Below are 144,179 nucleotides of genomic sequence, written 5' to 3'. Positions count from 1 at the left end.
AATACCCTCAGCGTTCAAGCAACTGGCCTGTTTGTTCTTGCTTAACTTGTTCAGACTGTTTTCGTTGCTGTTGCCTCCGTTTGGTTTGGTGTGTGCGGTGAACTGATGACACTTTTCTTTAACTCCACGGTGGAGTTTGTCCTCACATTTGGCTTTCTCACCTGGTTTGGTAATCTCTCAACAGGAGACAGACAAAGGCAGCAACACATTTTTGACAGTGCCAGTAAGATCAATGGGGTTAAATTACCCGATTTTCCAGACATCTCACAGAGTCCTCCACATCTTCTGTTTGAAGTTTTTGTCCTCAGGCAGGAGAGACAGATCACCAAAGTTAAAGTCCAAGAGGTTGAACAATGATTTTATAACTCAGGAAATCAAATGACTGAACTCCAATGTCTGTCTGCTGTCTCTTTAAATATCCCCCCCCCCCATGTGCCCTCTTTCTTCTGATTGGCCAGCCTTATGGAAGTCTTCCTGGGGTGCAGCAGAACGCTGCAGGGCTGCCAGGGGAGGGCTGCTCTCCAGAGCTGGGAGAAGAGAGTCTATGTAAGAGGTTTCATAGGCTTATGTAGAGACTTGAAGACATCTTTTGGTTTCATATCGGGGAACTATGGTGTGATTTGCAGAACAAGCCGTTTAGCGCCCTCTGCAGACTCACCATGGGATTACTCCAACATACGTTTACCTCATAATCTGAAACCTTGCCCACGTTTAGTTTTGTAACACTATATGAGAGTTTGAAAATGGGTATAAGAAGAATAGATCAACTTTAACTTCTCCTAGTTGTTACCCGTTTTTCTGTGCGATATTACGTTTGACTTTCTCTTTCTGGATGAGTGTGGCCTTTTATTGGTGCTGTTAGCAAGTTTTGTTTAACACTTCTTGAAGGGAAAACTCACTTTGTGTTATATTGCTCCTTTATTTTCAGGAGAAAAGACTTCCCTTTGAGGGTTAGTGTTACTCTGCACATTAGAGGCAGTTACTCATCGATGTCAGTTCACCCATTCTCAAGGTCATCCCACACTGAAAACAAACTTTCTGGGGAAATTCTCTTAAACCTTCTCTTCTTCTGTTCTTGATTTAAACGTTTTAACTGTTGGCTCTTCTAGTTTGTTCCATGTGTATTCTAAAGAAGTCTTACATTGTTCTGCTGTCAGCCAGCTTTCAGTTTTGCGCCACACTTTTTAAACAGTTACCACTTGCTTAATGTCCGTGTAGCCTTCAGGAGGTTTTCAGTTTGCTGGACACACAAAACAATTCCAGCTTGTCTTACCACAGAGAGCTGGCATGAAGCACAGCGGTTATACAAGGACCTGCAGAAATCAGTGAACAACACAGGGCCACTTTAGTCCACCAAACACAGCTCTGGGTCGTACATCGAGGCCTTAAGAGCAGGACTCTGATCCCTGTAAGGTGAGTGGAAATGGGCCGTGAGCTTTAATGTTCGCATTCTTCTCCGCTATAGAACAAATCTATAAAAGTTCAGATTCACAGTCTTCTCCAGAGGGGCGGCAAACTGCTTCCACATGTGCTTTTTCCATATCCCGCTGCTATTCTGGAATTTCGTTTATGTACATTGTCAAACTTCTCACACTGTGAGAATAAAGGCATAAAAGCAATTAGGGGCCAGGGGGAGCGCAGAGGCGAGGGGGGGGGGGGGGGGGGGCTGCAGGGGCTGGATATGTGGTGCCAGGGCCTGCTGGGGATTTGCTGGTTAAGTGTGTGTGTGTGTTTGTGTGTGTGTGTGTGTGTGTGTGTGTGTGTGTGTTGGGGGGATCCCCAGGACAGAGCCCGGATCTAGGTCTCCATTCACACGGGAAGCAGGATGATAGCAGTTCTGCATCCTGCTTCTGGACTAACAGCTCCAGGTTTGGGTCCATCCGACACCCCTATAACCCGAGTTTCATCTCCAACCACGGCGCCCTGACGTCACCCACGGGTCCTGAGAAACATGCAGGCACAGGAAGGAGCCCCCACGCTCCAAGGTTCACCCAGTTGTCTACACGTTTTTAAGTTCTCATTCCAGTTTAAACTCTTTGTCTGTTAACATGGCTCTTTGAACCAAAACAAAAACAACAGGCATGGTGTGATGATGTCATGATGTAACGTGGGATCATGGGAGTTGTTGTCTTCACTGTTTAACAAACAACGTTGTTCATGACACTCGTATCGATCATGACTCGAGCAGTATACCCACTTCTTCTCGTTGTGTGTCTGTTTCTCCAGAGGAGAGCCGCGAAACAAATCAAAGACACTGAAAACAACGACCATTTTTTTCAGAGTTTTCACATTTCTGAGAACGTTTTCTCCAAAATGGGTTTGAAACCCTTCACATAAATTCCATGCATATAGATTTATGTTCCAGGTAATGTGAAAATGTTATAGATCATACACTACTGAGCCACACTGCTGCACATGTTGATCATGTAAAAACACACAGTGGTTTAATTTTGACTCGTACACTCCCTGCATTCATGATGTCAGACACATCGTAAAAAACAAGTTTCCAAGTTTGAAAATGAACATGGATGCATGCTCAAGTCGGAACAACAACCAGAAACTAGGTACTGGACTTGCCGTCATATTCATCATCAACATTGGGGGGCAAAAGATGTTTAGTTAATGTTTAAATACTTTTGATTAATTCTCGTATTTCACATCAACGTTTAGCTCAAACACAACTTGGAACAGAGAACAGAGCTGTTCGTTGTTGTTGTTACAACATTCAGACTTTCTGAACTGAAATCTCATGAACGACTTCCCAACTCGGAAACTGGGACCATCTGAGGAGCACCTGAATGCAGCATCTGTCCCACTCTGCAGAATGTAGATCAAACAGCAGCTGGAAATAGTCCCAAACAAATTCAATCATTCCTCAGATTCTGCAAAGAATAAAGTGTCTGATGGTAAGTGATAGGATAAGGGGATGGAGGTAAACTTTAAGACTGAAGTCTGAGTATTATTGTCCACTTGGATTTCAGCAGGAAAACCAGACCGTGTAGAGACCAAAATAGATGGAAAGCATCAGCCGCTGAGCAACCCAGCCATCCATTGGCTCTTACCTAACAGCGATTAAGCTTTAATTATTTTATATCAACAGATATTTGAATGTATGTGCAGCTTTAAGATGTCTCCTCTTACTCCAGTAATTATTCAGAAGCTGAGGAGAGATCCTACTCAACAGACAGTGGATGCATCATCGCTCTGCTTGGTAAAGTTTGGTCCAAATTTAAGTGATCAGCTGTTCAAGGATCTAAATGAGCCCCTTTATAAAAAATCAACCTTGGGGCGCTGGTACCCCACATACGGAGGCTGTAGTCCTCCAAGCTGAAGGCCCGGATTTGTGGGTCCTTCCCTGCACTCTTTCTCTCCCTGATTTCCGACTATCCACTGTACTATCTCTCCAATAAAGGCAGAAAAGCCTAAAAATAAATCAACACTGTAAAATCTGTGGGCTGCTTTCAGTATGAGCTAAAGGTTAAAGAGAGACAGACGTGCATGTGTGTCCATACATGAGACTCGTCTGCATTAAACGACATGTAGAATAGCTCTAATCTCTCTTTACTGTTTTTTTGATTAAACCTTTGGAGCTCACATTTCCTCCGTCTGCTCTGAAACAACAGGCAGCTCTGCCTCCACATGAGAACATGCAGTAATGAAAACACGTTCTCATGCTGTGAAATCAAAAAGAGAGACAATACACGCAGTGGAAGGAGGCAGAGCTCTGGGGTTGGGGGTTGCTGAATAGGTCCAGATGCAGGGAGCGTGCACGATGAGCACACACGGCTGTGGAAGAGGACAGGCCGGATGCCTGCAGAAAGAAGCCGCCGCCCACCTCCCATCAGCCCCCCGCCGACAGCCTCTCTCTCCCGCTCTGCTCTTCCAAAAGAAAGCCGATGAGGAGCAAAAAGGCAAAAGTTTCCCCAGGCTATAATTAGCAACCCTCAATTTGACTCATCATAGTCTCAGTGCACGGTGTGTGTGTGTGTGTGTGTGTGTGTGTGTGTGCGTGTGTGCGTGTGTGTGTGCGCTAAACCCTGACGGAGCTATCAAGTCTGTGGGAGCTTTGAGAGGAAGTTAACTTCTCTGAAACAGATGTGACTGTAGGAGCCATGAAGTGTCTCCCATTAGAGCGAGCTGTGTGTTAGTGTTTGCATGAGAAGTCATGCATGGTGCCAAAAATATCATCTCCTCAGTACAAACTCATCATCAACCATACAAGTAAAATAAATGTTTTATCTCCGACACAGAGTCCTGAAATTTAAAAGCAAAAAAAATCAAAAGTGGAAGAATAAATTAAAAAAAAGTGGGGATCACAGAGAACATCTCGTTTTAAAGACTCTCCTGGTGGTTTTTACTTTGATTAGCTCATCAACGTTAAATCAAATTAACTTCAATCGCAAATCTTTACAAAACACTTCAAGAAGTTCAAAGACTTCAGGAATCAGCCTGAGAAGAAGAGATGATCATGGCAGTTAAATATTTAAATTTAAATTTAAATGATGATTTGTTCTGTTTCATTTTGACTGTGTGAAGCAGTGTGGAGCACAGAGGGGCTTGTTGGAGAACGCTATCGGCCGTGTTGTGCACGCTACTTAGAAAGTTTAGGAAACTTAACTTAACTTTACCATAAATCTAACTCAACTTTAGGACATCACTGGTTCTTTAATTTAAACCTTCTCTGATATTACGGGGTTTTTTAGAAGTAGGATGTTTTTACAGTAGATGCTAAAAAAACTTCAAGCAAATAATTCCACTAACCAGCATGCTTTGCTTTTGTAGAGGCTTGCTTTGTTATGGCGCCCTCTGTAGGTCAACATTAAAAACTTAATAATACCACAAAGTGATCTAAATGTTTTATATTTTTTCCTCCATCACGTTTTCCTTTCCCACTTCTCCACTTCTCCATGTACAGTTTATGTTGTTGCTTAAATTTTTGTCTTTTGCAATCTGTTTACCCTCCTCACGATGAAAAAAGGGCTGTCAGTGTCAAACAATACATTTTTTTACAATTAATCACATGTTTGAAATTTCATTATTTCACATTTAAAAATAAAAAAATGTTCGTCTTTTATTTTGAATGTTTGAACTGTCTTAAGCTGAGAGTTCTGTGTGCTTTTATTTTGAAATAAAGTAAGGGTAAGAAGCCAAAGGTCAGACTTGAACCCAAGCCGCCAGCTTGGAGGATTACGGCCTACGTACATGGGGCACGACCTAACCACTAGGCCATCTGCGCCCCATCAGAATGTTTTTTTTGAATGAACTAAATACTTGACGTTAAAAAGAAATCTTAATTTTCTCATAAAATACGAGCAGTTGGTCCAAAGATTAGTCGATTCAGTCGACCTTACACACTCAGCGCTTGTAAAACAGACTCCAGATCCTAAAAGAGCTGCTATAATGGAGCCAAAGACTCGAGGAACAGAAGGGACTTGGAAAGTGATGCAGGGGAATCCCAACAGAAAGATCTATATGTTCTGTAAGTCCACAGAATTGGGTCTGGAAAATGTATAAAAATGGCGGTTATGATCACACATGTCACGTATAGTTTAGAGGAGGAACCAGCTCAGTAAATCACCCACACTATCTTTCCATACAGCTCGGGGTTTTCAACAGGGGTTTAGGGACTTTCTGACATGTTTGAGCACCTTTCCTGTCTGTGTAATATATTAAAGAAAACACTTCCATTATCGTCCCTGTGCCTCGACTTCCTCCCAACATGAAATGCAGCCGCTCTCGTTGTGAATCTACAAATTGAACAAGACGTGCAATAAGCTAAAAGCTAATGCATCCTTAGTTTTGAGCCCTGGAGTCATTCCTTTTCAAATTGCACCATTATTTTTATAAAGAGCTTTCCCATGCTCCATTTGTCTGTTTAATACAGCACATCTGCTGAATCCATCCAGCGCTCTGGATCTCCTCGTGAAAAACAGCCAGTCGTCAACGCAGCAGTGGAGGGGAGGTCTGGGGGACGGGGGGGGAGCCTCCCCAGCACGGCTTTACGAGTGATGGAGGGCCTCGGTGTTGGACGAGCCGGGCCGAGCGGAGAGCCAGAGGAACACATTGTTATGGCAACATCACAGAGAGTGTTTAGACTGTGCTGAGCAGTGAGGTAATGCCTGTGATGTAACAAACAGCAGAGCGTACTATAGGGGGCCGATGGTGGAATCGGCTCTAACGTTTGCCAGACCGCAGCTCACACAGTTATGTAGGAAACAGAGAGTGAAGGGGAGAAAACCCGCCCGGCAACAGAGCTGCTCCAGGAAACTTTTCTCTTTGATTTGTTTTCAGAAAAATTCCAAATCCCATCGTGGGACTGCACAGAGAAAAAAAAAAAAAACTGTGTGGTGAAGCCACAAAAGTTTTCATGTGTTGACTTTACCTGCGGGTAGAACTTATCCAAGTCCACGAGTTTAAAAACTTAAGCCATTCTATGTTGTTATCAAACATTTGTATTCGTATACTTTAGCCAAAACTACCAGCTTGTCCTCCGACCCATACAAGCACTCTGGTAAACATACACTATACAGTGTTTCCCACACAGAGGCAATACCTGGGTGGGCCGCCCAAGGATATTTCTGACCTGTTTTTATTTAATTTTTTATTAATTCATAAAATTGCTGCGTGCGAGAGAGAGAGCGGGGGAGAGAGAGGGCACTCGCTCCATGCAACATAGGAAGACTCCCGATTTTTAAAAAATCCCTCTCGACTCCCTGCACACTGAAATATACATAAAATATTGAGTCAAAGGATTCACATTTCTTCCAATCAGAGGAAAGTGGGCAACTGGGGAGGATGGGGCTTATAGAGATGTGTCAGCGTGATTGTGAGCATGAAGAGTACATGTAAAGCCTTACATCCTCTCTTCCTCAGAAACAAAGCCATCCCTTCAAAGTCCGCAGACCCTGACATCACATCTTCTGTTAACTTCATCCATTACCGTAGAGTTTCTTCTCTGTAGTGTTTCTATGGAAGAGAAATAATGAAAACTAAATCTGTGAGGGTGTTGGTGTTAACATCTGACCTCAACCAGAACAGGACCCAGTGGCTTTGTGGGGTCGATAAGAAACACACATAGCTAAGTTGCCCTCTCTTGTTTCATAAGGCGTTTTTAAAGACCTAGTATCCAAACTACCTCAGGAAGGAAATTGCAACTGTTTCACAATGTGAATTCATTTAAATGGACATGGTTTTACATGTGTGAATATGTGTTTCAGTGTCTAGATGCTATTATTGTTAACTGTTAATATGTTTCTATTTGTGCTGTTTCTATTTTTGTATTGCTGCAGGGCACCCCTGGAAAAGAGACCTCGGTCTCAGTGGGTCCTCCCTACTAAAATAGAGGATAAATTAAAAAAAATATCTGAGCTTTTAAGATTTTTGTGCCCCGGCCCTGAATGGGTGAACGGATAAAGATTATTTTAAGATAGACTAAAGGCATCCTGCAAACGGAAAAGAACATTTTTCATCTGTCTTTAGCTTTAAATTCCAAAGACAGCTTCTTTAAGTGATACATGTGAAGTCATTGAAAGCATTCCTCCTCCTCCTCCTCCTGGACTAAAGATTTCCACTAAACTATCTCCATGGACCAGGCCTGCTCAGACTCCACGCTCTTCCCTGGACTGCAGAACATCTGAGCTGGAGCGGCGCCCCATGAGGCCACGGCTGCCTGATAATTTACTGTTCCCCCCAAAACCCAGACACGAGCTAAATTACTGTGATGCCCTTTGCAGAAATAGAAAGAAGTGTTTCGTAAACCGTCTAATGTCAAACACAACGGTTCTGCTTGTGTCGTTTTTCGGCGCTGCTATTTAAACTTTGCCTTCGTTTCCTACGGCTCGCTGGTTTTCATGCTAACCATAGCGTTCCTTCCATCATCACGGCGCTGGTGGGAGCGTGCAGCCAAATCCAGAAACAGAATCAACCCAGGAGAGAGCTTTGCCGATCGTTTGTCTAAGGAACCCAGAGCTTTTCTATGGGTGTGCCCTCTCTATTTTGCTCCACTCGGGGACTCGGCTGTAATTGCTTGTTTAAGGATAATAACAAGGGGAAGACTCTCGGAGGAGCCCTGCGCCGCAATCACCAGCCTTGAGGCGAACACCGCAACCGCAGTGCAGTGCGAGCGGAGGAGAGGAGGAGGACGAGGGGGAGGAGAGGAACAGAGGAAGAGAGAGACAGACTGGGTAGTAATTAAGGGCTTATTTTTCCTGCCGACTGAAGAGCATCTGCACGGCTCTCACCTGCTCAGAAGGGATTGTGCCGCACACACTCTCGCCTGCTTCATTTGTGAAAGGCTGGCCTCTGCCGCCTCCTTTTCCCCAACGGATCTCTGACAGCGCGTGTGTGAGAGTGTGTGTATTTAATGTGATGCAGGGATGGCAGCCAGCGCAGGCAGCGGCTCCGTCAGACAGAGGGAGGTAATTAAATTAGGGGTGGCACTCCAGCAACCTGGAGGCTGAACGAGGCATGGGGGGATTTAAACGTGATCCCAGCTCTCATTGTTTCCCCTTCTCTCAGTAACACAGAGTGAGCCTACGTTACCCAAAGGGCTCACCCGCATATCAACAGCAGTGCAGCACGGGAAGACAAACCTTCATAAGCACACATGATCACTATCACATTGAAATTCATACACACAAGCCCCCGTGCTTACAGAGGGAATAACAAACATTTTTCTGGTGTGCAGAACAATGTTCACAGTGTTCAGTGACCCACACTGCAGCACAACGCCGGGGAGTACAAGTCAGCGAGAGGAAACATCACACGCACTGTTACAGGAACTACAGGAAGTTCATTTGCATCATCGGGAAAATACTTAGGATGCTCGATTATTACACAAGCTTTGTACAAGTTCAAATATAGCCGAACTTGAAGTTAAGTCTCTAAAACTGTGAAGTCTTTGTAAAACAGTGGCTGTCCTTTCATTAAAAGATTAGCAAAACTTGGAACTACAGGTATATTTTTGTCTGTTTGTCCTTGGACGTATTTTGTCACACCATGATGACTTACAGAACTCCTGTGTCTGTATTTAAAATCTACAAATAATAGAAACTTTATTTGATATATCACGTGCCCTGATGGCCTAATCAGCTGCAGGCTGGAAGAGTGTTTTCTCATCATCACCGTCATTTAAACAACTTTCTTCTGTGTATATAACTTGTGCTAGAAAGCTACAATTCTTGTGATTCTGACCGTGCAAACCATTTCAAGATCTAACCACCACAGCAGCAACAATCTACACATCTGTCAGACCACCGACAAACAAACTAAAACCTCTCTCTGATTTATTTTTCTAACCGTCTGAAGGTCGACTGTTCTCCTCAGGTCAGAGCGATCCTCATGATCCAAATCCAGTTACAGATTTCAACACATTACAACCATGATCCAAAATATCCACCGCTGTTCACCTGATTTCTCCGTACTAATTAATGAACACTGAACTCATGATTGACACCACATTTGACCAATGAGGACCTTTCATTCACGGCTGTGTCGTCCCCGCGTCCACCGCCGTCCTCCTTCATGCACAGCCTGCTCCGACCTCCACCTCAGCGGCGAGGAAGTGTGGACAACAGGAAGGCAAGGAATACAAAGGAGAAATCCCTCCTGCATATTATCCCATCTCCCTCTATCCCACAGAGTAATGTCTTTAATGTGCCCTTTGTAAGCGTCTCCAGATAACACTTATCTGATCGATTGATTGGTCTCTGCTCAGGCTCTCATTGGCTAAAGAAGCCTAGAGAGACATTACAAGTGATCCAGGGTGTCGGCTGAAAAAGAGGAGAACATCGGGGTCGGGGGTCTCGTCTCTTCAGAGAGTCATGAGCTAATGAGGTCAGCTGACTTGAGTTAGAAATCAACGTTAAAGGAAACAACATTTACCCTAAATTAAATGTTCAGATTATAATTTTTCAAATTAACGTCCAGGCTAAAAATAAATCAAAAATTGAACGTCGATAATTAATGTTTGGAAGATTAACGGACGTGTTAATAATGACATCACTTCTTATGTCCTAAAGGTGAAATTATGAGACGGTTGTTAAAGGCTTTATATGTGAATTTTCACACTTAAATATAATATAAATCAAGTACATCCTCTGAAAATAACTCTGTGAGTCATGACTGTCTACAATGGGTGTAACACCCGAGTCCCACTGTCTGTGATGTTTTCAGAGTCCTATCTTCAGTTTGTTTACATCGTCAGGACAGGTGGCTGACTCCTCCCCTCGTGTATAAAAGTTGTTTAATTGAGGGACTAGAGAAAAGAAGAATAACATACTGTACTCACTGCTTAACTGTGTTTCTAGATCACGCTCATTTCAGGTAAATTTACATGCAGTGTGAAGATACGAGCGTAATAAAGATTGCTAGCATTAGCATGCTAACACAACAATGCAGCGCAAGTAGTTTTGGTTTCATGCTGGTGCTCAAGGGCGACATCTGCTGGATCAAAAAATCACATATAAAGCCTTTAAAGAGCTGTCAAAGATTTAAGGTGGTTTAGATCACACAAACAACAACAACAACAGTCAGCTGTTTGTTTGTTTTTCCTGCCGGTGTGATGACGGTGTTGTCACGTGTTAGCTGCTTGCTGATCCTTTGATAAACTCAGATATAAATAAATGTTTCGACTTGATGAAGTGTTCGGTTTGTCACGATATCAAACTATGAAAATGTTCTTGGGAGTTTTTGTTGAACTTGGCGGCCTCGTGCATTTCGACACCTTTCAGACAGCCGATCAGTTTCCTGTACGCGCTGAACCTTTACATGGAGCAGACAAGAGTGTGGCGATCCAACACAGATGGGGGTTCAGTTTCTACGGTACCACTGAGGGTTAGGGGGTGTGTTCTGCTCCGACAGCTGGTGTTGGAGCGGTGCCTTCGCTTTAACAATGGTGGGGCTGCAACAGAGGAGGAAAAGCCTCAACTGGAGGAGAGATTTACGGCCCGTCTGTGATGGCGAGTTGGCCCGATTTCAACATTTTAACACCTCCGAGGAGAGAAGGAGAAACAATGAGAGGGGGAGAGGAAGGAGGGAAATATATGCAGAGAGGAGAACATCTCTCTACGTTGTTTTTGAAATATCTTCAGGATCTTTGTAAGGTATTACTCTCTTCCTGTGACGGATGGTTTAAAACTCACAAATGTTAAATCAATGCATTTTCTTTTTTAAAACGACCACGGTTATAACAAAGGGGCTGGAAGTCATTATAAGAGATTAAAAAGCAACCTGGCCTATTTTCCCTCACCGTGTCCATTTTTCAATCCCTCTTTTCTTTTTTTCTATGCTCATGAACACCACTACGGTAAGAGCTCGCTTCCTGCTGACCGCCATTGCAACCTCAGCTAGATCAGGTTCTACACACACGTTCGACACGGCGTGTTGAAACTCGATTCAACTCGATATCCATTTATGACCTTTGATCTGATTCTTCTGCAGCTCTTTTCTCTAAATACGTCTTTTAATAATCAACATGAAAACACTTGGATTAAAAAATGGACGTATTCCTCAATGGAAAGGCTGCAGTCACAACCTTCACACAGCGTGTTCTCAGTCCTCCTTTGTTTGCAGAGATGTGCGAGCGTACAGTTTGAGTAGTGAAATGTGTCCACCGCAGCATTGTTCACCGTCTGGCAGCCTGCGGGCCATCTGACGAGGCCTCCGAGGACTCATCCCCCGCCTGCAGCTCCTCCAGGAGAAATAAATGAGATGTACATTTTGGTCCAACTGTCACGGCACACAGGGGGTTAAAAGAGGAGGTCTGTGCTCCCTCGCCTCCCTAGCCCACCCCCCCCACCCCCAAACTCCAGAGGCCATGTTATCAAAACATCACAGCGGGGGGAGGGGGCGCTCCGACCGCTCCTGTCACTAGCCAGTCAAGCAGGTGTATTCTTGCACTTGTCTCGCTCTGCCTTGATCTATATACCCCCCCCGCCGCCCCTCTCGACCCCCCCTCACCCACACTGCTGAATACACACAGAGGTCCTATTAATCCCATTATGCAAATGGAAGTTATAAATCGCACAGGGTCTCTCTCTCTCTTTCTTTTTCTCCCCCTCTCTGTCTCCCCTCATTCCTCCACGTCTCTCACCGTGCCACCACGGCGAGAATCTCCTGCTGCTTAATGAAGAGAGAGAGAGAGGGAGAGAGAAAGAGAGAAAGAGAGAGAGAGAGAGAGAGAGAGAGAGAGAGCTGCAGAGACATGGAGATGGATAGAAAAGAAAAAGGCAAAGAAAAACAAAAATACACACTATCTGATGATCTGATCTGGCGCTATGCAGGGTGTGAGGGGGGGGGGGGTCACTGGGAGAATATCAGTGCCAAGTTCTCTTTGGGGGGGAAGAAAGAGTTGTGGGTTGGGGGTTGTTTCAGCTGGCAGAGACAGATTGGCATCCAACGCTGTGACGACCTGGACAAGGACAATTGGCAGAGAGGATGTGAGGCCAAACACTCGCCCCAAACAGCGAGAGGGGGGAGGAGGGGGGATGGGAGGAGGGGAGGAGGGTGGGTGGGAGGAGTGGGGAGGTGGCATCATAGTGTTGGTGTAAACGACATCTGCACATTCCTCAGAGCGATGTAGAATAAAGAAGTCAGAAGAGCCTCTAGATGAAGGAAATCTTTCAACAGGAATCATTTCCGTCTTCATGTGAATCATCTTCTGTTATATTCTCGAAACTTCTGTCGACGTTTTCTGCTCAAGTCCCACATAGACGCTCTTTGCTCAGATTCAAAGAACTCGTTCTCACGGAGGTGACACTCACCAGGAGAAGATATTAAATACGCGCGGACAAAAACACAATTAACTCGACGTCTGAGAGGAGATTTTTCTCAGCCCTGTAATTCTTTGGGTTAGAGTGATAAAGACGCAGTGTGTCATCCATATTTTGTATTCCCAACAAGAGGGCCTACTGACTGAGCTACTGCTGCCTCAATGTTTGAGAAGTTTTTTTTAGCATTTCATGAAGATGCACAGGTTACTTTAGTGTTTGTTACAGACCGGCACACAGGAGAGAGAGAGAGAGTGAAGACACCCAATGACCCCGACACGATCTGCAGCGTGTTCGCTCTGAGCTCTACATCACTGCACTTTGACTGACACACAGAAATGTCCCAAATAAAAGTTTGGTCTTTGAATGCGCCATGCTCGTGAATGTCACTTCTTCCTCACAGACCAACCAAAATCAAGAAGGGGCGGGACTTATCAGCAATTGTCAACAATGGTGGACGAGAAACTAATGTGACTCGTCTCTTAAAGGGAAAAAACTTCAGGTGTAGAGCTGCTGCTTTTTTCATTGTTTGCACACGTTCTTGGTGAGTTAAGGAACATTTTAAGCACAACCAACTCAATGGGCACAACAGAGAGAAGAAGAACTTAAACTTAACTTAACTTAAACTACGTAGTCGAGCAACAATGAGTCCTGTTGAGAAGCGCTCTTAAAGCGAGGCCATGGGCTCTGCCAGCGCAACAAGCAGCAGGTCCTAATGCAGCTGTAACTGTCTCTCCTCTGATAATAAGAGAGAGGGAGTGAGCGAGTGAGCTGTGAGTGATCAGGGGAGAAGAAGCATCGATTAACAATCAACAGCTGTAAAGGAATCCATTAGAACGGCAGCATGTTGGATACCCGATCAATACGACATGATTCCCTCTCGTGTCCCTAAGCCTTTGTCATCAATGGATCTCTGTCATAGAATCGAGTCTGTCGGCTGGAGCGTTACCTCGTCCACCAAACGGCGGCCATTATTCCTCCTCCTCCTCCTCCTCCTCCTCCTCAGTGTGAATGACAAATGACTGTTTACTTGACAGCAGTCATCTCAGAGCATTGATCAGAGCTGAGAGAGGGCTGCGGATCCATGAGGAAGTCAACAATATGGAGGGAATATCTGAGAAGGATTGCAGGCAGACGGATCGATCGACAGAGCAAACCTTCATTTCAGTGTTTAAAGTCAGAAGGGATATCGAGTCATCGAAGATGGAGAGAAAATAATGGACTTAAAGAGTAATCAATTTCAGACAGAGAGAAATACTGACTCCTTTAACTACCTGGAGGAACATAAACTGAGACAGCATCTGAACGTAAGACTGTGATTTACAAACATACAGGTTCTTCTGTTTTTAAAGCGTCACAAAGTTAAGACATGAAAATGTGATTTTACTAACAAAACAATACAAACAAAGGTTCATCCATTTTTAGCCAAGCAAGTGACAAAGATGGCAACGTCAGTTTTGTCCACAAATTCTTCTGAAAGCATCTCAAGAACTGTTACATGGCGGTTAATTCTCCTCAAATAAAGAATCCGACTAACTTGGATTATGTCCCGACTTTTCCTGTGAGCACAACACTAGAGCTGTTTACACGTATGGACTCAGGAGGACTGCACCTGAAATCCTCCTGACCTGACAGTCTATGGTCGTGCAGCGATCACAGGGAATAAACGTCACCACCCCCTCCCACTGGCTCCAGGTGAATTCTCCTGATTATATCCTGCTGTGTTCTCACATCAGCTCACTCTGACTTTCTGCAGAATCAATACGAGGAGGCTGGAGGAGAAACTCCGGGTGGAGAGAGAAACATTCAGTTGTTTGTGTTCACACATGACGCTGGTTCTGGAAATATCAGGAGTTCTTTTAAGAGTTTGCTGCAGGTGTGAAGATCTATTGGTACATGTAAAAGATAAAGACGACTTTCTAAATCTTTGCTGCTAAGTTCTGATTGGTTGTTTCTTTACTGTTCCTAATAGAAGAACAGGAATAACAAAGGTGTGTCATGACATCAATATAAGTAATATCCTATTCTTTTAATATTCAATACAACAACTCTTCTAATGTTCTGCTTCTTCTCTGACCTGTTTAATTTATGAAACCAAACAGAAACGTCCCTGGAAGCTTGTAGGAAGCTGTATTAAATAAAATGGATCCGCCCACCGGCAGCTGCCTGTAGGAGGCGTTGGAGGCGGCGCAGCACCTGGAGGCCTCTCAGTGTTCAGCCGGCTGTTCAGTCGGGAGCGTGTGGGTGTGTACAGACGGCATCACTTTAACTCTCCGGTTAATTTGTTGCACCTGTCAGATTAAAATTAATTATACCTTTATTCTCAATGTACAGGCTCTGAAACTGACCGGCAATAAAGTTACAGAATCACCAAATACGCCTTAGACTTAGAATCTGAATATCCAAATGACATTGTTTTTAATATCCATCAAACAAATAAACTCCTCTAGTGTACATTTAGAAAAGTATTTATTTTTGTTGTAAACTATCAGGAAAAATATTTAAAAATGTTTTCATAAAACGGTCCTGAAACGTGTTTAAAAGAGCAATATGTCACTCTAACACGTCAAGTTTCAAATGGCAACTGCAGTCCAAGTTCAAGCTTCAGTGTTTATCCAGCTCTGCATGGGTCTGTAAACCTTTCTGTGTTCTAACCTCTCTCCATTTTTCTAAAGCATCTCCAATATTGATCCTAGTTTGAGCACGTTTCTGCTCGTGGAGCTTATTAGAAACATGCAGAGGCTTTTTAGGTCGGGTACAATCACTTCTATCTGAACCACTTCTCTTGCCCGCTTCCATCGCTGCAACACCTGTTGGTTTGACCTGATAACTGCTCTCATATCTGGCAAACCGAGGGGCGTCCAAAACAGCCTTGTGGGGGGGTCGCCTTAAAACCGCCTACCTTCTCTGGTCCAAACAAATCCAGAGCATTCAGGAGCAGAATCTAAAGTTAGAAGGAGGACATACTGGCTGCTGCATTGTTGTCAGAGAAACCAGCACTTCAACATAGCATGTTTCCTTAAAGTCTGATCATATAGTAAGATCACTTTATCATTTCACTCACTACACATGTCACTGATTGGACCTTTAATAGAACAAATGAATCAAGAAATGTTATAAGATGCTGCAGTGTGAGGAGGGGTTAAGACTAATCTATGTGCACTCCTGCACTCACCTGGAAGTAGGTGAAGTTGTTACAGAAACCCAGACTCTGTGCCTCAGTGATTCTCTGTGATCCTCCATCCTCTCTGAGTCCTGTTAGTCAGAGAGAGCTGACACCACTGCAGACAAACTGGTCAGAGAGGAGGGCGCCTGCTGGGCTGTGAGTCACGTCAATCTGGGCGGCAGCGAGACTCCCTCACTCAGAGGCAGCACAGAACGAGGATCCAGACTGCAGGATGACAAAATATCCTGTCATGCAGAGAGAGAGAGAGAGACACAGCCGGTATGCCAGGCATGTCTGGCTGAATCACACCCCGTCAGCGTGCATGCAGACGCACACTCATGTTTGACTTTTAGCCGGAACGACCAAACTAATCTGCTGATGGTGGTTATTTTCCTTTTTCTCTTTTTTTTGTTTTACCATTTCATTACAAAAAAAACAACAAAATGTCAACATTTGTATGATTTTGGACAGAAAAGCCTCTGAGGGTGGATTCATGTGTACTTGAGTACGGTCCAAGGGAGATATGAACGGCAACCATGCTCAAACAAGGAAGTGGGCCGCTGTATGACGTCATTTTACTCAGGCCCGTTTCGTCTTCTGAGCTGCACGATAGATGTGGACGTAGGAAGAGGGTCGTTGTTGACAGTTAGCAGGATGGACTCAGCCCGGGAGCGGTTGCTATGGTTGCTTCTTCTTCTTTCTGCTTCTTGGAGGATTTGCAAACTAACTCTGTGCATACTGCCCCCTGCTGTATCGGACTGTGAACATACAGAAATGAACTCGGATACAGAAGGAGGTTACTGATGTGAGCGCAGACCATCGGGGGAGGGGGGAGGGGGGAGCAATCAAGCTTGGGCACAGTATGAAACAATCGGGCCGAAAGTGAAAACTCCCTTAGACAAAATTTAAACTATTCGACAATATTCACATCCATGAAACCAATATTTAGCCCATCAATAAAACTCTGTGATTGCACTTTATTCAAATCCTTTTAAAGGCTTTATATGTGATTTGTTGATCCAGCAGATGTCGCCCTTGAGCACCAGCATGAAACCAAAACAACTCGTGGTGCATCTTTATTATGCTCATATCTTCACACTGCATGTAAATTTACCTGAAATGAGCGTGATCTAGAAACACAGTTAAGCAGTGAGTACAGTATGTTATTCTTCTTTTCTCTAGTCCCTCAATTGAACAACTTTTATACGTGAGGGGAGGAGTCAGCCGGCCGTCCGGGCGATGTAAACAAACTGAAGATAGGACTCTGAAAACTCTGAAAACATCACAGACAGTGGGCTCACAGTTATTTTCAGAGGATATACTTGATTTATATTACATTTAAGTGTGAAAAATCACATATTAAGCCTTTAAAGGAATTAATAGATTTTTATAATTTGCCAAAATAAAGCATTTAACGTTGACAAAAGCATGCTTCCTTCACTAAGCCACTAACTTATGACCTGATTATATTAAATTACTAGAGAGTTGATGTCATGGCTAATAAAAAAAAAACATCACCTGTTGAACTAACAGACCTCCTCCCTGAAACTCGTCCTGAGTTAATCATACCTTTGTTACTTTGATGACATGCAGTCTAGTTCAGGCTGATTTAACTGTTAACCTAAAGTGTGTTTGAGTTGTTGGGGTGTACAGTTTGAAATGACACCTGCAGCCAATCAGAGGTCAGTGTTCTTTGTGGTGGAGCGTGTGTTGACTGCTGGGAGATTTATGCAGACACAGAGTCAGTGTGCCAGACGCTGCACACACCGAACCCCGGCGAGCAGACAATGAAAGGGCAGGTGGTGATTCCCCGTCCCAGGTCCTCAACATGGTAATGAGGTATTGTGAACCTCGCTGGCACGGCTGCTGCTGCTCTCCTCTGCCTTCCTCTGAGGGCAGCGTGATGATGAGTGATTTTTCTACAGCTTGGCACAGCACGACACATTCAGCTCCCCAGATGGTCCTCACCGTGATTCAGTTAGTCAGCCTGTCTGTTGCTGGGCAGCGTGCACGAGCCAATCAAACATCACACACACTTTGGAGCTCAGTTACACGTGGGGAAAACCAGCAGCCACCAACACAGGACGGGCCTGTAATGTCTGACTTTCAGGGCTGTGGCGCCAAAGAGGTGGAAGTAGGGGACCTAATAAACAACTGAAAAATGTCCTCCTATAACTGTCTTTATTAATTCAATTTAATTCAATATGAACATCTGTAAATGTCATAGAAGGGGCCAAAAGGGACGTTCAAACACTTTAAAAGTACAGACATGGCGTCAAATAAAAACAAAGATGAGGGCTGCCGTGTGTGTGGAATAATGACCCCGTTGCTGGAAATCAGTCTTTACAAACTTACAAAGCGGGGTACAAACTACAAGATAATCGGGCTGATTCCCCCCTTCAGACCAAAGTCACCAAAGGCCTGATGATCTGATGGTTCCAAAGATGATGTTGCCAGATGTTCTAAGAGTGGAGACTCTGGTTTAAAATCTTTCCGCTTTTCAATCATAGTATGTGTACCAAAGGCCTTTGACAGTGGACCTCCACACACCTCATGTGATTGGTCCTGGATCATTGGGCTGCCGTGTGACCATGATTGACCACATTGAATGGAAACCCTGAATACTACTCAACGCCCTCTTGTGGTCACGGAGATTGTTTATAAACAGTGAGGCTTTAAACTCGTGATTATTTTCATTATTAACCAAACTTAAGATGAATCTACTGCTTTAGTCATGAAAATATGAGATGGTTGTGACAATTTGTTGACCACAATTTAGAGAGCCCACGGTGTCTTCATATAGCTTCTTTGTTAAACCAAAACTTTCAAAATGTTTAAAGATACAAATCCAAACATATGCAGCAGCCAGTATGTCCTCCTTCTAACTTTAGATTCTGGTCCTGAATGCTCTGGATTTGTTTGAACCACAGAAGGTAGGCGGTTTTAAGGCGTCCCCCACACGGCCGTTTTGGATGCCCCTCGGTTTGTCAGATATGAGAGCAGTTATCAGGTCAAACCAACAGGTGTTGCAGTGATGGAAGCGGGCAAGAGAAGTGGTTCAGATAGAAGTGATTGTACCCGACCTAAAAAGCCTCTGCATGTTTCTAATAAGCTCCACCAGCAGAAACGTGCACAACCTGACACTCTCTGGCTCTCTGGCTCTCTGGCGCTGGTTTGCTGACTGCCTGACTCCGGTTCTGGCGTCTAAAGGAACACATTTAGAAAACATTTTTAAAAAACGACAGAATCTCGGCATCATTAAGAAAATGATTCTCCTCTGGTGAATAAGTCTCTAAATGTTAGTTCAGCTGATCACCTCACTGCCACTCCTGCGTGTTTTTGTGATTAGCACATGTGCCGTCACCATGGCGACGCTATAAACTGTGGCTGGCCTGGATAATATTCCACCTGGTGGTGGTAACCTGACTCCTTACGACACACATTATTCTTCCTGGAGGAGTTTCAATTAGAGATCCAGACGTGTGACTCAGAACATTACTCACCTCTGAATGCTGCATTCAGTGCTACTTTTCTACACTCGATAATAAGACGAGATGTTAAAAAAGGCACCTGTTTATCCGGCACAAAAATGTATGAATGAGTAATGAATCCATGAGGGAACGCCGCCCTGGATCGCGCCTGACTTTACAGCCGTGTTTTAATCACAACACATACCAAATGTCCCCAAATGATTAGGAGAGCCGGAGTGTTTTTATAGCTCATACCGAGAACATTTCACCCTGAGGAAGTTGAGTCAGGACACCGTGTTACTGGAGTTCATGGGGAAGTGCAAACTGGGCTTCCATGTTGGCAGGTTATAAATCAACCAGTCATTTAATGGGCTGTTCGTTAGGCCCATCCCTTTTAGCCCCAGGTGTGTTTTAAACACAGGCCAGATTTTTACCTGCTTAGAGGACATTATAGCTCTACAGGTTTACAACTAGCATCATTAAATGCTTCTGAAAACAAATCAAACACTCTTTAATGTTGTGACTACTTTGGCACTCAGACTTTGGCGCAGCTAAGGTTTGTAGCTACACTTCAAGTGAGTGTTTGTGAAGGACCATTACCTCAGCAAATACACATTTTCTCATGCATATGCCAGTGTATTTCCCTTACACAGTGGAATGAGATGGCAGCACAATATACTATTATCTGGTTGAAATATTGGAATAGTCATTAACTTGTCAAAAAGCTAAGTATTTAAAGGACCAATCAGTGAGATGTGTAGTGAGTGAAATGATAAAGTGATCTTACTATATGATCAGACATTAAGGAAACATGCTATGTTGAAGTGCTGGCTTGTCTGACAACAATGCAGCAGCCAGTATGTCCTCCTTCTAACTTCTAAATTAAACTAAATTCTGGTCCTGAATGCTCTGGATTTGTTTGGACCAGAGAAGGTAGGCGGTTCTAAGGCGACCCCCCCACACGGCCGTTTTGGACGCCCCTCAGTTTGCCAGATATGAGAGCAGTTATCAGGTCAAACCAACAGGTGTTGCAGCGATGGATGCGGGCAAGAGAAGTGGTTCAGATAGAAGTGATTGTACCCGACCTAAAAAGCCTCTGCATGTTTCTAATAAGCTCCACGAGCAGAAACATGCTCAAACTAGGATCAATATTGGAGATGTTTTTGAAAAATGGAGAGAGGTTAGAACGCAGAAAGGTTTACAGACCATTGCAGAGCTGGATAAACACTGAAGCTTCAGTGTCCACCACATGGTGACCTGAGTGAGCATGGACTCTATTCAATATTCAAAATTTTTTTGTATGTTTTCCCTTCGTTTGTTTATACAGTTCTTGTGTTGGTGATGTGCAATATATGTTGCTGTTGTTTTGCATCGGTATGCGCTTTTCTGTTCGTGTGTGGATTGTGTTTGTTTGTATTGTTTTAATGTATTGATTAATTCTGCTGTCGAGGGAGGTTAATGTTTGCAGCACTTTGAGTCCAAGACAATTTTTCCCAAAGAGAGAATAAAAGTTGTCACATCACATTGTACTTTGCCTTATTGTATCATGTCGCATCTTATCGTTATATGAGACTCTAGGTTGTTTTAATGAATTTTTACAGGGAAACATTTGAACAGTTCCTTGCTGCTTAATATCTTGAGCATGTAATCTGAACCACTCTGATTTTTCCTCCACTCATCTCTTCAGTTCTTCTGACTATTAGAGACGACAATTCTCTTCAGAATCACACGCAACCAAACTCTTTCCCCCTCACATTAAGGGTGATTCATCCCATTCAGAGATCAGTCCTACGACTGTGTCGTCAGCAGCTCACCATCGCCCACACGAGGCGTGCATGGCCGTTCATTCATAAGAAAAGAGCGAGTGGAGCAGCAGAGGACTGGGCACGCTGCCCTGCGGGGGCCCTGTGCTCTTGGTGTGAGTGAAGACGTGTGACTCCCAGTTCTCACTGCCCGGGGCCGTCCATCACAAGAGGAAAGATCTAACCGCCTCACAGCCAGGAAGCTCAAGTTTTTGGCTGACTTTAGAGAAAAAAAAAGATGCTATTACATTTTCACAGAAAGTCAACAAGTCACATTCCTCACAGATGTTTTCCTGCATTTGGTATTCAGTCTTTGAAATGTGTCACAGCACCTCATTCTGACAGGTGTGAGAGCCACAGGGCAGCTAAAAGGAAAGTGTTGGTGATTTTCGGACAGGTGGGAATAACAGCCTGAGCCTGGACAGGTTGAATCTGTCAGAGCAGACATCTGCCAGTTGACTGGATACCACTGGGGTCAAACATCTCCTGCACATTCAGTAACATTAGAGAGCTCCTGAGCCCAGCTGTCAGTGTCAGTGTCAGGTAGTGGACGCTGCAGGCAGCAGGGGACTCCATCCCTACTGCCAAAACAAGCAGAACATCTTTTTTTACTCAGCTGGGAGGACCTGTCAGTCACTGGCCTGATCTGTGATGCCTGCAGGCTGAAACATTAGGCACAAAGAAACCTTTATTTCATCTGTTACGAGAAGAAGATCATAAATAACAAACCCAATCCGGACAGGGCCGTGACATACAGGGGACGGAGTCAAGTCTTTGCAACTTGTTGGGAAGGAAAATGTGATGCACGGTTGGCATAATTAACTCTGAGATGCATGGTAACTCAAAAGATAAACACGACGACATGGAACTGACCAAAGCAAACGTTTTCACCTTATTTTGACAACAGAAGAAAATAATTTACGTAAACTACGAACAAGATCACAGGAGCAAAAACTTTTTACAGTTTGACACCTGCAAATACATAAACTGCCACCCGCTTGGGGGAGGGGTTACTGCCCTTTGTGATGTCATGAAGGGAAAATCTCCAAACGGCCTGTTTGAGCACACATTTTCTGAAAAGTGGAGCAGGAAAAAGACGGATAGGATGGACTTTTCTCATCATTGGGGGGTTTGTAGACAGACTAGAGACACATGTTAGAGTTAGAGAAACATGGAGAAGAGGATATGGCAGAATATGTGACCTTTAAATTGTGTTTTTATTGAATCTGATTTGACTGTTCATGTCGTCCTTTCAGTTGTTGCTCCTGCTGCAAATCAAACTTCCCTTTGTGGGACAATAACAAGAATCGAAATCTGCTCAATAAATATGCACACAGTTATTGCACGTACAGTTTGTGCCATCGAGAATCTCTCAATAGAGATTTACTGATGGATAAAACTAATATACAAATTAGCAGTCATGTGAAATTTGCTGTTCAACTTTGGTCCTTAAATTAAGTTTCCTGCTGCTGTCTGTCTGTGCCATTGTGTCTCAGCATGGATTCAGTGTCCCAGTGAGAAGGAAATCTGGTCAGTAGGATAGATGAATGTGTTGGGAGGCGATGAGAATGCAGAGAAGGGGATGTGTGTGTGTGTGTGCGTGTGTGTGTGTGTGTGTGTGTGTGTGTGGGGGGGGGGGGGGGGGATTGACCCTTGCCTCACAGCTGTGACTCCGTTCCTGCCCCCGGCTCCGTGCCCAGCTCATGCCCACCCTCCCCTTGGCTCCGTGAGCGGCTGTCTAGGACAGATTACGCTGGCAGGCGCCCAGGCCGATGCCAGGCCCTCGTGGACAGAGCGGCCTTTGTGCTGAGATGACAAACCACAAAGTCAAGCCAACATCTGCAGAATAAAGAGCCGAAAGGGTGGGAAGGTCAGCCGGGGGGAGGAAAGGCCAGAGTGGAACAGAAGGACAGGAGACGAGACCGAAAAGAAAAACACTCAACAGCTCCCCCCAGAGACGGTTTTGTGAGTCTGGACTAGGAGAAACAAAGAAGCCCTGAAGAGTTATTCAGAGGTTGTTTTGGACATAGTTGGTGTGCAAGGCATGCAAATGTAAGTTCTTATTTTGTGAGAACGTCTTGTAACTTTTCCATGAATCTCGTAATCTTGAGGAAATGTCATTTGTTTACTAATAGTGACAGAGTAATATGTGTCATCCTTGTCCAGTTTTTAAGCTCTCATCATTGCGGCAGAGTGTTTATTTGGTGTCTATTAGTAGGAAATGGTCCTCTGTTGGAGTCTATGACAGTAAATAAACCTTTTTTTAAAGACTGTTAACAGATGAAGCCTGACTTTTTGTGGTCGTTACACGTTTGTCTGCACCGCTCATGACCGGGTGCGGTCCTCTGAGCTCATGGCGTCATGGTGGAAGCCAGCTAGTTGAACGTTGGAAACATAAACTGCAGGATCAGAGCGGGAGGGGACGTCAACATGAGTGACACCGTGATTTACGATGATTAATAGCTCGCTGAAATGACGAAGCCAAGGAGTCCTGGCAGAGCGGGTGAACGTCACGTCTGGAGTTGTTGTTTGTGCCTCTTGAGAGTGATGCTGGTTTGACAACTTAGCAGTTATGAGACATTACGAGTGAACACATTAAAGCAGGTTTGGATGTACAGATAGTTGACATGCCTGCATTGCACCATCCTTACCCTTAAAGTGAGTCAACATCGCAGAGCGTTTGTTTTCACTGAGGTCAAACAAGGCTGCTTCTAATGGAGTGACAAAGGGCAGTGCCAGGGTGTAAATGTAACCACAGTATGTCATTGGGAAATGTTAAATGACTGGTCCGACCACAAGAATCCAAGTCTTTAATGGACTCTATAAACTTCTAATACAAGCGATTTGGCAACTGCTGCGCGGAGTCAAAACTCCCATGATGTGATTCATTCCATGATGTAAGAAATGATGACGACCAACACTGCCCGGGGAAAGAAGACGCAACCAGATGAGACCAAAAAGTTACTGTTCTCCCCCTGAAGATGGGCAGGGTTAGGGTCAACGGTTACTGTACTCTAAAAACAGACTCTTTCCAGCACAGTAAAGGAGATGTTTACAGCGTTTCCCAGAGACTGTAGCCATACCTGGGCAGAGTTTTAGACAGGGGGTACAAGCTTAGCGTAACAAACCGCCGCACTCCGCTCATCTTACTGTCCTTTGCACTTCTCTTACACACAGCACGGATGAAATGGTCCGGCAACAGGAGACGTTTAGAATGACGTAATATAGCGGTCCACTTCTTTGTTTGAGCACAGTTGCATTCACATTTCCTGCAGACCGTGCTCGAGTACCCTTGAATAGACCCGGAGACCACCTCTTCAAGCGGACTCGTCACAGTATCCGAGTACGGTAGGTTTGTGTTCACACTGATCAAATGAACCAGACCAAGGGGTCATGTGTACTCAGATCTGAGCCCTGGGCCCTAAAGTGAGACCACCCTTACTTCTGATTGGTCCGTTTTGAATGTAAAGTGTATTTTAAATTTCACATGCATGAAAAATCTCTCACAGAGAGATTGACACACAGAAAAATGATCACAGCTGACAGCTCGAGGATATCTCCCATGACACCACAGCCGTCCTGTACACACACACAAACACACACACGCTTCATACATTATGGACACAGCCCGTCCTCCTCAGCTGTTTTCTCCGAGCTAACACCACTCTGGCTGGTGCGTGACTGCAGCAGTGGTAGATTGTGTTACGATGAGGGTGCTGCTGTGTGAGAATGAGTGTGTGTGGTGGCAGGATTTAGCTCCATAAGCTACGCAGGGTTAGGGGTATCATGGGTATCTATGGCAAGCGGCTTCCCCGAACCTAAGCCCCTCTTCCTGGGTACACGGCTGCCACACCTGTCCCCACTGACATGTGCAATATCACTTTCCCTGGCACACATTCAGGCAGAGGAGAGAGAGCGATGGGGTGTGAATTTTGTTGAAGTCTACGTCGGCTTGTATAACGTCACTTACAGACAGAGATAAGATTTCTAACGTTTGATTAATTAAGATTTTGTCCTTTTCGCTCAGTTAGCAATAAAAGGCTGAAAGTAAATATGCCTCTCAGTGATTACAGCTACGACAGACTACTGACTACACATGATACTGTATATGTAATGTATGAATCTTTACATCAGGCAAGACTATCTTATTTTGTAAAGTACCTTCCTGTTGCTTGTTTTCCTTAAAGACTTTAACGTGATGTTTGCTCTGCCCCAATAACTATGAAACTATAACCGTGTTCACACCTGCACAAAACTCCTGAAACCCTCCTGAACTGTTCATACTGAGCGTCATGTGTGAACACAAACATCTGAATGTTTCTCTCTTCACCCGGAGTTTCTCCTCCAGCCTCCTCGTATTTCTTCTGCAGAAAGTCAGAGTGAGCTGATGTGAGAACGCAGCAGGATATAATCAGGAGAATTCACCTGGAGCCAGTGGGAGGGGGTGGTGACCTTTATTCCCTGTGATCGCTGCACGACCATAGACTGTCTGCACGCCACCTCTACCATCTCCGTGCTCTAATGAACCTGCTGTACATATGTGAAAACATTTTTAACACAAGAAACATTAACAGGTGCTGGATTGGCTCCTACAGCTGTAGATAAACATCTTTTCAGAAAGGGCTAATGTAGTGTCTGTGAGTTTCTGCATAACAGCCAGCATCTGGTAAATAACATCTCCAATGTGTCCCCTCTGGCTCCTCGCTGTGTGGATGGACCTCTGTGTAGTCTTTGATGGTGGAACACGCTGACTTAGTATGACAGTTTATTCAGAGCCAACATAAAGTCCTGTGTATTCTCTATAATCAGAGGCTGGGACGCTTCTTGTTTTTCCTGCAGAGCAAACATTTTCCTTTTCTTCAATAGGGTAATGTATACAGTTTCCTTCCCTCCCTCCACATGCGACACTCAGAGTGACAGAGACAGTACACAGACACCATGTTCTGCAGGGAGGAACACCGCTCGGACACAACAAAGCAATTTACTTTGTTCTCAGAAAACAAGAGAATAAACAGCGAGCTGCGGACGGTGAGAAACGGTATGAGAAGCAGAGGAAGAACTGCTCACATATCCTCCACAGCGAGAGAGAGAGAGAGAGACGCTCACACACACAGGTCACCAAAAAATCACACACACTCGACTGAATGCATGACATCATTGACTTTTTGTGCTCTAATTCATTGAACTGTGAAGACAACATGCTGTATTTCTAACACCAATAATGATATACTTCCCTGAATTCAAATTGCGCACACACACACACACACACACACACACACACACACACACACACACACACACACACACACACGTCGTTGGGTTATGTATCATTAGGAGGGACTGTAAATATAATTTTCATGGTGGAAAAGAAGAAAAGAAAAACCTTCCTTCCATTCTTTGTCTCTGCTTCCCAAAGCAGGACTTTTAAATTATAGAGCACACTCTCTGCCAACCCCTCTGTGGCCAACTGCATCCAGAGATGCAGCTCCAGAACAGGCCGTCACAGGAGGGATTACCTAACGCAGACATGATATAGACGTTGGCTCCTTTAGAGCAGAGATTACTCACCACAGCTTCTGGTCCCTCAGAGGACTCTTCTGAAGATGAGAGTCCTCCAGTTAAAACAAAAAGGTAAATCAATGCCCCTTCAACTTGTGCAGACAACAAAGTCCGTCCTGTGCATGTGTTTGTTATCTCTGAGACGCCCACAACGACCCTCTTCCTACTTCCTTATCTACTGAGCAGCTCAGAGGATGAAACAGGCCCGTGCTGCACCGATACAACGATGTTTGAAGCAAAAGGAGGCATTTAGAATGACGTCATATAGCGGTCCACTTCCTTGTTTGAGCACAGTTTGTCCAACAGGTGACTTCATCCGCCAAATAAAAAAACCTCCTCTTTGAATCAGTAGTCAGGTGTACTAGACGCCAGCATTAAATCGATTTGGTACGACAAATAAACATGGACTGACAGAGACGATATCGCCCATACCGTTTTTTTTTTAACAGATACATTGGTGCATCCCTAGAAAGGGATAAAGGGATCCAAAAATATAAGCATTCCTTAATAACAAATACGACTTGCACGCTCTACTGCATAAAATACAAAAATCCTGAAGTATGGGGGGAGAAGAAGAAGACATCCTGAGGAAAAAAACCAAGCCCTAATGTTCAGGCTCATTCCATTCATCGAAAGGTGTCAAAACAACCAATAGCACAAAAGTAGATCAATTGCAAACCAATCCAACCATACCCCTGCAGACTGGATCGGTTTAAACAAACTGCAGTGGCACTCAGAGACCTTCTGTGGGTGTCAAAGTGCACCAAACCAAATTCCTACATACAGTTGCATTGCAGGGGGGGGGGGGGCCCGGGAAGACCAGACTGCTGACCCCCAGTCCAGTCCTCCCTCAAAAATGAGCCAACAAATGCAAACTTTTTATACAACTTGTGTCGTCGTAAAATCAGTCCTAATGAAGACATTTTGAACATGATGTGTAGTGGACATGGGGGGGGGGGGGGTCTACCATTACTCTGATGGGACCGTGGGGGTCGAGTAAGGAGTCTTTCTGTTCTCTGGTCTACACTTGTTTTACTTCTGTTGAGTCCCTTTATGAAAACGTCTGTCTGCTTTTTATCTTCTGGACAGTGGAGGAGGAAAGGAGGAGGATGGATTGTTGTTGGACGGTTCTTTCTATTATTCCAGCTCGCTCTGTTGAAATGTCCCCCCCTCCCAGTTTGAGCCTGGGAGAAGCAGATATCCACAGTATGTGATTACACTGTCTTTTCTACCTTTAGCCGAGTGCGAGCCCACTTCATTTTTGTTGGATGTGAGACATTGCTCTCGGGGGTACCGAGGAATGCTGGGAGAAAAGATGGATATTATGCTTGAAGGAAACAGTACCTGGTCTCACGCTCCTGCCCTCCAGCGCCGTTTTCATTGGGTTGCCAGTCAAAAGGACCCCATGCCTGGCCTGAAAAGCAAAGAGGTGTGAGAAAAAAGGTGTCAGAAAAAGCAGGCAGGGGGATACAGTGTGGAAGGAGAGAGGAGGTATTTTCTTAACACATGCATGAGGTATAACAGTTCATTTAGATCATCAACTCAACGTGAACATGCATTTTTGAAAAACCTTATCGATAACGTGAAAACTTAAAAGAAAAGTGTCGACACCCGCACCCCGAGCCTGTCTGGGGTCAAAGATAGGGTGAGGCCTGTGTGACACAAAGAGTTAATTTTCTGAAAGCAACAGTTCATTTTTCAATCAGCATCAGTGTCGCATACGGTTTGTAATGTCAAGAAAATAAACTTGAATGTTTTAGTGGAAAGATTTTCTTCACATTTGCAGTTTCCTCCACTCGTAGAAATGTATATTCTTTCTCTTCTTGAAGTTTTTAAATGTCATTCTGTGTTGGATAAAAGTCAAAACCCCAAGTCACTGTGTAGTCAATCACATAAAAAAAAAAAAAAAAAAAAAAAAAAAAAAATCAGATTTCACTTTCAGACCTTTCCTTAAAGGAGCAGTATGTAACTCTGACCTCTAGTGTTTAAAATGGGTACTGCATTCTAAATTCAAAACATTGTAGAGAGCTGTCTCCTCCCCTCCTCTCTAGAGTCGATGCTCACTCAGGTCACCATGTGGTGGACACTGAAGCTTCAGTGTTTATCCAGCTCTGGACTCCAAATGGTTAAATCATTCGTTTATACCCTTAAACGGCTCTATATACCTCAAGAAAGGTCTTAAAATAAATCCCAAAAGGGGGCGACACAAACCTACTCTGCAAATCAAAACCTATTAGTTGTATTTTACAAACACTAGATGGATAACTAAAGAGATGTCTGTGCAGAAGGTTTTTCTCTGTTATACAGGAAAGATGCTGGCGGTGCTTACTTTAGATTCACAGGAAGCCAAGCCTCTCAGATGTAGAGTGTTACTCAGACAGACCGGTGAGACCCTTAAAGAGTGAGACAGACTGGGTTAAAGATTGACATATAAAGTTGATCCTGCAGCCGCTACAAAGTTCCCATCAAACAAACGGAGTCATTAAAGCAGCCCTGCCTACTCTCATCTTTTAATTGAACTTCCATATTTCATGACAATCTTTGAACATTGGTGAATGCGGCATATCCACTGTATGTTTCATGTTTTGGGACTAATCAATACAGGCATGATTAAAGCTAATGCGCTATATGGAAATCTGGCTTCCGGGGTATTGCAGTCTCGTTATCTCGAACTCTTTCTATACATTCATGCATATGAATTTAGAGAGGGATCAAAGATCCAGAGTCTACCAGAAGACAGGATTATGATGCCGATGTCTTTGGCAATCTTATCAGTAAACTGTCTTCTAATCCTGCTGGGAGTGAAAAGAAGCACCCATCCTTTCTACACCCTGTTCCTGCTATCAGATGCACGCTGCCTGTTATGCTAAAACGAGACTGAAATGTCTCAACACAGAAGCCGCCTAAAAGGCATCAAAAGAAAGTCATAAATGATTTCTAAAGAGCTCAAATTTATCTCTGGAAAGCATTCTCCTGGAATTTCTAAACAGTGGCTGTAGAAAACAGCAGGTTTTAATCCTTGTGAAGGACCCTCTCTGCTGTTACTCAAACAAACAAACAGATAACGGTCCACATTCATCTCGCCTGGACGCCCGCTACACTTTGACCATAATGCATCTCACACATGCTCAGTTTTCTCAGGGTCGGGGGAGAAAATGAGGTGATTTCTTCTCTGCTTTGTTTTCCTTGCCTAGACCATTTGCAAAACCAAACTTGAAATGTCAGCTTTACTTTGGAGGAAACGCATCAAGGCCGGTACCGTCATACGAATAAATGAGATCTGGGCGCGGGCCATTTGCAAAGCTGTCATCTCGAGTAGTTTTTCAGGAAAAAGCCACATCAGAATGAAGTGTGTAAGGGTTAGGGGATTATTATTGTAGAGGGAGGCCTGCAGCCAGGACCCAGCACACTGTTTGGCTCGGGGAGGTGGATTCTCTGGACGGACCGAGGAGAGGCGTGGGGGTTACGCTCACCGCCAACAATGATGTCACCACATGTTCTGATATTTTACTCTTTTGACCAAAGATTTGCTCTGGAGACACACACTTGGAATTCTTTTGTGTCTGTGTTTTTATCATTAACATAAAGGGCTGAAAGGAACAAGAGCAGATTTGGCCATGATTATGAAAAGCCCTTTTCAGAGTGCAATCCTGCAACAGCACCATAGAGAAGAACTGCAGTCATTACGTCTTAGTACATTCATATAAGTCCTTTTCAGACTGTTGTTTGAAGCTGCAGAATTTGCGCCCCTGTGACGTTTTGCCGGACACGACCTGAGAGCTCTAATCGACGAGTTAAATCAGGATGAAGTCTTCACCATTATCATTATAAAACCCCCACAGAAGGAGGATGATTTAAGTTGTCTCAGACAAAAGATTCAACTCGGATACACTCACCAGCAAAAACTTGGTGTCTCTCTCAGACTCACACGCATGCAGGTACGCTGAACGCACGCACGCACGCTGCATCACCGATAAACACAAGCCAACTAGCAGCTAAATTCACCTGGAGGTCTGCAGATATTTCTGCCACCATGTCTTTTATGATAGGAGGGGGTGGACAGATAAAAAGGGCGTGTTGCTGTTGCCATGGTGATTTCAGGAGCTGTCTAGTGATATTTATTTATGGATTTCAAACATTTAATCATTGTTATTCTTTTAAAACTCTATCTACTGGGTCTCTATCGTCGGTCTGTGTTGTTTTAACTTTTGCTTCGTGGATTGACACAAAGATGCCGCTTAAATAAATAAAGCTGAGCTGACTTAAAGAATGTCGTTCAGCGCCATCGTCAGCTGTTTTGGCTTCATGAAGTTGATCTGTTTAGGAGAGATGCAGCTGAAAGCTCGTCCCTGGATTATTGAGTCTCACATTCTTCGGTTGGTAGGACATGTGTAATGTGCAGCTCTTAAATACCTTCAATCTCTTAACACATCGGCTATCATCTGTTGATCGATTAGCCTCTAGGGGTGACAGCCTGCATTTCTGGCCTTCCGCTGTAGCCAGCAGATATCTGGATAAGCGATATCAGATATTCAGACTAAGACTTGTTTCCGTGAGCTGGCCAGAGTTTGAGGTCCGACGAGGAAACTGAGACCTAGGAATGGAGTTCAGGTTGAGAGAAAATGTTTACAGCTGCATATTAGCTGGATATATTTGTAGACAACTGTTTGTGAAGGTGGATAAAAAGCTAACATGTCATCAGGATGATAAATGGGTTTAATGGTTTCATTATGATGAATGACTTCCTTCTGTTTCTCTCTCAACTTATCGTACAGCTGCTCAAACGCAATTTCACATCACATCTGTGATTTAATGTTGACCTTTGACCTGTGTTAACACCGGAGAAAAACGTTATTCTGTTCATCGCGAGCCGTTTCTTTACGAGCTTTTGAGTGTTGTGATTTGAGAAATTGAAACTTAAATTTCCTAAATATTCACACAATAAACTGATCGAACTTTTACCTGTGGCCTAGTGGTTAGTGTGCGCGGACCTTGTACATAGGCTTAGTCCTACTGATCGGGTCTTGGCCTGGGTTTGAATCCGACCTCCTTTCCTGTCATTCCCCACTTTCTCTCCTTCTCCTCTAGGTTTGTGACTCATCCACTGTCCTATCTCTAGAATAAAAGACCTTTAAAAAAAACAAATAGAGCACTTAAGTGAATATAGTTACAAAGAAGGCATCCCAGCTTTAATTTAAATAATAAACTGTTAAAGTCTCATTTTACTCCGTCTTTTAAAAAAGCAAAAGAGAAAACAGAGGATGTCAGAGCTGGTTTTAAAATCCCGGATTACGTGGGTTACCAAAAGTGCCACAGGAGGCCTCCTTCTTCAGGGAGGTGTTTAGAGAATCGGTAAATGTGGGGGTTGTTTTTTTTAATATATATGTAACTCCTTTTTTTTACGCCTTTGAAACCCCGTCCCACAGCCTTTGTGCTGCTGTCACATAATGGGGTTTCCTGTCACAAGGCTGTCTGATGCCATTAATTTGCTGCTCCCACAACGTTCTTCAGGGCTAACGCCTAAACAACAAGCGCTGAGCTTTTCCATCCCACCACGTCTCTCTGTCTGCCTCTCTCTCTTTCTCGGAGGCTCTATCTTTTCAAAGAGCCGAGGCACTGCTGGAGAGCCTCTTAAGAAGCCAGAGAATTGTGGGGGGGGGGGGGGGGGGGCACCGTCTTACAAACATGCAAGAGGGACGAGGGAGAATAAATCCTGCACAGCCCGAGATGCTTTCTGCAGATTCTTACCCTTTGGACCTGTTTTGGGACAAAAAAAAAAGACTCAGTAAGAAAGGCGACTTGAGAAAGAAACAGAGTGGAGGTATTAGTAGCGCCCCCCGTCAGCCACCTGGAGTTCCTGCAGCCTATGAGCGCATTCCAAGTCTCAAGAAAACAGGGAAGAGGGGGAGGAAGAACAGAAGAGGGGTTTTATTAAAGAGGAGGCCCAGGAGATACACTCAACCCCCCGCCGGCCCTGCTCTTTTCACTGAATACACAAGACGACAGGGACAGCCTCTCCATCTGAAACAACCCCCGGAGCGCTGTGGAGGAGCTCTCCTCTCTTCTTCAGCGGTCTATTGGACATGCAGGGCCCGGAGGAGATGTGGAGGGTAGCTCCTCAGACACAGAAACAAAACAGTGCTCTGAAACAAGATAGCAGGGACAGCCGCAGAGGCTGAATATTAACAGCACAGAGGAGGACGGGGCCTCAGAGTGATGAGACGAGGGTCAGCAGGGGAGCAAATGTCAGTCGTCATACAGGCCTGACCTGCATCTGCACCGCTGCGTCACACAAACACCACAATACAGTGTACACACACACAAAGGAGGGGCCGGTCCGACAGCCCTCACTGCCGCTCTGAGAAGTGTTTACTGCAGCCACGCGTCTGACTTTAACCTCTCTGAGAGATTCATGTTGAAGCCATGAAAGGTTGCATGAGAATTCTTTTGTGTGTTTGCGACTTGGAAGATTGAGAAAGTCAAACTCAGGATTCTGTTCAGTGGGCCGAAGCTTCTGAAGCGGGAACATCTTTAAAATCAGTTCAGAACATTCAGCGCTCTGTGGAGGACAGAGTTCAGATATTACACTCAAATGGAATCATGTATTGTCACATTTTAAGCTTTGGGCCACAGACTAAGTCGCTGTATTTGACAAGTGGAGCGTTGAATTTGGAGCCATGTTTTCACATGCAATCATCAAGAGAATCTCAGTGCTGAGAGACTTCAGCGACATGGTGCACAGTGAACCTCACTGGAGTCACCGATTTGAGTGATTGCATCACTAAACAGGCATTTATTTGTAGATCATTTTCTTGGCTTTTCGGCTTTAACTGATAGGACCGTTGACGAGAGATGAGAAACAGTCTTAAGAGAAGGTGGGGCGGACATTCATCAAAGGGCCTCAACTACCAAAACAAGCTAAACCAGCTGCTACAGTATTTAAGTCTCTATGTGTCTTAGCATGCAGTCTTACAACACAGTTAAGATATTAAATTAAAATAATACCTTGTCAAATTATGTTTAAGGTCCAATCAGTGAGATGTGTAGAGAGTGAAATGATAAAGTGATCTTACTATATGATCAGACATTAAGGAAACATGCTATGTTGAAGTGCTGGCTTCTCTGACAACAACGCAGCAGCCAGTATGTCCTCCTTCTGACTTTAGATTCTGGTCCTGAATGATCTGGATTTGTTTGGTCCAGAGAAGGTAGGCGCTTTTAAGACACCCATCCACACGGTCGTTTTGGACGCCCCTCGGTTTGCCAGATATGAGAGCAGTTATCAGGTCAAACCAACAGGTGTTGCAGCGATGGAAGCGGGCAAGAGAAGTGGTTCAGATAGAAGTGATTGTACCCGACCTAAAAAGCCTCTGCATGTTTCTAATAAGCTCCACGAGCAGAAACGTGCTCAAACTACACATTGCTCCTTCAAATCCAGCCTTGGTAAATTTAAATATTTAATAACAATATATCTTAAAACAATTACACTGATGTTGTCACTTCCCTCCTCATAGGTTTCAAAGCCAGTGAGAGACTTTCCATACTGTGCAGTTGCTGAAACAACATTTTAGCGACTGCACAGACGTGTGTCCCAGTGAAGTATAACCAACGGAGCCATTTGTCTTAAAAGCCCCTGACTTTATCTTCCCTCCAGAGCCTTAAATTAATGTTTATATCAGGCAGGAGGAAATCTTTTTGTCAATCGACTCCCCCACTCACAATCCCTCTTCCTCTTTCTCTGCTTTACTGCTCAGTGACCACACACACACACACACACACACACACACACACACACACACACACACACACACACACACACACACACACACACACACACACACACACACACACACACACACCAACAAATGCTCTATGTGTTTGTGTGTAAGTTGCATGTGCTCACACACACTTCATTTCAAGTACACTCTCACACACTCATGCACTCCTGGAGGACCCTCACACACACTCCACCAGCCTATACACAAACCCTTTTTATTGTCTGAATGGTCCCCTCGCAGAGCTATACAATCCCCTCCATATGTTTGCATGTGAGCCTTCTTTGACTACACACACACACACACACACACACACACACACACACACACAATCCCACATTGCGTCATGGTGGAGGTATTCCAGTTGGACCTGTGGGGATTAGGAAGTGGAGAAACTTCCACAGTAAAACCTCTGCACATCCCCGCTTCATATCCAGCTACTTTCACTCCCCCTCCTCATCCCTGCACCTGCTTCCAGTTATTACATCCCCCCTACACACACACACACACACACACACACACATATGCATACACACCTCCTCTACACCCCGCTGGGAAGTAGATTCTAAGCTTTTCAAACTTTCTTTTCAGTAGGTAGCGCATTGGAAAACCAGCTTTTCTGTTTTGACTCGGTCAGGTTTTGTGTGTTTGTGTGTGAAAGAGACAGCAGAGGCTTTGCTTACTGGTTTACCTCACGGCTCAGATATATCACCTCACTGCAAGAGCTGTCTTTGTTTCAGTGAGACCACCAAGAGGACCAAAGACTTCCAGGAAGCTGCTCTTTAAGTCAGGAACACAACAGTGTTTATGCTCAAACTCTGAATAGAAGTTAATGTGCACTTTGCCGGCTGTCAGGATCATCATCCTCTTCAGTAAAGACAGTGATGAACTCCAAAAAATACTTATTTACCAAAAGGTATCAACGTTTTATGATGTTAATGGTGGGTAGTTCTTGTTTACTACTTTACTTCTTTTGCTTAAAGCAAGCAGCAAGCTCGAGTCGATGCAAAAGAGTCAAAGACAACAGTTCCACCAATGGCCACTAGAGGCTGGATACAAAAGTGAGTCAAACCTGCTGAGCCCCATTTCAAAATGCAAAACGTTACGGCAGAAATGAACATGCCGAAAGTCGAGAAAAATTAGAAATATGAGCCGGTCACTGGTACCAGTTGTGATTTATGTGTTTATCGTATAAATGATGAAGCATCTCAGATCCAGAAGTGAATTATTATGTCAGCGTGTCACTCTGCTTTTCCTCCTGTGTTTAGGATAGGATAGGATAGGTTAATACTTTTTTGATCCCCAGAGGGTAAATTTGGGCCTTACAGCAGCACAGACAAGAAAGCTCGAAAATACAAAATACACATTAAACAGAATAAATAAAAATTAAAATAAAAATTAAAAACAAGGGGTATATACAAGTACAAAATGAATGATGAAGTTAGCAGGGGGGAATTGAGAATTGAGACAGTATTTACAGAGAATGACAAGGTAAAGTGACAAGTGATTAAAGTGACTCTGTATGATAAATAGCAGCAAGTAATGTAAACAGCAGAGAAGAGAGGCAGTGTTGTACCACAGTAGTGGTTTAGTAGTAGTAGTAGTAGTAGTTCAATCCCTTGTTCCGCTTTTATTGACGACCTGCACAGGCCCATATAGCCGCAATAGATTTTTTATTTATTCCTAAGTAATATATTGATGTTCTTTCTCAGTTATGAACACACATAAAAGAGAGTCCTCTGAACCAGGCAATCAACCGATACCCAAACACAGGTACCGGTCTCAGTACCTGAATCAAAACATGGTGCTGGAATATTCGACAGCTCTACAAAGTTAAACCCAGGAAGCCTCAGAAGTATCTTCAAAAGAAATCAACAGATCAAGAACAATGTCAGGGATTCAGACTTTGAATGACAAGTGAAGAGAACTAAAGTGTAAGACAATTTGCAGACAGAGAAAGGGGATTCTTATTATTTTTGTCTCTTCATTTAATGGCAAAAAAAGCAGTTTAAGGGTGGGTTCACATGAGGGACCCGGGCCCAGATCCGAGTACACTTGACCTCAAAGTCCGGTTCATTTTCATCAGTGTGAACACAAACGTAATGCTGTGCCCGAGTCCGCTTGAAGAGGTGGTCTTTGGCACGATTGAAGGCCCGGCTCCGACCTCCACCTCAGCGGCAAGGAAGTGTGGTCAAAAGAAGGCGAGGAATACCCCATATAATTATCACATATGCTCTTTTGTAAAGCGTCTCCAGATAACACTTGTTATTATCATTATGAATATGAATAAATATCTCCTTTAGCTTCAAAAACCGTGGTATCCTTGCAGCACGGCCCGTTTCACCCTCTGAGCTGCACGATGTAGATGTGGAGGTATGAAGATGGCCGTGGTTGGCGTCTCAGAGATAACAAAAACATCCACAGTTAGCAGGATGGACTCAGTTCACAAGTGATTCCCATTGTTGCTTCAACTTCTTTCTGCTTCTTTGAGGATTTGCAAACCAACTGTGTGCATACTGCCCCCTGCTGTATCGCACTGGCACGATGTTACTAATGTGAACGCAGACCAGCGGGGGAGGGGGGAGAAATCGTGCTCGGGCACGGTATGAAACAATCGTGCCTGATATGAAAAAGCCCTAATTCTACAATTCTTTATAATCCAGAGACGAAAGAAACATTCACAACAGAAACATCTTCTTGATGACTGAGCTGGCTCACGTTTCCAATTTGAAACTGGAGTCAGAGAGGATGAGAAATGTTCCTGACTGTATAACAGAATAAAACAGAGCAGGGAACGTCACCATGTTCAGCGTCTCTTTGCAAATCGATATTGCCCGGCAACATCAGTCAATCAAAACTGTCTCTCTGGCCACACGGGGCGAGTTAGAGTCTGGACCTCACACCGATAGGCCTCTCAGCCTTTCTCCTGCCCTCCATTCTTCATTATCTAATTCAAGTGTCAGTTTTCAGCCGGCGCCTGCGCTGACCCTTTCTTCTGCCTTTGTCTCTGCTCGGTGGGGCGGGATGCCTCCCACTTAATCGTTGATCCAATTAGTTTGGGAAACCTTTCTCTGCTCCCTTACAAGAATGAAGGCCGCTGAATAAAAATGTGCAACAAAAGGAGTAAGTTAACACAGAGTGGTGTCATTGATTGACACCGGTGCCAAAACGCCTGTGTCTCGCCATTATTCTGCATGGAGTTATGGAACCTCTGCAGAGAAAGGTGGCCTTGATGAAAGACTCGAACACGTCTAATTAACTTGTGTCAAATAAAAGTTTCCAGCTCCGCACAAGTGACTCAAACACCCCGCTGCTTTTTATGGTTTTGCCTCCTGGTAGGGCTTTTTAAATGGCAGGAGCTGATTAAACTGATGTCATTTCAGCTTCTCGTTTTTTTTTTTTTCTCCTGCAGAACACACCTGGCTTCTCTATGCACCATTCTCTACTGGGAAAGTGTGCTACAGTGTGTTTCAAACTGCCACACACTGCAGGGGGGCGCTAATAAACTCTGCGAGAAAAAACCTATTTCACCACTTGTCAGAATGTAACTATGCATGTCTTTGTTAAACTTGGATTGACTTCACCTTTTTTGCCTAATTGGTCATATTCCCAATGGTTCATGAAATGTGCGCGCTCGGCGTGGCTGTTGTGAAAAAGACAAAATCTATAATGATTAGGATAAGCCCATAATTAGCTGCCTGTACAGTCCCACAGCTGTACATACAGAATGGAGAAGTGGAGAATCACAGACGGAGAATTCTCTCTGTAATTCGCGGCTTCATTATTTGATCGAGCCGGCTAATTGGGCGCCGAGGTTGAATTCCTCACAGGGGCAGAGACACATGTGAGCAGACTAACCCGACTCGACGGAGGACCACATGTTTCCGTTCTTCTGAGAGATTAACAGATTGTGTGTGTTTTAATAAAATCGTGTGTCTGGACATGAATTAAACATCGCATGTTGACCCCCCCCCCCCCCCCCCCCCGAGGGAGACGCTTTCAGATCAGTCAGGGAGGAATCCGGACTGAGATGACAGGGTGCTCACACAGACGCAGGTGGTACCGATGGGAGGGAAGACGTACTGTATGTACTACATGATGAAGTGATGGTGTAGTCACGCAGTGTTTGTGAATGAATGACGGGAAGTCAGATGTGATTTCATATCTCTGTGTCTTACATTAACATGGCCTCATATTCAAGCACGTGTGACCTCTCCTGAGACGTTGTGATCGTATCACTTCATGAGGTGTCTGATAATGTGAGAGGGTATTCTTGTGTTTGTATCTCAGCTGTAACAATGGACAGTGCGCATTTGTGTAGTTTCAACATCAATAAATAATCACCACTGTTTGTTTAGGGATTTCTACGACCACCAGCAGTGACGGACGAGACGATCGACAGCTCTGTCGTCCACTGCTTTCATCAACGTCACATGAAGGTTTACAGAGTTTCTGAAGACATCTGTGAAATCTAACCTGGAATTACAATCCCTCCAAGAGTCTCTGAGACTTACAGTGACTTTGACCTTTGAACCCAGAACTGTATTCCGTGCATCTGAGTCTCAGAGAACGTTTGTGCAGAATTTGAGGATTCACTCTCCAGGCTGACTTGAGACGTAACACTAACACGACTAGGATGGGATTAAGGTCGCCAACACTTTGATACTGTGATATTTTTCCATACCATGTGCTTTGAAACGATACAATATCAATATTTTAACATTCAATAATACGGCAAAGTCCCAAAGTTATGAGAGAAAAATATATACGGTCGTATGTTGATCATATGTTTGATCCACAGCTGCTTAACGAGAGAGAGAGAGAGAGAGAGAGAGAGAGGTTTTTAAAAATGAGGAGAATATGTGAACTTTAAAAAGGTTCATATTATTCATATAATGTAAGAAATTTGATTCTTTTACTGCACCTCTAGTTTTTTTCTTTTGCAAATTTTCAGGAAAAATTTAAATAATGTTCATGTTCAGCGGTTAGCCATGCCTACCGGTTAGCTTATAAATCAGAGTTATGTATGGGAGCTTGTTGAGGATCTCCTCTGCCCCCATGTGGCCAAAATGTTGATACAGCTTTCACATCGTCGTATAGGGGGATTATTTAGACAAAGTACTTAAGTGTACATAATCAGTATCGCTTGATGTATGTTAGATTAAAGAGAGCATCCTGCACAACGTCTGGAGAGCTGTTTTCAGAAAAACTGCAGTCTGCGTAAAAAGAACCTGGTTTGCTGCTTTAAACTCTATCAACGGTTTTATTTTTAGTCTTTATATAGTTGGCCTTTTGTAACTCATGTTCCCCGTATGGTTAGTTAGAGGCCTGATTGTAAGTACTTCACATGAGAGCTGAGGTTGTAAAATCCAGAGGAAAAACATCGGATTTATTTAATAATGAGAGCAGCCATGTGTCCCTGTGGCTTCCCTCTATAAGTGGCTGCAGGTGAGTGTGCACAATTACCCCCGTCTTTGCCATTTTGGGGGTGAGTGGGCGGATAAACAAGAGGCGTACGGTGCAACTAATTGTTCCATTACAGGAAATGGAAAGTGCAGAAAGGGGTAATCAAGCGGCTTTTGATGCAAATAACATGCCGCAGAAAAGTTCTGCCTGATGAGGATGTTGAGTTTTGTGAGAGTGAAGGTCTGCAGACCAGCCAGGGGTCCAACTGCGCTATCTTTAGGAGAACATAAAGCAGAGATGACCCGTGAATAAGACATATTTAAGTCCAATTTATTGGAACTACAAGATCACAGGAGAACTACAAGATCACGGGAGAACTACAAGATCAGAGAAGAACAACAAGATCTCAGGAGAACTACAAGATCTCAGGAGAACTACAAGATCTCAGGAGAACTACAAACTACACAGATAGAAAAGTAAATGTTGTGTTAAGCCAGGCTTCAAAACGCTGATGTGTGTAACCTGCAGAATTTGGTATCATTTTGAAGCTTTGGGCCACTGACCAAGCTGCTGTATTTACAGTAATGAATGGCTTTTTTAAACTTTAGCATGGTCTGTGTACATGTGGTTCCAGTTGTGTCGTTTGCAGTGATGTCTACAAGCACCATGACAGTGGAGGATCTTAATGCTTTTTACCTGAGTGTTCCTTGAGTCTTTATTATTCCAGATTAAATTAGATGGAAGGGCACAAAGGCATCACATCCTGAAGCCTCTTTCCTCTCTCTGAATATTCACTGTAAAACTTCCCCTTCTCCTGTAATAAGGAGACATTATAATCATGTTTCGGAAATTCACAGGGTCTAAATGTATCCACAATGAGAGGTACTGTACTAATGTCTCACATCATGCTGCACACATTTCCCTCCCTTTTCTCAGCACTGTGGACCCTGCAATGACAGCTTGTAGGATTGTTAAAGAGGCCCTGACTCACAGGGCTCTCTCACCTCATATTGCACCTCATTTACTTAATGCACACCATTGGAAAATGTGATTCCATAAGCCAACTGTGTGGCAGGCACTGTGCTGTAGGTGTGGACTCTGCAGCAGGCAGAAAAATGGCAAGAATCAGTTTAACTTTGAAAATTTGTGATCTGATGACGGCTGTGGGGTTCTTTTTAAGAAAGGGTGCTACAGGAAAGGAATGCCATGTTTCTGACCCTTCTGAAACTTCATGGATATGGTGCCCTTTGTTCATCGTTAACATGATATACTTGTTTTAATATTTTGAATCTAAATCTCTGTAGGTAGTCAATGTTATGGAGATGCTCCACTCGAGGATCTCAGAGATAGCAGCAGTTTTCAGTACAAGAGAAAGAATCTCTATACAGATAGACCTCTTTCTTTGAGCGGGATGCTTTTTAAAACAGGAACAGTACATCGCTCTTTTCAAAGCCACCAGACCCCACTGACAAACAAGTAATCTTACCTCCCAGATAAAATATGTTTCTGGTTTAGTTAGTCTATTTTTTATGTTGTTGTGTGGCTAAGATGTCTGATTAGTTCAGATCTAACTAACAGCAAAAACAGAAATATGGCCGATCCCATCTTGTCCCTGTTAAGCCTCTGTTACCGCCGAAGGTGGTACAGAAGCGATCACTTTGCCCCCCCATTACGCCTCCTGGACATTCAATATTGAAGGCGAAACATCACAGGGGCGTAAATATGACGCCTTGAAACGGCAGTCTGAATAGGGCTAGACATGCAATGAGATGGCGTCATCCTGAAGCACGGCTGAAACTCTGCAGCGGAGCATCATGGGGATCGACTGCAGGAGAACAACAGGAAGGAGTCAGCAGAGAGAGGAGACAGGAAAGAGGGTCTCCTGACCCTTTAGGGGGGCCCATTACCACTCAGTAGGATGAGCAGACAGGGTGAGGGGGGGGGGGGAGTGATCGGGGTGAGCGGATGGAGAAAGGTTAGAGATCTTCCTTGTGGGACCTCGGAGCAGCAGGAGTGAACGTTACATCCCCCTGTCTCTCCTTCCTCTCCTGCTCAGATCGTTTGACCCCCCAGCATGAGCCCAGCAGCAGCTAATTAGCAGCAGTCTGTCTGTCTCCCTTTGGATCTTCCTGAAACAAGTCAGGACTTCAACTAACATGAGTCTAGATTGATGAAACAGCATATTGATTTTATTTAAGTATTAATGCAGTCGGGACACACGATTTAATCTGTTCTGTGCTTTAATAATAAAGAAGAAACCGTGATCGAACCGGGAGGGGTCTGACTAAAAATAATAAATATTATAAATGTTAATGTGAATGTGACTCTAACCCCCAATTTTTACACTCAGTGCACGCCGCAGTCCATCAGCGCCACGCACTAGACGTAGTTCCCTGCCACTCAATCACTGTGTTTCCACAGCGAGCGCCACTACGCTCTGCTCCGTTTCAAATACGCTGCTGGTCTATTTTTGACCGAGTACGCTGCAGGCACGCCTCAAGCTCTGCACGGCCGTCCTGTCTCTATGACAACAGTGAGTTGACAACGGCCGCTGTATGACCGTCACTGCTCCGTTACTTTTGACTGCAGTTTTTTTTTTTTTTTTTTTTTAAGGATTGTTTTTTTCCAGATCAGACACGGGGCGAGGAGGATGTGGTTACAAGACACGATCCGTATTAGACAAAAAATAAGGGGAATTATCTTGACGCTCGGGCACTGTGCTTTTTCGCCTGCGGCTGCAAATGCTCTCTACTGATTGAAAAAAGACGCTGGCGCTCAGTAAAAAATGCCAGCTGGACAAGGTGGCGAGACCGGCAATTTTAAATTTTTAATCTCCTGCAAGGTTGAAATACTTCTTTTTCTGTGAATAGTATCTGGTTGCTTTGTAGAGAGCAATTAAATAGCTGTTTCTGGTTTAAAATGCATTCTCGTTCTTTAGCAGAGTGGTCTGCCGGTGCTTAAATGAAGATTACCCACAAAGAAAAGGTAAAAGGCGAGGAGAGAGGGCGAAGGTGAAGGAAGAAGACGCAAAGGGAATCAAAAAATAAATGTTTTGGTTGAAAGTAAAAGGAAAGGTCAAGGCAAAAAAGTGAAACAGTAAATTAAAAGATGTGATAGAAAAGAGAAAACCTTGGGTGCAGGTGGTGTTGAAAAAGGAGACAGAATAACCGAGTGAGAAGAGAGTGCTAGAACGAGAGCCCACAGAAGAAAGGTGATTTTAACAGGTCAGTGTGTAAAAGAGCAGCCAAATTGTTATAGGAAACCATGGGGCACATATGTCTCTGTAATAAAAAGCCCCATTCTGAGATCAATCTGCAGAATATCAGCTTTGATTATGCATGGCTTGACAGGCGAGCCATCATCTCACGAGGGGGTGCACACTCCTGATTGGCTTTATTGACCCAGAAAGCAGGATTAAATAATTAGAAAAAAAAAGCTTTTACAATCCAATATTACTCATGTCTGCATGTCATCCACTTACAATAAAACCAGCCAAAGACGACACATTAAGCTGCAGGGAGGGAAAAGAAGAAAAGCAACAAGAGAACACTCGCCCACCACCAATTTTCGGGTGTCATGCTTGCGGTTCTTTGATGTCTCAAGTTTGGCGGATAAACACTGTGTTCACTTTTTGAAAAGATTTGTGTCTGCAGCATGAAGAGAAGGGTTTGAGGAGTCTGGCACGCTGCGTGGGCTGCTGCCTCTGCCCATCTCTGCAGCTCGGCGTTCTGCTAAAGCTCGCCGTGTTTGTGCCTTCAAATAAGATTTATTCAGAGGACCCTTTGACCCGAACATTTTGACATGGCTGTGAACATTTCCATTTGTTTGCAGAGTTAAAAATAAAAGTTGTTTCAGCCGAGCCCGACTCCTGGTCCCCGCTGTATGTTCAAAGAAAAGTGACAAATTCTCTGAAAGGGGGCAAATGCTACATAATTTAGCATTCACAGTGTCAGCTTGCCAAAGTGTGTAATTACACCTGCAGGCACCTCATTTTCCTGCTCTTAACCATGGCAGCATCCAGGGCTAGAATACGTCAGATACTTTTTTGGAACAAAAAGGAAAAATATATTTTTTTCTCAACCTCTGGGTCTTTAAATGAAAAAAACCTCCCGGGTTCAAACAACCATCAAAAAGCCACCAATTTATCTTTGCAAAGATTAATGGGAATAAAAACTTTTCATGTTTCAAAAGATCTTTTGAGCCCTCAGAGGCTCATCAATAAACGGCTCGCGGTGAGCCAAAATAAACCATTTTTTTCTCCAGTGTTGACACAGGTCAAATGTCAACGTTTCAAACATGGATGTGAATATCATTAATGCACCGTTAATATCCACTTTGTACAGAAAGCTGACGAGCTCTGCTGATTGAGAAAAGGTAGTGTCAGAGCCTTGTAGAGCCTCCTCCTTACTCGTTTTTCTGTCCGTTAAAACGGTGCGCTGCGTTGCTCGCGGGCAGTTAGGACCCTCCAATAGGAAGTAAAAGAATTGGGTTGATTTTTGTCAGTGACGTTTGATTCCGTTGCATGCTATAAGGACATGCTGTAAGAGTTCATGGCTTTTGCCCCTGACAGGCTCAGGGTTGTTATTCTGTGTGTGAGTCTGAGTGTCACACAACATTACAGAAAGTATCCCGACAGAGATAGAGCGTTTTCTTTAAAGGCTTTTTTCTTAATTAACAGTTTTTTAAGAGACTTTTTCAAAGCCACAAAACACCACTTATTTTACTTCAGAGAACGCAGGAGTTGATGGTTATGCTGACGTCTCGACTGGTTCGTACTTTTCCTACCAAACCTCAAAATCACAGTAAAACACAAAATACGTCAGTGCTGCTGGCTTGCTTTTCTTTAGAGGCCATTAGTGTTCTTTGTTTTGTGAGCAATGCATGGAACATTTTCTAGACTTACTGAAGGAGTGTTCACGTTTTAATATTTATCCTCTTTGAACAAGAGTACACAGGAATCTTACTTTATGTTTACATTTGGTTCACAGACTGTTCTCTGATCCTGGCAGAGGGGACAATATGACAGGAGTTGACCTCTGTTCAGCATGCACAGCTCCATCCAGGATGTGCGTGGGCACCTCTTTGTCTGACCAGCAACAAGGACGCAGCAGTATTTAATCAAATTAGCTGTGAATTTACTGCAGTGTATGCAAGGTCTCTGCATCCTCGGCCATCCGAGGAGTCGTAAAAAGCAGGCAGGGGGAGAGGGCAGGATGGAGGTAACCACCCTGGTGCTGCAAAGTGTCTTAAGTGGTAGAAAAAATCCCATGGCCCATTAATTTTCCAATTAAGCATTGCCTGCCAGCACCCATTTTGTCCTTAGTCATAAAAGGACTGATGTGGAGGTTACTGCTGCCTGTCTTTATGTGTCCAACCCTTCGGGGGTGTCTCAATCTGCTCCCTCAGGCTGCTTGTGTCTCTGTGTGTCCTGGTGATGCAGCCAATTAGCATGTCATGTTAGCAAGCTCGCAGCACGCGGGATGAATCTGCCCAAACCTGCCTATCTGATTTTTGTAATTGCACCGTGGCCTCATTATCTCATCTCACTAAACAAGTGCTTGTTGAAAAAGGCTGTGTGGATTAGTGTGCACATGCCGATGTGTTCATGCTTGTTTTTGCTTATGCTGTACATTTAATTACATCAGCTGGTGAAGTCACTGCTGCTGCTCTGCGGGGGGGTTTCCAGAGAAGCACTCTGACCTTCCGTCCAGTAAAAACAGAGAGCTAGTTTGCAGCGCTGAGTGCCAGCAGCAAGCTGAGGATTCTTTCTGAATGCGGAGAGGTGGGCAAATGGCACTGATTGTCTCTTAGCGGTTCATTAAGCAGCAATAAGGTCAAGCATTAGCCCCCAGCCATATGATATTCATGGCTGCTGATACCACTTAGCCCAGCATCTGCTTCTGCTGCTCATGTCAGAGTCGATCTTTAAACAAGCCAAATCAATATGCCAAAGATAATCAAATAGCCCAGGAATCACAGTCTGACAGCAGGCAGAGAGGATACAGGACTGTGTGTGGGCAGAGCACACACAAAGGTTACTGTAGGTAAATGTTAGACTGTTTCTATCCACATAGAGGTTTCAAACACTCTTAACACTCTACTGCTGAGGCCTGCAAGATGCATCAGGGGAAGATGAGACCTCATGTCATCATTAAATCGTTAGAGAAACAGCCTGAGAGAAAAAGGATAGAGGAAGGCTGAAAACATACACACAAATACGTCAAGAGGAAAACCAGACTGACCTCGATTTATCTTCTCTTCACCTCTCCGCTGTGCAGATCTCAAACATCATGTGTTCACGTCCTCAGCCCTGCACAGAATTCATAATAAAGAAGCTGTTATTGTGATTTACATTAGCAGAACTGTAAACTCAAGTGTAACTTTTCCTCATTACACTTAAAAATACTGAAAATATGAATAGATCTGTTTGGACACCACTCCATTGTCATTACCTTTAAGAAAAGTATAATCTATGATGTGTTTTACACCAAATACTTTATACTTTTATACTATATGTTCTGTTATACATTTTGTTGAGTTGGTGTTCCATATTGGTGCATGCAAATACAGACAGCTTTCATCCTTGAGTCCTTTGTGAGTGCAGGGCTCTTTCCTCTTTTTGACTCTTAAATTGAACCCCAAAGTCTGATGGGATGATGCGCGCTCTTAGGGCTCAGAGAGTAAAAGAGGAGCGGGACAGAGACGTGAAGAAAAATAACACACTCCATTAAATCAATTAAGTCTGCATGCTGCAGGAGCCTGGGCAGAAGGATAATTACTTAGGGAGAGTGATCAGAGACTAATCTAATGATGATGCCCTTTGCTTCCCACTACCAGACTTGATGAAGCAGCACTCCTGCGGGACTGGGCCCTGGCTGTGAAAACTGAGCAAACACACTCACACACAGTCACACACACATTTATATGCAGACGGAGGATGTAAGATCTTGTGTGTTTTTCTACCAGTGAAGAAGTGAAGGAGGGAGGGAAGCAGAAAAGTGTTTGTAAGCCAAAGGTGAAGGAAACACACAGCAGGGTTTCAAAGGATGAAAACTGTCTCCAGATTGTAAATTGTAGAATTGTAAGGCATCTGAATAGTTGCTATCATATCACTGCTTCCCAGTAAATTAGTATTTAAAAGGATGGTTTATACACGCTGTTAGCTACTGTTTGACAACAGCTAGGACTTCTGTTTGTTTAACACCTGATAAAAAAGTTACCATTTGATATGACATGAAATAAAAGGAAAGTTAGATAATTTACAGTAATCTTAGTTAGAAACTGGTCTTATGAAACACTAGTGTTAGCTGTTGTGAACACAAGACAACTAAGTCACAATAGCTAAACTTAGCATTGAACCATTAGCCAGCTAATATGATCTTAAACTAGCTTAAACACCATTAGCTAAGATTTAGTGCCTTTTCTATCCAATCTTGTAACACCATGAAACAGTCAAATAAGCTGGCAACTGGTTACTACAGCTGATGTCAAACAGTGGCTAATTTGATATTTAATATGTTGTTTGACTTTGAAATAATATGACCCAATGCCTCCTCAGATTTTCACTTGGCCTAACTGACTGTGTTTTCATCTGCTGATCACTTCATTGATCAGCAGATGAAAAGACAGTAAAAAAAACTGTAAAAACAATAAATAAAAACAATACAAATAAATAAATAAAACAATAAAATAAAACAATAAAATAAAATACATAAATTTTTAGAAAATAAATATAAATATATAAAAATATAATATAAAAATAAAATAATAAAATAAATAAAACAATAAAAATAAATATTAACTGTTAGCCTGCTACCTGAACAACTAACAGCATGAACGAAAAGTCATAAACATACAAAAAGTACACAACAACAACAACACCAACCACGACTTACTGATAACTGAATCAGCGCCATCAAGCAGCGATTGATGGTTTTACGGCAGCCGATAAAAATGCCAAGTCATCTTCGGTTACTATGGAAACAAAACTCCAGCTAGCTAACTGCCGTGTAGTTGTGGCTAACGTTAGCCTAATTGATGCACAAAACACGACATGAGTAGCTTAATTTCAGCTCAGTACGATAACTTACAGGATTAATGGAGCTCGTTTAGACAGTCCTCTTCATCACCATCCTCTTCACCGTGCTCATAACCCTCCTGTTTCCGAGTCACTTTACTGTATGTCTCCACTGTGTTAGCAGTTAGCTTGTACACTTCCAACAGGTGTGTGTTATGCCAATAATTGCATGCACATCGTGTAAGTGTTGAATAGGCTATGAATATTATTTTTTGGGGCAGATCTGTGATGACCAAGTACGTGAAGTTGATACTTAATAAGCATTTTGTGTCCTTATTGTTGTGTAGACGAATTTTCATTGGCCTGCGTTTTCCAACCTGCAGCAAACAGTGTTTGACTCTAAAGTGTCTGTGGAGTAAATTGAAGAATGGATGCAAAACACAGCAGTGTAGAAATGGTCTGCTACATGTTGAATTGTCCCGTGAGGTGCTTGCCATACTTGGCAGCAGGCTAATGCATTTCCTGGCATAACACCTGAATGTGCAGTTTGTGATTGTAGCCATCGACCCCCTTCCCCCCCTCTTATCACAGGGATGACGGTCTGCAATCAGCTGATTACCGAGATTCTTTTTTAAAATAACTCTTTATTGATATTGACAAGAGATATATTCAAATAAAAAGAGGAGTAAGCTAAATAAATGAAGCAGTAAAAAATTAAATAATGGAAATACAGGGCTATCTCACATCAAGTCAAACCTATTAATAATGACAATTTAACGACTTTCTTGTCTTTAACACGTTTGAATGGATTCCTCATCAAGAGTTTTAACTCATTTCTCCAGTGGTTCAAACTTGGCCTAAAAGCCATAGACCATTAAAAACCCCAGTAAACTCATATTGACAACATGGATTAGGTGAGCTCAGTCTTTCCGTCAACTCCCTCCTTACTCATACATGTATATATAATAGGCTATGTTTAGCCAATGTGTAATTCAGTGAGCAGCATGCCAATGTTATTTTAAAATGTGCATTGTAATTCAATTGGATTCTTTAGTTTAGTACATGCATGATGCAGGGGGCTCCGGAGGCTCATCGGCAGAAGCCGCCATGCTGGAAATGCTGTCTCAGTCTAACTTTCAGTCAACCTAATGACAGGCTGAGAGCTGGAGCTGAGGTGGGTTTTAAACCTCCTGACAAACCGTTACACCGAGCCTGCCTGTCAATCAGGTCAGCTACACGCCTTATTGTGAATAACTCTTATCCTTCATCAAATCAAAACTGAGTGTGTGCACATGAGGAGAATAACTAATCAGACCTATTTGGTTTTTTGAACCAGGCTGTAAACATGTTAATCTCTGCTGTAAAAACAGGAATGTGGTTTGTATGTGACTTCCTGCGCTTCTGCAGCCAGCCTCTAGTGTACACTCAATGCACTGCAGGCTTTTCGCATTGGCTTCATTTTTCAACACTGGAGGTTGCCACTAGATTACAGTCTGAGGTTTCTTGCTGTTCCACTAACTGACAGTTGGTGCAGTAACGTGCAGAGAAAGATTGTGTACACAAAGACATGGAAGACAAAGGCCACAAGGAAGTACGAATGGATGTTATCCAGGACGGATTTTAAAAGTTAACTTTACAGACGTTAAAGAGCCCATATTATGCCCTTTTTGGGGTTCGTATATTTAATCTATGTACCTACTTTTGTACGTTCACAATAGCTAAAGTCCAAAAAAAGTGTCTGTTTTCATGTACTGCTCCTCCTTGCTCCCTCTCCGCTCTGAGTCCGTCAGCTACGCTCTGCTGAGCCCCCACTGTTAGACCCCACGTGGGCCAAGTCTGCTCTGATTGGTCTGCCGATCCGCTCTGTCGTTATTGGTCAGTTGCTCAGCACGGTTCTCGGAAATGTCCCGCCTCTTTTACCATATTGGGAATGCAGCCACTGGCTCCGTCCGAGGGGAGCATAAACATTAGCACCTTAGCACTACTGTGCTACCGCAGGCTACGGCAGGCATGGGCAAACTACGGCCCGCTTTCCATATAGCGGGCCGTAGTTGGGCTTTTTAATCCGGCCCGCTGAACTTGTCCAAATTATATTATTATTAAATAAAATGTTATTATAATTAAACCTCGTTCGTTTTCCCCTGTAATGCCCGCGTTTCCCAAATAGATGGCGCACTTCAGAGTGTGGTGTATTACTCCCTTCTTCACTTTTTCGCTTTGCCCTATGAACCCGTATGAGCCCTTCTGTAAAAATGAGCGGATCAAAGTAAAGAAAAGTGGACAGTGAATGCCGAGTGTTTAATACGGAGTGGACAACAAAGTATTTTTTCACTGAAGTCCGATCAAAGGCTGTATGCCTGATATGCCAAGAAACTGTCGCAGTACAGTATCAGCCGTCACTTTGCTACGAAGCATGCTAACTACGCTAGCAAGCAGTCCCCGCAAGAACGGGGCGGCTGCGGCTCAGAGGTTGAAGGATAATTTACAGACTCAGCAACATTTTTTTCACCAACAAACTGCGATTCAAGAGTCAACTACCAAGGCAAGTTTTTTGCTGGCATTCAAATTAGCAAAGGCTAGCAAGCCTTTCTCCGAAGGCGAGTTTTTAAAAGAATGCATGGTAGAGACAGCAGGTCTCTTGTGTCCGGAGAGCCAAGGCCAGTTTGAAAAAAATCAGTTTATCACACAGGACTGTGACTCGCCGTGTGGAACTGATTGACGAAGATATAGCCAGCGAATTAAACAAAAAGGCTGAGTCCTTTAAGTTATATTCACTAGCGCTGGATGAAAGTAATGACGTAAAAGACACTGCTCAGCTCCTCATTTTTATCCGAGGGATTAATGACAGTTTTGAGATAACGGAGGAGTTTTTGACCATGGAGTCCCTGAAAGGAAAAACGTGAGGAGAGGACTTGTATAACCAGGTGTCTGCTGTCATCGAGAGAATGAAGCTACCTTGGAGTAATCTTGCCAATGTCACAACGGATGGATCGCCAAATTTAACTGGAAAACATGTTGGGCTGCTGAAAAGAATCCAGGATAAAGTGAAAGAGGAAAACCCTGACCAGAATGTTATTTTCCTTCACTGCATCATCCATCAGGAATCTCTGTGTAAGTCTGTATTGCAGCTTAATCATGTTGTGAATCCAGTTGTAAAACTTGTTAACTTTATACGAGCAAGGGGACTTCAGCATCGTCAGTTTATTACGGTCCTGGAGGAAACTGATGCGGATCATCAGGACTTACTGTACCACTCTCGTGTCCGCTGGTTAAGTTTGGGCAAAGCGTTTCAACGAGTGTGGGAGCTGAAAGAGGAGATCAGCGCATTTTTGGAGTTAATGGGGAAATCCAACGAATTTCCTGAGCTAAGCGACAAGAACTGGCTTTGTGACTTTGCATTTGCTGTGGACATATTTTCACACATGAATGAGCTGAATGTGAAACTACAGGGGAAAGATCAGTTTGTGCACGACATGTACAAAAATGTTAGAGCGTTCAAATCCAAGCTAACTTTATTCTCCAGACAAATTGCAAACAAATCTTGTCATTCCCCCACACTTGCCAGGCAGAAAGAGGCGATGCGAAATGCAAAGAAATACAGCAAATCCCTTGACGACCTGCACGGAGAATTCTGCCGTTGGTTTTCTGATTTTGAAAACATTGAAAAGTCACTTCAGCTGGTGTCCTGTCCCCTGTCAGAAGACCCTGAAACAGCACCACGGGAGCTGCAATTGGAACTGATCGATCTTCAGTCTGACTCTGTCTTAAAGGAGAAGTTCAACTCTCTTAAACTGAATGACTTTTATGCTTCACTTAACGAAGCCACGTTTCCAAACCTCCGGAGGACGGCACAGAAGATGCTGACTTTGTTTCAACCTACGTATGTGAGCAGACATTCAGCGTCATGAACATCAACAAAGCCCCTCACAGATCCAAGTTAACTGACCAACACCTCGGATCTATCCTGAGAATTGCCACTACAAAACTAACTCCAGACTTTAATGCACTGGCAAAAAAGGGAGATCAACAACACTGTTCCCACTGAAACTGAACGTGAGTTTCTCTACTGTGTTTATTAAAATTTAATTTAGTTAAATGAATGCATTTGGAAATCAATTTGTACAATGAGCCTTGCAGATTCATGCTTTGCTACCTGTTCAAGGCCAAATCCTTTCATGTAATGGCTTTTACATGTCATTTATATTAGTTCACACAAACACTCCATCCATCTGTTCCTGGCCCGGCCCCTCTGTCAAATTTTAGAACCCATTGTGGCCCGCGAGTCAAAAAGTTTGCCCACCCCTGGGCTACGGCATATCGTGGGCGTGCTACAGAAGTTAACAGGCGTGCAACATGAGCTGCTGGGCTTGCCACAACGAGCCAATGGGCTTAGATCAGTGATCTCACACTGACAATGACGTCGGACTGACAAATTTTTTTCGAGGGGGGCTAGAACCGAGCGTTACATGCAGCTAATGCTACAGCTAACAGGAGGACGTAGGAGAAGCCGCGTTTCCGTGGACTGTGAATTTTTGCACATAGATGTGCCTAAACATGCACAGGACACAGGAAAACACACTAAAGAGCATATAAAACCAGAAAAAGCATAATATGGGACCTTTAGATAAAGAAGAACGTTTTTGTCAGAAAACTCCACAGAGCATCTTTAAGGTAATGTTAATGACCTAGAACGTCACATTAACACATATCACAGTCGTGTAAAAATACAGCCTGACTCTTTTTATTTTGATATTCTAAGAAAGGTGAAGGAATACAGAAAGACCAATGTTTGTCAGCATTTAAAAGGATCAGTTTATCTTCGATGCAGCTTCTTCCTGATACCTGCGGTGTTGCACCCGTCACAGAGTACGTGTCTCCTCCACTCGTCACCGCCTGCCACTGAGCTGGCCTATTGTTGGTTGTCTTCCCGTCTGGTGGATGCCTAATACCCCCTCTCTCCTCTGTCTTCAGCTAGTCTTCTCCTCTGTCGGTCTTCCTGTTTCAGCTGGCAAGGCGAAGGCACGGATTATCCCTCCAGTGGATTTCCACTTGACAGGGAGTGGGCTGCTTTTGAACTTTCACTGACTGAAGCCTCTTCTCACTCCCAAGCTGTGAGGCACGAGTGGCTCAGACATATGGGGCGAGCTGCTGAGAAGGTGATGTCAGAGAAAGAGAAAATAGGAAGAAGTGAAGGGAGAGAAAGCTCAGGGAGAGAGGAGATAAACAGGAACAGGGTCTCTGTTTCCCACCGACTCAAACCTGTGAGCTTCCATGAAAATAAAATGGAAGATGCTGCAGACAGTGACTCCATTTCCTCCGTGTTATTAACGATACCAACCACTTCTCTGATTGAAGTGAGTTCATCATCTGCAGACTGCTGTTGGTGGTATAAACCGTTAAAAGCACGCTCATGTTGTTCTTACACTCATTTAGAACAAATGCAGGGAACATGCAGATGTTGATGTGAAACAAGATTTTATATCAAGTCAGCAGGAACAATTACATAATTTACAATTTATATATTTTAAATTTGAATATCTGCTATACCCCTAACACAAGGTCTGTGACAATATTCACAATTCCCGAAATGTTTGTCAGTGAAAAGAGAAAAATGAAAATGTGTGCCTGTAAACACTACTTACAGGGGAAAGGTACAGGACCAGATCTGCATTCAGATTTGATACACCACTTCGTCCACAGGGGGGCGCCAAAATCAACTCAAAGTAAAAGTTCCTCAGGTGCCTACAGTAAGTACGGTGGCTGGGATGTGCAAACCAAAACTAAAAGTGTGAAAGACTTTTACAAAGCTTGAGTCATTTTTTTAAAATTTTAAACAAAATTACAAAAACACTGACGAAAACTGAGACAAATTTATAAACAACAGACTCTTTCCGAAAAGGTAATGCAAATCAATCAATCAATCAATCATTCAAATGCTTATGAAACCCTCCCGACCAAGGCCCGGAGCCCAGTAGATCTGATCCCAACAGTCCCTCTAAAAAACATACAAACGCATCTCCCGGGTGTTAGAAGAAGTTTGGTCACCTCTGAGGTCTGTTTGCTCTCACTCACCGCACTTTGAAAACAGTACGATAGCCAACTTAACGTTAGCTGGTTAAGCTAAATGCCAGAGGTGACCCGTGAGTGAGCGATCAAGTTTAATGGAAAGACTGCGTTAACTGTCCCAGGTGGGTTACACAAAACCGACAAAACATCTTGCGGTTACCATAAACCTTGTATAGTCACACAGTCTCTCAGCCGAAACAAAGTAACCGACCGCTCACTCAATCACCTAAGGGTCACTTCCTGCATTTGGTACATTTCCTTTCCGGAAAGATTCTGTTCGTTTTTCAATTTGTCTCATTGATCGTAAGTTGTAGGTTTGTTAAAACTTGGTGCAGAGGATCTGAACCTTATAGACTGAATGCACAGCTGACTTTAGACTTCTTCTGACTGAAACATGCAGAACGCTATATGCAGGGAAAATATTCTTGCAGACAGTGACAGTCTACATCCAGTATTTAAGGTTAGACATTTCCTCCAAGACAAAGATGGTAAGATTCATACTGATCAGATGAAACTTTATACAACAAACACATGGATGAAGGGTTTCAAAGTATATAAAAAATGTTTTAACCTCTCCAAATGCATGGAGGACGAAGTTGCATGCTTGAACACCCAGGTTCAAATCAAGTTTAAATGTTTCCAAAGTCAGCGGCTGTTCTGTGCAGCTCCGTGAAATTACAAAAACCTCAAAGAAATCCATTCTAGGTTTTGCTTAATTCATTAGCCTCCACTTGTCTCTTCAAATAGAGGTCCATTAAAAGGCACAAGAGGCTCTTTCTGTTTCTCTCCCGCGAGTTCAAAAAGGCTGAACCTCCTGCTGCTGCGAATGTTAATGATTATCTTTTCTTTTTTCTCTCTCTCTCTCTCCCCCTCTCTGCTTTAGTTTCTGTCTGTACTTATTGTGTGTATTGACTGTGTGTGTGTGTGTGTGTGTGTGTGTGTGTGTGAGTGTGTAGTGGGTGGGTGGGTGCCGTCGTCAGCGTTATTTGTGTGGGTGCATCTGTGAAGCACTAATGAGGATTGGAAGCTACGAGTGTATATCTTGTAGTTTGTTGCTTCCAGCCCAGCAAATACAGATTAAATTTGTATGTCTGTAGTGTCTTCCTCTGTATGACCATTGACTCTACAACCGTACAGTTATATATGCATGTTTGCATTTTGCACCTTAATTATATTATTTCATTAATAAATGATTTTTTAAAAAAGCAGCAACCACAGAAACTTTCTCGCACACTGTCTGCATCGATTATTATAAAATACCCTTCAAAACACACACACACACACATCGTCACACACACACAGTTCTTCAGCTACAACGCTATCATTAACATTCTCAACAGCGGGCGGTCGAGCCTTTTTGAACTTGAAGCGCAGGAGAGGGAAAGAAGGAGCCTCTTGTGTCTTTAATGGACCTCTATATGAAATATTGAACAGGCTGCGATCCTGAGTGCGGTAATTGTCTGAGGCGTGCTGACGGCGATGGGGGAGGAGAGGGAGGAGGCTGAGAACGAGGGCTGGGAGTGTTGAGGTTAAAATATCATTAACCTGCCAGCCGGTATGTACAGTAGTATTTAAAGACATTAATGACACTGATCAAACAGCCTGCAAGCGCTCAGCATGCCGCTGCTGCTGCTGCTGCTGCTGGTGCTGCTGGTTTGACTCCTCGACTTAGAAAGAAAATCCGCTGTTTCCCTATGTGTCTCTAGTCTGTCTACAAACCCCCCAATGATGAGAAAAGTCCATCCTCTCCGTCTTTTTCCTGCTCCACTTGTGTGGAAAAAATGTGTGCTCAAACAGGCCGTTTGGAGATTTTCCCTTCATGACATCACAAAGGGCAGTAACCCCTCCCCCAGGTGGGTGACACTCCCACAGCTAGGTGTTTATTCTGCCCTCTGAGTCTGCCTTCTCACCGTAAACAATAGGACATGGAGCGAGAAAGCACCGAGTACACCCGAGCCCTTCCAGAGAGGGGGCGTGGTCATACACAGCTATCCGTCTCTCATACAGCGCCAATGGTAACAGCGAGCTCAACCAATCAGAGACGTCACTGTGACACTATGATCGTAGGTAGTGTAGTTCTTTTCCTTGATATCTTGTTTCTCTTAAATGGAGGTTGATATCAGACGAACTTCTGTCTCCTACCTGAGCGTAAACCATCGTCTCACCCTCAGGTAGCTCGTGGTCAGTCTACCTGTGAAGGTTATGACATCATAGCTAATGAATAAATCCACTGTGGAGAAAATGAATGGGATTTTTACTTCTGGAACCACACTGTTGAGCCCTATGATGCTATCTACTTTAGCATTACATTAACCCCACCCCCTTAAAAAAAAGGACAGCGAGTCGTCCTGATGAATGTCTGCGTTCCCACTGGGCCGCAGCGATATCCACACTTCCAATTATTTCTTCTCTCTGGTCCCCTGTAGCTCACCTTGTTTTTTCTCAGAAATGTTTTATGCAGTTTGAAAGTCTTCCCTCCTCACTTCCTGAGTACAAACCAGCCCACCAGCTCTGAACTTCACAAGATACGAGCGCTGCGAGGCCTCACCCTCCTCAACTAATTGAGATGTCTGCAAATCCTGATAGAGTCATGTCTTCCCCCCCCATAAAACCTCCTGGGATGCTCGGGGAAATCCTGTAAGTGTATTACAGCAACTAAGCAGCCTTTTAAGTTGCAGACGAACACAGCCGGTGGCACTCGAGGCATTTTTTTGATTTTCATAGCAACAAGGCCCGCAGGCTCTCATGGCAATTGGTCCTGTAAAATTCTCTGGTATCCCTGAAATAAGCACCTCGAGGGAGAGAGAGGAGGAACGTCAAAGAGAGGAAGAGGAGAGACGGAGGAGAAACTTTGATATGAAGACACTTAACCAACAAGACTTCCTGTGCACCAACTGTGTTCTCTTTAAAATAATGTGTGGACAGTCCTGTGCTCCACCTCTCAGGCTGTCATCTTCTCCTGCTACACGTGCTGTACACATGTAGCAGTGTGTGAGTTTCTCGTTTTTATCTGTCTACTACATCAGAATAGAATACATAAAAAAACATACTGGGGAAATGTTACTAAACAGATCTAAGTCATGCTAGGAAAACATTTTCTTATAATGAACGTTATTAGTTTTCTGCAAAACATGAAATCTTGCAAAACAGTACACACTCCCACTGACTGATCTTCAGGACTCTGGAGCGAGGACGAGCTGCATGAAACTTTCATCAGACAAATTGTCCTCCATCTTGTTCCAACTTACTACAAGTTTGACCACATGGAGTTGTGCGCCTCTCTTTTAGTCTGAAGACGGTTTCAGACACATTTGCATTGAGAGAGTTTCAATGATTGAAAAGTATTTAATGTGATCGTATGCACAAAGGTTCTGTAGATGGGGGGAATAAAGGAGATAAGAAGACAGCGACCGGATGATGTAAAGAGCAGAGGTTGATTGAAGTCAGTGTGAGTCAGACTGAAGAGCTCTCTGCCATATTGCACCACTATCTCCCCTCAGCGTCCAGGTAGCTGGAGGTGGCAGCTCCTCCGCCCCTCCGAGCGCCGTGCCGTCTGATCAGCTTCCAGACTCCCACTCACCCTCCAGGAGCGACGAGTCAGCCTCCGCCACCGAGCCCGATTTAGCCGCCGCTAATGTGGAGAGGGGGAGAGAGCTGACGGTCCTCTGCAGCTTTTCAAAGGCTCCATCAAAGGCCGGATGACAACGTGAAAGCCACTAAGAGGAGAGAGAACGAGCGGGCGTGTGTGCAGATAGTGGGAGACGAGTGATGTGTGAATGCGTGGAGGAGTCAGAGATAGAAAATGTGGAGGACCAGAGACCGTGGAGAACAGTGGGCGAGAGACGAGGAGACAGGAGAGGACTACAATATGAGAAGAACCAAAGTTTCACTGAGACCGTTTTTTTTTTTTTAAAGAAAGATACCGAAAGTAGATTTAAAAATGGTTTTTATCTCTGCAGGGATCCTTCTGCAATGTTGTCTCACACATAGAATAACAATCTCAGCCCGTCAGTGACAGAAACAACTTTAAGTAGATTTTTTCAGACACATCCCCCCAAAATGACTTCCAGACGTTACATCCTGTTCTACTGAAGTGATTCTTAAACTTTATGTTCCTGTTAGACAATATTTCCAAAACATGCAAAAAAAAAAATAGGGCCAAGATTTAAAAACAAAAACTTTTAGTGGATGTACTTTACTTTAAAGGATTATGTTGTTTCATTGTTACTGGCTGAAGCAATCTACAAGAGCTCATGCTGGTCACTTCTTCACGCTGTAACAAAGTTATTAAACCATGAGCGATGACTCGAGAAGCAGAAATGAAGCCTTAGCTATAGACATGTCGTTTGAAGTTGAGGACTACTCTACTCCAGAGTGTCCTGTAGGCCATGACCACGGCGGTCCAGAGCCGGATCGGTATGCAGCGTTAGCACAGGCAGCGAGTGCTGAGACACAGGACAGGATGGGGGGGGCGTCTCTGAATGCTAGACGCTGACAAATAGCCCAGTTTTTTACACTTTAATCGCCATATTTCACGGCGAGCCACTTAGATTATTACCCAAACACAACAGGCGCTCTTGTGGTCACTCGTCTAAACCCTCTCCTCGAGCGTTTCCCTCCTCCACAGTTTGCAGAGTCGGGTTTGGTATACATCACATCTGCATTCAGATTAGCCAGTAGAAAAGTTCAGTTGCAGTAGCCGGGTTTCAACCTGTAGGGGGTCGTCTCTACTGAATGTATATAGGGCGGCTGTGGTTCAGTTGGTAGAGTCGTCGTCGTCTCTCAACTGGAAGGTTGAGGGTTCGATCCCCAGCTGGGCAACATGTCCGATGTGTCATTGAGTAAGACACTTAACCCTGAATTGCTCCCGCTGCTTCAGTGGCGGTGTATGAATGGGATTACTTACTTCTGATGGATGATACTACACTTTTTCTCACTGCACAGCTCCTACATTTTATACATTTTGTGTTTTTCATATTTTAAATTCTATTTTATATGTTGTAATATCTTCTTATACTGTATTATTTAAGTTGTTGCTAGTTCTGCTTTATTTCCTTGTTAATTGTTTAGCACCAATACACCAAGTCAAATTCCTTGTATGTGTAAATGTACTTGGCAATAAACCCAGATTCTGATCACGACCATCAGTTTGTGAATGTGTAGGTGTGACATGCAGTGTAAAAGCGCTATATAAGCTCAAGTCCATTTACCATATTTCCAACACAATAAGTAGAATTGAAATACTTTATACTCAAAGTTTTCAAAATTGCAATGGTTAACAAAATGGCACAATAAATTGAAAGTAACTTTACCTGTTTAAAGGATTTAAATGCATCTTTAGAGTGGAAACATGGGGAAAAGTTAATATGTGAGCCACCCGATGCATCAGTATTTATAGGCTCCAGCAGCGTTTCTGTCTGGATTCCGTTGAAATCGCTGTCTCAAACTTGAAAAGAGAAACACAGACAATACTGTTTTAGCCTGAGTACATCCTGCTCTGTGAGATGTCAGAACAGAATGGGGCCAAAAAAAGGATTAAAGTCAGGCAGCTATACAGCTCCATGTCTGCAGCTAAAAGAAGATAGCATTACAGACACACTGGCATGAGCAGTGTTTGGTAAAGGGATAATGTCGCTGCCTTTTAGTCACCGACAAACATGACGACTGGAGCGTAGGACCCTGCAGGTTGGCAGACCATCAAACCAGAGTCCATTCTCTCCTGACACGTACATTTGTTCACCACCTCTCATGGATTTAGAAGCATTGAATCCGCTCTGAGAGTGGGCTAGTAACGAATAAACCAATCCGCCGATTTCTTAAATCCATAATGAACGCACTGGAGGGATTTTGTCAGGTGTCCAATTCAGATGGTTGTGTCTTCTTGGCGTGTAAATCTAAAGCTGGCAGCGACCGGCTTCACCTACGAGGGCGTCTGGATGGAGGAGTCTTTGATGTCCTTGGCTCTCCGGCGTGCTGGCAGGCCGCGCTGGAGAGACTTCAGACATTTGGATGCCATCTGATCTGATATGTGCAGGAACCTGCAGATTTCACCTGGAACATCCATTCAGTGTTTAGACTCTCAAGAACTTCTCGTATGATTATTGGGTTTTTCAAGACTTGGGTCTTGTTCTTATGGATCATTTGATTGGCTGATATCATTTGTAGCTGTTTTATGGAGCTCGATGTCTAGCTGCAGCGTGGTGAAAAAGAGCCAACGCACATTTTTAGTGCGATAAACTTTTACCTGAATCATCTTAAACACATTGTGTGTCAGTGAATCTCAAAATGAGGTTACAAAATGTAAAATGCAAAAATGCAAAAATTCAGATCTACGGCATGCAAGGAGGGTCAAAGTCAATGAAAATGGGGTTGTAATGGCAATAACTTCAAATATGGGTTTGTGGAGTTATGTTTTCATGTTTTCATGTCTTGTGTTTGTTTTTTGTTCGATTTTTCAGATATCTTTTTAGGCTTTTTGTGCCTTTGGTGGAGAGACAGGGAGTCAGAAATTGGAAGAGAGGCGGGGGGGGGGGGGGGGGGGTGTGATATAAGGAGCCACAGGTCAGATTTCACCTCGCTGCATCTGCTTCGAGGACTAGAGCCTCTGTACAAGGGGCAAGCAAACTAACCAAGAATGAATCAGAATCTGAAGTTTTCTGTCTGAACTAGCTTGCAGGCATCATTAAAATTGCACATTTCCATGTTAAAATATTTCCAGCAGCTTGACAAAAAACTGTTGAACCTACCTGTGTGTTTCATCTTAGCATCTACCTTGAGCTCAGTCGTCCTCGACTCTGACTTATTTGTTTGTAACATGTGCTGCTAAGTCAGTCGTCCGTCTGAGAAGAGTAATCCAAACCACCACGTGTCAAACCCTCAACTGTTCCAAAAGGCAAGAAGAACTTTCTCTCTCAAGTCCTAAAGATGTAATGTAACATGATTACTCTGTAACAATAGTAAGAACAAGCCAGAGTGATTTCAGGAAGTCTCAATGCTTCTCCTAAAACTATGAAACCTCAGTTCCTCTGCATGAAATGCTTATTGCTCAAAATAATTCCTGTAGTTATTATCTGAAATAAATTGATCCCAGGATGAATTTATTTGCAGGAGAATTGAATAACTGTTCATCGTTAGTTACCAGGTTGTTTAGTGCTTCTTCATTTGTTTCCTTTCAGCCGATGGGCTTCTCTTTTGTCCCTCACCCGTTGTCTTCTTCTCTTCCTCCGTCTGCAGAGAGTCCTGGACGACCTCCAGGATGTCACCTCCCTCCGCCATTTCTGATGCACCACCTGTCATATACAAACACATTTCAATGTCTAATCAAGACCATTCACTCTCTCTCCCATGCCTCACCAGCGTTTCAAAGCCCCCTTTTCTGCACCCACTGTGAATTTTCATAGAGCTCCACACACTCATTAACAGCCCTCGAGTGCAAGCTGGAAACTCAGCAGATCGGGTCAAAGCGTTTGGAGCAGAGAAGACAGATTTCTCCTGCTCTCTCTCTCTCTCGCTGGTTTTCAGTGTGTTGCCCTCAAGGTTAGCAGATTAGCATAGAACATCAGACGTGGGTATTCGGAGGCGTCCAGGAGGCGGCTCAGGTCCCAGCTCATGCATAAACTGCACAAGTGCTATTAACATGCACACTGGTTATCCGCCTGACAAAATGGGCCGTGTAGTGTCATGTCATGTCATGAAGTTATCACATCATGAGACTTTGTGTAGCTGTCGGTGGCAATCACAGTCTGTGTGCCGTCTCTCTGCGTCATGGAGAATGTTAAAGATCCTGAAGCATTATCAACATGATAACACAAATCTTTACCACAGCGTTGGTTCCCAGCTTCTCCTGAATCAATATGTTATTATTCAGACATTTATGATGGCTGCTATAGATGATTTGTTGGATTCATCCTGCTGTACTTTAGCTGACATTTAAAATATCTGCCAGGGCCTGACCTGATTATTTTACATCCACTGACATGCCTCACACATTCAGTACTTATGAGTTTAACCACCTGCAAAATATAAAATATGAACCATATATTTGAATAATGTAAAAGTCAAAAAATATTTGGATTTGTAACCCAGGTCAAGTTAGCTAAAACCATGTCTACATAAAAAAAAAGTGTGTAACTGTCAAGGTCGTGGTAGAAAATTTTAAGTGAAAATATGAATTTGACGAGGCTACGATGAATGTCTTTCTTTTCAAACTGAAGGCTGTGACTACAAAGAGAGAAAGCCATGAAGGCCTTTAATTAAAAATAAGAAAACTACAGCCAGAAATCAGTCCTGTTGCATCATTTAAAACAAAAGCAGGGAGAAGGTCCAGATTTAAAATCATTTTTTAGTTTCAAAAGATGAGGATCCATGAGGTCCATTTTCCAAAAATCATTCAAAATCTCTAAAATGTAAAAGAGAACGGGACAGAGAGAGAAAACGAAAGACAGAAAATGAAGGTCAGCGATAAGAACAGCAAAAATAGTAACCGTAAAGGACGGAGAGCACAAACGCTATGTGAATATGCAAAGTAGGAAGCTAACCCAACTGGACATGAAGGCGTACAGATATACAGAGAGAGAGAGATCAGTGTGTAAGTTGTCTTAGCCTATAGCAGCATCACTCGGAGCTGGTCCAAGCCTGAGTCAGCTTTATCAAAAAGGAACATCCGTCTTTTAAAAGAAGAGAGGGGGTCTGTCTCCCTGGTCCTGCCTGGTAGATGATCCCAACAGAGAAGGGCCTGATAACTGAAGGTCCTACCTCCCATACTACTTTTAGAGACTTTGAGTACCGTGCTCGGGCCTGCATTCAAGGTTCCAGAGGGTTAATATGGCACTATGAGCTCTTTACGATATGATAGTGCCTGATTATTAAGAGCTAGGTACTGTAGGTGAGAAGAAGTTTACATGAAATCAATACAGAAAGCTAATATGGGAGAAATATGACTTCACTGCGGCCTTACTAAAGTTCTGCACATGTTCTGCAGCATTTTCGACCGGCTGAACAGTCTCTACCTTTATTAAAATTCTGGACTTGCATGCACAACGGGCACAAGAGCTCCTGGCAAAAATACAAGACTTAGTAGATTTGACTGAGCTATCACTTAGCATAGACACATACTGTAGTAGCATGGGACAAAGCAGGGGGAGTCATGCATGGAGTGACAAGGAACAGTCTGGCAAGATGTAAGTGAGCAGGAGAGACTTATATACTGGCTTAACTGATGAGGAGCAACTGTGTGCACAGGTGAGCTGAGCGTGGCTGGCTTGTAGCAGAGCACAGTCAAGGTGAGTGAATAAATAATAGGAAGGAGCAGAGGTGTGACAATGGAGCTTTGAATTTTTGTGTCTGAATCAAATAAAAAGCTTTCTTTAAATCGATTAGTAATTGTTTTCATTTTGCATCAGGTTTTTATGGGATTCTAGGTGGTGGTTGTGGATTTTACTGCAAAGACTTCATCACAATAGCGTCAATATGTTGTGTATAGCACACCTTACAGTGTCACTGCTCTCATATAGGATGAAACCTCTAATTAATAAGACAAACTTTTCATTATCTGTATTGAACAGAAGCAAAGCATCACTGGCAAATACCAAAAGCTAAAAATGACTGTCACCCCCCAGCGCTTGTTTGCGGCGTGTGATTGAGAGCAGCATGAAATGTCAGGAGTTGATAAACCTGCTTACCCTCAGCAACTTTGCTCTGAGCTCTGAGCGCAGGAGAACAGGTGCAGCAGACATTTGGACTCATAATGAGCAATGATGATCTGCACAGAGGGGAGGGGGGGGAGGCTGTTAAACAATGGGGACCGATGAAATGAGAGGGAAGATCAGTAACCTGGGCAGGAGAGAATGTGGGGGGGGGGGGGGGGGGGGGGGGGGGGGGGGGGGGGCTGGGGGGATTGGGGGGTCCCCTCGCTGACAGCAGTCATTACTATGAAGTGCGAACTGAAGCCACGGCTGCCAGAAGCCTAATCTGAGCAATTTACACCCCTGTCAGGTCTGTACAGGTTCCAACGAATCAGGAGGTGCAGAACTACCCACCTGACACCTTCTCTGTGCACATGTGGCCAAAACAACACAGTGTGGTACATCCACGTATATCACACAGAGGAATATACACTGTATTAACATACCGCATGTGAGCACACACTCAAGTCGTTCAAACTCTGCATGATACTGTACGGCACATATGGGCATACCCAACATGCATATGCAAACTGTGTGATAGCACGTATCCTCAGCAGGGAGTGAACACTCCTCCTCCTGCCTGAAATGGGCTCACTCATCCATTCATCCATCCAAGTGTAGACGAGGCCTTTCCCAGGATGCATTAGGGCAGAAGGCAGGTAACCACAGGACAGGTGACTCTCCTTTTGAAAGGGTTAACACAAAGTGATTCTATAGTTGAAGATGCTTAACAGTGTTTGTGGCTAAAGTCAAAGATATCTCAGAATATGTGCCAAAATCTTCAAACTAGTTCACAGGCTTATCTTTCCTCTTTGAAAACTCCTGGAAAAAAACATTTAGATTTTTGATAAGAAACACTTAATTCAACCCAAACACGTTTGCATTGATTTGGACTACGGCCGTCAAATGATTCAAAACTCTAATCCAGATTAATCGCTAAAATTTCAAAAGTGTGTTTAATGTTTAATCGCATGTTTTAAATTCAATTATTTTACATTTTAAATTTTAAATAAGTTGGCTGAGAGTACTTTACTTGCTGTGTGCTTTTATTTTGAAATAAAGTATGGCCCTTCCTGTAGATGGAAGGTCAGGACAGGAAGTGAAGCACAGAAACAGGAAGTGGTTAGGGATCCCAAAGTGAGGTCAAACAGCTCAAAGGAACGGTAACAAAGGTCAATGTGTGATGTCATAAGGTCAATGTGTGATGTCATAAGGTCAATGTGTGATGTCATAAGGTGGATATGACTTTGGACTCATCAGCTGAGCTGTCTGAGAGTTTGTTAAAGTGAAATGAGACATTCAAAGATGCAGCAGTGTCCTTCTTTTACATCACTGAGACTGAAACGTTCATGTTTGTATGGAATAATCTGCATTGATGTTTCTTTTGGATTGATTGATTTCCCCCGCCCCCCTCCCCCCCAGTGTGTCACCTGTCTGTCGTCACTGTGAAGCTGTGATTAGAGTGGGTTAGATCATAGATTGAAGAAAGCTCCGCCTCCTCAGTCTAACCCCATTCCATCAGCACCAGTTCCTCCACAGCCTGCCAAGCCGATGTCACATTAGTGTACATCCTGGAGACCTGCTCTGTCCTCCTCCTGTTTAACCCCCAACCCCCCACCACCCCCCGTCTGACCTCCAGGGGCCTCACCTGTCAGCTTCAAATTCAATAGACACCTATAGCCGTCCCTGACTGTGGACATCAACGTATAGCTGGTCTGCTGAATGCATCGAGGCGCTCCGATCTCGGTCTCCAGCCGCTCCCATCTCCTCCCCCCTCCCCCCTCGCTCCTCACCCTCCCTCTGCTGCCACTATTCACACTTTCATCCCTCCCTGTGGACCATCAATAATGCAGCGTGGAGCTCCTCCAGCAGTGTATGCACACATACAAAGCATATGAAGACACACAAACACACAGTCTGTAAAACACACACACACACACACACACACACACACACACACACACAGTTTGGTTCGCTGCGTCCCCTGTGTGATTTATAGACGGGCACTGCGAGGGGCACCATGCTTTGGAGGGCATTATCATGCAGGCAGGCACATCTGCAGACATCAATAAGTGAGGCAGGGGGTCGAGGGTCCCCCATGGGGCGCCCTGGTGTCAGCAGGATCCCCCCTTAGACTGTCAGAGCCTTTCATGAGGGGCTCTGACAACAAACAGCGCCTCCTCGTCGCTGCTCCTCTGCGGCTGTCAGTCAGTCTGCTGGCGGCTGAAGAAAAGAGCAAGGGGCCTCTCTAGGACATGTGTATGAACAGGAGAGAGGCCAAAGAGCAGGAGGAGGCATGTGCACGGAGGAGGAGGAGGACGGTGCTGGTGTGTCCTGATGTATGATCCAAAAGATTAAGACTAATAAAGAAAGAAACAAAATGTCCTAAAAGATAGATTTGTCAGAGTCAGTGGAAGAGTACAAAACACAATTTGACAAAAGAATCTCAACTCAAGGTCCATTAAATCTCACTGAACATGAAGTCGTCTCTGAGGTGTTGAGGAGGTCAACTTCAGCTCCATGACCTCAGAGCAAGGAAAGACAACGTGAAGTCAAGACAACGGTTTGAGCAGAAGTGGACCTTGAGTTGAGAGTGTTTTGGTTATCGCTGCTGTAAGATTTAAAATAAAAAGGTCAGGAAGGCAGACTACAAGTATCTTTTATGACAACTTTGGAGTGTGGCACTACATGCTCGGTGTAAGACAGAAACAGAACCAGATAGAAACACGGGCAGTCCAGGTCGGTACAAAGGTAAGCAGACAGCCGTCAAACAATAAATCCAGAAGGGGCCGACGAGAGGCAAAAATGAGAAGGCAGGCAACGTCAAAATACAAGAGAAGAAGAAGAGAGACACGAGGGAAGACACGACAAACTGGCAACAAGAGTGAGGTCACGGGGATTAAATACACAGACAATCAGGGCACAATAAAAATCAGTTATAGCTGAAAATATCCTGAAAAAGAAAATCACATTTTAAAGTCCACAGTACCTGAAGAATGCACTAATGGATAACACTAAAGCTACTGTAAGTATGTGATCTGGGTGAAATGACCCTTTATCTTTACAGAGGGGGTGTATCGTAGATTCACACGCACGCACGCATGCACACACACACACACACACACACTGATTGAGGGAAGACAGCACTGGCCTTGTACAGTAAGTCAGCGCTCCCTGTTAAATCACTGTCATTACTGTCGATGGAGGAGCAGAAAACTCTGCCTCGCTGAGCCGGCTGAACAGTAGAAGTTGTTTTGATGGAACTAGTCGTCATGGCAACAGTAAAAGTAATATAAATCACACACACACACACACACACACACACACACACACACACACACACACACACACACACACACACACACACACACACACACACACACACACACACACACACACACACACACACACACACACACACACACACACACACACACACACACACACACACACACACACACACACACACACACACACACACACACACACACACACACACACACACACACACACACACACACACACACACACACACACACACACACACACACACACACACACACACACACACACACACACACACACACACACACACACACACACACACACACACACACACACACACACACACACACACACACACACACACACACCAGCCTCTCTTCCAGTAGAAAGAACAGGATCTTTTTAATCTGGTCACTGAACAGGTTGTTCCAGCAGTGAAGTCCAGAGACACAGAAGGGAGGGGAGGAAGCTCAGGAACATCCACACAGGAATATTATCTGAAACTAAAAGTGTAAATGTTGATGCCCAAAAGTAAAACATTTTGGGGAAAAGGTAAAGACAAAGTCAGCATTGTCTTCCTTCAAAATAAAATACAGACTTCTCCTTCAAAATAAAAGACAGACTTCTCCTAAAGTGAAGCTGCTCCATCGTCTCTTCTGGGCCTCCATACATGTGAGGTGGTGACTGTGTCTGCAGAGACTTTGTCCTCTGACTGGATTTTACTGTTCTGCTTTGTTCTGGTTGACTCGGGACGTTTCTGGGCAGAGCTGGTGTGTTTCCTCCAGCCAATGACAGCGCAGCAGGTGAGTTTAGGAGTGGTTACAATTCAGTGATTGGACGAGATTCAAACCGGTGAATATAACGAACGTGGACGTAGCAGCAAAGAAGAGAAAATATAATCAGAGTGAGGAGAAACACCAAGTGGATAAAGCTCGTTCTAAAACGAGGGTGAACCTTGTGTTGTCTTTTACCCGAGGACGTGGAGTTGGTCTACTTCCTGTTGGACAGGCGGGTGACAAACACCGGCGGTTAGCTTGTGTTAGCGTGTGTTAGCTTACAGTGTAGATACAAGCTGTAAACGTACACACCACGTCCTGCAGGGGGCGGGGCTTCTGGGGGGAGATGAGCCCAGGAGGAGGAGCCCAGTTTTAAAGTACTGACTCCACCTTTAACTGTGGACATCATCATATTCCAATTTATCCCCAAATCCTCACTTCAGTTATCTCGTTCCTCTCTGTGGTGGGAGGCTTTCCCTGCGTTTCTTAAGTTTAACATCAGTGAACTCTTTTCTTTCAGGTTCCACAGTCTTCTTTGGTCGTAGCCTTGGTGTTGAAAAAGCAAAAGCTGCATTCAAATGTCCTTGAGCAAATCCCTGAAATACGAGCTTCAGAAGAGCTGCCCTCTGAACTCCCGCAGGAGGAGTCTCTGTCAGGAGAAATAACACCTCGCATTTTCATCATCACCACGCCATCCGAGGCCGAACACCATCTTTATTTTAATCAAATCTACTTAAGTTTATCAGGACAACAATTCTTTCTGTGCACAAGTCAAAATAACAGAATACTCGTCTCTGAAAGAGGGAGCTTCAGTAAATCTGATGATGTCTGCACATCACTTATACTGTATGTCAGATGTGTGTGTGTGTGTGTGTGTGTGTGTGTGTGTGTGTGTGTGTGTGTGTGTCTTCACATCTTTGACTGCTCCTGAGTAAAAACAGAGAGCTGCTGCAGAAAAAAGGGAGAAGAAGAAAGAGAGCAAGTCAGCCAGAGAGAACATTAATGGAGCGAGTGGGGGAGAGAGAGAGAGAGAGAGAAGGGGCGAGTAAAAAGAAAGAGACTGTCAAAGTCAAACACACTCACAGGGATCAATGCTCAGACTTCTCATGGCATATCCAAGGGAGCGCCAGACTCAAAGCTCTTCAAGCCCACAGTTCAAAGTGATGACACGTCCATTAGAATTTCTAATTCTGATCGCATCGACAGGCCTACGGCTACAGAACAGGCAGAGGATGCTCACGCTCGCTCGCTCGCTCACAGGAATGTAGGCCAGAGAAAGAGAGAGAGAGGGAGAGATTACTGTATACTATTATTTTATTATTTAAAAGCCTACAAACTGTCTCACTCTCACAAGAGTCCAAAACTGTTTCAAATGATGTGAAATGTTATTGAGAAAGACGAGATTTCCTTATGATTAAATGTACATTTCTTATTCATGCGTGTATATTTTCTACTTAAACAGAAGGAGGCTTTTTTAGAGTTATAGAGACATTTATGCAAATGTACAAACTCTTTACATCACATTCAACACACTGCGGATGTGTCTTGTGCAATCTTATGACTTGTCTTGTATCGGTAACTTCATATTAAGATGTATCAGAAAGACTTTTCTGAAGCTTTTCTTTGAGTCCATGTCGCCCTGCCCTTCATGTGACGAGGGTTTAGTTTGTCAAAAAAGGAACTATTGAGTGAAAATAAGATTCCTCATAGCTTCATTAAGGATCCAGATCGCTCTGGTTTTAACAAGTTAGGAAAAACAAGATATTCACCTAAATCCAAAATTCCTCACAGGCAACGACAACCCAACACAGCACCAACATCTCACTGAATTAATGCAGGAAACTGGAGGACTCTCGACCTAAATAGGAGCAAAGATCCAGAAACAAACTGTGATGTTCGAGACAAACGATCCCCTTTATATTGAATATATGGCAGACAGTGTCTCAAACACAAAAAGAGTCTTCAAATTAAGGATTCATATTGACTGCACATAAAAAAAAAAAAAAACAGTTTCAAAGCTTCAGCTATCAGTTAGATTTATTTCCTGTCTCGCTTTATAAATGCCAATAATCTTTTAATTGTGAGTAAAAGAGAGACAGTGTTCTCTGGTGGTGAAGAGTGATGTGATGGTTGCGTGTGTGTGTGTGTGTGTGTGTGTGTGTGTGTAGGGGGTGGGGGTGTGTGTGTGCAGGAAATCTGTGGGATTTACAGTTTAATCTGCTTAGGCACTTCCCTGTCGGCCGGCCTGCAGACTGTGGCTGAGAGCGCTACGTGCTAGCTTAGCGCAGCTGTCATGAGCTGCCTGCCACCAGATCAATACCGCTCTTTTTCTACCTCTCCGAGTGTCTCTCATGCCTCCCCCCCTACCTCAGTTGAATCAATGAGTCCTGAGGCTGATTAGCAGGTTCAAGTGCAGGTCGTTCACACAGCCAGAGGACGTTTTTTACAGATCCAGACTCACTGAGTGTGAGAATGCTGATGATGTCTGCAGCTAATGTTCATGCGGTGGCTAAAAGCTAATTTAAAACACGTTACACTCATGTTTGTATTAAACAGAGCTTATCAACTCTTCGGCCTGGGATGTTTACCATTCAGAACGTGTGCTTACTTTGCTTTAGATCTGTGAAGATTTGGAGCAGGGTCAAGGTCTTTATTCACCTCTCAACCATCGACATATGAAGCCTGAGTGACGTCACCCGTCTGTTCCTGCAGGGGGCGCTGGAGTCCCATCGATGGCGGTTGGATGCGGTGAAGGAGATTTGAACCTGGGAAGACCACTTGGGGGACTTTAGCCTCTGTACTTGGGTGGCGCGCACAGACCACTAGTCTACCGGCGTCCCCCACACTTCTTTATTTTGATGGCCTGTTGATGATCAGTGACTGCGTCTGGATTCTGGTGGATCGATCATATCGGGCTCATAGTTATCTTCTGTGTTCTCAGATCAGATTTGAGTTGGTGTGATTACTGTGGAGGAGTCTGTCGTCTCTCAACCGGGAGGTCGGGAGTTCGATCCCCAGTCCCAGCCGGACAGTTCATGTCCGATGTTCTCTTGCGTGTAAGACACTTAACCCCAAGCTGCTCATGCTGCTTTGTTGGCCGCGTGTGAATGTGTAGGTGTGACCTGCGGTGTGAAAACGCGTTGAGTAGTCAGAAGACGAGAAAAGAAAAATAGTATCTGATACTAAAACATTTCAGTTCAGATTATTGAGAGGAAATGTGCTGCAGTCCGTCTGCTAAACATAAAACAGGTCAGGCTGCTGAAGTGGGGGGGTTGATGTGGAAACAGTTCAATAGCACCATTAAAAAGTGGATGAGCGACTATCTTCTTTAGCGCCGCGTCATTCTTGTATTTTATTTAAATGTGGAGCGTTTCAGCTGGTGTTGATTTATTTTTAGTCTTCCCGGGTGTCGTGGCTCAGCTGGTTGTTTGGCATGTTAGTAGGTTTGTGTAATAATGTGAAACTAAAGATCTAATCAATCTTTGTGAAGTCAAATTGGTGCAAAAATAATAATCCATAATCCGTCATCTTCACGAGAAAAGGTCGATGTTTGGGCTCTGGTAGCGCACGCCCCATGTATGGAGCCTATAGTCCTCCAAGCAGGCGACCCGGGTTCAAATCCGACCTGTGGCTCTTTTCCCCGCAAATCATTCCCTTACTCTCTTACTTTCAAACTTTTCAGCACAGAAACAAATCGAGTCGATGATCAGAAACTGTCTTTGTGTTGTGTGTCTGCTTTGAGTCGACGTCGTGCACACTGAGAGGACTCTGTGTGTGTTTCTACTCCTCTGATGATCACTGAATTCACTATGAATGAATCCCCCTCTGAGCCTCACACCAACAGAAATCCAATAGCACCTCCAAGTGGTCAAAGAGCTCCATGACAAGCTGTACTTCAGTTTCTATATTTTCTGTTGGAATACAATGTTTCCATCAACTTTTAATTCAGCTTCTGATGATTTGTTCGACTCTGTGTTCATTAATTCTATCTAAAAACACAGATTCACTTGACATCCATCACTGCATTTGTTTCAGAAAACACAGATTGCATCACATCCTGCAGACTTTAACAGGAAGGTACACTCCTTTAAATTAAGAAAAATATCAGTACTTACTGTGAGACCCGTCTGCAGCTCATTCTTCCTGTCTCTAATGTCGTCATGAAAATCCAAAACAGAGCAGCTGGACGTTGGAGCATCTGTAAAAATCATCCAATGTAGCTCAGATCCAATTTGCAAATAACACATCTCCCTCGTGTTTTTACAACCCTGATGTGCTGGAACCAATCACAAAAAGAGGAGTCTGAAGGCCTAAAACTTGCAGATAATCACTTTAGGCAGATGATTGTCCACCCAGCTCCTGGTTCTGCTCAACGTTTCTGCCCATCAAAATAAATTCTTACTTGGAAGTGTTGCCAAGTGTTTGTCTAAAGTGGAATGGCTGAGTCTCTCTCAGCCATTATTTTAAGGACATTTAGATTTTGTCACAGTTCTGTTCCTCAGCTCATCTGCCCTTACTTGGTAATTCTTCTTTTGTATTTCCAGCAGCCTAGATGCCTTATGGCACATCTCTCAGTCGGGACCTGGTACTGTACATTTTTTTGAAATACTTTAATTTGTAGAAGAATAATCCTGTTGAGGAAATAAAGTCCAGGACTGCTTCCACAATCTGTGACTGGAGTTCAGACGGATTTAGTAGTTGTTCCAAAGGTACTGTTTCTGTTTGTATTCCAGTGAATGATACAGCTGTGTATAGTTGACTGCTTGTATAGGTTACAATCAATCAGTATATGTCTTACAGTTTGCAGGTTCTGCAGAGTCCATCCTTGTGTTTTCCCATCTTTGCCAGATCCCATGCAATCCCTCAGTGACCTCTCAGTCTCAAATACAGCGTGCCTTATTTCTTTGCCCAAATAGCATTGCTGTTTTTACACTATTTTTTATTGAGAGGTAATGACAACCCCTCGTTTCATTCTTCCACTGTCCTCACTCACCTCACCTCTGCTCCTCTCTGCCCGTTGGCCCCGCCCATCTCATCAGCTGCTCACTCCTCTCACCTGTGCACACTGCTGCATCTCATCTACAATGAAGCCAGTATATAAGTCTCTCCTGCTCACTCACTCTTTGCCAGATTGTCCTTTGTTCCCCCATGCGAGACGCTGCTGCATGGCAGAACATATTTATTGGACTGATTACCTTTTTGTCAACCAAGTCTCCAGATCAAGCCAGAACTTTCAGTGTAGTTATGAACTCAGCCACTTTCACAGACACAGAATCAGCCTCTTTCCCATTAAAAATAAAGAAAGAATCAAAGGATTTCTGTTTAAAGAAGAAACAGAGAAATGTGTGCGTGCTTTTGTTTTTCGCAGGTTTGATTTTAATAACAGTGTCTTCACAGGTCCAGCTGCAGCTCATCCAGAACGCTGCTGTCAGATTCCTCACCAACACACACATCACACCAGTCATCAGATCTGTACACCGGCATCCTGTGAGTCAAACGAAAGACTTTTAAAATCCTGCTCCCTTTAGTAGCACTTAATAGTCTTGGCCCAAAATACCTAACAGCTACCTGCTCTTACAAGGCATCCAGACCCCTCAGATACTCCAGGACAGGTTTCCTTTCTGTTCCCAGAATGTTAACCAATCAGGGCGAGGCTTATTTTAATTTCAACGGCCATGACCTGTGGAACAGTCTGCCTCGTTGTTATCCTGGAAATCACGCTTGCCGTCAGTCCCTGACTATAAGTTATATCTCTGAGATGATGGTTTGTTCGTCTTTCCCGTTGGCTGCTTGATGTTTCTCTGAAAAAGAAACACTAGAGACTGACTTCCTGGTCATTTACTTGTGGATCTCTGCAGTGGCTCAGATTCTCTTCCATCTTGCCACATTTGTGTTAACGATTTGTGACTTCTTTCCTGCGGTCTCCAAAACCTTTGCCTGGCCCTGATTTACCTTCTGCTCCCTCTTCACCGACTTATCAGCTTCACCTACGTGAGCACCTGGATTTGAACCCCTCCTTACAGCTTCCTAACAGACCTGTTGCCCTGTTACAAACATTTACAGGAGTGTGTGTGTGGTTGTGTTACCACAGCTTTCAACAGTTATCATTCAGCCTCGTCATCAAACTGTACTGTAATAATCTCAGTCTTTCTTCCTCTACCTGCTCAATTTGAGTTTTTTACGAACAATTCCTGCTCTCAACTGTGCAAATATAACAAGATGCAGTATTTTTTTTTTTTTCTGGAAGCACCTCGTCAGTCATGCTTTATTGTTTCTGTCATCGTGCCTCATACTACGTCTATTTAAATATCTAATATACATGTACAACAGCACATCCATCCATCGATTTTCTTCCGTTTATCCGAGGTTTGGTCGCAGTGGAAGCAGGTGAAGTATGTCAACCTAGACCTCACTCTCCTCAGCAACGTGTTCCTGCTCCTCCTGGGGGGTTCAGAGGCGTTCCCAGGCCAGACGAGATATAAAGACCCTCCAGCGAGCTCCGGGTCTACCCCGACACAGTAAACAGCATTTTACACTCTGACACAAAGATGTTTTGGGGATTTGGGGGATTTATTGAGAACATATTATCAAGTAGAAAACAGTTATAGTTCAAGAAAAAGTTGACAGAACGAAGTTAGTAGGAGGGATCATGTGACTGTTGATGTCTGATAACAAGCAGCTACACTAGTCCACTACTGTGCCTGATCAGAATCTGCACTGAGCTCTATTTCCCTTTGAGAGGAGTTAAATCTGCTTCATGTTTTTGTATCATCACTAAGCGAGTACAGAACACCCTAAAAGACGCCTACACACATGAACTAAACACCAGAGCTATAGTGTGTTGACAGAGCAGGACAGACGCTTTTTTTTTTATAGACAGCTAACATGTAAAGTTTCTCTTCAGGCTTTCATTTTGTCCGAGCTCTCCCCCTCTGTGCTCTCGCCTCCTCTGCCGCCAAAGCGCCGGCTCAGCTCCGATGTCACCACGGAGCAGCAGGATTTCTGAAAAGAAAAAAATGAAATACATCAGAAAGTATCAGGACACAGATTTTAAACTTTGGGCGTGGCAGCAGATACGCTAACACTGAAGTAAAACAGATACATGTATCGTCTTACTTTGCCATCCTTGGCCTGGTTTCGGGCCTTGGACAGGAGCTCCAGCAGAGCCAGAAGGAGTCCCACTCCCAGTCCCAGGCCCAGCAGGAGGAAGAGGCCCTGCAGGTTGTTGGAGTGCAGGGCTTCAGAGGCGGGGGTCCTGACTGCGCCCACACAGCTGCTGGCCCACCACTTGTCCCTCAGGTACGTCAGCTCTCCGGACTCACTGAGCTGCAGGATGGCCAAGGTCAAGTTTTTAACCAGAGGGGAACCTGGTGGAGCAAAGAACCGGGGTGTGATGGAACTTATCATTGTAAACAACACAACATGACTTCCTGTTCAAACACATCCTGAATTCTCTGGCAACAAAACTCCTGACAGATCATCACAACTCACCCAGAGGTGCAGCGATGGAGTACGCCCTCATGGCGATGACTTCCTGTGAGCGGGTCAGTGTGCAGTACCGAGCCACAGCCAGGTCCAGAGACACCACCTCCCCGATGAAGGCAAAGTTCCCCTCCTGAGTCCGGCGGACCCCCTCCTCCATGCTGGCCGCGAAGCTCTTCTTACGCTCCATGTTCTGGTAGATCCGCCGGTGCACCGGGTTGTTGGAAGACTGTTGAAAGCAAACTATTTTAAGTTCCAGTCCATTCATGTACTGATCTCAGACTTTACGAGGCAGCGGAGATGACTGAAAGCTTTGTGTCAGAAGTTTGAACGTGCCTTAAAGAAGCCCATGGTGGACCCCCCCTCCACTGTGCCGTATTCGATCACATCCTGGTTGGCCAGGTCCTCAAAGCTCTTGATGGAGACATGCTTCTGCTTTGAGTGCAGCATGGAGTTCAGGTTGCCGAAGTAGCAGGCCAGCAGCAGTACAGCAAACAGCCACCAGATGGCGCTGACGAGTCGTCCTGACAGAGCTTTGGGGTGAGGACCGGCACCTGAGAGGAGCCAGACAAATGTGAAGGTTTAATCTGAAAGCACAGTATTTAAAAGAAAAGGAGGAGGGCAGTGTGTTTGTGCTCTGCGTGCGGCTCGGTTCAGAGCACGCCGTTGTGTCACCTTGCAGAGTCAGAGCTCCTGTGATGTACCAGAAGCTGTGCAGCAGAGTGAAGCTGTGCTGCTCTGAGTCCGTCTCTGACCATTCACAGGGACTGATCCTGCACAGAAACAACATCAGAACAACATCCACCAAAGTGACAGAGAAAACAGATATTACCGTCTTTTAGGTCTTTTAAGTGTTTAAACTCAAAGTGACGCGCAAAGGACCAATCAGGCTGACCCAATTTCATTTTATTTATCTATACCACTTTCTCCTGTTTGGGAGGAAGTCGGAGTACCAACATGCAGACTCCACACAGAGAGGCTCCTGTCAGACGAGGATTCAAACCAGGAACCTCCAGCGATGACCACAGCACCACCGGGCATGCTTCATTTATATATTTCACACACACAAAAATATGTATGTATAAAATACAGCCATCACATTATCACAGACGATCTGAGAACTTAAAGGCTCATCAAACTCTGTCTTGTGTTTTTCTATCAAACGATCCTGAACCCTCTGAGACATTATTGAGGTGTCTTCGGCCCTGTTTCTACCACCCTGTAAAAATGACGAGCATTCTGAGAGTTTTGTGAGGAACACCTTGATATTTGCACTTACCTGCCGACCAGGAAAATGCAGACCCCCGTGAGCAGAAAGGCGATGAGCACACCGAACCACATGTCAGTGGAGAAAGGAGACAGCAGACTGAAGCTGCTCTCCTCAGAGGCCGCGTCGCTGCGCAGGATGAAGCCGATCCCCGTCTGCATGAAGGGCGTGGTCATGTCCACAAACTGCTCTCTGGTCGCCGTGAGGGTCAGCGGGGCCACGGCGAGGTCTGCGTCCTGATGGAGGGAACACAAACACAAAGGAGAAAACATGTTTTAAGGTTCATATCACTCATGTTTGACAGAAATCATCACATGTGTTCAGCATTTGCTTTGTAAACAATAATAATGTAAATAAATTAGGGAAGTATGGAAGCCAAGAGATGCCATTCAGAAAGAAAATCTATTATTTATGTCTTTGTTTACTTGTTTATTCACCTTAAAGGTCACATATGATGCTAAATGTTTTTCATGTTCCTCTAACTCTAACATGTGTCTCTAGTCCGTCTACAAACCCCCCAATGATGAGAAAAGTCCATCCTCTCCGTCTTCTGCCTGCTCCACTCCAGAAAATGTGTGCTCAAACAGGCTGTTTGGAGATTTTCCCTTCATGACATCACAAAGGGCAGTAACCCCTCCCCCAGGTGGGTGACACTCCCACAGCTAGGTGTTTGTTCTGCCCTCTGAGTCTACCTTCTCACCGTAAACAATAGGACATGGAGCGAGAAAGACCAAGTACACCCAAGCCCTTCCAGAGAGGGGGCGTGGTCAGACACAGCTCATTTACATATTTAAAGGTACAGACACAGAAACAGCCTTTTCTGAGCAGGGCTGAAATAGAGGGGGTTATAAAAAATGGATGACCAGTTTTTCCTCTTTCTATTTACTGACTTTCAGGGCTTCCATAGCAAACATTTTGAAAGCAATAATGAATCAAATGTAGTAAAACACACTCCACATTCCAGCAGTGAAAGTCAGTAGAGCTGCAAGGAAACTTACCCCCCTGATGACCTCTCCGATCATACCGTTCCAGTTCCCGCTGGGGTCCATGGCTCCGTAGCGGTTGTCCTTCACCAGATGGGTTTTGTACCTGAAGCCCAGTTTCTTGGAGAGCTCAGAGATCAGGTCGATACAGTAACCCTCCAGCCCGGAGCCTTTACTCATCGCGTATGGATCCTCCTGTAGAAGACAGAAGAACAACTTTAACAATGGAGGGTCAGAGGTCAATGAAGCAGCAAAGGTGATAAAAACACTTTGAAGATGAAGAGGTTGTGTATTTTAGAAAAGATCAAATGGATTCAGTAATCAACAGATGCATCTGGGTGGAATATTTTACATTCAATCTTGAATCTTGAATTTAAATGTGGAAAAAAGTTAAAAAACTTGACGGACTGTGGAGTTCACAGGATGGACAGCCTCAGAGTCATTTGTAGAACTGTAGAAATGACAGATAGCTCTCTGAGTTAAAATATGTTTTGTTGTTCTTAAAGGTCCAATCAGTGAGATGTGTAGAGAGTGAAATGATAAAGTGATCTTAATATATGATCAGACATTAAGGAAACATGCTATGTTGAAGTGCTGGCTTCTCTGACAACAATACAGCAGCCAGTATGTCCTCCTTCTAACTTTAGATTCTGCTCCTGAATGCTCTGGATTTGTTTGGACCAGAGAAGGTAGGCGCTTTTAAGGCCCCCCCACACGGCCGTTTTGGTTTCCCTCAGTTTGCCAGATATGACGACAAACCAACAGGTGTTGCTGTTGTACTAGAAGGTTGATTCTCTAAATGACTAACCATCTCGTCTGATCACTAGACTTTCTGTTTATTTATTTTTTAGTTCTGTAAAAGTTCTTAGAAATGGTCAGAAATGATGGCTGATTAAAAAACAAGACCTTTTCTCCTTCACAAAGACTTGATTGAGCCTTAATGACGGCTTCACAGCTGTTGGACGCTGCCGACACCCTGGCCTTCTACACTAAAGACAGACAGAGAAAGAATACCTTTATGGTGGTGATGGATAACTCCTTGGCATCTAGAATGGAAAAAAAAACAAGCACAATAAATTCTGGATGTTGTAACTCAGCGAGTTAACATAATCAAGCATGAATATCAGCACAGATGAGAGAGGATTTGGTCTGAGCCAGTTCTTTGGCTGATTAGTGGTTTGGTTTGATGTCTGCAGGCTTATGTGCAGAGCGCCCCTGCTGAAACCTAATGAAGTATTTTGTTTCTTTCAGTCCCTTCATGTGTTTTTCTCTCAGCCACCGCAGTAAATAAGCCAAACAGCCAGCGGAGGACAAAGGCAGCGTTGTTGTCGCCTGTTTTTCAGGAGACTTGGAGAAAAGAGTCTTAGGTTCAAACTGGGCCCCTGTTGAGGGGATCAAAGCAGGGACCATCTATAAAAGATGTTTTTCACTCAAAGGCTAACCTTTAGAACCTCCTGGTTCTTATAAATGTGCCAAAAACAGCAGTTCCTCCAGTGTCCACTAGAGTCTGTCTCCTGCAGTGAGTCAGTCCCCATAGAGCCCCATGTTAAAATAAACATGATTACAGCCTGGTACAAAAACAGCTTGGGTCTCTTTATGACAACTGTACTGTCTGAATGTTTATACTACTCACCTGTTTACATCATATTAAGGCTTAAAGTGATGTAGAATTAGGTGGCGTGGCCTCTTCGAGTGACAGGAGTGAAACGTAAACAACAGTGATCAGCTGCAACCACACACAGATTCTCATTCTGTTGGAAAACGGTCATTAACCAGTTCATTTGAAAGCCACATAGCTTGGTGTTTGCTAACACCTCGTCTCTCTAGCTCCACCCTCTCCTCCATATATGGTCACTTCTGGCTCTAGAACAACCAACATGGCAGCGGCCAACATTTGAAACTCATAGCTTCCAAAAGGCAGTTGCTAAACCAATGGGTGACATCATATTGGCTATGTCCAATATTTAAACAGTCTTTGGTTTCACCATTATCCTTCAATCCTCTGTCCATCAAGTAGCCAAAGCAGGGGATGACCCCCCCCCCACCCACCCACCCACTCCCACACATTACCCCTGACATCCAGAGTTGTTTTCTTTTTGGTATAACTGTGACCAATGGCATTCCCAGCATGTCCAGCAGGCCCTAACATGCCCTGCCAGGGTCGCTCAGAGAAAGGAGGGGGGGCAGAGCGGAGGTGCCAGGGGTGCAAGTTCATTATAACTGCATTTGTTGACAAAAGCAGGCCCCGGTGGGGTCATATAAAGCCCATGACACCCCATCAGCCCCCTCCAGAGAGGATGGCAGGACCTACGATGTGCGGAGATGCCTGTCAGTTCACGGCCCCCTCCCCTCCCCCCTCAACGATTAATTGATTTATCACAGTGCTTTCTGGACCGCAGCACGGCAGCAGCCCCTCCACTGGTGAGAAATGGGACGCTGCCACAGAGGACGACGCCCCCTCTGTGCTTTGTAAGGACTCCAGCTGTCCAGCAGGGCCGGCGGAGGGAGACAGTCTAATGTGACCAATGATTTGGGAGCATGACCCCGGTCTCATGGGTCAGCCAGAGCCCACAGAGCTTTGACTCTGCAGACGGCCTGCCCCGGAGGAAGGGATCATCCCATCGGCCGAATGATAACTGAGAGACTGAAGAGGACATTTAATTTGGGATCTGCCTGCTTAATCGCATCTTGAAAGCAATCAGTAACTGTGTCAGTCGAAGGCTGAAATAAATCTGTCCAATCATCTTACAGGTATTGGAGGATTTACCTGCCTGTCTACCAGCGTGCTCTCTGCACATGCACTCATTTCAAATAAGCTGACCCTTAAAAAGCAGCCCGGTAGTTGCACAAGGAGGTGGTGTTGATAACACAGACACCCGGTAAGAGAGACAGAGCACATTTTTTTGAGGGGAGCTTCTTTAACTTTTTCTCAAACTTGCATGAAGTTGCTACTCCGCATGATTTCTTCAAAATAACCTTCCCCAGGTTAATGGGCGGAGTCAAAAAAGTACCAAAGTTGGACAATCAGGTTTTGAGATTTTAATCATTTTGAACTTGATTCAATCGACAATTAATGACATTTTGGAGCTGTAAGCTTTGCTCTGCTAAATTCTGCAATAATTAACGTAATTAAAGTCTTAATTGTGGACATTGGCTTCTTCACATTCTGAAGGACTGTGGTCTTAAAGGTACAGTGCTTAATAACATCTACAGGTCGCTCTGTGTCTGACAACCACGTTACACTTAGTTATGGCAGCTATGGAGTAATCAGCGACAGTAAACTGCAGTTTGAAAGTATGGAGGTGAAACATTCACAACCCAAACAAGAGCACATGCAGAGTGTGCTCAGGTAGGCAGGGAGAGAGGGGGAGGAGCTATGCAGGGACATGTTATTGGACAGATTTGGACACGACATAAACTCTGTAGAGGACGCTGCTTCCTGAACTCTGGTACCAGACGGATACAGAGCGGTGCAGCATTGTCCATTAGGACATAAATTCAACATTCTGAACAATTAAACCACGAGAACAAAGCCGGGCACTCTGCAGGAAAGCTGCTAAGTCTGGTGTGAAGTCATAATCACGCCTCTGTGCAGACTGAATTCCCTCAGATTATCAGAGTGATGTTGGCATCGTGTAAAACACAACCAAGAGGATAGAAGAAGCCGCAGAAACAAAAAGGTTCCAGTGATGCATTTCAGGTCAAATTAAAGTAATCAATAAAAGCATGAAAAAAAACGACTTTTCAAAGTGAGTGACACTTCTCTTCAGTTCAGATCAGAGGGGTTTATTTAGTGTTTTACCTTTTTGTGACATTAAACTTTGCACAGTATAAGAATTCAGATTTGCAAAGATTGATTCGAGTCCAACCGACAGACTTGTGTTACAGCAGGTCATCTACCTGTCAGTCACCTTATTACAGGTTCACACAGGGTGCATACAGGACAATATGCAAAGGAAACATTATTCTTTGGTTTAAGGAACAAGTCTGAAATCACAGAGACGATTTTTTTTCCCATCACAGCAGCTCTTCTTTGCAGAAGTTTGCAGAACTGAAACTCAAAGATGAACCTTTTTTGGCCTTTAAAATAAATACGAGATGACAGCGTTTATCTCCGATATAGGAGAGCCGAGGGAGGCGAGGTCGAGTCAAAATGTGCATTTCATGTTTAAACAGTTCAGCAGGTAATTAATAAAGGGTTTGTTCTGCAACAAAAAAAAACAAGAATTCTGCTTGAAAAAGTGAATTGAATCCACATAAAGCCCCATGTGATGCAGAGTTTCAGCCTTACCTGCAGCGAGCCATGCAGTCAGAGCAACCACGCAGAACACCAGAGACAAGTTGCTTCTCATGTTGACACAAACCTGAGAAATGATGGAGGAATACTTTTCTTTAAACATGATTATTTAAAGGATACTTGATTAAATATGTGACACACTTTGATGGAGAACAAAAGGGTCCTTACCTCAGCTTCTTCAGCTGCAGCGTGGATGAAAAACCTCGACTCCAGAAACTTGTGGAAGAAAATCACTACAAGTGTGCAGACTGAAGTGAGGGACGGGTTGTGTGCAGAACAATGTAGTGGGGTTTATATGGGGGAGCACAGGGGGGGAGGAGATATGAACCTCAAACGAGACTGAACTTGTGATCGTCGGGCAGAGGTTTTGGATAGAAGATGATAAATGATTGCAGCCAGATTTACTCCCAGGAAAGATTATTGCAACATCTTCAAGTTCAGGCACGTTTGAAAGATTTTTATTTTTTCCTCCTCCCTCCGGTCCATCGTATAACAAGAAATGATATAATCTTCATGAACAAAACAAAACATCATTTATTGTGCTGCGTTTTTGGGGTCAGTCGGTGTGTTTCAGGATCTGACAGTTGCTGCACTTGTTTTTGTAAGATTACATAAGAGGATCTTACAGGGAGGGAGTTACAGGGGTGGGGTTTGGGGTGGGGGGAGTGGGAGTGTAATGAGCTTACAGTTGGATGGATCGGAGATCCCGGGGAATAAGGGGGAAGAAGCTTTGTTCGGGAGTGCATTTGTAACCCTGAGGGGCTCCTTAAAATATGTCAGAGAGCGTAATGTAAAGACAAAACATCAGATTGTTGCAGCTGTTCTTAACAGTCGGAGCTCAAGGGGGGCAATTACAGAAAACAGCCTAAACAAGCGATGTTCCTCTTCCTTGGATTGAAGAACGTCAATAAGAAATTATTTCTTATCTACGTTGATTTAAATCTGGAAGTTAAATCTAGTTTTGGTTATTTTCCTGCAAAAAGTCCCTTCAGGTTTCACCATCAGTCTACCAACCCTGCCCTGGTTTATCTGCACAAACCCTTCAAAAACAAGCAGCGATTTCATCTAGGAAGGAGGGGCCGCATTCACTCTGTGAGACAAAAACATTCTCTCAGGCCTGAAGTGCTGGATGGGGCCTGGAGGTTGCAGATGAGAGGCCAAGCCGTGCCAAACTGTCCGGATAAATACGGCTTCAAGAGGGACTCGGGGGCTTCTCTCAGAATCCTAATGAAGTCGTCTTTTGTGTTTGTGTGCCGGCTGGAGAGGAGTCTGTGGCGCTAAAATGAGCATGTCGCGCTTCACAAAGTCTCACAGAGTCGAGGAAGAGGCCTGGCAGTGTGTGACGGAGCGCCAGAGGTGGCCGTCAGAAAGCCCAGGCCTGGACTGACGAATCAGACGAGTCCAGAGAGAACACACCGGGGGAAGTTTTCAGCTTTTGAGGATGTTTTTGTTTTTCTCAGATTAAAGGGTTAAAGTCAAACCTGTGTGGGATCTTCACCAAAGCCGTCATAAAAAACAGGTTTTGTAAATCTGGCTTGTGTGCTGATTTTACACCGAGGTCACTCTGCAAAGGCTCTCATGCAGCTGCTCTAAAAGAACAGGACAGGACAAAGGAACATTATCAAAGCAAGTCAAACTAATGCATGAAGTTCATTCCACTGTCTGCTTTGCTGGAATGCTTACACATATGCAAAAGACAGCTCAAGGTTTGACTTTCAGGGTTCAATAAAATGTTTTAGCTCCAAAGATCGACCTCCATTTAAACCTCTTGAGCTGTTTTCACACATGCACTCCTGAAAATTTCTCGAGGAATTTCTCCTAATATTCTCCTGACCTGGTTGTTCACACATGCACCTCAGAGGGAGACTATCCCTGTCAGACAGGAGGGGGGGCGGGCGGTCTCCTGAAGTCCTCTATACGAGGCTATAATGAGAGTATTTGTCTTCATATCAATGCTAGGTGTAGTTGAAGAGAATCTCAATGTGAACCAAGGAGTGGAGAAGAACAAACTGGAGAACAGGAAACATGCAGCAGCAGGTTGATTAGAGCACGGAGATGGTAGAGGTGGCGTTTCAGACAGTCTATGGTCGTGCAGCGATCACAGGGAATAAAGGTCACCACACCCTCCCACTGGCTCCAGGTGAATTCTCCTGATCGGGTTCACACATGCAGCTCACCCCGAAAAGTTTTATGCAAGTGTAAAAGGTGTTTATAATGTTTGTTGTTGTTCTCGTCTTTGGATTTAAAATATTGAATTCTTGAAATAAAGCTGGAGAAGAAGCTGCAAAGAGCGCTGACGGTTTGGCAGTCAGAACATGCTCTGCTGGACAAACTTGAATGTTTTCTGCAGAGTTTCTTAAGTTAGTTCACTGGAAACATTTGTGCAGACGTCTATATTCATCAGTGAGAGGCTGATGCTAAAGTTTTGTTTTATTCTCTTCTCTGTTGGTATAAGGAAGTGTTGTTTGGTAGGATCGATCAGTATTATAATGTTGTTAGAGTAAGCTGATACCAACAGAACTTCACTGGCTCCCCTACAGGTATGAATGAATCATTCACTAATGCTACTTAGTGTTGTTCCCTGCGAGTGAGAGCTGTTTGGAAGGGGTTTCAAATTTTGCAAAGATCTTTGTTTTCAGGGAACGATTGAATACTTGTACACATTTTCAGGGAATAAATACAAAAAACCTGCATAAGTATGACTTGATTTTAACGCTCATAGACAGTCTAAATGAAAGCCTAACAGAAGAAGAACGTGGGTGGTAAGCGACCTTGAAAAGATGTTTTTCTCTCCTTTAATGACTGGGTGAGCACGTCGTCTCGTCAACTCTTTGTCCTGGAACATTCTCCGTTCCTGCAGGGGGTCTGGGTTTTTTTTTTCTCCAAAGAGGTTGGGAGAGGTGACGGCTGGTAAACACAGACCCAAGCAGAGTCCATAATTAGAGTCCGAACGGAGTCTGCCAAAACCAAGGCCAAGAGGCCTTTACATGTCAGCTTGTGTGAGGCTCACTTTAACTGGCCCTCTTTGTCTCAGCGCTCACACGGCTGCTGACAGATTAAGTGTTCAAGAGAAGAAATGAGCTGTGAAACGAGCAATAATATTCATTTGAGATTTATTCAGGTCATAATTACACAGTTTGAATTAAATATTGCCCCCAAAAATGTTGCACAAACAAACTGGCATGGCAGTGCAAACATGACAGCAGGCCGACGAGTAAACGTGCTTCGGTACGGATCATCTCCATCTTGTGTTTGTACCACGGACCAATGAGAACACAGAGTTTCAGACGGGATCATCAGAAGTTTGGACTATTAACAAATCATGTAAAAAGTCTTTTTGTAACAAAGCACAGCGTCAGGACAAACATTACAGTGCATCATAGACATGCAGTGGACTAAAAAAGACTAAAGTCAGCATGAAGAGGAGCTCAGTGCTGTGACATGCCACAGAGCAGAATGTTGGCAGTTTGGTCCAATTACAACATAAACACTACACATGGAGTACTAAGAATGAGGATCTTTTGTCCTGCATGTGGAAATATTCCTTTTGAATTCTTCAGCGAGGACACGAGAAGCAGTAGCTTGAAGCAACAAACTGTACATTATCGTCGATGTGATCGCATGCCATCGTTTTCAAAGTATTGCTCGTGGATGGATCCGCTGATTATAAAGCATCTCATTGTTACAACTCAGGTAAAAGAATTTAAAAAAAGAAATGGGTCATTTAAAATCGTGCTCTCTAAGTTGCGATCAATGCTACCGTGTGCTCAAGTCAAGTAAAAAAAAAAAAAAAGACTTTGAGAGTGAAGGAGAGTCAACGTAAACATCTATTTAAAAGCTCCAGGGTCGACTAAATACATTCTGGCAGTTATCTAAGGTTATGTGCAGACAGATGACGGAGCTTCAGGAGTGCTCAGGTTAAAAAAGAAGGGATGTGACGATGTGGAAACACTCGGCTGTTAGAACCAGTTCTCAGAGATTTTCTGCTGGATTTGCAACATTTTCTAAAAAAGAAAAAAAAACATGTGACTGTATTCCAAAACAAGTTTCTCGCTGTGTCTCTCACGCTCAGTTCCAAGTCAGCCAGTTCTTAGAGTTTGAGCATGAAAAAGACTTCACTGTTTTCAGGGTCTGGAGAGGAATGGGACTGTCTCGGGGAGAGGGCGCCGTGGGGGGCGAGCTGACTCAGCAGGTCCTGGCTGCTGCAGGGACTCCGGGCCACGCAGCACGCCCCTTCAGGGTTCCCCCGCTCCTCGATGGGGCTGCCAACACTCCCACTACCAGAGAGGCTAAAGCTAGCACTCCTGCCCTGGACCAGGCCCTGGAGCCTCTGCCTCTCCTGGGCCTTCTTAGCCCTGTTGGCGATGTAGCGCACCCGGCTCTGGCTCCTGGAGGAAGTCCTCCTCACCAGGGTCTCCTCCTCCGGCTCCTCCTGGGGCTCTGCAGCTGCTCGGGTTTTGTTGAAGTCGCTCGCCGTCAAGGGCTCCACATCGGTCAGCCGCCGTAGTTGTTCTGTGAGGTCGCTGGGCGGCCGTGGTTTACGCGGGCTGCCCCTGCGGAGCTGGTCTCTGGCGGGCCTGACGATGAAGCTGCGGCTGATGCTGCGGTACTTGCTGTCAAAGTTACAGGAGATGTCGTCGGAGGTCAGGTCACCGAGGCTCTTGGACATGGAGGCTGCAGATGTTTGGGCTGCAGCTGCTGCAGATGTTTGGGCTGCAGCTGCTGCGGTGGACGGTCTGCTGGACGCTGACTGCTTCAGCCCCTCCATGTAGAGCCGGCTCCAGGTGTGCCTCCTTTGAGTCAGTCTCCCGGGGGAGTCCAAGGAAGCCTCCTGCGGGGGCTGCAGGGGGCGGGGCTTCAGCTCATCCTCGTCACACTCACTTTGTTGAAGGTTGGGGTTGGACTTGCTCTTGCTGACTCGCAGGGTGTCGTAGGAGACCAACGCTGAGTGACGACAGTTGACCCAGGGGGGGTCGAAGGCGCCGCTGGCGGGGGCGGGCAGGCTCTTCCTGGCCAGGTTAGGCAGGGACAGGTCGATGACTGTGTCACTGGAGGAGATGCTGGAGGACGAGGACATGCTGTCTCTGTGGCTGTCCGGCTCTAACTTGCTCCACAGGCGGTCGTTCATGGTAGCGTCCATGCAGATCTCTGGTACTGCTGACTGGACCTGATGGTCTGAGTCTACAGCGACCTGAACTTGACCCTCGCTCTTTGTTCTTCTTACTGGTATATGTGTTGGCAGGTTGCTGAAAAGCGCTTTCCTGGCCTGGGCTGTCTTTGCTGCTGCAGCCGGAGGCTCTGTTCTGCTGCTGGACTTTAACTCTGCTGGATCATTTTTCTTCTCTGTCAGAGCTCCTCGGTCCTCGCTCTGGTTTTGGGTGTGCTCCATCAGTGAGGGGGGGCTTCGGTTGGCCTGGGCTTCTTGACTGCACTGTGATGGAACAGTTTTCTCAGTGGGGTTCTTGAGGGGGGAATCTGTTGTTCTAGAAAGGATAGACGGTTCCTTAAAGTCTCTGATCACCTTGTCTGCCACCTTGGAAGGGAGGGCCAACGGGGAGTCTGATTTTATTGCTGAGGATGACGAGGACGGTGGTGAAGATGAGGAGTGATGGGGAGACAAGCTTTCTTCTGGAGTGGAGACAGAGCGGATGAATCGTGGCTTTCTGGCCTCTTCAGAGTTTAGTGCAAGAAATGGAGGAGAGGGAGCTGGTTCCTGCACTGAGGAAGAGTCTGCGGGGAGAGGGACGACAAAGACATTTATCATCAATGCAGTCTGAGCTCATCTGATCTGCTCGCTCTATATAAGTGCTCCATGATACCAGGATTTAGCCTCCTTTCTTTTTCTAAAGAAGGTTAATTACTTGCTCCCGTGGCCCTTAAATATATGTTTGTAATGCTACAGCTGATTCATTTCATGCATGTGCTTTACAATGTTTGCATTTTGCAGTTTCTTTTTGGAGCTGAGGTTTAGCAACGTTATATACATGTATTTAAATATGGATGAGCAGAATAGATCTCCTTTAAATAACATTAACAGTACATTGGTTTAACCATGGAGAAAACAACATTTTAAAGGCCAGTGATTGTGACAAATTGTAAATATCTATGTCGTGCATGGTGCTCTCTTTACTTTCACAAATGCATTTTTTTCATGTGAAAATTAAGCAGAATATGTTTTTCAGACCCCCCCCCCAGCGGTGAGACAGATATGGACCATGAGAGAAGCAGGCGGGTGAGACAGAGAGAGGGTGAAAGTCTGACAGGATGAAGTTTAAGGATTGCATGCAGTCAGCGGTTTTACCTGGCTCTGGTCATCCCCTCAATTCTGCACTAGGAACAGAGAAGGCGTGCAAAAAGGGACAGAGAGGAAAAAAGGAGTTTAGCAAAACCGGGAAGAAAGAGGGAGAACCGGGGCGAGGACAAAGCTTAAAAGGACAGAGAAGCATCTTAAGATTTGACATGAGAACAAACATCAGAGCATTCGTTTTACACTGAAAGGAAAGAAAAGACAGTTATCTTAAACATTAGGGAGAAAGCATCTTATGATATAACAGATCAACTCCCCACACATGCACAGTTAAACTCCTGAGAACATCACATGATATACTGAGGAGGGCTGACAGGGGAGTGGGTTTAGGAAGAACAGCTGGTGTTGAGCAGGAGCTGGACTCCCCTCAAATCATGTGAAGGAGGAAGAGGTCTTCAGCTGGACGTCAGAGCCTTGTGACTCCCCTCGTTCAGTCAACTTTGGAATGTCAATTTGTCAAGATTGTTTAAGACTCATTGCTTCATTTGAATGTTTCTGAGTTTACAGGAAACTTTGTGAACTCTCATAACTCAGTGTAATGTACTTCACATAACAGGCCACATCATGCTAAAGGTTTCCAGCTCTGAGTTTAGGGTTCTATGTTTCTTTAGATAATCTTCATCCAAATAACACATTTCAGCTAAAAGTAGTGCTGTCCTCTTTAGGTTGGAACTTACCACTTCTTTCGTCTGTGTAGCATGGGGGGGGGGGGTGGTATCGTGTGCAGGTGTTTTACGGCACAGAGAAGAAAGTTAAAATCAGTTCATTGAAAAGTGAAGAGTTGAAATGTTTGGATGAAAGCTAGAAAATCTAGAACGATACTCTAGTGGGTGACAACGCAAAGAAAGGTATTATTGTGGACGTTTTTTTCACCAAACTACCGGGGACACAGGATGACGAGGTGGGTTTCATTTAGGAGGGGGGGGGATTCTGAGGCTACCAAACGCTCCTGGTCTGGAGGCTAACAGGGAGTCTACAGTGAAGGAGTCCCACTACAGCTACTACGGGCTCACTGCTGATTCAGCATCTAATCCTTCTTACCGGAGAAGAACATGGGGGACTTATGGCGCAACTCTTCCATTTTCTGGGCGAACAGGGCGTTCATCTCCCGCTGCAGGGTGCCCACCGCCCTCTTACGGCTGTCGAGGACAGAGCGGGGAGGCAGCATAGGAGGCGACTCCAAGCTGCTCAGACTGCAGAAGCTGTCACAGCTGCTGCTGTCACTGAGCGACAGACCGTCGGTGCTGTTAGTGAGCAGGGCGAGCCCCGAGCCACAAACGGAGCCGTAGTTGGGGGGCGTGGCCTGCTGCCAGCGGAGGTTGCTCCTGCAGTCTGGTGTGAGGCCGGGCGCTGGTGTGACGGTGTTTGTGGAGCGTCTGCGGGGAACGCTGCAGGAGCGGCTGTTCCTCTGTGAGCTGTCGGGCTGAGGGCGCATGTGCTGGGCTCCCAGAGTTTGTCTGGCTCTGGTTCTTTGGAAGGGGACCGGTCTGACGAGAGCCTGGGGCGAATACTCAAACTGGGTCTCAAAGCATGACTTGGGTAGCGGAGGAGTCTGCTGAGACTCAGACTGGACGGTGAGGGGCTGCGGCTGGGCGACAGACTCTGGCTTAACTCGTTTTTTTGCAGATGAGGGGCGGCTACTTCTCTCCTGTTTCTCCCCTTCTGACATTTTGGACTTACACGCCGGGTTTTCTTTAACCTGGCACTTCCTCTCCGCCTCTGGACTCTCCTTGGTGCCGAGCACACATGTGATGCAGTTGGAGGACATCCCCACCTTGCCTGAGCTGTTCAGTGCGACGCGGGCGAACACGCCGGGCTTCATGTCAAGCGGGTCATGAAATCTGAGGCGACTGGCCCGTTTCAGAGGCTCGCTCATGGGCCGTCGCTGAGCAAAAAGAGGGCTCTTACCTTTACCCTCCTCAGGGTGAAAAGCCCCATTGGTGTCAGGACGGTCCCAGGGGCCCTTGGCTTGATGCGATGCCAGCGAGTCCCTGCTGCGGTGTTGTGGTGTTGTGGTCTGGTGAGAGGCGGCAGCAGAGGCCTTGTCCCGGTCCTCAGACTCTCGCTCCTCACTCGCGCCCTCTGAGCTGTAGTCTTTGGTGTCGATCTCTGGGAAGCCCTTCTTGATTTTGGGCTGGCCTTTGGTGGGTGCACTGGCAGTGCGGCGCAGGAGGTGGGCGCCGAACGGGTGCTTACGGCTGTGCTGTGCAGCAGCATGGCTGTCCAGGGAAGCCTGCTTTGGGTTTCTGTGAAACAGCCCTTTTATGCCGCTGACCGCTCTGGCCTGAAACAAACAGAACATCATTGTCAAACACACAACCAACCATTACAAACCAGACGATCAGGTCATGTTAGGGTGACACGAAAACAATGTTTGTCATAATGCAGGTAGCATAGATTCACGCTGCATTAATGGAATATTATATGGGCAGTTTTTGAATAGTGAGCATGCTTAAAAATAAAAGAAATCCATCAATATTCACTTGAATAAAATGTCCCGCAGTATCACATGGGAATGATCACTCTTTGACACGATCATTCAGTGATATTGCTGCTTTGGTGGAAGTATAAGTTAGCCTGTTAGACAGTTAGAGAGTCAACACGTGTGTACAAAGCAGCTCTGCTCCCAGTGGGAAATGATTAGTGAGGGGAAGACATGCCTGGAGCTGTTCGAGCTCTACATACAGGGAACACCTTCTGAAGATAAACACCATGATCACAGTCACAGCTAGGAATAAAAAAATGTTTCACTTCTTTTGCAGCAAAACAACAGAAAGAGTTATTTTAATTAACACTGCAGTCACATAGAGACCTGTCATATTTCCTTATAGGTTCATTTTTCTATAAGCAAACACTGCATTTAAATAATGAGGCTTTATCCCGTTGAATTTTTAATGATGTCTAAAAGAATCCACATTGCTTAAAAGAATGTTTCTGTCAATCCGTTATAAAGATGTGAAGCTGGTGTTGAAACTGTAAACCTGACTGTCACACAAAAAAAGAAAAAAACACTGTTTGGACATTTTCTGTGCGTTGCAGTGCTGCACGGTGAAGGTCAAAGGTCACAAAGACGGGGTCAGAAACGATGAGGGTGGAGAGGTGATGACGGTGTGTGTCACTATTAAGGACAATATGACAACGGAGCCTCAGTGGGACGAGGCGTCACATGACACAAGCAAAAAACATCTGTCAATCAAACGTTTGAACACGGTGAGAGAAGAAGTAGATCCAAACAGTCCGACTGTTTCAACGAGTGTTCACTCGTCTTTGAACAGGAAAAGAGAAAGTCAAAAGAAAAAGACAGAAAGAAAAGAAAAGACTGAGTAGAAAAAGAAAAACTACTGGATCACTCTGAAGTCATTAACGCACACACCACCTAGCCCGCCGGCTCCTCTCTCCTTGCTTCCTTCCTTCCTTCCTCCCACACCTTGCCTCATTACACAGCTTTGTTTATTGTGTATTTTTGATAATATTTACCAGTAGTACAGAGACGCTCAAGTACATTAACAAGCTTACTGATGATGACGTGTATCACTACAATCACTGCAGCTGCAGAAAATAATTAAAACAACAGCATGAGAAGCTACGGCTTTAAAATGAGACGTACGGTCAGCGTGCTCTTTACTCGCTCGAGTGACTTTATGTAGTGAACAAAAAAAGAACGGGAATTAAACCTGGGCGGCCATAAGTAGTCCTGCGCAGCCCGCCTTGTTAATCGTCTATGGATGGGAAACACTTTACTGTACTTTTTTGGCCTTTGCATTTTTATGTGATCACAACAATGGAGTCATGCTCTAGAAAACATCACATTAAAAAAAACACATTTTCCATTTCAGACACGTCTACAATAAACCAAAAAATGTCAGGATAAAAAAACCAAGAAAAGTATAAAAGAGAAACTCAAAAAGTAAAACAGTGACCTGACAACAACGGCCAAGAAAAAAAAACCTGAGGTGGAAAAGAAACAAAATGCTTCAAACAGAAGAAGAAGTGTGGGGAGATGAGAAGAGGAGTAAATGTCCTGAGAGAGGAGGAACTGAATCCCCCTGCAGTGCAGTAAAAACTCCTGAGTTCAAAACATGCTCTCAGCAGAAAGCAGCAGAGCGGAGTCACTGCAGGCTGCCGGACGTCCTGACTCGCTCTCTGTCTTCAGCGTCCCTCTCTGTGACTGAGCAGCTTTCTGACATTGGATCTACTTGAGGGGGGGGGTGTCGATGAGGAAGCAGGCAGGTAAAGCCTTCATAACTCATGTGAGGCATGAGTTGGCCTTGTACTTTTTAATGCTTGCAGTTGGCTGACAAGAAGGGGGTGTTATTGGGGGGGGGGGGGGGGGGGGGTCACTCTGGTGATAAAGAGGGTTGACCATGTGGCTCATGCATGATGCCGACTGGATCTCACTACACCTGAGTTTTGAGCGGCAGCTTCAGGGCTCCTAAAAATGTCCTGCCTCTAAATGGAGCGTTTGGAATAAGAGGGGTCCACTGAAAACACAAACAGACACAGGAAGAGAGCGAAGTCAGAGAGGAGGAGGGTGAAAGAGAGAGAATGAGCGGGCGAGAGAGAAATCACAACAGGAAACAAACGGATACACGGCTATGAGAGAGGAAGTTCAAAGAAAGGACAACGTGAACAACAGAGCGCTCATTTACAACATGGCCGAAGACAGACGAGGGCATTAAAGCTCAAAGACATTCAATGAAAGCCGAGTGGTGAAAGCAACGAGGGCGTCAATTATGAGACAAAAAAACATTACACACTACCCACGACCATAGGGTCACAGCGACGTCTCTGATTGGTGGAGCTCGCTGTTACCATGGCAATGTCTCCCGCACCGTATGCGAACCGATCGTTTTGCTAGCAGGCTAGCTAGTAAGTTAGCTAACAGTAAATGTGCTAATAACCTCGTTATGCTGAATGTAATTTATATATTCAAACAAAGCAAACTACAACATATTACAACACCTGTATTTAAACAGTATAAAAACGACAACAAGAGTTACATTTCAGAAGTGGGATTATTTGCATTGCATTGTGGCATGTGTAGTTCATTGACTCTGGACGATAAGTATGTATACAGTCTTGTACTTTTGACTTTTTCTCAATTTTTTAACATCGTTTTGGCGCCGAATCAAAAGTTTTATAATCAGTTTTATAGTAGTATTTGGGTAGCTGGTTGTCATGGTTACGGGCTTCAATCTCTTGATATACAGATTTTTGTGAAATGTCAGTGGAGGATTTTAATGGGGAAATTTAACGGAGACACCGGAACAGAACTTTTTAAATCCTGAATTATTCAAAATTATTCTTGAAGCTTCATTCAGTACGTGTTATTTTCAAGATTTTCTTTTGGTTTTGGATCCATGCAAACTCTTTACATGACATTTATTGAACCTAAATGAAAGAAACAGCTCGACTGAAGAGGAAATGTTTAAAATATTACAAAAGAGATTTCATAAATCTTCATCCGGCTTCGTCAGTTGTACTCACCTTACCAGTGATGTCATTCACAGCTACATGAACAAAGATTGAAGCCTCCTCCATACCTTCCAAATAAACATGGCGATAACCTGCGTGCACACAAAGACATCAGAGAGACGGCTTCAGTATCACAGAGTCACACATCGTAAGACAGAGCAGACAGAGGGAGCTACAAATAAACTTGCTGCACCAATCAGAAGCTGTTTTTGTCATCCATGTTCTGTTGCAATCCACTGACTAAAGCTCCTCTCCACCATCCATCCAATATCAATACCGCTTTTTCCCGTTCGAGGTTACGTGGGGGTGGAGCTAATCCCGGCTGTCATTGGGCAAGAGGCAGGGTTACACCCTGGACTGGTCGCCAGCCAATCACATGGCTGCTGTATAGAGACAAACTTTCACATTCACACCTACGGAAAATTTAGAGTCAGCAGTTAACCTAACGAGCATGTCTTTGGACTGTGGGGAGGAAGCCGGAGTACCCGCAGAGAACCCACACATGCACGGGTAAAGGCTGGTCTGATGGGGGATTCGAACCCAGAACAGCACCAACCACTGCACCCCCTCTCCACTAGATACATCCAATCATTTAGTGGATCATGCAATGCTGTATGGTATGGCGTCCCTCAGGGCTCAATACTTAACACATAAAACATACAAAGACAGAACGGTACCGGGCTCAGCGGTAAAACTCTACATAAAAGTTGAACTCTTTGCAGATGATCCTCAACTTTACCTTTCTACTTATCCTAACGAGGGAGAGAGTCTATTTTTAACTTTTGACAGTGCATGCTACGCATTTTTCTCTGCTTCCAAACTTTATGTTAAGCTAAACCAGAGCATCAAATCATGGAGGACTTTGGAGGAGTTTCACAGCAGATCAAAAGGTAAACATGGTGCACAGCTAACAGCTAAACACTTTCTTACTCTCCACAGACCAGGAAATTACTTCTATGACACACATAATGCTCTTAGAGGTCACCATAGCAACATGACATGTAGAGGATGCAGGTGATATAGGGGGTACTTCTCAGTCCCACCCAGAAGAAGGGGCTTCACGTCCTACCTGGCATCATGCTGTTGAAGGCGATTGTGCGCTGGCCGATGAAGTCCTGACCGATGGGGTCGTGATCCCACACGAGGAAACGCACCAGGGCGAGCTCCGGCATGTGGACCGTGAACACCAGAGTCTCCTCCCACATCGGGTTGAACCCTACAGGACGGTCCCGAGAGAGAAGGAGAGAGGTCGCAGGAGGAGGCGGAGGAGGGAAGAGGAAAGACAAACATAAACGTTTGACAAATAAACAGAGAGGAAGGAGAGAGAGAGAGAGGGACGGGAGAAGAGGACGGTCCAGGAGAGAGTCAGAGAGCAAACTCATCACTCATCAATTATTCAGGATGTGTGTGTGTTTGTGTGTGTGTGTGTGTGTGTGTGTGTGTGTGTGAAAGCAGACTGAGAGGTGCTGCCTGTGCTAGTCCTCTAATGCTGAGTTCATCAATTATAGATCTGAACACATACAGACAGCTCAAACACACACACAAGTGCAGGGTCACTTTCAAACCATGCGTTTATCTAATAAACACACACACATAAAAACAACATAACCACAGCTGTCCTCACGCCATGAGAGTCTCCATTCAGAGACATCAGAAACCAGACCAAAGCTGAATTATTTTCTTTTAACTCAGAACTTTTATTTTGAAATCTATATAACTATGACTACACTTTATGACTTCCTATGACTATAATGAGGAAAGTCCACTTTAAGCTTGTTTTTACTGCTGAACACCCTTTTGTGTATTTTTCATGGCTTACATAATCATAAACTATCTAAAGTTTATGAAGTCGAGAACACCTGACATGAACTCACCGTTATCATCCACCACTCTGGTCTGCTCCTTGCAGCAGTCAATGGGGAGCCCGATGACCTCCACCTCCACGAAGGGATCAATGATCTGACAAAGAGACGTAACACAAAGCGGTAAAGATCAAACAACCACAGACAGAAGCAGTATGTAACACTGACCTCTAGTGTTTAAAATGGGTACTGCAGTCTAAATTCAAAACATTAGAGAGCTGTCTCCCCCCCTCCTCTCTAGAGTCGATGCTCACTCAGGTCACCATGTGGTGGACACTGAAGCTTCAGTGTTTATCCAGCTCTGCATGGGTCTGTAAACCTTTCTGTGTTCTAACTTCTCTCCATTTTTCAAAAGCATCTCCAATATTGATCCTAGTTTGAGCACGTTTCTGCTCGTGGAGCTTATTAGAAACATGCAGAGGCTTTTTAGGTCGGGTACAATCACTTCTATCTGAACCACTTCTCTCGCCCTCTTAAATTCTAACCAATGAGGTTGCATTTTAGCACTTCCCATTCCGTTGTCTTGAAATCATCTGTGGAATTTGAGTTTTCAGTTTTCAAATAAGGTCTGTGGTAAACACAAGCTTAGGAGATATTATTATTATTATTATAGTTACATCTGGAAGTGCCCCACTTGTGAATTTTGAGGCTTTTTGACGTCTTAAAAAAGGTGTTTGCTATCATCTGGCTAACTGGGACTACAGAGTTTAATATCTGGAACATTAAACAGTGGTGGTGATGTTGAAGTCAGTCGACCGAGGTGTAGTTCCTTTACAGTGTAACATTAGCTTTTTACTGTCGCTGATTGCTTTTAGACATCAGAAGTGACGATGCTGACTTCTGAGTTGGAGTACAAAAATATGCAATCCCTGAGGCACTCCATTACTTTAAAGAGGCTGTACAGTTGTGTGTGTGTGTGTGTGTGTGTGTGTGTGTGTGTGTGTGTGTGTGTGTGTGTGTGTGTTGTACAGTACCTCTCCTCTGTCTCCCAGCATGGAGTCTTTGGGTTTGGGCAGCTGTTGTCCGCTGATGATCTTTAACACCAGCTGTTTCTTCATCTGACCCGGCAGAGGGTCCTCCAGGCTCGGGTTAAAGGCACCTGCATGGAGAGGAAGGTTTGAATCTCTGCAGACACAGTCACCACCACACATGTATGGAGGCCCAGAAGGGACAAAAGAGCAGCTTTATTTTAGTACAAGTCTTTATTTTATATTGTAGGAAGAAGCTGCTGACTCCATCTTGAAATTAAAAAGGAAAATGTTTTTGAGGACGCTGTAGAGAAATCATAATTCGTCCTGAACAGCTGAGTGAATGGTGTGTTAAGTGCTGACCTTCACACATGCAGGCGGGCTTGAGGATGTAGCCACAGTTGCCGTTGCTGTAGAACTTGGCTCTGTTGAGCTGCAGGACGCAGCCCTCTGACTGGTAGTTTAGCGCAACTGAAAGCAAAGCAGAAGATGTGATTATCACCAGTAGAGAAAGTGAGAAAGTCCTGAGCAGCGTCGTCATCATCAGGAAGCGTGCGGTGGGCGGGGCTTAACGCATACCGAGCTGGCAGCCGGCGCTCCAGAAGGGCTGGGGGTTGAAGTTGGAGGAGTCGACGCGGTAGGAGGAAGGGTAGATACGGGAGAGCTGCTTCTGGTTGAACTGGATGAAGGACGTGGCTTTCTGCTGCATCACCTGGTGGGCTTTAGTCTCACTGAGAGACGACACCTGCCAGCTGCAGTTCGCTGCAACACAAAGACAACTTCATTCAAATCTGTTTTTTAACAAATAAAAACAAAACAGAAGAGTGGTGGTCGGTTGGATGTTTTCAGGGATTGGCTCACAGACGTGCTCACCTTGTGCCTCGATGTCATACAGACCCACAGAGCACGTGTACTTGACCAGATCGGACAGAGCTCTCGACAACTTCATGGTCTTCTTCTTCCTGTGATGTCAACAGAGGGGTCAAAGTTCACACAAGTCCATGCACAAAGTAAATCAATCATTTGTAGAAAAGAGGGCGGATAAAACTAGCAGGAAGGTTTAGGATGATGGTTCTCAGAAACATTTATTTATGATGGATTTTAAGCAAGCATTAGTGTGTATGTGTCTGTGTGTGTGTGTGTGTGTGTGTGTGTGTGTGTGTGTGTAACATACTTGCTGTGGTGTAAAGGAGTGTGTGTGTGTGTGTGTGTGTGTGTGTGTAACATACTTGCTGTGGTGTATGTGTCTGTGTGTGTGTGTGTGTGTGTGTGTGTGTGTGTGTGTGTGTAACATACTTGCTGTGGTGTAAAGGAGTGTGTGTGTGTGTGTGTGTGTGTGTGTGTGTGTGTGTGTTTGTGTGTGTGTGTGTGTGTTACATACTTGCTGTGGTGTAAAGGAGCTCTGGAGGCACTACTCGTGCTCTCTTGGTCCGTATCTGTGTCCTCAAAGCTCGACGTCTTTTTCAGCTTTGTTGTCTTTTTCTGAAGGAGAAAGATTTGTTTGTTAATTGGTCGGAGGAGGAGGATATGTTGAAGTGTTGTTGACTCGTTGTGTTGACTGCAAAGATGAAAGTGAAGAGAAAGATTCTTCTCTGGGAAAAATAGAAATGTGGACACAAGTCTGTAATGTTCTCACTAAGATCATCATAAACATATCTGAACTACAGCAGTGTGAAATGTTCAGATTCATGAACTAAAACAAAGACACACACATGAAACTAAAGCAAACAGGCGTTAAAAACAGGATGAGGTCAAACCTTGCGTTTGGAGAAGCTCCCCATGAAGGAGCGTCCTGTCCGCTTGTTGCCGCTGGGATTAGACTCGTCCGCTGTGTCCGTCCCGTCCTCACTTTTACCCTGAGAGCAGAAGACACACTCAGTATAATTTCTTCAGGAATCAGTTATTTTACAGTTCTTTCAGGATTGAGTAAAGAACATTTAAAGTGTTGAATTCAGTTTTTTTCTGAAGCCTGGCTCAGACTGCAGGAGTTTTAAAAAAGATTTTGAAACTGACATCATCACACACATGAGGAGAATCTTAACAGATATTCTTCTACATAATTTCATAAAGAGGGAGAGAAAGAGAGAGATGAGAGAGAGAGACAAGGAGAGAGTCATTTAAAAACACGACATCAACAAATGAAACTCGTAAAAGAGCCGAGGCAGTAACATGAAAGAGTATTCAGAAAGTATTTCATGGGTCTGTGTAGTTTAGGAAAGCTCAGGGTTTCTAATTCAATGTGAAAGATTCTACTTCAGAGTAAAAGAGACGACCGGGAGAGAAACCATCGCTCTCTTTACCAGTAGCTCCAGCATCACACAGCCCAGCTCGTTTCAGGGTCTCAATATTTGGAGAAGTCGTTTTTTAAACCCTCAGCAGTTTGTATTAAACCGGTTTGAACTAAAGTATCTGCAGATGATCTAAGATTGTGTTTACCTTGGAGCTGGTTTTGTCTGTCGCCTTCCCCGCAGGAGGAAGAGCTGCGATGGTGAAACTGTCGGGATCTTCTCGGTCTCGTATTTTGGACTCCTTCATCAGGTTGTCCAGCTTCTTCTTGGCCATGTTCTCCACCTGCTTCCTGTTGGCCGACGTCTGAAGAGGAAGGAACAGTTACACAGAGTGTGAGGTGAATTATAAACACAGGACGATCACATGCAGGTGTGGAGGATCAGATTGACTGACAGGTGAATGAGCTCTGTACCTTTCTGCAAACTGACCTGTTGTAAGTTTGCGTTGCTCTTACCTTGAGGAAAAGAGGCCTCTAACTTCTACACTTGTCTTTCCCTGTTAGAGAGTTTTATCTGCTAATACAGCTCCTTGTGTTCAGTGGCAGACTGCTGTCACAATCCTGTTCCACAGACAGACTCGAGAACTCTTTTGTCCCCCTGCCCATACGTCTGTACAACACCTCACGGTTATGGCAGGGGGAAAGCACACACTTGGACTAAATCTTCCTTTTTCCATTTCCCATCTGCACAGCTGACCCAAGAGAGTCAGCCTCTAGTTGGACATTTTAATGATCACCTCAATTACTTACATAGCACCTTTAATTTAATGTTTGCACTGCGTGTTATTTAATTGAATCTGCTTTTTAAACATTGCTGTACATATATAAACTACACAACTTCAGAAGGTCAACACTTTTTTTTTTTTTTATATTTAGGTCTAATTACAGATTTTTCCCTCAATTGTTTAAAGGTTCTTGCTTTAAATTACACATATTTTTATCCCTGCACGGGTTATGTACATTTCTTGTATAAGTCTATTTTTAATTGCACAGTTTAAGTTTGATTCATCTAGGGGTATTCTTTAAATCTTTTTTCGGGTTAATATATATGTATGGGAGGGGGGGCGTCGGTTTTGTGGTTAATTTGTCACAAATGTTTCATGTCATGTACGTCTTTGTAACCTGCTACTGGATGCTTTGAATTTCCCTCGGGATCAATAAAGTATCTATCCTTTCTTTAGGTACTCCACCTTTAACTTCTCACTGATTTTAAAACTCCTGTGAGGAACTTTGTGTTTGTCTTTGGACCGGAGTACACGGAGAGAACCCAGACATGCACGGGGAGAACATGTAGACTCCACACAGAGAGACTCCTGAAGGACGGGGATTCAAACCAGGAACTTCCTCACTGTGAGGCGACAACACTAACCACTGCAGCACCGTGCCGCCCTTCTCAAAAACAACAAAGCCCTAAATCTAATCTTTGCAGCATCACTTCGAGCTCCATTCAGAGTCTTGTTTGTTTTACTTAAATCCACATATATGAGCATTAAAAAAGAGAACACAGAGATACTGTCTGACTCTGGATGGACCAGAACAAGAAGAATAAAACACATCATGAAGGATCCCGCCTGATCTTTCCCAAAACGTTCACAGGGAGGAAACATGAAAAAAAAACATTGTGTCACATAAAGCAGAAGCCTCCAGACTTCATGATGAATGTAATGTAAGTCACATGTGTATATTATGTAACTCCATCAACAGTGCATGTTTTGTCTGGTTTATGATGAATGCATTAAAGAGTCAGCTCATCTAAATGACCTCTGATAGAGTCAGAAATATTTAATGGCTTTAAGTATTTTACTGACAAATGGTCTTCACTGAGATCTGTTGTTGGATTTTTCTTTCCTCTCGGTTGTAACACTTTTGTTTTTAAACCTGTCGTAATGTTTCATCGTGTTGTTTTGATGCTTTCCTGTTCGTTTGAGCCACACTTTGTTTTTAAACGTGCTTCAGAACAACGTCTGGATTGTTCAGAACATTTGGGACAGGCAGTAAAGATGTTTATTTCTGATTTAGGTGAACTGACTCTCAATCTGAGCTCCGCCTCGTGCAGATGAAATCATGATTCAGAACCTCTCATCCTGTTTGGACTGAACACACATCATGCATCATGCAGGATTGAAGAGCACTCACACTTCTCAAAGGGAGAGAAGACACATCATCAACATGTTAAGTAATGCAGACAGAACCTCCAACACTTTTATGTATCATGGAGAGTGACAGCACAGATGACGGTTTGACTTTTGTTTTAAAAGATGAAGAGGAAAAGGTGAAGATCTCCTCATTGAGGTTTCACTGCTCAATGTGTTGAGAAGATCAACATGCACATACTGAGTTCATCCACCAGGTGGCAGAGTGTCTCCAATAACCATGTTTTTAAATGGATCACAGGTGACTGACTGGATGCTCACTGAGGAACATGATCACAGACGAGTCACAGCTGAAGATATGTTGTTATAGAAACCTTAAGTATTTAAGTCATGTGTTTCAGTCACTGCTGTCCGTCTGGTTTGATGGATAAGATGTTAACCTGATTGTTCTATAACACTTAAAGGTCTCAGGCAGTGTTTGTGTTAATGTACCTGGACAAACGACCTTCTGAAAAACATCTCATTGTCTGAAAAATCACTGCAGACAATTATTTCAACAAGCTGACACCTCTCTAATTTTGTTTTTCAGAATAAATAACATATGAGATAGAAACAAGTACTTCATCAATCATCAGTTAATGATATCGTTTCCACCTTTATGACATTCATAAATGTGCATGCTTATGTCAATGCAGTGATTCTCAAACTATGGGGGGCAAACCCACATGCAGGGGCATGAAGACATGACAGGTAGGCGTGGCAAGGAGTGCGTTCTGCCTGCAGCAATTTGTCAGAGGCGGCATTAAAAATAAACTCTTTGAGCTGAGTTACAACAGACCGCTGCAGTCCTTCTAACTTTAGATTCTGGTCCTGAATGATCTGGATTTGTTTGGACCTGAGAAGGTAAGCGGTGGTTTTAAGGCACCTCCCCACACGGTCGTTTTGGACGCCCCTCGGTTTGCCAGATATGAGAGCAGTTGTCAGGTCCAACAGGTGTTGCAGCGATGGAAGCGGGCAAGAGAAGTGGTTCAGATAGAAGTGATTGTACCCGACCTAAAAAGCCTCTGCATGTTTCTAATAAGCTCCACGAGCAGAAACGTGCTCAAACTAGGATCAATATTGGAGATGCTTTTGAAAAATGGAGAGAGGTTAGAACACAGAAAGGTTTACAGACCCATGCAGAGCTGGATAAACACTGAAGCTTCAGTGTCCACCACATGGTGACCTGTGTGAACATCGACTCTAGAGAGGAGGGGGGGGGAGACAGCTCTCTACAATGTTTAGAATTTAGACTGCAGTATCCATTTTAAACACTAGGGGTCAGAGTTACATACTGCTCCTTTAAAAATACATTTGAAATAAAGAAAATGTATTTTTTTACTTTTGAATACTTTAATGTAAATAATGTTTATTATTCATGCGTTTGTAGAAACACATCACAGCAAATGAATGTTCACGATCTGGATGGTATTTTAATGAAGTTGTGGTGGGTGCGGACAGAGAAAGTTTGAGAATCACAGAGTTGATGCAAAGTGTCTCGGGGAGCTGATTTTAAACGTTGACAGGCGGGATGAGTGGGTGAGATTTCTGAGATGGCTGGCGATGAACTTTTTATACAATACCTTCCACTTTGAAGCAAGCGAGAGTGTAAGAAGAGAAAAAGTGGACACAGGAGAAAGAAAGAAAGAAAGAGCAGGAAATGAGAACAAATAGCCACAAGGAGAGAAAGACTGAAGCAAACAGCAGAAAAAAGCAGAACAGCAGATAAAATGAGGAACGACAGGAGGGCAGATCACTGCATCACTACTGCTTACTGTGGACACGAGCCATCAAGAAGAAGAACAACATGCAGAGATTCACCCGTCATCGGCTGGACACAAAGGCCTGCCTCTGGTACACAAAGAGATAAACGAGGAGAAGAGGAGGAAAACGCAGAGAAGCTACTTACATCTCCGTTCATCAGCTTGCAGTCGTCCTCCATCTCGTCAGCGCTGTCCTCGTCAGACACGTCTCCCTCCTCCGCGTCCTCGTCGATGTTTGGAGGAAGTTTCTTCCCCTTTTGTAGAAAAACAAAACAAGTCAGTGGAGATTCACATCATTATCTTAAACAGCTGCTAAGTCCATGTAATGTACCTGTGGGTAAAGTCAATATCTATGTTCTGTTTGAAGATTCCCAGAAGCTTTAAATCATCTTGTACATTTTTTTATCTTTAAAAAACTCGAGCAGGAACTCTCAGCTTTCAGTAAATGATCTTTTAATACTAAAATATACAGACATATTGAATGTGGTGTGTTTAAATGGATACTCCTTCTATTAACATCTGAAACATTGGGTGCTTAAGAGCTCATTTCACAGCTTGAAGCTTTTTTGAATGGGTGTGTATGTGACTTCTTGTGCTTCTGCAGTCAGCCTCTAGTGGACACTCAAGGAACTGCAGGATTTTACACTTCAGCTTCAACTTCAGTTAACAGCAAAGCTTGGTCCTGCAGGTGTTTTATGTCATCTTGTTTCCCTTATTTGACTTTCTCCTTTCTGGTGGAGGACATTAGAGATGCTTGAAGAGGCTGCACTGGCGATAATAAATTCTAGTTTTGACTGAAAATAGCACAGGTTACTCCTTATAAATAACATGAAGACAGATTTACAGAGCGTACGAGCTCAGATCCATCAGAGGAGCGCATTTGTAAAAGAAAATAAGATGGATGAAGTTTCAGAAGCTTGAAAAGAGCATTTGTCTTCCTTTCAACAGGCGCATTACTTGTTTTTGTTGTAAAGTTATGGTTTATGTGTTGAAGAGAAAGAGTCTGACATCACATCTGAGGGATAAAGTCGGTAAATTCAGACTGAGCTCATCCCTTGGGAAAGAGCTGCAGGAAACACCGCCACTTTCTAAATCACAAGTCGTCTGGAAATACTCGTCCTGTGTGAAAATGGTTCTAATTAGCAATCAAGCTGACGCTGATACGTGTAGAATAATTTAACATTTGTCACCATGCTGCGAGCTTGTTCAGGTGTTGTTTCCTGTTCGAGAGGATCAACCATCTCCTCTATCTGACTCGTAATTACTCATGGTGAGTTAAAGAGGACATATTCTCCTCCTTCTCCACCTTTTCAAACAGTCCCCTGTGGTCTAAATGAAACATCTGTGCTGTGATTGGTCAAAATATAACATGAATCAAGCACCAGAGGAGGTTTGTGACCCTGTATAAACCAGCTCTCTCAGAACGCTCCGTTTTGGTGTGTGTGTCTCTTTAAATGCAATGAGCCCCCCCTGAGTTTTCTCCATAGACATCACTCCTCTGTAGCGAGAATAAAACTGGCTGACCTGCGCTAAAGTTTTGTTCTAGGCTGGGAGTAGAGTCCATGGGTGGAGATACCAGGGGAGGGGAGGGGATTTTGTTTTACTAGAATCCCACTGTGACATCACAAGGAGAGCACATTTGAAAGGGAGCATTTTTCTCTGTGTTGTAAGACTTATGCAGACCACAAACAAAGGACTGGATGGGTTTATTTCACATTTTGTGGGTCAGTAGACACTGTACAAGTGGATTTTTCAGAATATGTCCCCTTTAAGCTTATGTGATGGTGGTGGTCTGTCTCCCCCTAAAGGAGAACCAAATGATTGATTAAAAACTGGAGCGGGCGTTGGGTACATTGTAAAGCAGCCTGTCTTGTTGATAGGAACACCGTCAGTGTTAGCATTGTTTATGTAGCCAGGCCTTGTTACAGCCGATAATCCCGTCCTTTTATGGTTGTCTTGACATTATCTTTGTCTCACAATCCCCTCCTGCCGAGCCGGAGTGGCCGAGCCGTGCAGAGGATTTAGTAGCCAATAAAAACCTGTTGCACATAATTTCATTCTCATCGACACAGGACGAGGCGGAGATATGAGGGAGAAGTCTAACAGAGAACACGATCGTGGTTCAGTCGATATTTTGGAAGCGGAGAGCCTGACACTCTGCAGCAGAGATGGATTTTTATGATGAAGTTAGACAGTTGTGTGGTTGTAATCACTCTGAATAACATGGAGGCGTCGTCCCACAGCGGGTAACACACCGACCCTGAGACACTCTGTACACACAGGTAGGCCTCCTGGTGCACCAGCTGGCGCAGCGTCTTTCTCGTGCCAGGTGTTAGTGAGATGCCTTTACTTCAGTGAACACATGTAATGTTAATAAAGCCTCATTAATCCTGCAGCCCTCCTCTGCTAGCACACATCATCTCCTTCCTCCGTCGGTTAAACACGGGTATTAAACTCTGATTTAATGGTTGATGTTATAAACTCAGTCAAAGTGTCGACTAGGAGCTTTTACAATCACTGCAGAAGACGTTTGGGTGAATCTAAAGAGACGTTTGGTGCAGAAATGAAGATTTCTTTTAATGATGTTTGCATCCATTTAATTGACGCTGTAATGAAGAAATCTGCAGGTGTTAGTTTGCACACCAGACATTTAAAGATTTTCATTCAACACTTTCTGACTTTGCAGGATCCAGCAGACTCTCTTCCTTTAATTTGAGTTGTTTTTAACTTAAATATCTTTCAGGATAAAGAATTTTAGTCATCAAATGTCTTTGGGTTTACAGAGAAAATAAGCCAAACTAAAGTTAGCAACAGTTTAGCTTGCAGCCCCTGAAGTCCTGCTGAAGAGGGAGAGACACAGATTTTATTTTGTGTTTTTCTCACAGGGTCAGTTTGGTTTGTTTATTTGAGAGGAGAGGACATCTCTGGATAAATACGCTCCTAGTGAAAAGCTCAGAAGCCGCGACTGAAAGAAATCTAACCTAAAAACAAACTGAGCTGCAGGAAACTAATGAGGCAGCCCTTAAATAAATTTACCTTTACTACTTTTAAATAGAAGGATGCACTTCTATCATGTTCATGATAATCACCTCAGCATTGTTAAAGGTCACATATCCTCCTCTTCTTCAGTGTAAATAGGTCTCAGAGCTCCTCAAAACATGTCTGTGAAGTTTCTTGCTCTAAATCCACTCTGATCCTGTATTTGATCATGTCTATAAACCCCTCTATTTCAGCCCTGCTCAGAACAGGCTGTTTCTGTGTCTGTACCTTTAAATATGTAAATGAGCTGTGTCTGACCACGCCCCCTCTCTGGAAGGGCTTGGGTGTCTCTGTCTTTCTCGCTCCATGTCCTATTGTTTACGGTGAGAAGGCAGACTCAGAGGGCAGAACAAACACCTAGCTGTGGGAGTGTCACCCACCTGGGGGAGGGGCTACTGCCCTTTGTGATGTCATGAAGGGAAACTCTCCAAACGGCCTGTTTGAGCACACATTTTCTGAAAAGTGGAGCAGGCAGACGACGGCGAGGATGGACTTTTCTCATCATTGGGGGGTTTGTAGACAGACTACTAGAGTTAGTGTTATCTCAATCTGAGAACTTGCAGAAGCACTCGGAGCTTGCTGTAAACATTAAGTGTTATTTGAGGGCTTGTTCTTTATGAAGTCAGAGCAAAGTGAGTGAAGCTGAAGCCCTGAACTGAGTCTGATGTGCAGCCGTCAGATCATTTAACCAATCATCCGTGGTCGGCTCGAGATAACGTCTTTCATTAACAACAGATCAGTGTGCTCAGATAACGAGCCATCCTGCAGTCTGCAGGTCCTCCACATGAACAACTGAAGCTCTGTATTCCCTCCTGTTTGCATCCCGCCCTCTCCTCCCAAACATGTCAACACTTTCTAATCACAGCTCTTCAATCAGCCCACTGTGTGCCTTTGAAGTCTGCTCAGTGGGCTTCAAACCTACAATAATTATAAAACGACGGGCTGAGATAATCACCTGAGGGATGACTCACTAGTTATTTAAGGAACCCCCCCCCCCCCCCCCTTACCTTGACCAGGATCTTGCCCTTGAGTAAATCTGGTGACGGCAGCCGTCCAGACTCTTCAGCTTTGATGTTGGACACGTCCAGTTTGTCCCCGAGGATCTCGATTAGGTACTGCGCCATCTTCTTCTGCTGAGGAACACTGCAGTGGTTCTCGATGGACAGGATGACGGGGTAGCTGAGAGAGAACCAGACAGAAACAGGCTGAGTTAAAGGTTCAAGCTGAAGGTGAGAAAACAACGTTTAAGCACTCTGAATATAAAGAAGAGCTGCTGCAGGGTTTGCACCGTATCAAAGATTCACATTCACAGGTCTGTTAACCCCGTTCACAGTAAAGACAACAGACACTATTCGAAAATAACAAAAGACATTTCAAAGCCTGAATATCAACCAAAAGGAATAAAATACACAAATATCACATTTTCAATAAGACACCAAGCTCTGCCCCAGAAAAGGGGAATGCTACTAATGCTGCTAAAGGAGAGACCCTGCAGTGCATGCTAGGACTTAAAACAGACATGTGCACGACAATTACAAAACTCTCACTCGCCCAGAACCCCGGAAAAACTCATCCATGCCTTTGACTCCTCCTGATGAGGCGGAGAAATTATGAACACAATATGGTTTCATTGGGAAACAAATGGGTGTGTGAAGAATATTTTTTATCTAGTTTGATGAATAAAACCAAGAGATTAGAAATACAAACGGTGCTTATCCAGTGTTACGGTGCAAAACATCCTCTCGGCTTTTATTGGCTTGTTTGGATTTGTTGGGGAGCTGATTGGATCCTCGTTAACTATAAACCTATATCTCAGGTATTATCTGTCAATTAGCAGCTCTGTGGGATTTAGGATTCCTCTGGACTGGGTCCTTTTTCTTCTCAGAGTGAGGAGCTGCTTTGTGAATGGACCATGTTCCCACATATTTAGGATTAATATTCTCCTGCCTCCTTTTACTACATTGTTGGGAGCTTTAACATGCTCCAAAACTCACCAAAGTTTGAGGTAATGTTTAAGGTTGTTACTGCTTTCCTGCGTCTGTGCCACAACCCCGACACAGCCAAAGTGTGAGGGCCCGTTCAGGGTTTCTGGCAGCTCCAGTTTATTGTTATCATTGTGTAAACTTGTGCTGAGGCAGTTTTTGAGACCTTTTCCCTCAGTTGTAAGAGAATCCTGAGGCGGCAGCAGCTCTGTCTGTGGGGACTTGAGTTGGGAATCGGAGGGTCTCCGGTTCAAGTTCCGGTGCGGACCAAATTTGGAAATTGGTCAGGTAGCTGGGGAGCTTTCCTGAGCACTGCCGAGGCGCCCTCGAGCCCCGCGCACCAGCTCAGGGGCGCTCGCTGTGACATCATCAGTTCATGTCCACAGGATCCTGTTTGTGCATGTTTGTGCAGCATGTCTCAACAACAGAGTGTAAAATTGAATTTCTCCTCTCGGGATTAGTAAAGGATATCTTCTTCTTCTTCATAAATGTGCTCGATAAGTACGGTGACTTAACTTTAAGTGTTTTGGTTTTTATTCAACATACGCTGAATCTTAAAGTCAGTTCTACACTCTTAAGTGTCCTCAGCTCTGAAAAGACGACACTTCAAAGTCAGACTTGGTTTCCCTTGTAAAAGACTCCAGAATGAATCCTCCTTCATCTTTGAATCCAAATTGCATAGTTGGGATCTCTGGATGAACACGAGTGTATTGGACTCTTCTGACTCCTCGTTCACGTCATGCAGGCTGAGATGATTCCCCGTCTGAGTCAGACGGATGATTTCTTCTCATTTTTGTCCCCGTCAGCCCTCCGAGGTTTTTTTATCCAGCGCCCTGGCATAATCAGATCGCTTTGAAGTTGAATTCAGCCTTCCACCCTGCGCCTTTTTAACCGATTATCTGAGGAATACAGCGTCTACGATTCTGTTTTCAGAAACACACAGTGAGTGTGCACACAAAGCCAGTGTTCCTCCTTCTTTTTCACTTGAAGAGACGGGATCTAAAAATAGAAATCATCTCAGCTTCCTTCAGGAGGAGGAGGAGAAGGAGAAGGAGGAAGAGGAGGAGGAGAAGTGGAAGAAGAGGAGGAAGAGAAGGAGGTGGAGGAAGGGGTGGAGAAGGAGGAAGAGGAGGAAGAAGAGGAGAGGAGGAGGAGGAGGAGGAAGGAGGAAGAGGAGGAGGAGAAGGAGGTGGAGGAAGGAGGAGGAGGAAGGAGGAAGAGGAGGAGGAGGTGGAGGAAGGAGGAGGAGGAAGAGGAGGAGGTGGAGGAAGGAGGAAGAGGAGGAGGAGGTGGAGGAAGGAGGAGGAAGAGGAGGAGGAGGAGAAGGAGGTGGAGGAAGGAGGAAGAGGTGTGTGTGTGTTTTGTATCTGTTTCTGATTTGTAGAGAAACATCTGTGTGTGGTTTTTATTTACTTTGTGAAGTAAATGAAAAACGTGAATAAATGAGTCAAAACAAATAAAGTGTATCTTAAAAACAGATCACAAATATTCAGGTCTGTCAGCTGATATAAAACATCTCAGGGATGTCAGAGTGTTCATCTTAATGTTCTGTGTATCTTTGATCTCTGGGGGGTACAGAACACTGCAGGGCTTCCAGGGGAGGGCTGCTCTCCAGTGCTGGGAGAAGAGAGACTATGGCGATTTGCAGAATGACCTGTTTAGCGCCCTCTGCAGACTGACCCTGGGATTCCTCCAACAAACGTTTACCTCATGAGCTGATACTTTGCCCATGTTTAGTTTGGACATCCAGAATTGTAACACTATATGTGAGTTTTTAAAATGGGGATAAGCAGAATAGGTCATTTTGGGATATTTGCGTTTACTGGGTCCTGCAGGTGGATCAGTTCTAGATATTTTAGCATCAAGCAGATACGATTTCACAGTCAGTAAACACCATCATGCATGAACCCATGAGGGAACGCTTCGACCAGACTGAATGCATCACAACATGTTTCAAACACATTAAAACCATCCAACCATGGGATTGTACTCCAACACACAGGCGCCACGCTTTAACCATCCCACACGCTGTGTAATGAATACCGACAGCACACAGGCACACACACTGCTGGGTCATTTTCAACATGCATATTACACACACATGTTTCATGGTCTGTCAGTAACCATCAGAGGAGAGACGATGGAACAAGAAAGTGATCTACAGCAACGAGTGAGTCGGTGAATCAAATAAATCAAAGGAAGGCTGAGGACATAATGTGTGTGTGTGTGTGTGTGTGTGTGTGTGTGTACGTACTCGTTCTTGACGAAGGCGTACTTGTTGATGGTCTCGATGACGTCTTTGAAGAGGATCTTGGAGGTGAGGGTGTAGCCGTGGTGGACGATGGGCTCTCCGTCCTGACCGTCCCAACAGTCCACTGAGGACAGGGGGACAAAGAGACGTTGTAAATCAAAAGGAACAGAGAGATCACTTTAAAAACGTATTTTGACCTAAAACAAATTCAGGTAATGACAAAACCAACAATCAGAAGTCTACAGTTATTTACTTTGTCAGGAGCTTGACTTAAAAAGTAATCCGACACTGCTGCGTTTCTTTCTACTACATTTTTTTAATTTGAGATCGTTTATTTCCCGATCAGACACGTAAAAGCTGCAGCACAGTCGGTTCATAAACACAGAGACAAAGTTCATAATCTGCTAACAGCAGCTTGTATCTTTAGATCAAACTCTGCTGCTTGTTCCCACACGCCCTCACCTTCCACACAGCGACAGCCGGCCTGCAGCACCCAGGCGTACATGTCCACCCTGGACTGAGACATCAGCTGGTCTCCCATCAGGTAGGTGTTGTGCGAGGAGGCGATGAAGTAGTTGCACAGCGGCTGGTTCATGTCCTGGTTCACCTCGTAGTGGGCCGGGTTGAAGATGTCTCCTTCAGGGCTGCGCGTGTAGTTTGTTAAACCTGGAAGAAACAAAACAGCAGATAGATGTTTCACCCTTAGATGGAATCAAATATGATGCTTGGAAAGTCACTATCAGCTTATCTGACCACAGGAACTGTTTCATAGTTCTAGGAACTGTTGAAACCCTCCAACCTTTTGTATTGATTCTGCACCGCAGAAAACTATTTTAGCTCCCAGAACCCCGTTTAGAGGAACCTTTTAAGCTGCAGCATCAGAGGAGATACCATGGCGGTGCAAATGCAGACAGAGAAAAATAGTCTCGAGGTGAGAAGCAGACATTTGTCTCTCATTGTTTAGTTTTGATGCTTATTATGTTTCTTATTTTAAACCCATGTTTGCGTTGACTGTCTCCAGTCTTGAACCGGGGTGTTTAATATTATTTCTCTTTTTTTCTGCAGTTTTCTGTCCGTCCTTAAGTTGACATGTTGAAAGAGCAAAATTATCAAATCTTTAGAAACAGATAGTTTTGGAGCAGAATTGATCCATGTTGTTAACGGACGGCAGAGCGGGAGCTGCAGCAACTGTCAAACTGACCTTGTAGAGAAATGTTTACACACACACCATAACACACACACATACGCTCAAAAACACACACAAATCGAGATTCAGCAGTGATGAGCAAAGTGTTCAGCCAAAATGGGAAAACGTCTATGACACCTGATAAGATCATACCACATGAGAGGAAGACTCACCGTCGATTCCCAGAACCCCTTGCTTCTGGTTTTCTGAGCACGGCTCAAACTTGTTGATGATCTCCAGGCAGTGCTCCTTGGACACTTTGGTCATCTATGGATAACAGAAGCACATTAGTACACAATATTTTAAATGCTTAAAAAACTGAACGAGAGAGCGCGGGGTGCTTGTAAAAGAAAACCTTGTAATGCATGATTAGGAACATTTAACTCCAGTGAAGAGAAGAGCGCTCCTACATGTCATCTTTGTGTCCATCCAGCAGCAGAGTCAAACTGTTCGTCTGCTGTCTGCTCTTTAAAGCCCCTCATTGATTGATGAAGGGGGAGGGGACAGTCAGTCATCTCTCCTCGCTCACACTGTGTCTGTGATTTTATGACATGTTACAGAACCATGTGCAGCACAGTATCCCGCTGGGACTTCATTTCCACCGGGTTATTTCCATTTTTTTTTTTAAAACACACTGAGTCTGAAAATGTGTTCAAAAAGGAGGTAAACTTAATTCCATCTCATCGTAATCCGGATAAAACTCTGCAGAGGTTCGCCCAGAGCTCGCACCGCCTGCTGTTTCTGACAAACACGCTGCAAGACTTCTCTGCAGCTTCACAAAGATTAGTGAGAGGAGACGATAGCTCACTCCTGATTTTTTATAGAACCCAAATGGGAAGAATTTTAAACTTCAGACTTTAAACTTGCTTTTTTTTTAGTTGCAGATGAGGTCATGTAATCATGATTATCTTCAGACAATACTGACAGTGGAATACACTGATGCTCACTGCTGCATAGAAGACAAATATGCGGCCATAAAAAGCCGTTGTTATCAACCAGACTGATGACCATAAAAGACTAACACAGAACTTCCACCGGAGACGGACCGAACATGAATAGTAAATTCTCAGTTTTTTACAGCAAATCTGTTTTTTGCATTTTGATCCACTTAATTCCCCGCGTGTTATTTGCTTCTTCAGGATCTGTTTTTATTCTTTTTGGAAACAGATTCTGGCGATCGTCTGCCATCAACACTTTTCATTTTATCATCAGTTCCAGAAAAACACAAAGTAAGACACACAGGAACTCTCAGACGCTAATATATGCACACGCTGGAGTCGTTTACATCCTTTGTCGTGTTGAGGCATATAAAAACAAGAACAAAGTGTATTGTTAGGGATTCAAGCCGAGCCAACTCTGCAGCCACTTGGCATCATTTCAAACATATCGCTTCACAGACGTGCTTACACCTCTCTCCAATAACGGGAGGAGGAACGCCGACTCCTGCACGGCGCCAGCACTAAACAAAGAGTTTAATTGGAGAGAAAGTCAGCCTGTGTGAGAGGAGCCTTCTGCTCTTAAACTGACAGTTTCTACACATTCAAACAGCCTGTCGGAGCGCAAATTAGCTGAAGGAGCACGCACACGCACACGCACACACACACACACACACACACACACACACACACACACACACACACAGAGAGAGCGGTTAAAGAGAAACGAGCTGTTGCGCTCATTTGCACATTTCTTTCTCAGTGGATGGTATCATTAGTGAGGAGATGTACTTTATCCTAAAGCCCTTTATAACAGCATCTCGTGGGTGGTGATGGTACTAATGCTAACACCTCTGCAGGGCTCTCACTGGCTGCTTCTCCCTGCACTAAGCGCCACTTTAGCGTTGTGATTGCTGCTCTGTAAGCTCAAGATGTCTAACCTCTCAGAAGCTACAACAAGCATCCCTCAGGGATTACAAGAATCACAACACTGAGTCAACATTTGTGAAGAGAGACAAACTTCTGTTTGAGTGTCCTTGATGAATGTATAGAGCATGGACGTACTCTCAGTGATGTCACTCATTGGTTTCTGAAGCATGCGCTGTTCCCTTATCTACACGTTGAATAGATGTTCTGCCCCACAGAATCAAGGTGTTACAGACCATAGTCTATGCATGCTCTTTAAAGGGGACCTATTATGAAAAATCCACTCTTACGAATCCACTCTACTGACCCACAACATGTGAAATAAACCCATCCAGTTCTTTGTTTGTGGTCTTCATAAGTCTTACAACACAGAGAAAAATGCTCCCTTTCAAATGTGCTCTCCTTGTGATGTCACAGTGGGATAAAAAATCCCCTCCCTTCCCCTGGTATCTCCACCCATGGACTCCACCCCAGCCTAGAGCAAAACTTTTGGGCAGGTCGGCCATTTTTATTCTTGCTACAGAGGAGTGATGTCTACTGGGAAAACTCGGGGGGGGGGGGGGGGGGGGTCATTGCATTTAAAGAGACACACACACCAAAATGGAGCGTTCTGAGAGAGCTGGTTTATACAGGGTCACAAACCTACTCTGGTGCTTGATTCATGTTATATTTTGACCAAAGCAAAGCACAGATGTTTCATTTAGACCACAGGGGACTGTTTGAAAAAGTGGAGAAGGAGGAGAATATGTCCTCTTTAAAGTCAAACGAAGGTCCTTTTAGTGATGTCTGTGGATTAATTTAAGTATTAGATTCACTGAGTTTAATTAAACTGTAAAGGACACAAAAATAACAACCCCTGAATCCAGTTCCCCGTCAGAGCTCATCTCAATCTGCAGCAATGTTACGCTCTCGGTGAAGCACTCGGGGCCGGAGGAGAACTGACCTCAAAGTGGAACGCTTCCAATTTTAACATCAAAGTCTACAAGTCCAGAGGAGTGAACTGCTGCAAATGTGAAAAAAAAACTGGAGTTATATAAAGTTTCTCGTGGCTCCAGAGGAAGCTGTGTGAAATCTGGTGATGACGGTTTGGGCTGATGACGACAAGTTTGAAAAGTCTGAGTGTCTGAGCGTGCCAGACCTCTGCAGCCTGCTCCTCATATCTGCATGAGGCTCCACGCTACATCAGCAGCTACTAGAGCGACCATAAATCTGTTAGTAAGACCTGGATACTGAACCCTAAAAGAAACGCTTGCTTGATGCACACTAGGGCTGATTCTTACTCTAAATTCAATCATTTATTCAAACCTGGGGAAAAAGTTATGTATGTTATGTTGTGTCAAAAGCAACGGGGGCGTGATTCAGAAGATGGAAACTTACTCTCTGCAGACAGCAGCGTGCTTCTTTAATGGAGAGACACGGGGGGGGCACCCAAGATACCCGCAACTCTCCAAGCTGGCTCGCAAATATTTGTGTGTACAAGGAATATTAAAATGAATACTTTATAATACTTTTAGACGCATCATGTAGCCTGATTTTGGGCCAGAGAAATTCACGCTGCAATACCCCGAGTGGCCACTTGGAAAAATTGGACGTACTGAGGCTCAAAGGAATATGCATGTGTGCTTATTATCCATTTGAGCAATTATTACAATCTATTTATTAGCATAATACACAGATTAATGACCAAACTGTTTCTGGAGTGTTGCATTGTGGGTAATGTAGGCAAAGGTTTGAACAAGAGGAAGAATTTTCGGGATATAAACGATGATATCTCTGGTGCTGCTGTGTTGATTTGGACATGAATGCTTTAAATAAGAACATAGGATTTCCAGTAGAGATTAAATAGTCAAAATGAAAACAGTGGTTACCTTCTGCTCCGTCTCCATGAAGCGCACCAGGTCGTCGACGTCCAGGTGGTCTTTGTGGTTGCTGTAGGTGAGCATGAGGAGGTACAGGTCTCTGCGAGTCGACATCATCTTGTAGAAGGAGCAGAACTCCTCGAAACCCAACGTGCCCTGGTTGTCATCTGTGTCGGCCTCCTGCACAAACGGACACCAGGAACACCTTTAGTTTTTTGTGTTTTCCAACACGTGAACACAGTTAGACCCTCAACGCCTGAGGCCGCTAGGTTATAGATTACGTTCTGCTCGACTGCTATCCCATCAAAGTGATCCATCTGTAAAATCCTCATGCTTTACTCCAGACTCACAAAGTCCCTGACGTCATGTCTACATATATTTTCCTCCTATCATATTTAGCATGCACTCTTAGCCTGTGATTTTCAGTGAAGGTGTGTAGTTAGATTTTGTTCAATGTTGTGCTAGAAGTGTCAGGTGTTTTAAAATGCTGACAGTGTAACTTGTCATCTTCATCCAAACAGTTTCCTGACAGTGCTGAAATAATTCTTGTCAAAACCACTTGACATGCTGTTCTTGGTTTAACGATGAATAAGCTGAAATCTGAGATGTTGTCCCAGACGTCAAACATCAGCAAACCAGATAGATGTAACACACACCTGACGTATTTGATACAGCTTCATTGGTCTTATACTGATAGGTTTGGTAATCTGTAAAGACTCTCAGTCAGACTATAAAAAGGCGATGGTTGTATCTGGAACGAGGTTAATGAGAGAGCGGCAGTGGGTCACAGCATGAGATAACGGGCCGGTGTAATCCTGTCCTCGGTGTTCCTGAGACCGTCTGTGAGCGGCTCCATATGTCGAGCTGCTGCTGAGGCAGACGCTCGGTGTGATGACGCGTGCGCCGCTCTGAGCAGCAGAGATGACTGTACACACTGAGCTTAGACTCGACCTTAAAGAGGGATCCATACTTTAATATTCCACTGTATCACATGTCCACTGTGTGATGGGGATACTTTAATAAAGAACTGAATATTAAAACTGTCTGGATTGCAAACTTAATTCTGTGCTGGAACACTTTTGGGAGGAGATGAATGTGAGAGTCTTCTCCTCATGTAAAGGATATCAGCGATGTATCAGGGAGTGTTGAGAACTCTTTTAGTTTCCTCAGCAGCGTCCAATTACTGGCTGATTATTGATGCACACTGGACTGAATGGATACTGGATAATACTTGATGGGTAGAGGTGATGGAAAAAAAATGGATTAATGTCAGAATCAAAATAAAAAAAATTTAAGATTCTGAATCAACTTAAATGTCCAGAAATCTGTTTATCAAAACGTACGTTCTTATGTCCTAATCACATTTTTACCAGCAGCCAGTTTGAGCACGACACACCCACTGCTGGCATTTTCTTCCTTGTGATGTCTAACTGTTAAATTCCCCCGCCTGAGCGCCATCTCAGCTCCGTCAGCCCGGAGTCCTCTGCAGCAGATACACAAGGCTTCTAATTTTTCTTGATGCCGGAGCACAGAGCATCGATTTAGGAAGTCAGACACCGAAAAAAAACATTAAAACATCTGGTTTACTTTCAGAATAAAACCCTCTGTTATGACGGGTGAGAACAATGACCAAATGTTTGTTTGTTGTTGTGATTATACCAATTTTATACCACATACATCGTATTATCTGGCGCTGTTGCATGTGAGTCTCAAGGTACTCAAGCTGTCCGTTGGTGCAGCGCTCTGAGAACGCAGCCTGTGAGTGTTGATGGACGAGGGAAGACAGAGAGGGGGGGGGGGGTCCATGTTCCAAACCAGGAAACTTCTAGAAAAGACTCAAAATGTTTACTCAGCTATACGTCGACATTTTCCGAGCTTTTTCGTCAGCTTACTAAAAAATGTGTCGACCGTGCTAACTTCATCGTTAGCAGATTTCAGGCTTCATTCTGTAAAGACGAGCTCAGAGCTGGATGCACACATTAACGATGTGCGGTCAGACCGACAGCCCTTAACACAGCCACTTGTGTTCCCCTTTCAAATCGATCAAAAGTTTTGTTGTCACTCGTCTTCACCCTCAAAACTTGTTCCAGTCACACGTTCAGCCTCCCAGCTGTTAGCGCAGTGATCGGTCTCTGACGCAGCTCACACACACACACACACACACACACACACACACACACACACACACACACACACACACACACACACACACACACACACACACACACACACACACACACACACACACACACACACACACACACACACACACACACACACACACACACACACACACACACACACACACACACACACACACACACACACACACACACACACACACACACACACACACACACAGGAAGCAGAATGACTCGCAGACACAAGACAAACAGTTCACGTCAACAGTCTCAGCTGCCGGCTCTGCATACATGTCACTTTGTCGGCACCAACTGTGACCGAGTGACACGGAAGTGACAGGCACAGATGCATAGAGACAGGATTACTCAGATGGAAACAGTTATTAAGAATGTCTGCTCTGACGGCGCTGTGCTGAGACAGGCTACAGTGACACATGTTGGTTTTCTGTTATTTAACAAAAGGATCAGTTTGTGCTTTTTATATTACAATGATAAGGACCATATGCATCACAGGCTATCACTTTACAGAAATAGTGACAACAGCCAGGTCGTCTGCAGTCTACTACTACTACTAAACTCTACAAGATGTTTAACCCTCATGCATCACTATGGACATTTTTGTCCATTTGGTCAAATTTGACCTCTTCATCTGGCCATCATTTTGTCTGTGTTAGTGCATATGGCACCATTTTTTGTAAGAAAGTCTCTCTCGACACATTTTGGAATGCACATTTAAATTTTTTTTAGTTTGATTACATCATTCTGGCATTTAAAGGGTTAAATTCCTGATACTTATTCAATATTTTTGAGCAGGGCTGGAGTTGTTTAAGAGATTTATGCAAAAAAAAAAAAGTAGAAAAAAAAATCAATCTGTTCTATTTTTAAAGCAGTTTTTGTAAATTGGACATTTTCACCCTCCAATGTCCAAACAGGGAACTACATTTTAAATCTGATGCTACACAAAAACTAACAATGCATCAAAGTCAATATTTTGGATAATCTTTTACATATCCAAGACTGATTTGAAAAAAATCCCCCAGCCACCAAATATTTGTTATATGGAAAATAACTAATTTTTGTGCTTTTTTCTTAAATAACAACAGTGACATCAAGTAATCAAACTGGCTTTTAAAGGGTTAAATTCCTAAAAATGATTCAATGTTTGGTAGTTTTGAGCAGGGCTGAAGGGTGTTTAAGAGATGTATGCAGGAAAAAGTAGAAAAATATCAATCTGTTCTATTTTTATAGCAGTATTTTTGGCATGGACATTTTTGTCCTTAGTGACTTAAGAGGGCAGTAAATTAATCTAATGCCTGAGGGTCAAACTGTCAGTGAAGAAAACTGTGACTGAGGTACATATTGAACCGAGGGCTGACTGTGGGTATCGATGCATCTGTAATCTGTATTTATTTGAGTTGAAGAATTCATTTTTGGAAGCAGCGCTCTTTCTCAGGACAGACGTTAGCCACAGGAGGCTAACAAAGTAGAACAGAGTCCTTCTTATTGGACCAAAAACATCAATCCAGCCTTATTCCCTCCCATTCATTATGCATGACCTCGGGCACTTAAGTTGTTAGCACGCCTGAGCTCTGTGCTTTAACTCTAACAGCTAATATGGATTAATTCATCACTTAGCGCCGCAGCTTTCACTCCACATGTGCGTCTGTGAGCCTTTGGGGTGATAAATCATTGAGCAAAGAGAAACTGCAGAAGAAAGCTGCAGCTCTGTTTCTCGTTTACGGCTTCAGCTATCACATCCGACCTTCCACATCCCACCTTCCACATCCACGAGGAGAGGTCTGCATGCTGCAACATGGAGTTTTACAGTAACACAACCTAAAGTCGTGTTTTTATTTTTCTTTGGGAGGGAGGGGGGGAATCTCACCTCCACCAGACAGGACAGCTGATGAGAGACAGAAAACGCCAGGAGGAGAGAGCGGGGAATGACACCAAAAAAGGGCGGAGTCTGAACCCTACATGAGGCACCGCCCGGCCATGAAGCGCCCTCAATAGTGCGGCTTTTTCATGCTTTTTAACTATTCTCTATTTAAAAAGTTTCTAACTTTTAAAACTAGCCTCATTGAAATCTTTGGTACAAAACATAAGAAATAATTTAAACAAAGAGTTACAATTTATCCTCAAATGTTTGCAGCATTGAGTTCTGACAGAGACCTGAGACATCAGATCAGTAGTTGTCTTCATACTAGTTAAGGTGGGATAGTCCACAGGTTCTCTCTCTCTCTCTCACTGTAAGTGGGTTAAGCTGAGAAACTAGACGGCTCACACACAAATCTTTGTCTATGTCCACACACACACACACACACACACACACACACACACACACACACACACACACACACACACACACACACACACACACACACACACACACACACACACACACACACACACACACACACACACACACACACACACACACACACACACACACACACACACACACACACACACACACACACACACACACACACACACACACACACACACACACACACACACACACACACACACACACACACACACACACACACACACACACACACACACACACACACACACACACACACACACACACACACACACACACACACTCAGGGTCAGATCGATCCCTGGTGTGTTTAACCTGCATGACATCAAGGCCATCTGTGTCCCTGCAACACCATATGGATGAGTCCTGACAGGCCTAGTGGATTTAGCGACGGCGAGGAGGAAGGCTAAAACAACCGTGTTAACACGACAGCACGCTAATCCTCCGCTGTGAGCCGAGTGTGTGTTAACAAACATCTGCAGCACGAGCAATCAGCCAGAGAGTCGAACTGCTCATTCACAATCCACCACACACACAGAGCACACGCTGAGGTCTCAGGTCACCACATAGAGCCCGTCCTAAAGATGTTTTATGCAGCGTTTCTTATTCACAGTGAAAGTTAAAGGCAGCGTTCTCATCATGTATTAAAATGCATGCTTAGTAAGTTTGGTGGATTGTTAATCAGCAGTTTTTCATAAAAACATGAAATCCACTTGCAGAAGTTACACAGTTCTTTTTAAGATCTGACTTCTCCCTAAGCCTGCTGCACTTGTCTAAACTTATGTTTTTTTTAAAGCCCTCTCTCCCCAAAGAGCCCCACGAGTGTTTAAATCTTAAAACGCCTTCTTGGAGTCTCAGTGCGTGCAGGCGAACAGGAAAATGTAAGCGTCTCTCTCTCTGGTTTCTGTCTTACACTTTGCCTTCCGCTGCCACTTCATGAACCCTCTTTATTTATTAAAGGAGCAGTATGTAACTCTGACCTCTAGTGGTTAAAATGGGTACTGCAGTCTAAATTCTAAACATTGTAGAGAGCTGTCCCCCCCCCCCTCCTCTCTAGAGTGGATGCTCACGCAGGTTGCCATGTGGTGGATACTGAAGCTTCAGTGTTTATCCAGCTCTGCATGGGTCTGTAAACCTTTCTGTGTTCTAACCTCTCTCTCCATTTTTCAAACTCCCTCTGGGTTCTTTGCTCTCTCTTCTCTTTGTTTGCACGGACGTTAGAACACTTCAGTTTGTTTATGTCTCACTCAAACATGTTGCAGGATTTTTTTTTTCTTCCAATGTGTTTTTTGTAGTTTTCTTCAGGTTCTTTCGATAGGCAATGATAGAAACAGAAAAAAATAATGTCTGACCAGCTGCTTGTGATCGACTGCTGGAAAAAGAAGTTCATCAAATTAAACTCCTGAATATCATAATGTCAGCTGTATTAAACGACAGGCCGCATAGCAGAGAAGCCAGTAATAAAACTGTCAAACATCTGGCCGTGCCCTTCCTGTTCTCGTACCTTGAACATCTGCTTGACCTTCTGTCTTGGCAGGTTGACGTTGAGTTTGTGCAGCAGCTGCAGGACCTCGCCGATGCTTAAGCTGCCGTCTCCGTTCTTATCGGCCTCGGTGAAGGTCTGCTTCAGCCACGTGAGGACACAGAGGGTTAAGGAGAGGTAACACAGACAGAAACATTCTTAAAGGGTATATCTGGAGCTCAGAGTGAGACACTGAAGGATATTGATCTCTGGTCCTCTGTCTCTTAGCCAGGCTGTCTTCATCACTGATTCCAGCCATCAGGTATTTGAGTCCGGTGATCCAGGTGCGCGCCTCCTCTCCTGTGCCGGACACCAGGTCCAGGGACTCCATGTGCTCCCCATAGTACAGACTGAAGCAGCAGTTTGGGTCGAAGCTTCCTTCGGCGTACCGTTGGAAGATCTCAGACTGCTTCCCCTCACACACCTCACGGATCGAGTCGATGGAGACTGACGGAGGAAACAGAAAGACGGAGAGTTCAAAACAAAGTTGATCTGCTTCTGGAGTTTACTGAAGGACAGTTTGGATCTACTTCAACTCATTGTTATGACACTTTATACATCTACATCTTTATGTTTAATACACAGACAGATTCATCAGTATCTCTCAGCAGAGGGCCGATTAAACACACTTCATACTTTGTTAAACACATCCTGAAGATTACTGAATGCATGTGTGAAAAAAGGTTTCATTTTGCTGCATTTATGTGGTTTCTGACACATCGGGAAAACGAGTTTCCGAGTTGTAAAATGCACATGAACGCCTGCTCAATTCGGGACAACAACTCGGAAACTCAGGGAAAAATTGGCTGCCGGACTTGCCGACTTGACGTCAGAATCTTCATCACATGGGAGGAAAAATATGTTGTGTTAATGTTACTTTATGCTCAAATATAACTCATAACAGACATCCACACGTCTTCTTTGAAGCATCCAAACGTCTTTGTAGTTGTTAAAACATTCAGACTTTCTGAACTGAAAAGTCAGGAGAACGACTTCCCAACTCGGACAATGGGAACATCTGAGGAGCACCTGAATGCAGCATTAGACCAAACATAGGTTCAAGTTATTATTCCCACATGATGCTAATGCAACCTGCTAACAGAAGCAGAGATGATGATATGGGGGGGGGGGGGGGGGGGGGGGGGCCGGTTCAGAGCTTCTGATGTCGATGGAGGGAGGCTCCTTTGCTTGAGGGTCCCAACAGCGGGAGGGAAGACTTACTTATTTCTGTAGTTTATTTACGCCTGGCCCTTAGTCTTTCATTTATGTCCAGTTACTGTTTTATGCTTCTACTTCTTATAATTCACACTTTTTACTGGTGGAGTGAGCACAACTTTTAGTTTGCAGCGTTGTGCAGCAACATTAAGCTTATAACATCTAAACCTACTTAAAAAACAATGGAGAAAAAACTGAGTTTATTAAACCCAAATCATCCCTCTGTGGTTTTAATATTATTCTCCAGCTCCTCTGAATTCACACACTGGCAGAGCTGTGAATGAATAGTCGTGGGCGCGGGGAGAGTTTAACCGGGAAATTCAGGTGTTATGATGTGACGATATGAAGGATTTAAAAACACTCAACTGGATGAGCAGTGGTTTATTAAGATGCAACATTTATGAGATGTTAATGACATTTTACTGGAAGACACTGCCTCCAGTCATTCATTAGTTTTCTCCCGCGACGACAAACACATGATAAGTACTTCTGTTCTTTGTTCTGCAGCAGCTTCATTCCTAAATAAACACCTACAGTATATACCCAGCTCTGTGTCCTCCACACAGCAACAATCATGATTTACATGCACGCTCATTCATAATGCAGTGATGGAGCTGAACACTCATGTACACACTCTGTCCCCTGGGCTGTACTCTATAGAAACCTGTGTTTTATGGGAGTATATTAAAATCTCCTGGCTGTCACAGAGGCCATCAACATGACACCCAACAGGCTGCCGCTGTGTTTTGAGTGCTCCCGTGTGGCCGGAGTCACCACACGGTTTCCTGTGCTCCTGCTGCCTGCAGTTCTTTCATACATTATGGACAAGCACACGACAGGTAACACGTCCATAAGTATGACCCTACGACTCGTGTTCAGGATACGTGATGAGCCGCTGGCAGCACAGCTCGAGGAGAATGATGTCAGGTTTTTCCACTTTTACATTTGAAAATGTCACAACCTGATGAGCAAACTACCACAGGGGCTCGCTCAGCACATCCATGCTGCGTTCAGGACCGTCCAATCTGACTCTGAGGGCGTTTTTCACACCTATAGATCGTTTGCTCTTTTCTGAGTCATGCACCAATTTGTTGCATAATTACCTCATTGTTAGCTAGTGTTCACTCAGGGGCATTTACAAGAGGACCAAAATGTGTGAAGCATGTGAAAATACTCTCTAAATGGTTGGAGTTTCCCTGAAGTAAACAAAGACTAGCTGAGTCCTGATTGGTTGTGGCTGCTGCAAAGACATTTTACAAAGGACGGACGACTTCTTGGACTGATGTCGGCTCTACTCATCAGTTTTTAGATTGTTTGCATTTATCACTGAAGGCAAACGATTCAGTTTGAAAATGAGGCAGCTCTAAAATAATATATTGACATTCTGGAGTTGCTGAAGGCGCTTATCGAGACAGTTCAGGAGAAGGAGGACAATAATCGTCCTGAACCAGGACCTGCTAGCAGGCTCCACATATACAGAAGTTATAGTCCTGGATGTCTCAGTCACAGCTCTCTCTGCAGCCGTCTGTTCAATAAAGGCAAAAGGCCAAAAAACTAGCCAACCAAAGAGGGAGAGACGTTTGTCATTTAGAACACTGAAGGACAAAGAAATAGCGTCTCTGCTCTGCTGCCGTTTGCACATATTGAAATTAGGCATTCTGCAGGTTTTCAGGGCACTTTTGGCCTCGTTTCCATGCAAATGAAAGTCTGATTCAATACCAGCACTCACAACCACTATACAGCAGGAGGACAAGGCAAGTTTATCTCTGTAGCACATTTCAGCAACAAGGCTTTTCAAAGAGCTTCACATCAAAATAATCAAGACAAAGTGCAGAAAACACGTAAAAAAAATCAGTCAAACAAACCCTTCAAAATCAAACATGGGAAAAATAAAAACAGCAAAAACAGAAGTTAAAATATGAAAAGGAAGCTGCAAAACTTTCTGAAAGTATTTTTCTTATAGTAGTATCGGCCTGATGAGCTTAGTGACCTGGTGCTAGATACAGGGCAGAGAGCGGTGGAAAATACTGAACGGAGGCAGTCGCTCAGTCTGTAGAGAGTGGGGTTGGGAACTGGAGGGTTGCCGGTTCAAGCGGCCGGACCAAGTCTGGATTTTGGTCTTGTAGCTTGAGAGCTGCCACTTCACTTCCTGAGCACTGCAGAGGCGCCCTTGAGAAATGCACCAAAACCCAAACTTCTCAGGCGCTCCGTCATGTGTCGCCCCCCTCACTCTAACATCTCGCCATCAGTGCATGTCCACAGGATCCTGTTTGTACATGTGTGTGTGTAGTATGTCTCAATAACGGTGTGTCAAAGTAATTCCCCGTCGTGGGATTAATAAAGGATGTCTTCTTTCTTCTTGAACAATTCCTGGTGACGTCAGCAGCTGCAATCCCTTCTTTGTAAATTCCCCCTGAGTGCGGTCCTTCACTACCTCTGAACACCACAGGACAGGGACCGTGCTATCAGCAGGAGATTGTCTTTCAAGGGGTCAATAAACAGAAATCAATGCCTCCAGGGTCTTATATTAAATTCTGAGAATGAAGCGTCACTGCTTCAGTTACGAGTCAAGCACGAGTCAAAAATTGCTGAGCACCAGTTTTTTTAATGTGGTGATAATTATTAATTTGTATTTATTAAACCATCTGCAGAGCATCTCTAACACTGTAAGGATTTTTAAAAAAACAGCAAATAAAATAGAAATGTAGGCTGTTCCCAAGCAGCGCAGAGCCTTATTAATGTGTAAAAAAATACAAAATCTATCCTAAAGACACAGAGCCAGGGCACGTTAGCTAACACTTGTAAAATGTAAATTTGTGTTCTGGTTGTCTGTTTATTTTTTTGGTGCCAGAAGGATTAAATCTCCTGCCAGAAACACGGGACACCTGGTCAGTGTGAGCGGAGCAGAAACCTGCAGCGAGTCCTCGCTGCCCGTCCGTCTCAGTGGATGCTCTGTGATAAACCTCGAGGGGCTCAGAACAACACACAGGGCGCCAGAGACGCTGCCATGTGGGGACTATTGTGACTGACACCTGTTTGGGTAAACAATGACACACAGTCTGTCGCTGCTGAACAAATATATGGAGAGGGGGGAGGACAACGTGTGATTCCTGCGTTACATTTTCTGGAAACACTCAGTTAATCTGATGAGTGAGGAGGCGGGATTAAAAACAAACGGCGTCCTGCCTCCACTCTGATGTGTGGAAGAAGCTCGCAGGCTCCATTTTGCTCAACAAACTGTAAAGATTTAAGAATTAGGAGAACAAATGTGATTGATTTTTAATTTTCCCGTAAGAACAAAAGCTCCAACTGTCCTGATCCGCCAATAAACAGACTGTGTGTGTAATTTTCCTTCAGTGGCACGTGTGTGTGTGTGTGTGTGTGTGTGTGTGTGTGTGTGTAAGACACTGTTTGGGCAGATTAAAGCTGATGAATAATTAAGTCGACTTAAGAAGCTTATTAAATCCCCGGCCTACAGAGGAGGGAGAGCAACAGGAAACTGAGCCCTCATGAGACAGCCGACGTACTGAGAGCTGCTGCTGAAGTCTTTCTGCTTACTTTAATTTAAAAAAACAAAAACACAGCAGGATGGTCTGTTTGCTTTTTGTAGAAAGTGTTCAGGGAAAATTAATCCAAATCCTAAATACAAAAAGGGGGGGGGGGGGGGGGGGGGTAAAGGAGCACAAATTACATTTAGCAGAATTAAAATTCAGAAACAAATTCACAAACTGGCTCAGAGGAGGGGGGGGGGGTTAAACTGTAGGTGCAGTCAAAGCTTAAGTGGGTGGAGCCTGTTGGTAGGATGACTTATTGAGAGTACATGATGTCCTCATTGGACGCCTCAATGAGCGCTCACCTGTCACATGACATGAGGCCCAAACGTTTGAACAGTAAACACTCTAAACTACAGATTCAAGACGCTGTGACTTTAAGAAGAAGAAATAAAACTCACTCTTGGCCTTCTCATTCTTGCGCGAGGGCCTCCAGCGGATGCACGACTTGTGTTCGTCCAGGAAGAAGAAGCGCACCAGTCCCTTGGAGCCGCCGCGCAGCTTCACCATCTGGGTCCCACTCTGCATGGAGCTCATACATTTCTCCACTGCAGGCGAGAAAAGAAGCAAGACACAAGAGGAGAGAGAAAAAATAAAAAAAAGGTTAGAGAGTTGTCAGAAGGGGAAACCGCTGGAGTGTGCACTGAAACTGACAAAGACGACACGCACTCATTCCAAAGTGTGTGTTTGTCCGTTCATTTCCATCTCATGCATAACACACTTATTTACTCAGACATCCACATGAACACGCAGCAGTGCAAAGTCAAAAACAGCCGATATGCCTGTCACTGCCAGCAGAGTTTTTCTTGTCTCATGAGAGGAAGATGAATGACAGCGAGAGGCAATCCACTCCACAAAAAGATCCACACTTCACACGCAGACTAACACTGAACAATAACAAGGAAAAAAAATCTATAAAACCTTGAGCTTTTTTCAGATTTGAGGATTTATATCACAGCCAAAATATAAGAGAAACTCTTTGTCACCTTCCAGGACAGAAATGACATGCAGAGAGAGAGAGAGAGAGACTTTCAGGAGACGAGCTTCTCCGTGTCCTTGTCATTATTTTGGGGCAGAATTTGACATCTCCTCCACAGGAAGCTAATTGTGACGAGCCCTGGCCCGGCTGGTGTGGACCGCCACATGCCCCTGGGCTGCAGTTACACCCTATGTGGCCATATTGTCAATTACCAAATGTCTGTCACATCCTATCAAACTATTTCCCGCAGCGTGCCATGCTGGAAATCAGGCCAACTCAGCACGCACACACATGTCCAAATAAGGTTAGCCGATCGCCGACACACATGACGGTCAATGAAAAAGATGACATTCAAACAGTGATGTTTTAAAATCACCACAGCTGCACGGGATAAACACTTTGATAACTGATGAATCATTAGATTCTTTTTTGAGCAGTGAGGTCAATCGTTTGCATGTGAGTCTTTTCTGTCCTTTAATGACATTAAAGACGTCACCTTGAGCTCGTGGTCATTGCAATAAGCTTAGAGAGAAGTGACATCAGAGGCTGATCGTAGTTAATCCAGGACAATTTGGTCCAAAGCACGCAGAGAGATGTTCAAAAAAGAAAACAAACACGGGATTAGCAGCAGGTGGCAGATTTCTATCTCGTTAGATTAGTAGATTGGAAACAAAGGAGAGTTATGTTTTCACACCAAGTCACTGCATCATTTTAATTTTCCTCACAAAATAAAATATGAAACTCTGACAGCATCAACAAAGTCTGAATGTAAACTGGAACATGTGACACCTTTAAGTAAACGTCTTGACCTCTGTGGCCTGAATGCAACACCTAAATATCTGCCGTGTAAGGAGGTAATGCAAACGGAGCCAGCCGTGATGGATGGCTCTAATTGAGCATCGATTTGACCCGGCTCAGGTCCCGCTGCAGAGAGCCCGCCCCCCGGGGTATTGTTAATGCAGTCCTCTAACCTCTGCTATCGGATTCATGCTCGAGACTGCACGTGCAACGTTACGCTTTCAGAGCGCTCAAACACAAGACGGGTGAAAAATTCAGTCAGACCACAAGAATGATGAATATAACACACACGAGTGATCGTGCAGACAGAAGGACACACTGCCGTTATTCACACAGTCGATGGTAACGTGATCGAATGAGCTGTAAATGCAAAGAGTCTGAACCACTGGCCGACCCTGTCATGACCTTTGACCCTCCTGTTAACCTGCCCTGCAGACACAGAGGGGACAATCAGCTGCTGATGGGAGGAGAGAGGTTTTTTTATTGCACATTACAAAGAATAAAACCTAAGATATGTTTCTTGTGTTGAATGAGGATAATAATAATAATTTTTATAATTTATACTTTATTGATCCCGCAAGTGGAAATTCATTTTTACACTGTCTAGTAAACATGCTACACAAACATAGGCCGAAATACACACACATGCACAAACAGGATCCTATGAACATGCACTAATGGAGAGGTCTCAGAGTGAGGAAGCTGCCCACAGTGTGCGCTCCTGAGCTGGTGGGGGGGTTAGGAGCCTTGCTCAAGGGCACCTCGGCAGTGCTCAGGAAGTGGACTGGCACCTCTCCAGCTACCAGACCAATTTCCGGACTTGGTCCGTCCGTGCCCAAGTCCCTACAGACTGAGCTACTGCCGCCCCCAAAATCTTTGAAATCATGGAGTTATTTAAAAAAAAAAAAGGAAATGCTTTTCAGCTTGAACTTTTAATTTTTAAATGAACTTTTTAAACAATCAATAAAATACTGGAGATTGTAACGCTTTACAACAGGTAGAATGAAACAGAATCAAAGTATTAGTGGACAGGATGCTGTAAATAGTTTAACAGAACACATCACAAAGGGATGATAGAAGGTGTCTGAGTTGTTGTTTATGAGAGTTTTAAGCATTTCATATTGATGTCATGATGACATTTTTCCAGAATAATGATGACATTACATTTCAACATTAATGATGCGTTAGTACACTCAGCCTGTTTGGGATCAATACTGCAGCCACATCAGTGTGGACGGACGAATACGGCCCCCCGAGCTGCTCATTGATCCCACGAGCAGTCTGGATCTCTTTCTATTGCTCGCACGCACGCACGCACACGGATATCATGTCCACTGTGACACCACAATATGCAATTCAAATAGAAAAAGAAAATCAGAAGAAAGACGACTGTTTGATTGTGAAACTGCTTAATGCACTGATTGTACATGTCCACTTCTTTACCAATGACCACACAGTGCGGTCAGTTAGCGCCGTGTGTCTCTCTTTGCTATCCTCACGTTCACATCTCACTGAGCTCTGAGCTGTCACATGGAGTCAGTCAGAGTGTCCAAGAAGAACCAGAACAAGAACCACTTATCAATTACAGAAATAAACTGGGAGTGAATGATTGCAGTTCTACCTTAAATGGGTCTACGTTCTGCAATCAGTACTGACGCACTAATAAAAGCGTAAAGAATAAATGTTGATTAAATATAAATTGTAAAATCATTCCGGGGATGTGTCGTTCAAACACAAAAGCTGCAAGAGACCAATTAAAGATGCAACATGTGATCGGTTTTCAATGAAGGAAAAAATTATCCGGAAACATTGACCCTTCCTGATCTCACAGCTTCGACTTCTCTGCGCCACAGAAATGAAACATGGCTGTTAGGTGGCTTTTTATTGATTGGCGAGGGGTAGAGTCCTTTTGTATATGTGCAGGCTGATTGCAGCGCCTGATGCCCAGCGGCTGTAACAGAGCTAACAGATCTGCCCTCCATCAGCCCAACAGGAGGCACTTACCCATGAAATGAGCTGCTGTCAGAGTTTGCACTGAGAGCATCCTGACTCTGCTGACTTACGGGTCAGGATGGCACAGGGCTGCAAACATTCCTCCTGACACCGGTTTAAGAGCTCATCGTGCTCCTCCTGTCAGAGCTGAACTCCACAGCCTCTCACATCACAGCCTCTCAGACTGCGCTGTCTGCCTGCTCACATCAACATCTGCTGCTATCACTGCCTGCGTCCAGAGAGCCCCACACCCCGGCGCCTTTCACTTTCCAAGTTTTTTTCACTTTCACGAAAGTGTCAGGCCTTCACACTCTGCAGACTGAGTGGAGATAAGTAGAGAAGAAAACAGCTGCAGACAAGTGGATTTATACGGTGGCCTGGCAGGTCAAATGACAGTAATGTTTCAGAGTATGCAAACTTTTAAAAAGAGACAAACTTTTTACGAAACAAAATTTGGTTTGGTGCGGTTTGGCGCCCACCACAGGTCTCTGAGTGCAACTGCACGACCTTAGACAATGTGCAATTTGTTTACAAATAGAGTGTCTGTTGTTTGCAAACAATAAGCATGTGTTTGTGTATTCAGCTGTTACCATGACGACTATCAGCCGTGGCTTGAAGCTACATTGGAGAGGCTAATTTTTTACAGGCTAGCTGAGAAAAGGTTCCAAACTCATAAAGCTAACTTAAAGATCGACGAGGATAGAGACGACTTTTTGGCGTCAGATGGATTTATTGTTGTAAATCCATGTTTGTATCAAACCTGAGACATAACTCGGGTTAGACGAGTTATTGTTCTATTAGATCGACTTTGAAACGACTTTTTTCAGATGGAAAAGTTACAGATTGATGCTTTGGTGGTTGGTGAATCTGATGGTGCACGGCCATCCAATCACAACCAGGAAGTGTTGTCCTACCTTCACCTGAGGTCTGAAATGTTGAGTTGTGTTTTGAGTCTTGTACTTTCAGCTCTGTTGTCAAACCGCATGCACATTTGATTTCACCGGTGTAGCGAGCGGTTAAATCTAATCAAAGCGCGACCAAAGAGACTCGCTTCAACGTGAACACACTCCAGCTGAACACAATTCACTCACGCATGAGGGGGCAGGGAAAGAGGCCACGCTGCGCTCACGCTCACGCTCCCCTGCCGCTCCACAGGGAAAAAAAAGGAAAGTGTGTTTGCTCTGGTGCTGGAGCCGGCTGTGTGTGTGTGTGGGAAATCCCCAAGGGGAAGTGGACTAAATCTTTGAAAAGTGTTTTCTCCTGCACTTTACTGACTCGAAGAGAAGCAGCACGGTTTGTGGGTTTAACTGAGGGGGTCAAGTTAAATATGGCAGGAGAGGTTAGAGGTGTCCGAAAGGCAAACGGCAGCGTGAAGAAACTAATATGTACGTACCAAATGTGCACAAAAAGAATATTTATATATTATATATATATATATATATGTCAATGTGAGCCGTGAATAATAATAATAACGGTGAGACTCCACATGCAGATCAAACAGCAGAGCAGCAGCCTTTTAGCAGGAACTGGTGGAAAAAATACATTTGACCCATTTCTGAGCGTGGTAAAGGTTAGTCGTAGCCTATGGAGAGCTGATTAAGCCTGGATAATGAAAACCAGTGTAATCAATTAAACAACAGTCCAGTGGTCTGGGACTCAGCTGCTGCTGCTGCTGCAAAGTGGAACGGCTCCTTGTAGCGTCTATGAACCCGTCACAAATGTGCAGAAAACTCAGTTTGTTTTTCACATCTATTCTGAGAAAACATCACAATCATCAATTAACACAACAAGAGAATCTGTTATTCTCATGCACAGTTACTTTCCAGTCGAGTGACCCATCTTGTCTTCGTTATAAATCTTTTCACTAAGTGTTATGATAACTGCATCTGAGGGATCAAAACTATAAATGTGTACATTCATATCAATCTACCTCTAGATCGAAGAAAGATCTTTTTTGAAAGATTTATTTTTGGGCTTTTTGTGCCTTTAATGGAGAGATAGGACGGTGGATAAAGTTAGAAATCAGGGAGAGAGAGAGAGGGGAATGACATGCGGGAAAGCGTGCACTAACCACTGCACCACCAGAGACCCTAAAGAAAGATATTTGAAAGATATCAGCATCTCTTTTTTCTGTCACTAATATCAGTATCGGGCCCCAAAGGTCCCGTATTGGTCGGGCTCTAATTCAAACTTCACACAAATGTCATGTGATAAAAGGTTTTCAGTCAGCGCGTCACTAAGAGTCTAACTGTTCCCCTCACAGAGGACGCCGTTCTCTGAACACTAATTAGACTAATGAGAGTCGATCAAACGTCAACAAAGGCGGCGCCCCGGTGAGAGCAGCGTCTAACCAAACACTGCCGTTTTAAAAAGCCCGTGTCCTCGCCAGGAAGTAAAGGTGATCAAAAGCAGAGGAAGGTAACCCCACAGGTGCAATTAACAGTAACTGATTTCAATGAGCCGACAACAAAACCAGCAACGCCAAACGCACACCGGTTTGATTACAAAGTGATGAAAAAAAACAACAACACAGCAAAACGAGAAATGTGCTTTTCTAAGAAGCTCTGAGAAAACAGATTAAAGCAGAAGGATGTTAAAGACAGAAGTTTAAAGTAAAAACAAACAGAGAGAGAGAGAGAGAGAGAGAGAGAGAGAGGGAGAGAAGCCGAGCCTTCACACACACACAATGGCAGCACACTCCTTACAACAGGGGATATGACTGTTACCATGGTTACAACATCAGATTGTGTGGTGATGAGGAGAAGACTCCCCTCGTGTGGAGGATCATTTGATGTTAACTTAACGTTTTAAAAGTAGTCTGTTCTGAAGCATAATCAAAGAGAAATCTTTACTCTCTGATGCGGCTGTGCCTCGTTTTCTACTTTTGGAAAAACTGTAGTCTGGTATTGACGGCATCGGACACACAAGTGTTTATCCTTTAACTTGAAATACTTGACACAGTATGTAGTTAACACTTCCCTTTAAACCTCGGTTTTCACATTCTGCATAAAAGCGCAGAGTAGCTTGGAGGCACAGGGAGGCATCGGCTATCAGAAGTGTTCTGGTTTCTGTTTGTAGTACGACAGGCGACCACGTCTTAGTGGTACACCAGGACGCTTAAAACCCGCCTCAGCTCCAGCTCTTTGCCTGATTCTAGGTTGGCTAAAAGTTAGGTAGCGGTAGCATTTCCAATATGGCGACCTCCATCGCTGGGCTTCAAAACTCCACTTCGAAAACACTACATCCATGTTTTATACAGTCTATGTTTGAAACTCTCTTCCTGGTTGCAAATTCTATTTCAATTCCGTACTTGTGTGTTTTGCATTCTGTAACTCCCACAGAAGACAACTCCAGTGATGGTTAAGTTGGAAAATATCCAGATTTGAGCAAATAAATAATTCTGTACGAGATTCTGAGCGATTCTAAAACGATTTATTTAACGCTGTCCACAGTAAAACATCTTCTCGCTCTATAGTTGTTCTTCAGTTTAAAAGAAGTCTCTCTAAAGAATGGGAAATTATCGCCCAGTCCCGTATACTGGGATGACCTAGGGGAACAGTCTTTAGAGGGTATTAGTGGTCCTGCTGGAGGCCACAGCTGCTCTGGTTGGTTAATGTGCTTACAGCAGGAAGCAGGCGACGGGTGTCAGGTGAGTTTGGAGTTTCCCTCCAAAACACAGCTGAGCCTGAGGGCAGGTAGGAGGAGAGGGGGGTCACCTCAGCGACACGTTGGGATGACCTGATTGCTGTCCTGCTCTCACAGTCAGGATGTGGGCCAAACAGGCCGAGTCCTCAACTGTCAGGGCAGCAGGTTAAGCCTGGAGGGATTGTCTGGAGGCCATATGTTACACACACACACACACACACACACACACACACACACACACACACACACACACACACACACACACACACACACACACACACACACACACACACACACACACACACACACACACACACACACACACACACACACACACACACACACACACACACACACACACACACACACACACACACACACACACACACACACACACACACACACACACACACACACACACACACACACACACACACACACACACACACACACACACACACACACACACACACACACACACACACACACACACACACACACACACACACACACACAGGTGTTTCCATGGGGCAGATGGTCATTTTGCTCTCTGGGATCAGGAAACCTAACGCAGCCTGACATGGAGGTGGTAAAGGTTACACACACTGAGCCACTTTGATCGTGTGTGGGAGAGAAAAAACATCCTTCACTCTGCCTACTGATTAGAAAAATAAATGTTTAAGTTGTCTTCCACCTTGTGAATTAAAAAACTTGTTCGGGTATTTTTAGTTCTTACAGCTCAGCGCTGTCTGAGTCGATCAACCCGTGTAGATCTACACTGATAAGGGGGTCATGGGTGACCTGAGGTTGCAGGAAAACAGACCAAGTATCCTTCTAAACATCACCAACACATGCTGCAACCTGATTGGCTGCTCCAGTTTCAGCAGGAGTAGTACACCATCTGTCGGCTTACTGTGGAGGAATGCTGCTCGTAACTGGATTAACACAATCTACATCCACGGTAAGAAACACACCTCTTACATACTCGATCTGGAGCAGAATAACAAAGCCGTGTTTGGACTCAACACGAGTCAAAGCGTGATTTTAAAAATCTGCACTTATATTGTGACATAAACTGAGAGGGCGTGGGAGAGAAAGAAGAGGAGGACAGTCTGGTAACTTCAGTCACAGTAGCCACATAAAAGCCTCCCACAGATTGTAGGTGTCCTGCTCCTACTCTGCCTTGTGGCTCCGCTCTCACATACAGCCGGTACACAAGCTGTAACAGTCAGGATCAAGACATCAAACATTCAAGTTCAGGATCTTTCAAGGCTGAAATAAAAACTCTCTCTCTGCCCTCGATGGGTTTTGTTCATGTCATAATAAATGGAGAAAGTTGTCAGTGATTTTTTAAAACAGAAACACCTTTCATACCTGTAATGTATTCACAGTTCTCTGCACCTGGGGGTCATAAACAACAATAAATGTGCATTTTTTTTATGCTTGTCTGTGTGTCTGATAAAACGTCTGGATCGATTTCTCTTTGTTGATTCTTGAGAACTGGCCAATAAAAATCAGAACAATAAAAATGGTTCTCCAACCTGCCCATCATTCCCATCAGATTTAGTGGGAAAAAGGCTTCTGAAGTCGTAACTAAAAACTCTGCCATGCAAATCTGAACAAAAGGAAAAAGGGATTTTAGAAAGCTGCATGTGACGAACTTCAGCCAGAGCACCGACCTGATTCAAGAATTTATCAGCCATCCCAAACAATCAACTCCTCTTGCATGCACTGCAAACATATATGCATACAATGGCTGCCAGTAGACATTCTGTTTAATAGCATTAAAGAACAACTGATTTCAGGTAACTCATCAGGTGATGATAGCAAACGACATTAAAGCAATGCTAGCTCCGAGGAAAAGTGAGACAAATGTCAGCGATCAGGGATTTCTCATCATAAATGAAGGCGGCAGTTTACATCCAAAGTCAAGACATTAAAAACAAGTGAAAACAGCTTCATCTACTATTTCATGTTGGACCACAGAGTTACAGAAAACTCTTTGGTAGACATGAGATGTGAGGAGGGGCTGCAGGCTGAGCTGCAAACTACGATCAGCTCGATTCATGAGTTTAGGAAGTTAAAATATCAGAATGAGTTTCAGGATGGAAAAACCATTTCAAATAATCTTTAAACATGACAACAAAGAAGTGAAGAATTGTAGCTTGTACAATCTAACCAAGTCACTCTGTGAGTTTCAGTACTCTGTGTTTTCTGAGGTCTCATATCACTGACTTTAGACTCAGCTCACCCATGAAGCCGAGCCTCCACTTAGAGAAAGCCACGATGCTGTTTCCTATCCAGAAGAACTCCTCCACCACATGGGACTGAGGGGTCGGTTGTGTCTGCTGCTCCAGCTGTTCCTGCTGCTGTTCATGCTGCTGCTGCTGGCTCTTACACCGAGCCTCCTCCTTTTCTTTGTCCGTGTCCCACTCAGAGGAGGAAAAAGCCCCTTTAGCCAGAGGTCCGGGTTTGTCTCCGGTGGCCGCCATGGCCGTGGAACGCATCAGAGCTGAGGACATCGGGCCGATGGGGAAACAGTTGTTGAGCTTAGGCGTGCTCATTTTGAACGGCTGAGATTAGGAGGCGCTGCCTACAAATCCCCGGGAAGTTTCCATGGGAGTGTCGTTTGAGAATTGACGTTTACCTCAAGTTCTTCAAAATGACTAAATCACCCAAAGCCTGGGTTATTCAAACTCCTTTAAAAGCTGAATAGTAGTGATGCTCCTTCCTCAGTTTAAAACAGTAACCAGGAAAGTTCAGCCAACAAAGTGAGTCCTCAGTCTCTGTTGAATGGTGTCAACAGTTGGTCAATAATCTTGTGCAGACTTTGCCCCCAGCAAACCTGCTTACTGTCCCACCATCTCCTCAATATTCCTCCTTTCCAAAGCTTGGCTTGTCTTCATGCCGTGCCATCACTTCTTAATTTCTTCTCTCAGCTAGCACTCATCCGGCTGGCTTCTTATGAAAGACACGAGAGAGTGTGGCTGCAGCGATATGGAGGCAGAAGAGACGTGGAAGCACAACACACAAACTGAGCAACATGTGTTGGTCGGGCAGAAATCCTAAATCCCTTGGAAGCAGTAATCCCGGACTAGGAGATTTGCTAAATGTGTGGAGTGAAACGTAGCGACCTGCAGCATAAGACGGATGTAGGACATGATGGGTCCTTCATAAAGAGGTAGCTGCTGTTCTCCTCGTGGAGCAGATAAAACAGACTGTTTGCTTTCAGACGGACTGAGCCCTGATATTCACACACCTGTCTGCAGGCGACACCAACCCCAACCGAGCTCCACATGAAACAATCCTATTATCAACTACCTGCAGCACACACTCTTTGTGTGCCTTACTGAGGCTCTGCATTATCAGCAGCACAGATTGAAAACACAGTGAATTTACTCTCTGTGTGTGTTCAGAGCAAAGAAGAGCACTTTTTGTGTTTTATGCTACAGGGCCGGGTTTGAGCGTCGGATCATTTGGATGTTTTCAGATTCGTTAAACTGTGAATATTTTTCTCTTGCAGATCAACAGAAATCCAAACACTGTCGAGTCTGGGTTTACAAAACCCACCAGGAGGTGCACACAGCTTGCTTCATTGTAACGCCTCCCCCAGAAACTGTCCTGAATGACGTTCCTGCTTCTAGCTACTGGAGGCTGACCGGCGCCCAGTTTGATCAGCTGTCGTCTGAGTCAGGCTGATTTTAGTCTCATTAAACTGCAATGAAAGAGGAAAGAATGATTTAATAAATACATCATCATGCAGACTTAAAAAGGTCAGAATTTAAACTTGGAATGTCTGTTAGCAAGATGAGACCAACAAACTGTTTTGTTTTAGAGAATTTCTGAAACAATCTCAGGAAAATCTCAACCAATAGTGTTTTCATATTTGCACAAAACACCAGAAAACTCCTGAAGTTCTCATGCTGAGCGTCATGTGTGAACACAAACAGCTGAATGTTTCTCTCTTCACCCGGAGTTTCTCCTCCAGCCTCCTCGTATTTATTCTGCAGAAAGTCAGAGTGAGCTGATGTGAGAACGCAGCAGGGTGGAGCACCTGGAGCCAGTGGGAGGGGGTGGTGACAACAGATCAGGAGGATTGTACTATCCATATACAATACTGTACGAGCACATACATCCAAACTCAATATTGCCCTAAGACGGTTTTCATAAACCTTTGCTCAAACAGTCACAGCGTCCGCTCCAAAAGTGAAGAACAGTGGAGCGAAACGGGTGACGTTTGAGGCAGACTCCTGACAGGGGGGCTGCAGCAGTCTGAGCACGCTCAGTGGTGTCAAACAGAGTCAAAGTTCCCGATGTCTCAGCAGCACCACACTTTGAATAACAGCTGTCATGTGCTGAATATGGAGGAGTTTCATCTCCACAACTAAAAATAAAAACTCAACCGTCCACAGCGGAGACGCACAGGAGAAGCACAACATGTCGGTGGTGTTCAAGACTTCACCTCATCCAAAATCACTCGAAGATTTAAAAGTCTCCAGCAGGAGATGTGGCTCATACAAACATACATATTTCTATTTCTACAGTTTATTTTGTATTAAACATTCATCCATTTATCAGACAGAATATATCAGGAAATGACAGATTTCATATGCAAAGTGTAGGATGTAAGGAGTGTCACATTTTCATGTGAAGAGGCTCGTTACATCCACAGAGGGAGCAGGTCCTCTTTGTTTCACCTCCATGTTTCTAGAGCAGCCCAAACTAAAGTGTCTCCTCAGAGGCCCTCTCACTCTTTTTCAGGTGGTCAGTAAAAGGTGAGGAGAGCGGTTTGACGTCGGGTGCAATCTGCCACCTTGCTGCTAGATGTCACTAAATCCTGCAGACTGCTCCTTTAAAAGACAATGAACGCTGTGAATCAAACTCCTCGGCTCCTCTGACCGGTTTGGAAACTGCACAGTGAAAGTCTTCAAAAAGCTGAAGGCCACTTAAGACGGACACTCATGTCCAGATCGATCATAACCTTACAAACCAGTAGGACAAACACCCTGAAGACGATTCTGGACTAAAACACAAAGATTCTTGTGCAGACAAGAGCAAATGTGTGGATGACATCACAGCAGACAGACGACAATATTCAGTGCCTGTTGTGCATATCGATGTGAAGAAAGAGGTTTTTGTCTCCTCTTGGACTAGTGTCTCAGTGTGTCACAAACTACACAACAGGATCAGGAAATCAACATTAATTTTGCTTTTCACACAACAGAATCGATTTGACCTCAGCAAGTGTTTCTCCTCAAATTAAAATCACAGTTTCTACGAGTTTAACACAAGGCTTAAAGGGTCAGAGACTAAACACGTCCCTTAATGCTTTCAGAATGACGTGCGTTTTTTAAAATCATATGTATCTGGACTCCTGCAAAACCTTGAACAGGGTTCAAAACAGCTGTGTGAGTCCAACTTCTCCTCTGGCTGACACCAGTCACACATGGAAGATTCAGCTCGACTATTTCAGGTGTTAATGGGGGGCGATAGCGCCGGTTAAGTGCTCTAAATCATTCCTGTGTGTGCAAGAGACGGATGAGGTTTGAGATAAATCCAAATTAAAAAGCACAGCAGCAGCAGCAGGAGTCAGGGTACAGCAAACACATGCACAGGATCACAATCAGAGGATTCTGTTCTGCAGAAAACTGGATCATCTCTGCAGTCTGAGCAGGTTTCATTTCAGGAGTACGAGCCTACGGGGCGGCAGAGCACGCCATCCTACCTGAGAGTACAAGTCACAGTGAGTCAGAGCTTCACAGTTTGTGATGGACCCTGAGGATGCATGGTAGGCTGCATGGACACTCAGCAGAGGCGTGCATGTACAAAACATCCCCACAGTCTGAAACTGAACGCTCATTTGAAAATGAAATAATAAACATCTGACATTTCTTGCAGTGTGATTGATGTCTGTGTTGTGCAGCTTGTTCATTGGACGAGCCCCTTCTACAGTATGTCGCCTCAGGCACTAAATTAAAGGACGTGAATTGAAATGAATTACTTCAATATCTGCAGTAGATGCATTTTCACATATTAGTCTGTAGCCAATCATTTTAATTTTCTTGTTCATATTTCACACATAAAGACGGTAAATGTCATTTCAATATGGCAGCCAATGACTTCTTCCACACCAACAGGTGAGGTCATCCTCCATCAGGCTCACAGGGAGCCATCACAACAATAACCTCAAACAGGCACATTCATAATCCTGAGAGGTTCAATTTAAATTCGCCCACAAACACAAATGTGATCAGCCCACCGCCGAGGCTTAGAGCTCTTCACATTTAGCATATAGGCACCAGCACCGCGGTTAAATCTGGCTTTACCTTCCCACTTTACTCTTATCTATAATTACACTGAGTGCCTGTCCTAGAAGAATGTGCAGAGCCGCACCAGAGCAGCGTGGGCCTCAATGTGTCAGCAGACCAAACTACCGCCTTTGCTCCATGCATACTTTAAACTACTTCTATAATCCCTTTTGCATGTCACCACTATAATGTATCCATTAACCAAAGGCATTCATTCAATTGCTGGGAGGATCTCTTCAATCCGGAACGCCTCCCAAACTGTGGCTGATTAAAATGCAACTCAATGATCGCAACTACTGGGAAGAGGACCTACTCTGCAATATAAAGTTTGACCAAATATCTAACATTTAAATGGATCTAAAGGCAGCTTGATGGCTCATTTCCACGCCGAGTTAATCTTAAGGCTTTTAAAGCAACAACTACATCCTGCATGACTCTATACGATCTGATTTTGATTTGAGTTCAGGTAAGCAGGAAAAGACAAAAATTCTAAGAGAAGACTAAGAAGACTAAATTCCTGAAGGAGTTTGGTGCATTAGAGGAAGATGACAGCATAAAGGGCTTCAACAGGTGTTTGGTCTGAACCAGCAATGCAAATGTATGTTAATAAAGTTAATTAAAATAACCAAAGAGGAGTAACATACAGGTTAGATAACTCACCTTGGCCCAGGGGTTTGGTATTTTTCCTCTTTTTGCAAGTCCCACATTTCGACACGCAGTTTTCAAACAGGTGGTTTCCTACTTTGGTGTGTCGTTTTCGCACCTTTGTCCAGGTAGCATAAATGTGAATTTTCGACGTCTTGTCATTGAGAAACCAGAGATGAGCAGAGTCGTATGAACTAAAAAAATGTGGCATAACAATAAAACGCTGACAGGTCTCATTAAAAAAACTATAAAAACGGATAAAAAAAAACCCCAAAATCTCCACTTCCGGTAACAGTTAGGGGAGGAATAAAAAGTAAAACATCACAGCGGAGTCACATTTTGTTCAGAATTATCAACCCATTGGAATTTAGCGACATAACAAGAGTGCATTTTTGCCGGATGTAGTTTCAGGTAGCCTACGCACGTGCACAGTGCACACACCTGTGTTGCATTCAGGCGCAAGTTGGAGTATGGGAAATGTGATGTATGTAACAGAACGCAGCCGATTCCAAAAGTTGAATACGAGTTAAAGAATACTGCCTAAAACAGCTTTTAGGGTTTGAAGAAATACACAAATTATTGTTTTAATCGTTTTGTTCATATTATTTTTGAATATAGGACTTTCTCAGATCCACTACGATTTGTGTTTAGTCGATTTGAAAACCTAACAGCAAGTAGGTTTGTATTCGTGGACTACATGTTACAGGAGAATTTCATAGCGAGTCTACAGCCAAGGCTCATGGGATATGGTATAGTTAATTTAATACCTTTTTTAATGAACATGTCAAGTTTGTGTCCTAGTCTATTGATTATTTGGATTTGTCACATTTTATCGATGTCTTTCAACCGGAGAAACTCTGGTTATAGAATATAGATGTCCATTTTTATAATTGTGTGCTACATATTGAAACATTGCCATGACCTGACAGCTGACCTGATAAAACCTTAGTTTTCATTTGAATGTTTCAGTCCATGAACATGATCCGACACAAGACGAGTTTATATATAGGATACAATTGTTGACCCATTGTTGGCCCTTAAGACAATAAATCAATTCATAGCCCTGCACAACAAAGCGAACGTAGCCCAATTAGGTGCAAGTAGGCCAGTGGAAAGTAGGCCAAAGCCCTGGTGACTAATTTGACAGCGTGAAACGTCTCGTTGCATCGTGTTGTCTGTTTGTGATTGTAATGAGCGCCTCTGGAGTCAGACAATCAGCGAGAGGGCAAAGACACTTGACCATTAAAGTGGACACGCGGGTGACCTTCACGTCTGATTACTGTTGACAAGCAGCAGAAACGCTCCCTGGGGGCCGTTCAGGGTCGAAGCATTCTGTCATTTAATTACTTTTTCTGATGAGAAAGAAACCTGTGAGGTGGCTTTGTGTGAGCTTCTGCCTCAGGCGCCGGGGATGAGCGCTGGCCGTGGTGCTGAAATACTGTTTGTACCTGTTTGTTGTGTTATGCAAGTTTCTGTACTAAATGCTGCTTTCAAATCTGTCAAAACAACAACAAAAAAACAACTAAAGCCACAGGAGAGTAAGTGAGGTCGGACACTCGATGTTTTTAGAAAGTTATATAATAGAAAGAGATGCACTTTAAAACAGGCCTTTCTAACTGTAGCTATTTAAAACTGGTCTGCATGCAAACTTTGTTTTGCAAGTCTGAACAATCAGACACAGACATGCAATCCTCTTCTGCATCTCTATGAAAACATTGATTAAGTTGTTCATACAAAATATGGCAGCGAGCAACTTTAAAGGTCACATATCCTCCTCGTCTCAGAGCTCCTCAAAACATGTGTGTGAAGTTTCTTGTTCTAAATCCACTCTGATCCCGTATTTGATCATGTCTATAAACCCCTCTATTTCAGCCCTGCTCAGAACAGGCTGTTTCTGTGTCTGTACCTTTAAATATGTAAATGAGCTGTGTCTGACCACGCCCCCTCTCTGGAAGGGCTTGGGTGTACTCGGGCTTTCTCGCTCCATGTCCTATTGTTTACGGTGAGAAGGCAGACTCAGAGGGCAGAACAAACACCTAGCTGTGGGAGTGTCACCCACCTGGGGGAGGGGCTACTGCCCTTTGTGATGTCATGAAGGGAACATCTCCAAACGGCCTGTTTGAGCACACATTTTCTGAAAAGTGGAGCAGGCTAAAGACGGAGAGGATGGACTTTTCTCATCATTGGGGGGGTTTGTAGACAGACTAGAGACACACTTTAGAGTTAGAGAAACACGGGGAACAGTATTTAGAATCATATGTGACCTTTAAAACAGAATATGTGGCAATGAATTTTGTGAATTTATAGTCCATGCGTGGAACGTCTGTGTGAGTCTGGCTTCTGTTTCTACTATTTAAAAACTAAACTGAATAAATTGCTTGGTGAAACAAGAAAATAATTTCTATTTTTCAGCTTTCCCTTCCTGACGACCCCTGAGGTCTCGACAATCTGTCATTTACAAAACGTTCTAACTTAACAGCATCATTTTAGAAAATTATTTTGGTGACACGGGATCAAATTCATTTGAAAGTTATCAGTCCCTGAATGCTTCTCAATATGAAGCCGTATGCTGCTTTGTCAGCTTTGTCAGCTTTTCTTCTTGTCTCATAAAAAGGGAGCTGGCCGTGGTGCTGAAATGGTTCAACGAGTCTAAGCCTACTGGTTTGATTTGCAAGGTGCAGCCCGTACAAGTTCTTCCAGATCTGTTTTGAAGCATCACATCCACAGGAGCATTATTAAGGTCGATGGGCGATATTATAGGGAATACAATGAAGTAAAAAAAAAAAGTAAATAGACTTGAGCTTGTATATTTCTTTTCTAGTCTTCTGACTACTCAAATTACTTTCATACTGCAGGTCACATCTACACATTCACACACTGATGGTAGTCAGTATGTACTCATCCATTCATACACATTGACACGCCGGCGCTGAAGCAGTGGGAGCAACTGGGGGTTAAGTGACTAGCCCAAGGACACATCGACATGTGGCTGCCCTGGACAGTCGTATCTGTTGCATAATTGTTGTTTTTTTTAACACTTGAACATTTTGTCCTCTCCGGGCCAAACTCTGTTTTGAAAGTCTTTGCATTCACATACAAGTAAGAAACTCACTTCTGTGTTCCCATGGAAACAGTGGACTACAAGTTCACACAAAAAAAACATGTCAGTTAGTCACTAGAAAAATACAACTCAGGAAAATAGAATTTGATGAAACTACTGTTCGAATTCACTCACTTCTTTGACAAAAGAGAATCATCTTTATTAAATGAGCTGTGCCGTGTTACAGAGAGAACTTTGATGACCTCTGACTGCTCTGCTGATCTCGCTCTGAGATCTCCAGAGTTTCCTGACCTGCCTTAAAAAATGCTGAGAAAGAGATGGTTAAAGCTGCATTCCCCCTGAAGTAAAAAGTACTTAATGTATTCACCAGGAAACAAACTGTATTCAAACGACTCTTCAGGGCTTTGCAACAAGAAGTCTAATGAGCAACAAGAGAATAAATCTCACAACGATGAGGACAATATGGTGTGTCTTTCCAATGCATACTGGCACTGCTGTGCTTGTGATGCAGCCTGGGGGACTGTGTGAGTGCAGGTATATATCCACTTAATGAAGCTTCACTTCATGCCTGTGCATCTGCCGGCTTTGTGCTGTGATTTGGCCTGATTCTGCAGGCTAATAACTAATGAAATACCTCCTACAAGACCGCAAATATACACATCAAAACCAGCAGGGAGAGGAGAGACAATGAAATGTAATAATGGAGAACGTTTGCAGGGGGGGGGGGGGGGGCTCAGAAAATCTGTGTTTGACTGCAATGTGATACAGCAAAGACAGAAATCCTCATTTTGACTTTTTGACAGTTGCTGTGAGGGATAACTCTGGAAAGCTCTTTCCCCCGATATAATACTGAGGGAGGAACCTGCTGAGAAGCTCACTGCATACTGAGATCCCAACGCAAGGTGAAAGTCTGCCCACAGAAAGATGCACCAGGAGTCACATGAGATCTAGCTCTAAAACAAAAAAAACAACTAAATCTCAGGCTCAAATGTTCCCGGAGGAGAATGGAAAGAGAAGCAGAGAGAGAGAGAGAGAGAGAGAGAGAGAGAGAGAGAGAGAGAGAGAGAGACATCAGGTCCCTCTTGGCAGCTATAAATAGAAACAGGATATTACATCAACCTCTGCACGAGCACAGGGCAGCTCTGTCTGCAGACTTTAGAATGCCTCTGTGTATTAAGACTGATCACTGCACCGAACTCAACACAGCTGCAGCACAAAA

The 144,179-nt window shown here is 44.1% G+C and overlaps 2 protein-coding genes across 2 annotated transcripts; both read right to left on the bottom strand.

The window, feature by feature from the left end:
• Positions 1-74,321: 74,321 nt before the first annotated feature.
• si:ch211-251b21.1 (uncharacterized protein LOC571720 homolog) lies at positions 74,322-82,127 on the bottom strand. Its single transcript, XM_061058659.1, has 10 exons — positions 81,970-82,127; positions 81,796-81,868; positions 78,519-78,550; positions 77,520-77,699; positions 76,534-76,757; positions 75,930-76,027; positions 75,591-75,808; positions 75,264-75,483; positions 74,889-75,139; positions 74,322-74,774 (listed from the first exon to the last, which is right to left on the bottom strand). Exons 2-10 carry the CDS (start codon positions 81,854-81,856, stop codon positions 74,673-74,675), a joined length of 1,386 nt encoding a protein of 461 aa, XP_060914642.1. The 5' UTR covers positions 81,857-81,868; positions 81,970-82,127; the 3' UTR covers positions 74,322-74,672.
• A 2,770-nt stretch (positions 82,128-84,897) lies between these two features.
• plch2a (phospholipase C, eta 2a) lies at positions 84,898-135,947 on the bottom strand. The gene is made up of 22 exons (XM_061058677.1): positions 135,198-135,947; positions 125,934-126,080; positions 120,970-121,213; positions 120,749-120,878; positions 114,784-114,954; positions 111,227-111,320; positions 110,330-110,533; positions 109,871-109,991; positions 106,642-106,813; positions 102,742-102,849; positions 98,850-99,005; positions 98,171-98,269; positions 97,795-97,895; positions 97,287-97,375; positions 96,993-97,175; positions 96,777-96,884; positions 96,420-96,544; positions 95,458-95,542; positions 94,653-94,799; positions 93,596-93,675; positions 90,017-90,392; positions 84,898-87,531 (listed from the first exon to the last, which is right to left on the bottom strand). Exons 1-22 carry the CDS (start codon positions 135,508-135,510, stop codon positions 85,892-85,894), a joined length of 4,893 nt encoding a protein of 1,630 aa, XP_060914660.1. The 5' UTR covers positions 135,511-135,947; the 3' UTR covers positions 84,898-85,891.
• Positions 135,948-144,179: the final 8,232 nt, after the last annotated feature.

Source organism: Labrus mixtus, chromosome 15 (assembly GCF_963584025.1).
Source record: "Labrus mixtus chromosome 15, fLabMix1.1, whole genome shotgun sequence".
In the NCBI taxonomy this organism is placed as follows: domain Eukaryota; kingdom Metazoa; phylum Chordata; class Actinopteri; order Labriformes; family Labridae; genus Labrus; species Labrus mixtus.
The sequence above is the reverse complement of the archived record's forward strand: the minus strand, read 5'-3'. Positions and strand labels throughout refer to the sequence as shown.

Coding starts and splice junctions, on each gene's coding strand:
- si:ch211-251b21.1 (XM_061058659.1), bottom strand. CDS start 81,856: ATGAGAAGCAACTTGTCTCTGGTGTTCTGCGTGGTTGCTCTGACTGCA. Junction 78,551..81,795: donor GACTGCATGGCTCGCTGCAG/GTAAGGCTGAAA, acceptor TTTCCATTCTAG/ATGCCAAGGAGTTATCCATC. Junction 77,700..78,518: donor TATCCATCACCACCATAAAG/GTATTCTTTCTC, acceptor TGTCTTCTACAG/GAGGATCCATACGCGATGAG.
- plch2a (XM_061058677.1), bottom strand. CDS start 135,510: ATGAGCACGCCTAAGCTCAACAACTGTTTCCCCATCGGCCCGATGTCC. Junction 97,376..97,794: donor GCTCCTTTACACCACAGCAA/GTATGTAACACA, acceptor TTGACATCACAG/GAAGAAGAAGACCATGAAGT. Junction 97,176..97,286: donor GTATGACATCGAGGCACAAG/GTGAGCACGTCT, acceptor TTTGTGTTGCAG/CGAACTGCAGCTGGCAGGTG.